The sequence below is a fragment of the Megascapheus bottae genome, chromosome 1 (genome assembly GCF_031878675.1).
Source record: "Megascapheus bottae isolate mThoBot1 chromosome 1, mThoBot2.hap1, whole genome shotgun sequence".
Taxonomy (NCBI): Eukaryota; Metazoa; Chordata; class Mammalia; order Rodentia; family Geomyidae; genus Megascapheus; species Megascapheus bottae.
The window spans coordinates 46,381,948-46,509,404 of NC_143509.1; the positions used below are offsets into that span (position 1 = coordinate 46,381,948).

At 39.3% G+C, this 127,457-nt stretch overlaps 2 protein-coding genes and 1 long non-coding RNA gene across 12 annotated transcripts; 1 reads left to right on the forward strand and 2 right to left on the reverse strand.

Annotated features, from left to right (window-relative positions):
- Positions 1-3,225: 3,225 nt before the first annotated feature.
- Positions 3,226-15,892, reverse strand: Sst (somatostatin). Of its 2 annotated transcripts, none has more exons than XM_090331703.1 (4): positions 15,625-15,892; positions 14,757-14,835; positions 4,302-4,501; positions 3,226-3,587 (listed from the first exon to the last, which is right to left on the reverse strand). In XM_090331703.1, exons 3-4 carry the CDS (start codon positions 4,437-4,439, stop codon positions 3,375-3,377), a joined length of 351 nt encoding a protein of 116 aa, XP_090187829.1. In that variant the 5' UTR covers positions 4,440-4,501; positions 14,757-14,835; positions 15,625-15,892; the 3' UTR covers positions 3,226-3,374. The 2 variants fall into 2 exon arrangements, with proteins under 2 accessions (XP_090187829.1, XP_090187821.1); XM_090331695.1 differs by having other exon boundaries at positions 4,302-4,648; positions 15,625-15,891.
- Positions 15,893-16,095: 203 nt separating this feature from the next.
- LOC150069090 (uncharacterized) lies at positions 16,096-116,138 on the forward strand. Of its 9 annotated transcripts, none has more exons than XR_016537401.1 (10): positions 19,020-19,096; positions 19,176-19,327; positions 21,173-21,290; positions 21,653-21,752; positions 30,951-31,037; positions 32,436-32,532; positions 34,089-34,150; positions 113,674-113,770; positions 114,834-115,026; positions 115,868-116,138. It is a non-coding gene; the product is annotated as an uncharacterized LOC150069090 (long non-coding RNA). The 9 variants fall into 9 exon arrangements; XR_016537407.1 differs by lacking the exon at positions 21,653-21,752 and adding an exon at positions 108,973-109,173; XR_016537398.1 differs by lacking the exons at positions 19,020-19,096; positions 21,653-21,752 and adding an exon at positions 16,096-16,190.
- Positions 114,483-117,969, reverse strand: Rtp2 (receptor transporter protein 2). The gene is made up of 2 exons (XM_090343693.1): positions 117,806-117,969; positions 114,483-114,996 (listed from the first exon to the last, which is right to left on the reverse strand). The coding sequence occupies exons 1-2, from the start codon at positions 117,967-117,969 to the stop codon at positions 114,483-114,485; spliced, it is 678 nt and encodes a 225-aa protein (XP_090199819.1).
- Between the last annotated feature and the right edge of the window lie 9,488 nt (positions 117,970-127,457).

Below are 127,457 nucleotides of genomic sequence, written 5' to 3' on the forward strand. Positions count from 1 at the left end.
TCATCTCCTTTGCTGTCCCTTGGGTATCTCATATTGTTACAGTATCTCACTTTGTTATCTGATATATTGAATTTATTTGTATTTGGTTATTTGAAATTTGGTAGGGAAGGGAGGAAAACCAAGACAGGGGAGGGTAATGGGTACCAAGACATGTGAAAGGGTATCAATGTATATGAATTAATGCACCTCCTATCTGGCAAATATCATGTAACCCTTTTATTAATTACAATAAAAAATATTAAAAAAAGAATTATATCCTCAGTTCTATTCCATTGGTTTTCAGGCCTGTTCTTGTGCCAGGACCAAGCTGTTTTGATGATTATAGCTCTGTAATAGAGTCTAAAGTTTGGTATTGAAATTCTTCTGGCGCTGTTCTTTCTGCTAAGAAGTGTTTTTGCTAGACAGGGTCTTTTATTATTCCATATGAAATTTTGGATTACCTGTTCTATTTCTTTAAAGAATGACATTGGGATATTGATGGGTATTGCGTTGAATTTATAGATAGCCCTTGGCAAGATTGTCATTTTCACGATGTTGATTCTTCCAATCCAGGAGCATGGGGGGTTTTTCCATTTCCTCAGTTCTGCTTTAATTTCCTTTTTCAGGGTTTTAAAGTTTTCATCAAAAAGGTCCTTTACATTCTTAGTTAAGGTAGTTCCTAGGTACTTTATTTTCTTTGAAGCTATTGCAAAAGGAGTTGCTTTCCTGATTGTTGCCTCATTCCTCTCACTGTTAGCATAGAGGAAGGCAGTTGATTTTTGAGGGTTAATTTTATACCCTGCTACCCTTCCAAAGTTTTGAATCAGCTCAAGGAGCTTGGGAGTAGAGTCTATAGGATTCTTTAAATACAGAATCATGTCATCTGCAGAAAGGGATAGTTTTACTTCCTCTTTCCCTATTTGGATGTCCTTTATGCTGGATTCTTGCCTTATTGCACTGGTTAGGAATTCTAATACTATGTTAAAGAGGAGTGGAGAGAGTGGGCATCCTTGTCTCGTTCCTGATTTTAGAGGGAATGGCTTTAGCTTTTCGCCATTAAGTATAATACTAGCTGTGGGTTTGTCATACACAGCCTTTATTATACTGAGGAATGTTCTATGGATTCCTAGTTTCTCCAGAGCTTTTAATATAAAAGGGTGTTGGATCTTGTCAAATGCCTTTTCTGCATCTGTTGAGACAATCATGTGATTTTTGTCCTTGCTCCTGTTGATGTGTTGAATTATATTAACCATATATTGAACCAGCTTTGCCTCCCCCCCAAAAAAAATGAATTATATCCTCTGCCAGCAGCCAGTTGCTCATGCCTGTAATCCTAGCAACTCAGGAGGCTAAGATCTGAGGATCAAGGTTCAAAGCCAGCCTGAACACGAAAGTCTGTGAGACTCTTATCTCCAATTAATCACCAGAAAACCAGAAGTAGCACTCTGGATCAAGTGGTAAAGCACTAGCCTTGAGCTGAAGAACTCAGGACAGTGCCCAAGCCCAGAGTTAAAGCCACATGATCGACCAGAAAAAAAAAAATTATACCCTCCATTAGGAGAAAATGAGGGAGGGGTGGTGACGCTTCAAAAAATTTACTCATTAACTCATATCTGGTAAGGATACTAATATCCCTTAATACAACACTGTATCTATGAAGGTGGGGAAACTGAGGCTGAAAGGTAAATAGTTGTGTTTAAAGGTCTCATTCAATTTAAACTTTTAATGAAGACTAAGTGTGTATGTGAAACAGTGGTTATTTAATTCTTGCCAGTTTCCACACAGGATTTTCCATCTCTCAATAACTAACTGACAATTAAGACAATACTACAAAACTTAAAAATCCCCTGGCACCCTTACAGTTTATATACTACTGAGAAAACAACTAAATTGTCATCCCTTCTGTGCTGCAATACTAATAATGTGGCTCTATTACTGCACTGAGCTGGTTGGTAACCAGATGTACATAAGGCACTTAGCATAGACAATCTTTCAAGTGTACATGTATTAATTCCGAACTAAAATTCTTGCAAATAAAAGATGTACCAGATTCCTCAAATGATGTTCTGTTTTCACTGAGATTAGTAAAGTGGCTTAGATGGGTTTTCCCCCTCTTGTTTGATCAGCTGCTAGGGAATTAACATTCACAAAGCCACATTCATATTAAAAATATGTGTTAGCTAGCAGAAATATTTTAGATCTAAGATTCCCCTTTGATCTTTATATATTCCAACAGTAAGTTCAAATGATGCCTAGTTATACCTAGTCCACATATTTAGAACTGTTTATTCTTTCAGAATCTCTGAACAAATATGACTGGGAGCTAAAACTATATCATAAGGACATCTATTTCCTTTAATTCATCATGAATTAAATTATAAATGTCTTTGTCTCTGTCTTAAGTAGTACCACTTGGTGCATAACACTATTAGTTATAATGTATTATTTTTATTGTTTTGCATTTCTATTTGATTCCTGTTTTGGTATAAAATATAATTTAAAATGTCTTTCAGATATTCTGCAGTAATGATTTTAATTTCTGATACCTTCAAAGCAGCACAGCTTTCAGTGAGATGATGTTTCTTTAAACCAATAGAACTCCCAAGCCAGTCCCTAAGAATGAAGGCTGTATTTCCCCCCTGAGCAAAAATTAGGAGCTTCCCTTTAAGCAGGTATTGTCATTTAGCTTTTTTAGTTGTAGAGAAAATTGTCAAAAAAAAAACGATATAAAACCAACCACTGCTGTTTCTGTGAGTAAATGTTTACAAACAAAAAACAAATTTCAAATGTTAACAGTTTATTTTAGGTACCTTAACCAGTTTCTTTTTTCAATCTGTAAATTGATTTTCCTGCCATTTAAAAATATTTTATATAACTTACATATCAACTTGCTGAATTTCAATCTGCCTCCCAGAAATCATTTTGACAACTCAATATATTAAGTGTATTTACTATGTAGCTATGTTTGCTGCAACCCCTTCCAATAATTATAGTTGATTTTGAGTTTAAATTGATGCAGTAAAATGAAGTGGTTTCAACTGAAAATGACCCAGATTCTAAGTTATCATTTGAAACATAATCTATATTGCTACCAAAAAATTTTAAATAGAGATCTATGAGAATTGGAGTGTGTGCATATCTGAAGCAAGGTTATTAAAACCACAACTCAAGTTCATGACATATTGTTGAACAGAATGATTTAGTCAATAAGAAATCAAGTCACCGATTTTCCATAATTTCATAATTTTATTTTATATTTACAGTTTTCAATTTCAATTTCTAATGCAAGGGTCAATTTCTAATGCGGAGGGCTTGGGAGATCCAGGGAAGAGAGAGAGATGGGGTTTGGAGGAGAGGGATTGGAGGGCTGATGTAGACATTTATAATTAGTAGGGCTAACAGGATGTGAATGTCTTCCAGAAGAAATTCTTGCAGCCAGCTTTGCGTTCTCGGGGTGCCATCGCTGGGTTTGAGTTTGCAGATCTCTGCAGCTCCAGCCTCATCTCATCCTGCTCAGCAGCCTGGGGCAGATCTTCAGGTTCCAGGGCATCATTCTCAGTCTGGTTGGGCTCAGAAAGCAGCTCTGCCAGGAAGTACTTGGCCAGTTCCTGTATGGGGCAGAAAGGAAAGAGAAAGACAGAGAGGAGGAGGATAGAAAAGAAGAAATGGAAAAGCCCAGTTAGAGAAAGAGCTGGAGTCACAATTGAACCATGGTTTTCACAACTGCATTTTTGGGGCACTTAAAATCAGTTAAGGTTAAAACAATAGTAGTTTCTACAAATCACTAAATAATTTAAAGGTTTCAAAAGGGCAAATATTGCTGCAAGGGCTATGCTTCTGTTGAGAGAGAAAAAGAGAAGTCTGCAAACAGGATTTTAGAAAGTGCACATCATGAGCTAGAAGGTGAGGAATCATTCTTACCGTTTTCACAAAGTAATCACAAATACATTCGCTTCCTTTGCTAGTGCCTCTTAACCCTCACCCCGTCAGGAAGGAAGGAATATCCCATTTCAGCACCCAGGTCAGCACCTCTCCTGGGCAGCACCCAAGACAGAGCTTTGTGCTCAATCTCCGGATTCCCAAATTTTCTGGAACGTCGGGGGAAAAAACTCACCTGAACTGTGATCTTCTGCATCGATCAGAAAAGAAAGAGGGACAAAGGCAATTTGGGACTGAAAAAGTTTCTCTGGGAGGTTTGAGAGCTGGAGGACTCTGGAAAGTACTGACATTCTTTTCAAATAAACACACCTGTCAAGTTCAAACTCAGCGGGAGGGGAGCCTGCTAGGGAGGGTTGGGAAAGTCGTCCAGGAAGTTTCTTTACCTGCTTTCCTGCAGCAGCCGCCAGAGACTTCTGCAGGAACTGACGGAGCCTGGGGTCCGAGGGTGCGCCGGTGACACTGCCCAGGGCCAGGATGATAGAGAGCGCGGCTAGCGCGCACTGCAGGCGGCCGGACAGCATGGTGTCAGCACTGGAGGAACCCGACTGGAGAGCGGTGGTCACACTCTGTGCGCGGATCCTATCTGCAGGCGGCAGCAGTGTCTGGGAACCTCGCGTCTCCTACAGAGGCTTCTGCACTCTCCACCGTCTTCCCCCCTTTTAAACTGTCTCTCTGACGTCAGCCTAGGAGGCGCCCCCAGATCTCACCAGTGCTTTTACGCACCATTAGGCTGGCAAAATCAATCACAGACATGAAGGGGAGGCAACACAATCTAAAGTGGCTTAAAGAAAAAAAAAATGTGCGCACACAGGGGACATACAATTACACCTGCTGCACTATTTATGCAGTCTTTTATTTTCACTCAGTGCAATGGACATACATATTCCCTAATTATAACCATAGATGTATGCATTCGGTTGCAAAGAAAGAGACTGACACAGCCCTTGAAGAGCAAACACATTATCATACGTAGATGTGTTTTACATGAATGTACACCACTCATCATCATGCTAACTACTTTAGGGGCCCCAAGCAAATGCAAGTATATGAAAGAAGAGATTGTGACTCATTCCTCCAAAAACAGATTGGAGAATAAATGATGGAGCTTAGAAGGACTGATTATATTCTCTTATTCTTATTTCCTCCTTAAAAGCCCTTACAGAACATGTGTTAGATTCTAAAGAAACTTACTTTCTTTTTTTCCTTTTCCTTTTTCTTTTTTCTTTTCTTTTTTTTTTTTGCCAGTCCTGGGCTTGAGCTCAGGGCTTGAGCACTGTCCTTGGACTTTTCTCAAGGCTAGAGCTCTACCACTTGAGCCTCAGCACCATTTCTGGCTTTTTTCTATGTGTATGGTACTGAGGAATCAAACCCAGGTCTTCATGCATGCTAGGCAAGCACTCTACCACTAGGCCAAACTCCCAGCCCCGAAACTTACTTTCTATAACAGGGGAGAAAATATGTTTGGCTCTCAATTTCCATCCTTTCTTAGCAAGTAGAAGCTTGTATTCTTAAGGTGCTCTGCTTTGGCTCACTTTCTGTACAGTTGGAATACAGACCAGTCATTTACATTCTAAAGCCAGACTTCTTTCTACACAACTCTAGACAGTAAGAACTGGTCTAGATCAAGAGTATCCAGAATAGACATAGAAACATTCAGTCTTTCTGGACATAGTTGACCATTGTTGTTTGCATCTGCGTTAGAAAAGGATCAAAAGACCCTTTGTCAAGTGATCTGAAGTTTAACAAAACCTGTCCTGGAATTCTATCTGTAGTCATATTGAGTATTGCTGTCTAGAGCAATACTCAAAGCTTTCCAGTTCTAAGAGCTTGGCGGGGGCAACACAACCATTTCCTACCAAAGAAAGATCAGCTAATTTCCTGGAATAGATCAGATGAGTTCTATAGACTCTTCAAGAAGTGACATTTTATGAGCTGTAAAGGATCCAAATGCCAGTAATTGACATCTGCAATCCTAGCTACTCAGGAGGATGAGATCTGAACATCACAGTTCAAAGTCTGAGCAAGAAAGTCAATGAGATTCTTATCTATGGGTAAGCCAAAAAGAAAAAAAAAGTGAAGATCTCTGTCAAGTTGTAGAATGCCAGACTTGGGCAAAAAACAAAAAAATGGGAGGCTCTGGTGCATGTACATGCATACACACAAAAATGCAAGTCAATAGTAGCTAATCAGAATGCTACATCTTCAGAAACTGAGTAAAGCAGAAAGCATATCCAATAATGCAATAGTCATGCACCATGAATTAAAATGCTCACCAAAACTAGATCCAAAGTAATAGCAAGAGAGAACCCAGTGTAAAAGCAAATGAGCAAGCAAAAACGTAAGCTACTATACAGGAATGGATTTGAGGAACTACTACAATCGGTAAGGCACCTTAAATGACTAAGGACACCATTCCTTTTTATGTCTGGAAGTTAAGGCAAAGAGCAAAAGCAGAGTAAGGACTTAGCCAAGCAAAACATGAAAAAGCAACTTACATGTTAGAATGGTCTGGGAGAGCAATAAGTCTAGAACCATGAAATCAAACCATTGGAAATACAGGTCATCTGCTCTCTATATAGTGGAACCTTCCCTGGCTCCTCATGAGGATTTCATGGCTCTATTAGCCCAGCTTTCCTAATCTCTTATGAACTCTACCCGGGCCTAGACATGAACTCTACCCAGGGCTGCTCTATGGAATAGGAGAGATTTTATTCAAACAAGAGCTTAATAACAAGTAACAGCCTCCCCCTCTTGCTCTATGCTCTAGGATCTACTTTCTCATCCCTCCTGACTCTTGTTCCTCTACTTCAATACGTCTACTCTTCTACTGTCTCTTCTTTCCTCTCTCATTTGCTAAGTTTCTTTCCAAAGCATATTTCTCTCTCAGTCCTTCTTGAGTCTTTTCCCGCTCCTCATATCCATATTTCTCTTTTCCTTTCCCCAATTATGTTCTGACTTCACTCTGGTTCAGTGGAGCCCTTTCTTGAATTCTCTGCTTTTCTTCCTCCCTTCTCATTCTGCTGATCCAAAATCTACCACAGTCTCAGCCTCTAGGCATAGCTTTTATCTCTCACCTTTCCTTTCTTCTTTCCTCAGCAATTTCTTACCAAAAATAACTCCTGAGTTGGAGCTGTGTGAGTACCTACTGGGGAATAGCAAGTTCTGACTTTTGTACTTCTGTATTTCTGCTGAAATACAGAGGCTATGGATGAGATGACTTATGGGGTTTTGTTGTGTTTTGTTTTCAATCTTTTAGTTTTTATGGTTTCTTTGAACCGTAGATCAAGTTAGAAAGAGGAAAGAGGAGAAAGGGGTACAAAATTTTTCTTTCAGAGTGGCTTTGCATTTAAGCACTTAAGTCTGCAAACTGAAGCTTCTAAAGTGAACTCCAAAGTCTATTTTCCAAGTCCCAAAGGCTGAATGGGAAAGCGGTCTGCAGTTGCAATGGAACTGTCTTCCACCGGGGTCATCCAGACACCTTTCTCCTATCATTCATGATTCACAAACCATCTGCCCATCTGGTAATTCAGAGTATATTCCTCTCACTTCTCAGGAAAAAAACTGAGAAACTGAGAGCAGGTATATAGAAAGTAGTAGCGTGGGCAAAGGGAAATGCCTCATCTTCCCCTGATCCAGAGAGATCTCCTGCCATAGTCTGCAGCCAGGACATAAACTCCTTGGGATAGTATAGACTGCTTCAGTGCTGAGCTCATCTGACCTGTGTATAGATTTCTATCTCCCTCATGGAATGTATATTTGGGGAGATTACCTTCTAATATGAGTAGAAATTTTTCTTAGTTAGAAATAATACCATATGTAAGCAAACATAGACATTCAGTATTAAGCAGTGAGAATAAGAGTGCCTGCATGGAGCATGGACATGAGTTCTAGTTTGCTTCTGCCACAACTGGCTGTCACACGTTCTCTCTGGTCCTTGAGTTCCTTGTTTGCAAGAAAAAAATCTCAGGACATAATCTCTTTGATTCCCTTCACTCCCAACAGTCAACAAATTTAAAATCACAAGAAATGAACATTCAGGCTATAGTGTACTCTGGTGTTAACTTACCTCAATTTGGGGGTTTATATTGGAAAGCAACCTTGTTTTGCCTAATGTTCGGCAGGAAATGAGAGCAGAGGATACTTCACAGGCCTATTAGAAAACCTGAGTCTTGTGTCTACTTCTTACATGCCCTCCCCTTTAGGAATCTTAGTTTCCTTCACTCAAAGTTGTACCGCAATAAGTAGGATTAAGCTGTATTATTTTTGATGCCAATTATATGGCAGTGAATTGCGCATACAAAATCCCAAAGATGAAGACAAACAATAAACATGTCAATTTGTAGATTTATACAATAAAAGCAAAATACAATGCATGTTGGTAGGTAGAAGGCTCTCTGAGGAAAAGACCAGAATGAATTCTCTCAATAAGGACTTCCAACCAAGGACCAGGCAGTTGCAATGTAAAAGAACTTGCATGGGATAGATAAAGCAGAGAGAAAAATGAAGCTAGGAGATGAAGTTAGAGACTCAGATAGAAGCCAGATCACAGCCTTGAAGGTCATGCTTTGAATCCACTGGAGGATACTGGCTGTGGGACTTCGCTAATGTAATTTTTTTTATTTAATGCTACTTGTTGCTTTGTGAAAAAGTAATTATAGGAAAGAAAGTAAAAGCAAGAAGATAACTTAGGAGTCTAAGAACCTCTGAGAAAAAGAAGGGGAGCCAAGACAAAACAAATGCATGTTCTCCCTTAAATGTTTGTGGCTAATTAAGCTAGTTGGCTTAAAACCTGTCCATTCTAGTACCTTCTGCAGCCAGCCCCAGTGCCTACTTCATTTCCTAAGTCCCAAAGGCTTGGAAGGAGCTTGTGGCTTTCTGGAAAACTTATGCTCTGGATTTAGTTTGGATGACAGAGACAGTGTTTGGGGTAGGAATGAAGAATGATTAAGTATTCTTGGGGTTCATTTCGAGATGCAATAGGTTAGACATGCTAATAGTTCGTTTAGATACTGAGTAAAGGAAGAGACAAGATTAATCAACACTACCTACAGATTCATCTAGACATTCTCTAAAGTGCCTTCAAGTTTTACAAATTCCCGAGTACAAAAGGAAGAATCGTGCTAATGTCTTTTTTTGGACATTTTGCAAAAAAGAAAACCTTTTTTATTTAAATAAAAAATAATAAAATGAGAACTGGTGTCATGGAAGACAGAAAAGTAAAAGAAGATCATGGACTACTCCCAAGGCCTTAGACATACATGCCCAAATTTCTCCTTACAATGGTCATCATAATCCTTTCATCCTGTAAAACAAGACTTGAGAAGTAGGTCAGACAACATGTTTGGTCACTAAAAGCATTGTGAGAGTAGGCCAGGTTTTATTGTTGCTACTGAGATAGTCAATCCTAAATCAAAGGGTGACATCCAGTGAGTCCTCCAATCACACAGGAGGTGAGAGGTCTCTATCAGGGGCATGGTCTAGCTAGGCAGGCAAGTAGGAAGGCTGGCATCTTTCCTTACCTTGGGCATACAGGGGTATAGGCTAGAAGTCTGGGACAAGCTCTTCCTCAGAAAGGCAACAGATTGATACTGAAATTCCTCCATTAGAAAATCATCTTTTCAGATGTGTGTCAGCTGATAGTAGCTACTGAGAAGGCTGAGATCTGAGGATCACAGGGGAAGCCTAGTATAGGAGGAAAGTCCATGAGACTCAATTAACCACCCAAAAATGCTGAAAGTAAGGTTTGGTTTGGTAGTAGAATGCTAAGATTAAGCAAAAAAGTTTAGGAACAGTGCCCAGGCCTTGAGTTCAAGCTCTAGGACAGGCACAAAGGGAAAAACATCTCTTTTCTCTTTACATATAATTGTCTTGGAGCCATAACACATTACAATTTGGATACCATTAGCATTTTTTTGGTGGTCATGGGGCTTAAACTCGGACTAGACACTGTCCCTGAGCTCTTCAGCTCAAGGCTACTGCCTTGAGTTTACTAATGGTTAACTGGAAATAGGAGTATCAACCTTTAGTGCCCAGGCTGGCTTTGAACTGTGATGCTCAGATCTCAGCCTCTTGAGTAGCTAAGATTACAGGCATGAACCACCGCACCTGGCTATCCATTAGCCTTTTATGTGAATTAATTTTCTGAATTGTTTTCTAGATTTATGGCTGGATAAGAGGTTTGATTTAGATATTGGTGGGAAGAGGTGAACTCAATATACAACTCATATAGCAGATGACAGAGTTGGCAGAGGGCTATTTTGGGGATGGTGGACTTCTCTTTCCTCATTGATCCCTGCTAATCTCTCTCATCTTCCTCTTTATTTTTTTGGCTCCTACTGTTGGTTCTTGTTCAATTACAACTCTTCTCGCCCCTCTGGGAACTCTAGGGACAATGGACTTGGCTTCACACAGTTAAAGCCAAATCATCTGTTTCATTGGATTTCTTGATACTTCTCCAATAATTGAGGGCAGACACAGAATTGGGGTTAGAAATGGATAAGAAAGTTAAAAATTATTTTGTCCCACTTCTCAGTTTACATATGGGAAAACTAAAGGCAGAGAGAGGTTGTCTGTCTAGAGGCCATGTAACTAGTATCAATCAGAACCTCTGACTGTCTTAGTTCCCTATTATTTCCAGATGCTGTGAATTTCTTGGATCTATTCCACCCAGTGGCAGAAATCATGGTATGAGACTGGCAGTTCTTGTCCTGTTCCCTATGGACCCTGAAGGGTGCCTAAAGCAAAACTCTACTCTGTGACAAGGGTTTTATCCTACAAGGAAGCTTTGGGGATTACTCTGCAGATATGGAAATCCCACATCGGGCTTTCATGCTCTGTGTCTCTGTTTTACTGCATTTCCTAATCTTGCAAAACAACCTGGCCTGTTTATCCTTTTTCTGCCATGGTTGCTTCAGCACTAAGAGAGGATGTTGCTAAGCTGCCCTCTCCTGGCTTATTTCAGAAAAGACAACTTTATGTTAAACTTTTGCACAGGCTTTATTCTCCATGTACTCACTAATTTTCAAGAAGGCAAACACATTGTGTACTACACTCCTGGTTCTGAAGTTGCCAAAAGTGTATAATACAAATTCTAATCTTCAGTTCCTGATCACTTTGTGTGTGTGAGATGCTGTGCTAGGTATTCTGAGATGACTGAAACACAGACCTTGGCTTTCAAAAGAAGCTGAGGCTATGGTAAATACAGATTTTTTTTTCTTGGGCCATAGAATTAAATAACTAGGGATCATGAACACTTCTTAACTAAGTTTTCTCATCATGGCCTTTCCAAGATAGGTCTAGGTCTCCTACCACCCATTTCCCAAGGACTGCCAAGCAGGGGAGGAAGTCTCAATGACAAGATGCTGTTGTCCTGCTTTCATCAGAATAAAAACAATTTCATAGGACTGAAAAGCTTGTAAAGGAAACAGAAAAGTAGAGAACAAAATACAAGCTTTCTTCTTGTATCCCAAGGGATCATCACCAACATCATGAACTTTTATTCAGTCTGTGTCAGCATTTATAGCTAATGTCAAAATTCAGCAGCTTACTTGTCCTCCCATCAACCCCAACCCCTTCCCAGCTTTTTTTTTTTTTTTTTTGACCTACAAGCAATAGAATCTCACTTCTCCACCAGGCCATGCTCCAGTGTTAGGGATGGTAGACCCTCCATCCAAGTCTTGTATGCGCTGCTTGCTCCCTCTTGTGGATGTTCACGTCATTGCTTCTGTGCCTACTCAAAGCAACCTTGGCTCCTGGTCAGTCCCAATGCCCAGCCCCAAGAACAGTTTTCCCTAACATGATGCTCCCTCCACATTGCTGGAAATAACCATACCACTGTCCCTTGTACCTACAGTTTTCAAACTTGTTGAAAGTTATCTAAGTAAGAAAACTTGTATTTTAATATAATATACACATGCATAACCACACACATTTCTCAAGATAATTGTTTACCTTTATTGTAGCACTCACTTTTATTATAAGGTATTGGTGTTTTATCGCTTTCCTATTTCTATTTATCTTTATCTACAATGCAGAAAATGAGTGACTTACAATTAAGTCATAGCCCTCTTGAAATGCTTTGCCTTCAGCCAGGACTCCCTGCACTTCAATCTACTGGATCACTCCTACCCCACATGGTTGCCTGGCCCTGGTCGGGTACCAGACAACCATTTCTTTCCTCTAGGAAGTGAGCATTCACCTATATTGTCCTTTCTCTTCACTGCCTTCCACCTTCTCAGATTGTCTTATCAATGAGATGTGCATTCCTCTGCTACTCTAAAACAGTTTCCCCAGTTCTCATGGATATTAGCTATTTGAACTGGAAGCCAGGCTTGGTATGACTGTATAGGTGGTGACTGAATGTGATCATGAAAACTCCAAGAATGAAATTATTTATCTCTAAATTCACAACTTATTTATGACAAATAAGCTATTTATCCAAATGTTAATCACATCAATATAAGAGTTTTAGGTATTTTCCCCATTCCAACAACACTATGGGAAATACGCCACCCAGGCACATAAAGCCAAAATTGTCCATTCCTTAGGCATATTTTGTATCTCCTCAGCTTTTCCACCTGTTTATATTACCATCTGCTTCATTTGCTTAAGGGGAATCATTGCTTGCTCTCATTTTTCCTAGCTCTGCACTTCCTAGTCATGAAAACTTTCTGTTAAATTGATGAACCAATGCCATGCCCTGGGAAAAAATAACCACTGGCTAAGCAACATTTGACAGCAGGAGTCATAGGGAAACAGATGTCAGCTTTGGGTTCCTAACAAGAGGACTAATTCAGCAGAAAAATAGTGTTCTTAGATCCAAGGAGAAAAGAGCCCCGCTAGTGCTTAGGATCCTATGCCTAGTTAAATCTGTCTTTTAGATTCTAATCCCATTTTCTTTTTTTAAAAAAGGATTCTGGAAGCCAGGTACCAGTGGGGACTGAGATCTGAGGGTTGCATTCTGAAGCCAATCCAAGCAATAAAGTCCATTGGACTTATTTCTAATAAAGTAGTCAGAAAAACCCAGAAGAAGCATTGTGTCTCAAGTGGTAAAGCATTAGTCTTGAGTACAAAGGCTCAGGGACAGGGCCCAAGCCCTGAGTTCAAGCCCCAGGGCAGGCAAAAAAAATTATGGATACTGGACATTTCTACAAGCTCTACACTCTTGATGACTATATAGGACTGGGGCAAAACAGATACTAAAAAAAGAATGGTTAGCTGGGCGCAGTGGTTCATGCCTGTAATCCCAGCTACTCAGGAGGCTGAGCGAAGTGGTGCTGATGTTCCAGGGGTAGGGCTGAAGAGCTCAGAGACAGCACCCAAGCCCAGAATTCAAGCCCCACCAGTGACAAAAAAAAAAGTAGTTATAGAAAATTTGAGGATTAAATGCAGAGAGTTGATTGGAAAAATTGGAAGACTGATGACTTTCTTCTAATTTACAACTGGGAAAAACCAGTTGAACAAGTGAAATATTCAATGCAGCCATTAAGTGTCAGAGGCTAATAAACTTATACATAGAAATTTTGAAGTCCTGTTTTATATATTGCACTCTCTATATATAATAGCGTGTTGTAACAATGTTGGGCTCTGCTGCTTTCAGTAGTCCTTTAAGTGGGGAAAGGCCTCACAGGTTTAGCTGCTGACTTGTCTCAGTTGTTAGGCTCAGGCGAAATCCCAATAGACACCAGTCTCATTTTCTGTGAAATGATTTCCGATGTTGAACTTACATGAGCTGTTTGGATTCCGAATGGCTAGGGTCCCTCAGCGATTTCCCAGGGGTGATCAACAGTAATCGTCCTCAGGTCTTCCCTTTCAGGTGGGCATTCCCTAGCCTGCCATCCTTAAATACCTTTTTAGCCTGAACCTTATAGCTACAGCCTCTGCACGAGTCAGAGTTTGTGATTTGGGGATCTTGGAGCAGAAAATCAATTAGGTTTGACAGAAGAAAAGGGACTTACCCCTATTCTCATGCTTTTGCCATGCACAGATTAGAGGGGCCGGATGCCCCTCTCATTGCCCAAAGACAGCTGAAGATTCTGGGGAGTTATCAGTATGAATTTGCAAGGTGATGCTGGGTCAGGAATGCACTTGAGAGAGACTGGTTTTCCTCTGCTTAGTGCATCCAGGGAACCATTTCTGTTATCTTAATTGCAGTGTGTGAAGATAAAATGACAACTAAAGGGCCCCTCTGTTAGGAACATGTTAGGGCGTGTGCAACTGATTGGTGGTCTAGCCAGGCAGGCTGGGTGGGCCCTGGGGGTGGGAGAAGCATTAGTGTCAGTTGTGAATTGGTGGGTAGCTATAGGACAAAGGGAAAATTATAATAATGGCTACTCTTCATAAGAAACTAGCCCTTTATATCACCACTACAGAAAGAACCATCCCACTGTGTGGGCCTGACTGAAAATGTGCCAGAGGATTAAATCTGCAATGGCCAGAAACTTAAAAACTGACCATAGTTTAAAAACAAACAAAAAACCTTTCAAATGATAACTGTTTACATAATGTAATAATTTTCATTTATTTATTTATTTTTATTTTTTGTTGGTCTTGGGGTGAACTCTGGGCCTGGGCGCTGTGTCCCTTGAGCTCTTCAGCTCAAGGCTACCAGTCTACCACTTAAGCCACAGCACCACTCTGGGCTTTCTGGTGGTTAAGTGGAGATAAGAGTGACATGGACTTTTTGTGCCTGGGCTGGCTTTGAACCTAGCTCCTCCTGAGAAGCTAGGTCACCAGCTCCTGGCTTATGATTTCCATTTTATATAACACTTTGCATATTAATTAAAATTGTCATCATTGTAGGTACTCATTGCCATTAAGAATACATGGACATAACTTACTTGCTGTAATATCATTCGTTTAGAGGGAACCAGCTTAGTGTATTGTTTTCTTCAGTTTTTATCCTAGAAGGTCTTCATACTTGGGGAACAGAAATACATAGAAACAATGAGCAATATAGTTTCACCTACTTTGCTGTAAGTAGGTTAAAAAGACCTTGAGACAGACAGACACCTAATTGAATCCTGTTTTAATTTAGACTCTACTTTTCAAGTGGTCAAAAGCTTGACATGGCCAATAATACACAAATAATTTCTTTGTAGCATCATTTTTATAGACAGAGAACTGGTGGTTAGTTTCTCATCACTCTATTAATCTTGATCTTAGAAAAACTGATAAATGTTTAGTCAATTTAATCACAAGCAGAATTTGTCTTATCCACTTTATCTATCTCTATCTTGATTTCCATCTAGATATACATGTCTACAAAAACACACACACACATATGCATTCTCAAGATATACTCTTGTCTCTTCAGTATTCTGAAATTTGTCTTTTAAAATTTTTTTAACAACCTAGTTAGGAAAACTACTCAAAAGTTCTTTTAAATCAAAAAGCATTTTCCCTTTTCCCAACTCCTTCTTCAAAATATGTCATTTATATCTCATCTCTTACATTTTCTTTCTTCTATTTTTGAAATATCTTATAAAAACTTTGAACCCTGCTATTAAATATACTGTCTAGAAAGAGAAGCAATCTTAAACTGTTTAACGCATTGATGATTATCTCATATGATGAAATCCATATATTTGTAAATAACCAAATTTGAAGACTTCTTATGCAGCTTGAGTTTATCTTCACTTCCTTTATTCCCCTTAGCTTGAGCTGATTTTTCATAGTTAATATTTTGGATAAAGATAAAGTGCTAACCTTAGTAGTCTCCATCATGTTTAGTCCTAAGGCCGGTGGTGAGGGTCCTGTCTGCGAGCGTGGGGCGGGGACCTCTTCATCCACAGCTTCACACCGCGGTGCCACGTGGGGAGGGGTCAGGTCAGGAGGAGATTCCCTCTACCACTGACTCACTGCGTGTCTGAGTGGCACACCAGGGGCTCCAGCAGGGGCACCTTGGCAGGATCCAGGCGGTTGGACTGGGGCAGAGCACTGCGCATGTCGTCTGCTGTGCCAGTGTCCGCAGCACGCTCAGCGGCCCGGGCAGACATTGCCCAGGCTACACTGGCGCTGGTGCTTGCACGTTGCCAAGGCCGACTAGCACGCTTGGCTGCAAGGGAGCTCGCGGGCCCCTGAGGCCAGCCCTCGAGTGTGACGCGTGCGCAGAGGGCCTCCTCAAGGTCCACACGCCAACCCCACCCACAGCGCTGCGGGTCAAAGGCCACAGAGACTCACGCACGCACGCCGCGTGCTGCAGGGGTCAAAGGCCACGGCCTTGTGGCCACCGTCTCCAGCCACGATGCGGTTTTCTGTGAAGGACCACACAGGTAGGCTCATGGTAGACACCGTGAAGGCTGTCTTTGCCCCAGGTTACCATGGAGCGGATTGCAGGGTTCCAGCAAACACACAGCAGGGGCCCCAAAGCCGTCCTTCATGACGGGAGCCTGGGGTCAGGCGGGCCCCGCCATCTTGGCCGGCGCGGGCCGCCATCTTGGCCAGAGCGCCCGTCTTGTTGGTGGCCGTTGTATGAGAAGACAGAACTCCTGGAGGGGCCCGGGGTCGGCTGCTCCTGGTGGGACAGCTTGCTGGCACCCTTCATGAGGTCCAGGTACTGCCCCTGGCCGGCTGAGAGGCCCAGCAGTGGGCAGCCAGTGGTCCAGGCCGCAGGAGCAGTGGCAGGCCGGCCGGGTGTCCACGGGCACGGGGACCTGAAACACTTCGCTAGGAGCCAGAGGCCGAGGCGCCTGGTCAGGTAGCGAGGCCAACTGTGGGTCCGCAGGGCAGACGCCGCCAGGACCTTCGAGGGAGGCCGGACGGGTCGGGCCTGCAAGGCCTGGGCAAAAGCAGGCCCTGCTTTCACCTGGGAGCGGCCTGTGGAAACCCTCCGGGGGTGAGGAACTCTTAGTCTTCTCGCAGTCCTCCTCAAAGTGCTCCCCAGGCCCAGCTGCCCCCCATAGCCATTAGGAAGAATAAAATAATGTTATTTTCAGGGCTTTTTACAGATGTTTAAAACATCTCATTTAAAAGGTATTCTGGGGTTGGAATCTGGCTATGGGGGGCAGCTGGGCCTGGGGAGCACTTTGAGGAGGACTGCGAGAAGACTAAGAGTCTCCACTGGACAGTGTAGGATGAAAAGGTGAAAAAAGTGCAGCGATGGAGCTCACTGATCCCTGATGAAAGTAAATTATACAACTCTTGGGTAGAGACAGGAGGGAGGGACTGGGAGAGAGTGAGGAGACAAGACACTGTGAAAGGAAACGTACTCATTACCTGACTCATGTAACTGGAATTCCTCTCCACATCACCACTGTAATAACAATAAAGTAAATTAATAATTTGGAAAATTTGAGCTAAAAAATGAACATTGGCAATAAGCAAAGTCATTTGTTTTCTGTAGTTTGCTTTTATTAAGCCAGCCCAAGTTCACACAGTGCATTTTGAATTATGGTTAATCCAGTTTCCTTATAACCGTCTTCTTTTCTCTTGTCGTTTACTCATCAAAGAAACACATGAAATGTTGGTATAATTTGCAACACTCTGAAATAGGCTGTTTATAATTTCATGTTGTGCTGTCTCTGTAATATATTTATGCCAGAGAGTTTTACAAAGCAAAAATTGAAATGTTACCAGAAATAGTGAGACCCGGACTCCCAGCTGCCATGATAAGTAATTCTAAGCTTCTTTTCTACTCTCCCATTTATCCCTTCATCTGGCCTCTACTGCGGTGTGGCAACTTAACTAAATCTTAGCAGCTTGAAACATCTATTCTCTCATAAGTTTATGGGTCCAAAATTCAAGGCAGGTATTGTTGGATAGATATTTTTGTGGCTTTCCAGACTCTGGCTGTCGGATGTTTCCTGGGCTGCTCCTCTCATTTGAATGTTTAACTAGGCTAAATGCTCATAATGATGCACTTAAAGTGCTTGTTACTGATGCTGGCTGATATATGTTGTGATGACTGAAAGCAAGACCTGTACATTAAAGACTTGAAGACTCATACTTGTAGTCCCTGGGCTGGAAGGGAGAAAGATCAAGAGTGTTACCTGCAGTGCCTTCAAAGGGTCTGTCCAGCCTGGGTGAGGCATACAATAGTGTTGTTTTCTGTTTGTTCAAGTATAGTATCCTATATGTTCCTAGACTGGCCTAGAACACCTGGTCTCAAAGTGATTCCTACTACCTCAGTTTTTGGCATAGCTAGGACTATATTTACACTCTATCATGGTAGGTTTAATTCAATTTTCACTTTTTGTTCTTTATTGTCAGGATAATGTATAGAGGGGCACACTTTTTGTTCTTTATGCCAGTCCTGGGGTTTGAACTCAGCATCTGGGTGCTGTCGTCCCTCTAGACTAATGCTCTAAACACTTTTGAGCCACAGCTCCACTTTTAGCTTTTTGATGGTTATTTGAAGAAAAGAATCTCACTCCATTTTTGGCTTGGGCTGCCTTTAAACCCCAATTCTCAGATCTCAGCCTCTTGAGCACTAGTGCCAGCTCCAATTCAATTTGAGAGATTTTACTCATTCCGTAAGGTGACCCTGTGCTTATTGTAGCAAATCACCATTCTTACCTGTAGCCCCAGGTAGACACCTATTTGGTTTTGCTTATACTTCTGTGCTGTTTTGTCATTTTAAAAATAGAGTAATGGTGGTGATGTATGCATTTATATTTGACTTTTTTCATTTGTTGTCATGTTTGAGGATTCCTCCACAGTATAGTATTTATGCATGTCTTATACCTCATGCCTGGAAGTACTTTCCAATGATAAGAAGGCATAGTATTCAACTGATGTCACAAAATATTTTTTTACCTGACCCCTGAAGAACCTCCTGAAGTGAATAGGCAATTCTTTTCTGTCAGAACTCTGCCTTCTCTGCTGACTGATGACTCTACCATCATCTTGTGAATAGGCAAAGTTGAGCTCACCCTAGACAGGCTAGGAAGATGAAACACACGTTGAGTTATCCTTGCTAATAGTAACTGAGGGGGAAAATGTCTTTTCTTAAACTTGGTATATTTCTGTGAGCATAATATCTACTGCTGTCCACATACTCAAAGATGGTGATAAACACATTTCTGACCTGAGGATGTCACAATGGAACTCTCAGGATTCTTGATGTCACTGCTGCTAGAATTCAGTGGCAGCTGTTACCATTCCAATTCTTTGTGAGTCACCAACATCTCAGGGATAAATTCAGTGTAGATGGATTTTCCATAATTAAGCATCTTTCAGAGTAAGAGTAAGGTAATGGTACTTAACTATGCTGACACAGAGAAGATTGCTGCTTGTAAGTTTATTTTCTTTCTTTTTAGGTTTGTGGTCAGGACATGAACTCAGTACCTGACACTTTCTAACACTGGCTGGCATTCTACCAACTGAGTTATACCTCCAACCGTAAGTTCAGAGGCTTCTTGGGCTCCCTGCCAGCCTGCATGATCTCCTGGGAAAACTTTTAATGAAATAGGTAAGTACCTTCTTTTTTCTTCCTCAGGATATTGATGTTCCTTATCATGTTATTTATGTGATCTTCTCCTCCTTCTCCTGTTCCCCTCCTCCTCTCCCTCTCCCTCTCCTTCTCCCTCCCCTCCCCCTCTCCTTCTTCTTCTCCCTCTCCCTCTTTCTCCCCACCTCCCTCATCAATAGCATGAAAACTTACTGGAAGTCTTAATGTTTTATCAATTTAGTACCATGTGCAAAATTAGATATATTGTGGCACTATTTTGTGTGTTGCATAGAAGAGTAACTTTTAGTTTTGAATAGAATATTTTTACTATTCACTCAGCATGCTGTATGTATTAGAAAGAGGTCTTTACCATGTCTTCTTAAATGTCTTTAACAAGTGATTCTTGGTTAAGAAAAGCAATACTAGCCCAATTCCCAATAGATTCTGAAGAAACTGGTAACAAAATTAGGTAAACTCCAATGAGATAGTGACTAGAAACAAGGCAAATCTATTAGTAAATTGCTAACAAGGCATAAATATTTGTGCTCTATTTTAGTCAAACTGAAAATTTTAACAATGTGCCTCTGAACAATTGAACACCTTAAATTGGAAGCTATTGTTTTCTTTTTTCTTGCCTAAGAATAGGCAAGAACACGGGCCGGGAGTTTGGCCTAGTGGTTAAAGTGCTTGCCTAGCATGCATGAAGACCCGGGTTCGATTCCTCGGTACCACATACATAGAAAAAAAGCCGGAAGTGGTGCTGAGGCTCAAGTGGTAGAGCTCTAGCCTTGAGAAAGTCCAAGGACAATGCTCAGGCCCTGAGCTCAAGCCCAGGACTGGCAAAAAAAAAAAAAAAAAAAAAAGAATAGGCAAGAACTAAATTTGTAGTTATCGTCAGGCTTTGCCAGGTCCACTATAAGGAAAATGAGTTGATTCTGACATATGAATAGCCAACTTAGGAAAGATAAAGCCCATTGATCCAAGCAGACAACGTTGATAGAGAAAGTTCATCAGTTTTCATTTAAGGATTAAAAAAAGAATAGACTGGAACGATTTTATTTCATAATCTAACATGGTAGAGTGAGAAAAACAACCCTATTCTAATTCCTTTCCTCTCTCATACTTCTATTCCACAATATCACCTAAACCTTTTTTCACCTACTCTCTGTAGAATGAAAAGGCAATGAGAAGTAGACCATTTGCTCAATTGAATTCGTTGCCCAGTCCCTTCATTTTTTCTTCCTTAAAGCTTAGCTGGGCTAACCATCCATAATGGCTTACTTGAAGGGCTGGTCACTGAAGCTGGCTGCTACATGCTGTGATGACTCAAGACCAGGTCTACATACTTGCCGATTCATAACTACAGTCCCTAGAGTGGAAGGAATAGAGATCAGGACTCCATGGACCCTCTCTACCTCATAATGCTTTCACTGTTTGCTGGAACTGGCCTTGTTTTCTTGGCTTATTTCCTTCTGCCTCATCCTTGGGAGTAGTTGAAAATAATAGGTATAACCTGCATACAAATAATAGGTGTAACCTGCATACCAGGTCCAATGTAGTTTTAAGAATAGTTTTACAAGGCTGTAAAATGACAGTGTTTATGTACTATGTGGCAAACCTAATTTCAGATCTTGGCCTGAGTTCTCTACATAATAGTTTTGTATATAAAATTGCTCTTTCTGGACATTTCACATAAAAAGATTCAGAATTTTATTGCCATTTTTACTTGGAATTTGTAGTTTGAGTAGTTCCTCCACAGTGCAGTATGTATCAGTGGCTAGTATCTCCTCATTGCCACTAAATATACTGAAGGGGAACCAACCTCTTCATATTCTTTCAAATCTCTTGTTCCTTTATTTGTGCCAGCCTCTGCAGCACCTCCAATGTCCCAATGTCCAGCAAACTGAAGGGGCAGTTCCATTTTGGTGAAGGGCCTCCCCACGTTCCTGCTTCATCTCCTATATCTCCTTGTAAATAGACAAAGGTGAGCTAACCCTAAAGAGGCAAAACGCCTTTGGAGCACACCAAGGAGAAGTTTCCTTGCTAACAGCAAGTGAGGAGAAATGTATCACTTGGAACTCCATTTAGTATTATGTGACTGATATCTACAACCTCCAACTTTGTGAAGACAATAAAAGGAAACATTTCTGACATAGGAATGTCACAGTGGAACACTCAGGATTCTTGATGTCACAGGTGGGACAAATTGAAATCTATCTGTGACTATTCTATTACATTGTGACATACCTAACACCTTAGAGATAAACTTCAGGTTATGAGACTCTTCTTAAATAGGCCAAGAACATCTTTCAGATATTCCTAGTGTTTAACTGTTCTTATCCCGAGGACGTTGCAATACACAGATGTCTTGAGCTTCTTATCTACCTGCTTGATCTTCTGGAAAAATTTCTCCAGCAACATGTTCTTAAATTGTGGGCCTGAATAAGTGAGTACCTTTTTTTTCTCTTCTTGTGACATTAAGTACAAAAGTTTTCCAGTGTGTATCTTTTATATAAGACTTTGATCAACAAGAATGGAAATAACCTGTTTACCCCATCAACGTATTTCTAGTACTTAGCAGAGAATCTGTACATAAAAATCTCTCAAAATATAATTATTCAATGAATAATGAATAGCACTGGGTCACTGTGTTATGGTTATTTTCACAATGTGAATACTCAGTGGAATAGTTGAAGATCTTGCCAGAATAAGACGATAACAAAAGAGCATCAATGTTGGTGTTTCTGAATGCAACCAGGGGGCTAGGTGATTACATAAAACTCATGGGTCGAAACTAGACTCAAGAGGGTCTGATTAAGGGACATCAAGAAAGAAATTAATTCTTTTTGACCTACTCACCAGTGACTTTTTAAGTTCCCCTAAAAGAACTGCTATTCAACCTCTACCATTGACTTAAATGATTCTAAGTTTGATTATTTTATTGTAATTAGTAAAAGGGTTATATGATATTTGCCAGATAGAAGGTGCATTAATTCACATACATTGATACCCTTTCACATGTCTTGGTACCCATTTCCCTCCCCCCCCACACCCCCCACCCATCTTGGTTTTCCCCCCTTCCCTATCAAATTTCAAATATCCAAATGCAATAAATTCAATATATCAGATAATAAAGTGAGATACTATAACAATATGAGATAACCAAGGGACAGCAAAGGAGATGAGAGACAACATAGTACATTAAGGACAACAGTCATTCATTATATGGCTTTTGTTTCAATATCCTGGAGGTCCTTTCAATTAGCTTCATACTATATGGCCTTCTGTATGAAGATTTTGCTCTATTTCAGATCTCTGCTAGTAGAGCCCAAGGTTTCTACTGATTATGACGAATGAGGGAAACCATTGAGCCTAAGTTCCCTTGAGTCTGGCTTACTTCACTTAATATGATTTTTTCTAAGTCTTTCCATTTCCTAACAAATGGGGCGATGTCGTTCTTTCTGACAGCGGCATAGAATTCCATTGTGTACAAATACCACAACTTGTTGATCCACTTATCAACTGAGGGACATCTAGGTTGGTTCCATATCTTTGCTATGGTGAATAGTGCTGCAATGAACATTGTTGTGCTAGTGGATTTAGTATGTCCTTGTTTCTGGATGGTTGGGTAAATGCCAAGTAGTGGAATTGCTGGGTCATAGGGGAGTTCTATGTTTAGCCTTTTGAGGCACTGCCACACTGCTTTCCATAGTGGTTGAACGAGTTTGCACTCCCACCAGCAGTGTAGTAGTGATCCCTCCTGGCCACATCCCCTCCAGCATCTGTTATTATTCATTTTCCTGATCCTGGCCATTCTAACTGGAGTGAGGTGGAATCTTAGAGTTGTTTTGTGCATTTCTTTTATGACCAGAGATGTTGAGCATTTCTTCATGTGTCTGTAGGCCATTTTTGTTTCTTCTTCAGAGGAGACTCTCTTTAAGTCTTTGGCCCATTTTTTAATGGGATGGTTGTTACTTCGGAGGTTAGTTTCGGAGTGATTCAATCTTTTGAGTTGTTGATATATTTTAGATATGAAGCCTTTGTCCGTTGTTTGGTTGGTGAAGATTTTCTCCCACTCTGTAGGCTTCCTAATTAATTTACTAGCTATGTCCTTTGCCATACAAAAGCTCTGCAGTTTAATGCAGTCCCACTTATCCAGCCTTTCTCTGATTTGTTGTGATTCTTGGTCCTTATTAAGAAAGTTTCGACCTGTGCCAAGGAGGCCTAGTGTATCTCCTATTCCTTCCTGTAAAGTTTTCAGTGTGTCAGCTTTTACCTCCAGGTCTTTGATCCATTTGGAGTTAATTCTAGTGCAAGGTGACAAAGAAGGATCCAACTTTAGTTTTCTGCAGGTGCTTAACCAGTTCTGCCAGCACAACTTGTTGAAGAGGCTGTCTTTCTTCCATTCTATTTTTTTGGCTCCCTTGTCAAAGATTAGGTGGCCATAGGTCTGTGGTTTAATATCTGGGTCCTCAGTTCTATTCCATTGGTCTTCAGGCCTGTTCCTGTGCTAGTACCAAGCTGTTTTGATAAATATAGCTCTGTAATAGAGTCTAAAGTTTGGAATTGAAATTCCTCCAGCGCTGTTCTTTCTGCTAAGTGTTTTTGCTATACGGGATCTTTTATTACTCCATATGAAATTTTGGATTGCCTCTTCTATTTCTTTAAAGAATGACATTGGGATATTGATGGTTATTGCGTTGAATTTGTAGATAGCTCTTGGCAAGATTGTCATTTTCACAATGTTGATTCTTCCAATCCAGGAGCATGGGAGGTTTTTCCATTTCCTTAGTTCTGCTTTAATTTCCTTTTTTTATGGTTTTAAAGTTTTGGTCAAAAAGGTCCTTTACATTCTTAGTTAAGCTAATTCCTAGGTACTTTATTTTCTTTGAGGCTATTGTAAAAGGAGTTTCTTTCCTGATTATTGCCTCGTTCCTCTCACTGTTGGCGTGAAGGAAGGCAGTTGATTTTTGAGGGTTGATTTTATAGCCTGCTACTCTTCCAAAGTTTTGAATCAGCTCAAGGAGCTTGGGAGTAGAGTCTATAGGATTCTTTAAATACAGAATCATGTCATCTGCAAAGAAGGGATAGTTTTACTTCCTCTTTCTCTATTTGGATCCCCTTTATGCTTGCTTCTTGCCTTATTGCACTGGCTAGGAATTCTAGTACTATGTTAAAGAGGAGTGGAGAGCGTGGGCATCCTTGTCTCGTTCCTGATTTTAGAGGGAATGTCTTTAGATTTTCACCATTAAGTGTAATACTAGCAGTAGGTTTCTCATACACAGCCTTTATTACATTGAGGAATGTTCCATGGATTCCTAGTTTCTCCAGAGCTTTTAACATAAAGGGGTGTTGGATCTTGTCAAATGCCTTTTCCGCGTCTATTGAGACAATCATGTGATTTTTGTCCTTGCTCCTGTTGATGTGTTGAATTATATTAATGGATTTGCGTATGTTGAACCGGCTTTGCCTCCCCGTGATGAATCCAGTTTGATCATAGTGTATAATTTTTTTGATGAGTTGTTGTAGACGGTTGGCCAGGATTTTGTTGAGAAGTTTTGCATCGATGTTCATCAAAGAGATAGTTCTTTAGTTCTCTTTCTTTGATGAATCTCTGTCTGGTTTGGGGATGAGGCTTATACTGGCTTCATTGAATGAGTTTGGTAAGGAACCTTCATTTTCAATTTTGTTGAAGAGCTTGAGGAGTATTGGTGTGAGCTCTGCTTTGAAGACCTTATAGAATTCAGCTGTGAATCCATCTGGCCCTGGGCTTTTCTTAGGTGGAAGTTCTCTAATTGCCATTTCTATTTCAGAGCTTGAAATAGGCCTGTTGAGTTGGCTTAGTTCTTCTTGGTTCAGTGTGGGTATGTTAATATTGGCTAGGAATTCATCCATTTCATCTAGATTCTCAAATTTGTTGGCATAAAGGTTTGAGAAGTATTCCCTCATGATATTCTGGATCTTGATAATTTCTGTTGTGATATTACCATTTTCATCTGTGATTTTGTTTATTTCGATATGCTCTCTTCTTTTTTTGGTAAGATTTGCTAAGGGCTTGTCAATTTTGTTAATTCTTTCAAAGAACCAACTCCTTGTTTTGTTGATTCTTTCTATAGTTTTTTTGGATTCCAAATCATTTAATTCTGCTTTGATTTTAATAATTTGCTTTCTTCTACTGGGATTAGGGTTGGTTTGTTGCTCTTTTTCCAGGAGTTTAAGGTGAGACATTAACTTGTTGGTTTGCAATTTTTCCAACGTGTTGTTGTAGGCACTCAGCGCTATAAATTTTCCTCTGAGTACTGCCTTTGCTGTGTCCCAAAGGAGTTGGTATTTTGTGTGCTCCTTACTGTTAAATTTCATAAACTGTTGGATTTCTGTTCTGATCTCTTCGATGACCCATTGGTGATTCAACAATGTGTTGTTCAGTCTCCATGAGTTACAGGGTTTTCGTTGGTGGAGATGTGTGTTCAGTTCCAATCTGATGCCTTTGTGGTCTGAGAGTGTGCATGGCATAATTTCAGTGTTTCTGAATCTGTCCAGGTTTGTTTTATGGCCTAAGATGTGATCTATTTTGGAAAATGTTCCATGTGCTGCTGAGAAAAACGTATATTGTGTTGTTGCTGGGTGGAATATTCTGCAGATGTCTGTTAGATCTAGTTGGTCTATATAGTTGTTCAGTTCTAAGGTTTCTCTGTTGAGTTTTTGCCTTGTTGATCTGTCCATAGGTGAGAGTGGTGTGTTAAAGTCACCGACAATCACTGTATTTCCATCTACGTATGGTTTCAGTGTAAGTAAAGTTGGCTTGATGAAGTTCGGAGCTCCGGGATTGGCTGTGTAAATATTTAGGATCGTTATGTCTTTCTGGAGGAAAGATCCCTTTAGTAGTATGTAGTAACCTTCTTTGTCTTTTCTTACTAATTTTAGTTTGAAGTCTATTTTATCTGATATGAGGATGGCAACTCCAGCCTGTTTATGGGGGCCGTTAGCTTGATAGAGTTTATTCCAGCCTCTCACTTTCAAACGATGATTGTTTTTTTGGGTAAGATGTGTCTCTTGAAGACAGCCTATGCCGTTTAATTGGAGAGTTAAGTCCATTGATATTGAGAGTTAGGATTGAGAGATATTTATTAGTTCCTACCATTTTTAAAAGCTTTTATTAGGGCTTGTGTCTTGACAGTTCTTGTGGTCCTTAGATGGTATGCTGTTTAGGTGCCATTTCTTTCCCTATATTGCATTTATTTTGGTTTTCTATGTATAGAACATCTTTGAGAATTCTTTGTAGTGTTGGTTTTGTTGCGACATATTGTTGCAGCTTTTCCCTGGAATGGAATGTTTTTATTGTTCCCTCAGTTATGAATGAGAGCTTAGCTGGGTACAGTATTCTTGGTTGGTAGTTATTTGACTTAAGGGCATGACATATATGCTTCCAGTCACTTCTTGCTTGCATGGTCTCTGCTGAGAAATCTGGGGTTATTCTGATTGGTTTTCCTTTATAGGTTACTGAACCCTTTTCCCTGGCTGCCTTTAGGATCCTTTTTTGGTTTCTATTGATCCAGTTCGGATTACGATGTGGCGGTGGGATGTTCTTTTCTGGTCAGGTCTGTTTGGGGTTCTAAAAGCTTCTTGTATCTGGATGGGCCTGCCCTTCTGGATATTTGGGAAATTCTCTGAGATTATTCCCTGAAGTATATTTCCAATACCATTGACCTCTTTCTCCACGCCCTCCTCAATACCAATTAGCCTTAAATTAGGCTTCCTAATTGTATCTTGGACCTCCTGAAGTGCTCTGTCATTTTTCCTAGATTTGGATTGACTCATTTTCTGTTCTTTATAATAACTAAATTATCTTCAGCCCCGGAAATTCTCTCCTCTACATTGTCTAACCTGCTATCAAAGCTATCTGCTTTATTTTTCATCTCCCTTGCTTTTAATTGCTCATTTTTGATGCCTTGCATCTCTTCTTTTAGATCATGTATGGATTTCTTTAGCTCCTTGATTTCCATTTGAGTGGTTAGCTCAGTAGCTTTATTTTCTTTGAACATTTGCTGGAGTTCGGTCACCTTTTTATTTGTGGATTCTATGAATTCATCCATCTTTCTTTGAACAACCTTTATTATGGCCTCCTTTATGGCTTCTTCTTTTTCACTTATCACCTTGTTTATGGTTTCCTCTTGTTCAGCTATGGCTTCCTCCCTTATCTCTTTATATTTTCACATTTTTCATTAATGATGTTTATCAATTGCATTTGTACAGCACTTGGAAGACTCTCCTCTAGGATTGCCAGTGACTGTTCCATTGTCTGTTTACAGACGTTGTTTCTTGATTTGACATTTTTCTTGAGTTTCTTGTTCTGCCCATTTGAAAATGGGAGCAAGATTAATACTAAACACAATTATAGTTTTTCAGATATAACCAACCTAGACCTCTGTAGCTGGCAGACTCTAGATGTTCACAAGTTGTTATTGGTGTTATCACTCTTTCTTTTTGCAGTTACCGACCAGTCTAATACATCAACTGATAAGCGATTTACACCCAAAACAATAAGCCTCTCAATCCAATCTCTATTGTCTTTAAGTCACTCTGAGCCTAGAGAATAATTAAACACCTAGATATACAGTGTTGCTTAATAGCCATCAAGTGTAGATCCATGCAGTATAAGGGTTGAAAGACGAACAGAGGTCCAGAGATAGAAAAATAGAATGAGAGAGGTCAGGGGGTAAGTAGGTAGCGTATTTGAGTACAAAGTTTGGAAAGTATTAGAATAAAACTTATGTGTTGCTGCACGACTAGCTCTTAGCCCAACCAGTGGCCTCACAGTGGACCATGGGATGGATCTGCGAGCTTCCGTCTGAGCGAGGTTGGCAGACGTTTTCCTGTGCTGCTTCCAGGGGCGGCCCCAAGCCAAGGGTCTGGGGATTGAGAGTTTCAGGGGCTCTCTGTTCCCAGGGGCGGGGCCCAGCTGGGGGCGTGGGCTCCAAGGGCGGAGCCGCGCCTTTTTGGTTCTCAGAAGGGGAGCTTGGCTGCTGGTCGGCCCTTCAGATCCCTGCTGTGTTTCCACTGCTTTGTCAGCGTCTGTGACTGTGGGGGGCCCCTCGGTGCTGTCTTGCTCAGGATTCCCAGCTGGAGGATGCCTCGCTCAAGAATTGAGGGGCTCCTATTTTCCCGCACCCCCTACCCACTGTTGTAAGGCAGGGTCCCAGCGCCCTCCACTCTCCAGATCCAGTGGCCTGGGAGAGGAGGAGCCTGTTGGGCGTGGGAGCTGGGACAGCTCCGCCTCCCCTGGTGGGATGCTGAGTCTTAGGGTCCGCCCACTTCTCAGTCTCCAGTCAGAGGGCTGGGGGTTGAGCCCGTTGGGCCGGTGGGAGTTGGGACAGCCCCACCTCCCTTGGTGGGGTGCTGGTTCTTGGGTAGCCCGCCTATCAATCTCCAGTCAATGGCCTGAGGGAGGGGGCTGTTGAGGGGAGGGACAGGATTCTAAATTCCTTGCCCCCCTGCTCCCGCCAGTCTTTCTCCGGCGGGGTGTTGGGGTCTGAGTTAAGTTCTATTGCTTGGCACAGCTCTGCTTTCCCGATGTGTTTGGGGATGTGCTGTATTACTCACGCCTCTGCGTCCGTCTGCGGGTGCTCCACGGTGGTGGGGAGTCTTTCACTCCTCTCGGGTCTCCGCCGCCACCTGTGTTCTGCGTCTGGGTTCCACTGCTTGCTGTTCTGGTTCCGTGTCTGGGTTCCGCTGCTTCCGCCGTTCGCTGGCCTGGTTCTGTGCTGGTTTCTGTAGCAATTGGGCTCCTGGCCTGGCTCTCTCCACTGCCGCCGCTTTTCGTGGCTTGGAGCTGGCTCCCGCCGCTGCTTTCCTGGCGTGGAGCCAGCACCCGCTCAAGCCGCTTTTCGCGGCTTGGAGCCGGCACCAGCTGCCACTTTTCGCGGCTTTCCGTGGCTTTTGAGGGTTGGGTCCGGCGGCGAGAGGTGGGGGAGGGGTTCTCGCGTTCCGAATTCTTTGAGAAAGTTGGATGTGAGCTTTATGTGGATTTCTTTTCCGGTTTGATCCTTCTCCGTTGCTTTGAGTTTGTTGTGGATTTCTTAAGGTAGTTGGCTCGTGGGACTCCCTGGTTCTCTCTCTTTCTGAGAGGGCTAGGCAGCGTCCCTATTGTCTCGGCACCATCTTCCTTCCCCCCCTAAGTTTGATTCTTAGTTGATCAATTGAACTAATTGATTTTAAATTTAGTTTGATAATTTAATAAAACATCTGGAGTCATTTTCAGTATATGCAATTTCACCCTTAAGTATTTTCCATTGACCTTAGTTTTTCAGAGTCAGTATGATTTCAAATAAAACCTTGTATTAGGCCAGTTGTCCTACTGTCTAATAAATTTGAAATACTTTTATGTATCTATGAAGTTCAAGAGATTTTATTGTTCATTCAGAGACTAGTTAAAGTCATATAAAATAGCTCTAAATGTCTTGCTATCACCAGATCTGTTCAAAAGCATAATAACCCTGAGAATAGTACAAGGTCATTGGAACCAACATTGGCTTCTGATTTATTAGTATGATTTGTGGATTATAGTTTGATACTAGATAGAGATTAAGAATGTCAGTGTTTAGTACTTTCTGTCCAACTAAAATGACTACTATAGGGGTATTCTAAATTTATGCTAGAAAATTGAGTCCAGAAAATATTTAGTATTGTAACAGCAATAGCAACAGTTTTTAACCAAGGGAATTTGATTTATGGCATCTAAACCTAGTTAAGATTATAAAAAAAAATAGAATTAGATGGTGGGGTGTGATGGCTCACGCCTGTAATCCTAGCTACTCAGGAGGGTAAGATTGGAGCATCAAGGTTCAAAGCCAGCCTGGGCACAAAGGACCTAAGACTCTTATCTCCAATTAACACTAAAAAACAGGAAGCTGGGCTTGGCTCAAGGGTAGGTTGGTAGCCATGAGCTGAAGAGCTCAGGAACAGCGCCCAGGCCAGAGGTCAAGCCTCGTGAACGCCCCCCTTCACACACACAAAATAGCATTAGAAGCAAATACATAAAGGGCCAAGAGCATGGCCTAGTGGTAGAGTGCCTATCTAGCATGCATGAAGCCTTGGGTTCAGTTCCTTGATACCACATACACAGAAAAGGCAGGAAGGGGTGCTGTGACTCAAGTGGTAGAACTCTAGCCTTGAGAAAGCCCAAGGACAGTGCCAGGCCCAGAGTTCAAGCCCCAGGACTGGCAAAAACAAAATAAAAACAAAGCAATCACATAAGTTAGTCATAAAATCCTTTTTCTTGGGCCTGCTGTACCACTTTCCTGACTCAGGACTCCTTCATTCTCATTTGAATAGGCAAAACTTAGCCCACTCCATAGAGACCAAGCAGATGAAGCACACCAGGGAATGGATTCCTTGCTAACAGTGGGGTGAATTTAATTTAGAACATGATATCTGTAGCCCCCCTGTTATTCAAGGACACAATGCAATACTCAGGGTTGGGTTTTTTAATCACTATTATGACAAATAGAAGCTGTCTATGACCATTCCTTTCTTCTATGACATACATACCTTAGCCCTAAAAGTTCCATATAGGTGGCCCAGTTCCATTTAAGTATTGTCAGAGAAATAGAACGGTGTTGATGCTTAACTGTGTCTGCCCCACTAGGAAGATTTCTTAGCATCCATGTCAGCCTGCTTAGTCTCCTGGGAAACCTTTTTCATCAACTTGATCTTAATTTGTGAACCAGAATAAGTGAGTATTTTCTTTTCCTTAAGGGATTAATGCTGTTCATTGTTGTTTGGGTGATAATTGTCTCTTTTCCCACAAGTTTTTTTTGGGGGGGGTTTGGGGGAGTCATGTGGCTTGAACATGGCTTGGGCACTGTCTCTGAGGTCATCCGGTCAAGACTACCACCCTAACCCTGGGCCTTGGCTTTGTCCCTGAGCCCTTTAGCTCAAGTCTACCACCTTACTCTTGAGCCAACCCCCACTTCCCGTTTTCTAGAGGTTAATTGAAGGAGGTAAGAGTCTCAGGTCTTTTTGTGCCTTGATCCTCATATCTCAGCCTCCTGAGTAGCTAGGATTACAGGTGTGAGCCATCATGCCCAGCCTCCCACAAGTTTTTACTTATACAGTGTTGGGCTTTGCCAGATATACAGCAAGGTACTTATATAGACTCAGAACAACAAAGCTACAACAAAGTTAGTCCATAGATCTAAGTACTCAAATTGTCTGGTCCTGTACATTCTTCTAGTAGTTGTTCTTTGGTTCATATTTAAGAAGTGCTAAAAGCCAGGCTCCAGTGTGTCACTCCTGCAATCCTAGCTTCCCAGAGACTGAGATATGCAGACTGTGGTTTGAAGCCAGCCCAGGCAGAAAACTTCATGAGTCTATTATCCCAAAATATCAACTGGAGCTGGGGCTCAAGTGGTAGAGCTCTGTACTTGAGCAAAATAGATACAGGACAGCATCTAGGCCCAGAGTTCAAGCCCCAGGACTAACACACACACACACACACACACACACACACACACAAACACACACTTGTCTGCCCTTGGTGGTGGACATTTCTCAAAAAAAGGAATCATGGTGGTGTTAGAATTTACATATGGCTTCTTTCATGTAGTAGTGTTATGTTTGGTGGGAGGGGGTCAACTACAGTTCACGAGCCACAGGTGAGGAACCACATTCATCTGTCTTAAAAACTCTTATTTTCCTGATCTATACCTGATCTTCTGTAAATTAAGTAGTTCCTTTCTGAGCAAAGTCTTTCCTGTCTCCTGACTTTTCCACATTTTTGTGAATATGTAAAGATGAGCCTACCCCTAAAGAGGCCAGGCAGGTGATGCACAGCAGGAAAATCTTTCCTTGCTAATACCAGGTGATGAGAAATGTCTTCTTTTGGACTTGGTGTAGTCCTGTGAGCATAATATCTACTGCCCTCTAACTACCCAAGATCAATGAGGATGTCACCTTTGAATACTCAAGGTTCTTTGATGTCACTACTTGGGACACAGTAGGAGCTATGTGACCATTCTTTTTCTTTGTGGGTCACCTAACTCCTTAGAGACAAAGTATAGTGTAGTGATTTTTCTGTAAAGGAAGCAGAGGAAGCAGGAAGGTGCTGGTGCTTAACTGTTCTTTCTCACAGGTGATTGCTGTTCACAGGATTCTTGAGGATTCCTGTTTATGTGGTCTCCAGGGAACACCTTTCCATCAACTTGTTCCTAGAATATGAATCCCAAGAAGTGAGTACTTTTTTCCTTGCAATTTGTGTGATAATCGTCTAATATCTCTTTTCCATACAAGGCATTACAGTCCACAAGAACAGAAATAACCTCCATCTCATCACCGTATCTATAGCCTTTGGCAGAGACTATGTAGTAAGAAACTTCTCAGTATATATCTGGTAATGAATAATGAATAAATAACACTCCACATGTGGTAGATGTTGTTTTATATTCATTATTTTGATGGTGAAATACTTTTCTGTATATGAATTTTCTGAGGGATACTTGGAGCCTGTCAGGTTGAGTAGCCAAAGATTTCTGAATGCAGCTTGGTGTTCAGGTGGTCACACAGAGTAACTTGACCAAAGTTGAAGAGGACTAGGTGAAGGTTATCAAGACAGCAGTTTCATTTCTTTTGACCTACCTACCAGTAACTTTTTCAAAAAACATAGTAACTTACTGAAAAAATAGCCATTTGACCTATATCTTTTATTCAAAGGAAATAATAAATGCATTTCTAAGCCTAGTCTGGTAATAGTAGTAAAATAACAGCTCTGAAGCAATCATTAAATAGTATTTTTCCCCCAAGGTTTTTCTACTTTATTGTTTCTTAGAGCCAGTAAGCCTTTCTAATGAAATTTCATCTAGGCCAATTATATTTGTGTATGATAAACTTAAAGCACTTTGGCATACATATTTGAATTTCAACAGATAGTTCATTTCTTCCTCAAGGACGGTGCAATGAAGTCAGGTTAAAAACAAAACAAAAACCTTCAATAGTAATACAGCTCTGGAGTTTTTAAAAAAAATCTTAGTCAATACCTGCTGATCCAAACTGGCCTCTAATTTATTAGTTTGATTTGTAGGCTAGGTTTTCATACTAGATAGATGTTAAGAATGTTAGTCTTTAGAGTTTTCAACTAGAAAACTACTAGAGAGATCTTTTAAATTCATTTTAGAGATCTAAGTCCACAGAAATTCAATGCTTTAACAGCATAGTAAAATCCCAAGCAAAGAAATCTTAATATTATGGCATCAAAACCTACTTAAGATTATTAAAATTGGGGCTGGGAGTTTGGCCTGGTGGTGGAGTGCCTGCCTACCATGTACAAAGACCCAGGTTCGATTCATCAGTACCACATACATAGAAAAGGCCAGAAGTGGTGCGGTGGCTCAGGGTAGAACACTAGCCTTAAGGAAAGCCCAAAGATAGTGCTCAGGCCCTGAGCTCAAGCCCAGGACTGGCAAAAAAAATTAACAGAAATACACACATAAATTATATTAATTATATTTAAACATATGTGCTTTGTAACTATATCCAAAGACATTGAGAAAAAATTCCTTATCTGAGGATGTCACATTGAAATACTCAGGGCTCTTGTTATCATTGTTAAGACACATAAAGGTTCTCTGTGACCATTCTTTTCCTTTGTGACACACCTAATCCAATAAAGGTCAGAATAGGTGACTGTTCTGTAAAGGGCCACCTTAGTTGAAAAATGGAAAAGAATGATTCTTAACTCTCCCTACTCCCTTGAAGTTAGTGTTAACAGACTTCTCAGCCTCTATTTCAGCCTGCTTTGTTTCCTGGGAACAGTTTTCACTCACTTTGTTCTTAGACTGTGGAATGGAGTAGGTGAGTACTTTTTTTCCTCCTTGTGGTATTAACATTGGTCATCAGCTGAGTAGTGTCATAATGGTCTAGTGTCTTCTAGCTACTTAGAAGGCTGAGATCTGAGGGTCATGGTTCAGAGCCAGCTTGGGCACAAAAGTCTGGAGATTCTCATCTCTAGTTAACCACTAGAAAACCAGAAATGGTACTGTGGTTCAAGAGGTAGGGAGGGGAAATAGCCTTGAGCTGAAGAGCTCAGGGACAATGCCCAGGCCCAGAGTTCAAGTCCCACAATCCAAAAAAAAAAAAAATAGAAATAACCTGCTCTCATTATATCTCTAGTCTTTGGAAGACCACACACATAAAAACTGTTCAAAATAAGTTTGTTAAATGAATATTGAATGAAGATTATTAGCCATTGGTTTACTGTTCTTATTTTTGATAGTAGAGACAATCCTGTATTAATACTTGGTGGAATAATGAAAGACTGTTTCAGGATAAGAGAAGTAGCAAAAGAGTTTCCAGGGTTAGTTATTCTGAATGTAGTGGTTGAGGTGATCATGCAAAGTAGAGTGACATGTCCACAGTTGAAACAGGAAGACCAGATGAAGGGAACCTATTAATCTTTAAGAACTTCTTAACATTTGATCTAAAGGAAAGAATTGATTCATTTTCAAATCTTGTGTGCTAATAATTAAAAAGAAAGCTCCAGAGGAATTTTCAATTATTAGTATTTTTTCAACTGTTTTCTACTTTATTTTTTTGACCTCATTGTTTTTTAGGTCAAGTTGGACTTTGAAATGAGAATTTATTTTTAGGCTTATTGTCTTTGTCTCATAAACTAGAAGGGTTTTTGACATGTATTTGAACTCTATGAGAGGTCATTTTTCCCCTAAGAGAGCTTTGGTGCCTAGTTCAAGTAATGTAAAACAAATTCAAATGCAGTCTTATAGCAACCCTGAGGATTTTGTATGATGTTAGTCAATAAAGTATAATCAGAATTGTAATATTTAGTTTATTTTGGATTTAATTTTGTACTAGACAGAGGTTAAGAATGTCAGTCTTTTTTCATATATATTTATTGTAATTAATAGAAGGGTTACATGATATTTGCCAGATAGAAGGTGCATTAATTCACATACATTGATACCCTTTCACATGTCTTGGTCCCCATTTCTCTCCCTCCCACCCCCACTCCTCATCTTGTTTTCCCCCCTTCCCTATCCAATTAGAACTAGAATGACTACTATAGAGGTATTTTTAAATTATTTAGAAGAGTAAGTCCAGAGAATATTCAGTGTTGCAATGTGACAATAAGATTTTCTTGCCAAAGAAATTTGTTTTTACTACATCAAAACCTAATATTTAAGATGATAAAAACATAACTGAGACAAGCACCCACATGACTTAAACATACAGAAATTAAAACCAGTTATTGATTAAAACCAGTAAAATCAGTTATACTCAGTTTAAAAGGATTTGACAATTCAAAAAATTCAAAAACCCAACAGGATTAAAAATCCTAATAAAAATGCATCAATTTAGAACCAATATGTAGTATGTATTGTATAGCAAAGTTGACTTGTCCCCTTCCTATATAGAAGTAGAAGTAAGTTTTTTTTTTTAATTACACTACATGGAGTATGCAATGGACCTAGTTCCTTTCCACATCTTCTTACAAGATTTTCAGAATCTGTTGAGGACTGATCATGAAACCAAAGCAAACTAGTCTCATTACTCAATGTATTCACTGAAAGTCTTTTAAGAAAATCAGGTACAACTCCATGATGAATCACTACAAGAACCAAGCTGATTTTATTAGGAATTTAATTAGATTTTTAAAAAGAAGCTATTAATGCTCTATTGTGACAATGTTACCTAGATAAACATTTTAACACTGCCTGTAAAAATTAACTTTGAGTGCCCTTTAAATTAAAAATCTGTTTTTTATATTTATTTGCCTTTTGAATGGGTTCATTAATAATTATATGAAGCTTAAAAAAAGGGTGGGGAATGTCCTTTCCAGGTACATTGTAAGATACAGAAGTAGATTCTGATATAAGGACAGCCAGCTTAGAAAATATTAGACATATTTACTCATGCAGCCAAATTCAAGTCAGGAAAGTTGTTCTTTTCCAGCAAGGGATTTTGAACTTGTAATCAGTTGAATAAATGCTCAAGAGTGGTCACAGATCATAGATCCATGTTCTTTGTTTAGTTTTTAAAACCTCCAAGTACTTTGTCTGTAGTGATGGTGGATCAATTTACATTCACACCAATATTATATTAGGGTTTCTTTGTCTACCACATTCACACCAACATCTGCTTTTTCTTTGCCAGTCCTGAGGCTTAAACTCAGGGCCTATGGACTGTCCTTGGGCTTTCTATAGGATAGCACTCTACCATCAGAGCTATAGCACCACTTCTGGCTTTTTCTGTGTCTATGGTATTAAGGAATCAAACCCAGGGCTTCATGCATGCTACGCAAGCACTCTATCACGGGAGTGGCCCCAACATCTGCTTCCTGTTTGTATTGCCTTAAAACATACTCATACCCTCTGCTAATTTCTTGAACATTCTTTGGTTTGGCTTCATGTTGCCTTTTATACTTTTTTGGAACAATCAGGACAAAACTTCGTCTTCAAAATTTTTTTTCTTATCCAAAAGCAATTTTTTCTTCCCTTTAATGTATTTTTGTAAAACATGTCCTTATACCATCTTCTATCCTTCTTGACTTGTGAAATTTTACTTGCTGACTTTTGTCCTTTTCAACTTTGTATTTTTAAAAGAACAAGATCTCTCTTCTTTTTTCTTTCTTTTGCCAGTTATGGGGCTTGAACTCAGGGCCTGAGTGCTATCCTTGAGCGTTCTCAAAGCTCTAGAGCTCTACCACCTGAGCCACAGCACCACTTTCAGATTTTTCTATGTATGTGGCACCAAGAAATTGAACCCAGGTCTTTGTGCTTGCTAGACAAGCACTCTACCACTAGACTAAACTCCTAGCTCAAGGATACATTTTTTTTTCTTTTTTTGGCAGTCATGGGATTTGAAATCAGAGCCTGAGCTCTTCACCTCAAGCCTAGCACTCCACCATTTTGAGCCACTTCCAGTTTTCTGGTGGTGATGAGTCTCAGAGACTTTGGTGCCTGAGCTGGGTTTGAACCATGATCCTCAGATCTCAGCCTTCTGTGTAGATAGGATTACAGGCATGAGCCTCTGGTGCTGGGCTAAAAATAAAAATCTTGTACTATGAAATAATTTTTCATTACAAAGTGTGATTAGATATTATTTTTTAAATTTTATTTCTGTCTGGAATAAAACATAATATATGTTTTAATAGATACATGTTTTAACAGACACATGAAGCCGGTATTTTTCTTTTTTTTCTTTTTTTTATTGTAATTAGTAAAAGGGTTACATGATATTTGCCAGATAGAAGGTGCATTAATTCACATACATTGATACCCTTTCACATGTCTTGGTACCCATTTCCCTCCCCCCTCCACACCCCCCCACCCGTCTTGGTTTTCCCCCCTTCCCTATCAAATTTCAAATATCCAAATACAAATAAATTCAGTATATCAGATAACAAAGTGAGATACTATACCAATATGAGATAACCAAGGGACAGCAAAGGAGATGAGAGACAACATAGTACATTAAGGACAACAATCATTCATTATATGGCTTTTGTTTCAATATCCTGGAGGTCCTTTTAATTAGCTTCATACTCTACGGCCTTCTGTATCAAGATTTTGCTCTATTGCAGATCTCTGTTAGTAGAGCCCAAGGTTTCTACTGATTATGACGAATGAGGGAAACCATTGAGCCTAAGTTCCCTTGAGTCTGGCTTACTTCACTTAATATGATTTTTTCTAAGTCTTTCCATTTCCTAACAAATGGGGCAATGTCATTCTTTCTGACAGCATCATAGAATTCCATTGTGTACAAATACCACAACTTGTTGATCCACTCATCAACTGAGGGACATCTAGGTTGGTTCCATATCTTTGCTATGGTGAATAGTGCTGCAATGAACATTGTTGTGCTAGTGGATTTTAGTATGTCTTTGTTTCTGGATGGTTGGGTAAATGCCAAGTAGTGGAATTGCTGGGTCATAGGGGAGTTCTATGTTTAGCCTTTTGAGGCACTGCCACACTGCTTTCCATAGTGGTTGAACGAGTTTGCACTCCCACCAACAGTGTAGTAGTGATCCCTCCTGGCCACATCCCCTCCAGCATCTGTTATTATTCGTTTTCCTGATCCTGGTCATTCTAACTGGAGTGAGGTGGAATTGTTTTGATTTGCATTTCTTTTATGACCAGAGATGTTGAGCATTTTCATGTGTCTATAGGCCATTTTTGTTTCTTCTTCAGAGGAGACTCTCTTTAAGTCTTTGGCCCATTTTTTAATGGGATGGTTGTTACTTTGGAGGTTAGTTTTGGATTGATTCAATTTTTTGACTTGTTGATATATTTTAGATATGAGGCCTTTGTCCGTTGTTTGGTTGGTGAAGATCTTCTCCCACTCTGTAGGTGAAGCCGGTATTTTTAATACTATGTAATGGCATAGGATAAAGTTTATAACAAATATAAAAAACTTTGTAAGTTAGACTGAGCAAAAGTAAAATTTTATATTTATATTTTTATTGCCTTTGAACATCTGATTTTTTTTTTATCAATCCTGTTAAAGATGTATTTCAAAGATGATCTTACGGTTTAGGCTTTTTCCTGATAAAATCTTTGAGAATTTTTTTTTTTTTTTGGCTAGTCCTGGGGCTTGATTCACCTGGCTTGGGCACTGTCCCCAAGCTTCCTTTCTTCAAGGCTAGCACTCTATCACTTGAGCCACAAAGCCCCTTCCTGTTTTTTTCTGCTTATGTGGTAATGAAGAATCAAACCTAGGGCTTCAGGCATGCTAGGCAAGCACTCTATCTCTAAGCCACATTCCCAGCCTCAAGAAAATTTTTTTCAATTATATTTTTATAAAAATGTTTATATCAGACCAGCTGTCATTGCAGTGAGCACTTTCAAATCTTGTTGCATTTTTATAGCAAATCTTTTGATCTTTTAAAGCCTAGGATTTATAATTAGATTTTTACCTCAGCACCCATAGATTGCAAGTAAACTTTTTCAATCTTTTAGTACCTAAAATATTGTAATTTATCTAGGTCAATGTCTCTAAGGCTTATCTGTCATCCAGATATGACCTCTCCTCAGAGAAATTTTAAGTATTAACTCCAGAAGTCATCATAATCTTTAAAAGCGCTGGATATATATCATTTAGTCAACATCATCAGTAACTATGACATTCCCAGGCAAGTCTTAATCACATAAACAATATTTTAACATAAATAGCAGTTATAAAGTAAAATAGTCTATACCTAGGAAGAAAAGCAATCTAACCTGCTTTTTATTTAGCAATGTTAAGAATCCTTTCATGGTAAATAACCAAATCTTTAAGACCTCCTTTGCCTTTGAATTTCCACCTTATATTTACTTATAGCCTGATTGATATGATGACAGATTTTATGTATGAAAAAAGAACATTTCAAGTACTGTTTCAAACTTCTTTTAGAGGCATTGAACTAATGTGCACTTTGAAGTTTTTGTTTAGGAATTCACAGCATATCATCATATCACCTTTGTTGTTTTGATAATATTTTGAGAATTATTGAGAGGGTTTTGCTGGCTATTTTGATTCTTGTCTTGTGTTCTATATTTTGGATTTATCTTAAGTCTCTGGGTCCATTTAAAATCCTATGACAAACAGCAGCAATCTGGTTCAATTTAGATCACAACTGCGATTCACTTTCTGTGGCTATAGTTCTGATAATATTTAATCTTCAAAATCTTAATGTACATGCCCTGCTTGTGCTTTTAGTGGCCACCCCAGATTGTGGTTTACACTTTGTATACATTCCCAATGCCATTACTATTTTCTTTGCATTTCATCCTTACATGGGTAGGCCTAGGATGTTAAGCACAGATTAAGTAGCTGCTCCTTCCTTCCTTCCTTCCTTCCTTCCTTCCTTCCTTCCTTCCTTCCTTCCTTCCTTCCTTCCTTCCTTCCTTCCCTCCTTCCTTTCATTCTCTTTCCTTTTGTCTTTTTGTCTGTCATGGGGTTTGAACTCAGAGGCTGGGCATTGTCCCTGAACGTTTTTGCTCAAGGCAAGTGCTCTGCCACTTTGGGCCACATCTCTACTTCTGAAGTTCTGGTAGCTAATTAGAGATAAGACTTTCCTTCTTCAAGCTGTCTTTCAACCACAATCCTCAGAACTCAGTCCCTTGAGTAGCTAGAATTAAAATGAAAGCAGCTAGCTTTCTAGTTTGTCTCCTTGAATTCTCCTGTACCCTGTAACAATAACAAGCCTTTATCCTATAATTTTGAATAGAAAAGGTATGGTTCTACTCATACTACACTATTGTAAATTCATTTTGTCCAAGTGTCCTACAAAGGAAAATTTCAAAAAGAAAAATAGAGAAGAATTAAATGTGAATATTTTCCCCAGTTTTTATTACATGTGCTCCTGCCTCATTCCTAGTGCTCAAAACTAGAAAAAGTTTCTTTGGGAGATTTTTTTTTACTTCTAAAATTAATAGGAAGTTCTGAGAGTCAGGATAGAGGGAATCTCTAGGTTTTTGATGTATGAAGTTTACCCCCAGAAACTTTTGTGTTTGTTGGGAAAGAAAACGAGCTTTAATTATATTAACCCAAAGCAAACATATTCCCTTATTTTCCAAAACATTTATTTTATAAAATGATGGCATTTGTAGTTTAAATAGTTCTACTTATTGTTGTCAGGTATGTTGTAAATTAAAGTATCAGGTTGATCAAATAATTTATATTTACTTTAACTCACTTGTATAAAACTATATTTTGATTTTAAATAGTATAAAATTACTAAGTTGTGTTATCCATGTAACTAAACAGACCTCAGCTTGAACTAGAAACTTGCTTTTTCAGTGAAGATTCATGTCTTTGTTCTAAGTACAAAATGTTTACTTTAGTTCTCAAATGTCTTGCTTCATGTTTGCTTCCCTGACTCTCAGTCATACCTTCCTCTTTTTGTGGGCCCTTATCTTTCTAGGTCTTGCCATGCTATCACAATGAGTTCATGTCCTTCGTTCTAATAATTATAGAGATTCTGTTGGCATATAGTATTATTTTTTTGTTTTAATGTATGAGTTATATTTCTTCTTAAGTGGTTGTACAAAAAGTTTCAGTTCTACATGTCAGATTATGAGTGCAGTGCTTATTGAATAAATGTCACCTTTTATATTACACTCTTTATATTACATCCTTTATATTAATGCACATGTAGTCTCTCAAGTTACCTAGTTTCACTTTTACATTTAAATTTTATGATGGCATTTGCACCCCTTAATCTCTTTAAAATGTTTGAGCTTCATGTTTTTATGCTCTGTTTTTCAAAGGAGTTAAACCATTGAAACCTTCTACTCCATGTGATATTCTTTAGTACATTTTTTAGAATATATGTATATATGAACCTGTATATATTTTATATATATTTATAATTTAGATCAGATGTCCACATACAAGAGAAAACCTTGTGCCCCTTGTCTATAAAGCCTGTGTTACCTATAAGGTAACACACAGACTTCTTAGCTTGATGCAGTTCCTTTTGTCAGTTTTCTCTTCAGTTTGCTGAGCCCTTGGAATTTTACTCAGGAAGTTACTGTTTATGCCAATTCTGTTTCTCATAATCATTTTTTTGTAATGCCACTTTGCATTGATATTAGTACAGTGGCAGACTGGCCTTCTGTACAGAGATGTCCTGTTTTTGAAACACAATTATTTGTGTTTCTTCACAAATAATTTAACTTTATCACCATTAGGTGGCTGTTGATAATATGTGCTTATTAAAGGGTCTTCTAGTATGCTCCATTGATTTCATTTTTGTGCTTGTATGAAGCTATTATTCATTTCTGTGTTCCGGTTTACAGTCTGAACTTGTGATATATTTACTGTTTTTGTTTTGTTTTTTATAGGATTACTTTTTCTGTTCAGGGTATTTTGTTGTTCCATATAGTTTTTTGTTGTTTTCTTTCACTCTGTGAATGATTGTATTAAGAATTTGATTGGTAATTTGGTTTTGGCTGTATGTCCAAATACTTTATAATATTAATTCTTCCAATACATGAACCTAGGAGGTCCTTCCACTTTCTGATATCATCTTCAATGTTTTTGTTGTTGAGAGAATGCACTTGCTTAGTTATGCAGTTTTTATGGTTCTTTACATCTGTAAATAAATAATATAAATAAGATTCATTTATATACTTCCCTGTCTGGAGTCTTTCAAGTTACTCTCTTTTATTACTTTGGGTAATAAACTAAAATTGAATGAAGAGAATTGACAAATATGTGTAACTTGTTTGTTGGAATTGAGATTACAAAGTATTTATGAAGTTTTGGGTTTTATATTTGTCATCACATTTTTAATCTTTCACACAGATTAGCTAAAGGCTTGTTTACATTTTACATTCTTTGTTTTATTTAGTTTATTTCTGCTCTAAACTTTAAAAACATTTGTAATCTTTCATACAGATTGGCTACAGGCTTGTTTTCTTTACTTTTTACATTCTTTATTTCATTTAGTTTATTTCTGCTCTAAACTTTATATTAATGTTGTTTAACCTGTGTTCTTAGTTTAGAGGAAATAGTTTTAATTTTTGACCATTTAATGTCCTATCAGGTGTAAATGTGTCATACAGATAGCCTTTAATATGTTGAGGTATGTTCCTTCTATTTAGTGAAAGGTTTTTTTAGGCATCTAATATATTATCATGTAATTCTTGTTCTGGGCTCAGTTAATGTGCTCTATTATATTTATATTAAAGTCAGCCTTGCATATCTAGTTTAAACCAACTTGATCATAGTACATAAGTTTGTTTGATTGTTTTTGCCAGTTCTGGGGCTTGAATTCAGGGCCCTAAGCACTGTCCTTGGACTTTCTCAATGCTACTGCTCTACCAGCTAGAACAGAGCACCACTTCTGGGTTTTTTTTTTCTATGTATGTGGTATGAAGAAATCAAACCCAGGGCTTCCTACATGCTAGGCAAGCACTCTACCACTAGGCTCACCTCCCCCACTTTTTTTTCTTTATAATGGTTGAATTCAGTTAGCAAGCTTTTTTTTTTAATCCATGTTGTATATATTGATCTTTATTCCCCCCCCCCCCGCCCCATTTTTGTTCAATCCCTGTTCAGGTATGGGAAAAGTAGTTTAATAAAATAACTAGTAGTAGTTGCTCCTTTTGTATGTCATGGAAAAGTTTGAGGAGCTGTTTCTTTTTCTTAAAAGATATTATAGAATTCAGCTTTGAATCTGTTGAATATTTTAGTTGCCTTTGTTGAGAGATTCTATAGTTCTTGTCAAATTCATTACTTGTTGTAAGCCTACAAAAAGTCTGTTTTATACCCTGGCTCAATTTTGGACATTGAGGTTATTTAGGAATGTGTTCATATCTACCGTATTTTTCAGATGGTTGGACTAAAGTTTGCAAAGTACATTCCTTAGTGATGCTTTGAATATCACTTATGTTTATTGTTATATCACATTTTAACCCTAATTTTACTGATTTAGGTAATTTCTCTTTTGATTGGATAGGCTGTATGCTTGTTTAGTTTACTTTTTTGTACTGTTGGTGCCTGCACAGTTCTTTCAATCTCTAGTTCATTTATTTCTGCTCTAATCTTATTTCTATCAACCTACAGGTTTTAATTTGGCTTATTTTTTATTTAAGGCCTTCAAGTAAATAATTAGGATAAAAGAGCTCCCTGTTTTGTTGATGTAAATATCATAGGCATATAGATTTTCCTTTTAGAATTGCCTTTGCAGTATTTCAAAGTTTCTGGGATGTTGTGGGGGTGTTTTATTTGATTTTAGGAATGTTTGGATTTTTCTTTTTCTTCAACAACTCACTAACCAGAAAAAAAGTCAGAACAGCTCAAAATACATCAAACCAAAACAATCACGCATTCACACATTCATACACACAGAGACACACACAAACACACACACACACACACACACACACACAATATCCAACTCCATGTTAGAATATTTTCTATGTGACAGATGAAGGTTTTCATTTTTTCAGTGACAGATGAAGGTTTTAGGGAAAAAACGGATATTTGTTCATGATAGGTTGGGTAGGAGACAATGTTACTTTTTTTGTTTTTGTTGTTTTTTTGTTGTTGCTTTTTTTTAGACAGATATATTCTCTCAGGAGAATATCTGAGGGAATATATCATTGTGTCTTGAAACAGGAAATTAATCCCTTCTGATTAAAAAATACATAAATAGCAAGCCAGATGCTGGTGGCTCACATTTGTAACCCTAGCTACTCAGGAAGCTGAGATCTGAGGATCTCAGTTGGAAGGAAGCCTTGGGACAGAAAAGTCCCCACAAGACTATCTTCAACTAACCACTCAAAAACCAGAAGTGGAGCTGTGGCTAAAAATGGTAGAGAGCTAGCCCTGGAAAGAGATCAGGGTTAGCACCCAGGCCCCGAGTTCAAACCCCAGGACCAAACACAGAATGAGACAAATAGCAAATAATGAAATAGAGCATTTACCACTCTGCTTTTTCAGAGTATAAGGAAATTGAGGAGCTTTCTAGATGATTGTTCAGAGGAAAAATTCAGAAGTAACTTTATTTGCTGAAAGAATTGGGATGGAATGAGTTTTTAGGAATTAGAGTTGCCATTATACCTGTAGAGTTACCTGTGTAATAATATGGTTGCTGTGTCCAGATGCTCAAGTTAAAAGGCTAACATATTAAAGCTCCCTGATCAGAGATAGTACAGATTGTAGAAAGGAGGCATTGTTGAATTGATATTAATTAAAAGCAACAAGAGGTGGGGGGCTAGAGAAGAGTGGTTCAGGAACAGAGTTGATGAGTGACATTGAATTCTTCGTTGGAATAAAGCCAAATAATAACAGAAATGAAGTTTGGCCGAAGTGACTAGGGAATGGATAAATAGAAGCCTTAATATGGGTATTTACTTCATTCTCAGAGTTCACACATTACTCATATCAAATTTGGGAGACATCAGCTTTTTTGAACAAAGACATTTTTTTCAAAGATAATTTGGCAGGACTTTGTGCTAGGAGAATAAGTTTTGTTATACTTACTGCCTTATGACTGTAACTGTAACCCTTTTGTACATCACCCTGACAATAATTTTTTTTAAAAAAATTGAAGTATACAGAAGTCATTTTCTTGGCAAAATGCAAGGGAATTGAATGAAATTATGTCTAATTCATAGGAACATATGTGAAGCAAATTGGCTTCACACCTTGAGAACTAGATGCACAAAAATAAATCCTTTAAGTAACACCTTATGAAATACTAAATGATTGGGTATAATCATTTTTAGCTTACAGAAATAGTTATAAGTAAGCTGCTTCTCAAAAATCATGTCATGATTTTTTCCTATGACAAATATTTTTGTATTTATTTCTCACAATTTAAATGGCTAGGTATTTTAGATTTTAAATTCATATTGCATGCCAATATCAGATGCCATGCTGCTGCTGCTTCTCCTTCTTTCTCCTCCTCCTCCTCCTCATCTTTATCTTTGTCTTCTTCCTTCTCCCTCCTCCTCCTCCTCTTCTTTCCTTCTTCCCAGTGGTCGCTGTACCATTAGCTTTTTGAGTCAAGTATAATACTCTACTACTGTAGCCACAACTCCTTTTCTGCCTGGACTGGCTACATAATACCATTCTCAGATATTGGAATGCTGAGTAGTTGCAAACCACTGGCACTTGGCAAAGCTTTTGGAGGCTGCAGGGAAAATCATCTTTTTCTCTGTCAACTTCCAAGAGGGATTCTGTGTTGCTTGGGTCATATAGCTTCTTACATACATTTTATGGCACTTTTAATTTAACACGGGACCACACAGGCTTACAAGGCAAGAATTTCACCATGGAAATAGATGTTCCTAGCTCTAGCTAGACCTCATCCCATGACCCCTGATTGTAGTGTCCCAATGTGTCTGACTCTGAACTTTTTTCTTCCCTCTTTTACAGCTCTGTATTAGATTACATGTGATATTCTTTCCATTTGAAATCCCAGTTAAAGCACATCTGTAATGTTCCCTTTCACTTTTTGAGGTAGGCAGGATTAATTGTTTAGCATTGGAATGAAGACATAGTTATCATGTGTTTGCATACCACAGGAAGTATTATGTCTCCATTTCAGTGAAGATATTGACAGTATTTGAGCAATTTTTCTGAAGCTGCACATTGAATGGTAGACCATGAATTAGACCTCAAGTCTCTCAATAAATATACAGGTCCAATTCTTTTATAAGCCTACATCTATTCTTGTCATAAACAGCCTTTTCCATATTTGTACTTTTTTAAATTTTTTTGCCAGTCCTGGGCTTGGGCTCAGGGGCTGAACACTGTCCTTGGGTTTTCTCAAGGCTAGAGCTCTACCACTTGAGCCTCAGCACCACTTCTGGCTTTTTTCTATGTATGTGGTACCGACAAACCAAACCTGGGTCTTCGTGCATGCTAGGCAAGCACTCTACCACTAGGCCAAACTCCTGGCCCCCCATATTTTATGCTAGTGTTATGTAAACACATGTATTAGACACATGTGGCCACTAGGAAAGTTGCCTAAAACATGATGCCTCATAACACTAAAAGTTTATTCTCTTACAATTTTGGTAGGAAGAAGTCCAAAGTCAAATTCTGTGGCCAGAGCTTCAGTGGGGCTGTAAACCCCTGCTTTTGGTTTTATTCTCTATATGCCAAATTTCTCTCTGCCTTCTACATGCCTTCCTTCCTATCTTCCTCTTCTTCCCTCCCTCCTACTTCTGTTTTTGTTTTTGTCTGTTGTAAATCTGGGCTTGGGCTTTGTCCCTGAGGTACTCAGCACAAAGTTAATATTATTCCACTTTGAGCCACAGCATCACTTCTGATTTTTCTGGCGTTTAATTGGAGATAAGGGTCTCACAGACTTTTGTGCTCAGGCTGGCTTTGAACCATGATCCTGATCTTCAGACCTCAGCCTCCTAAATAGCTAGGCTTACAGGTGTGCACCTGGCCCCTAGTTCTTTCTTCCTGCCTCATTTCATACTCCATCCTTCCTTCCTTCCCTTTTTTCTTCTCTCCATACCTCTTCCTCTCCCACTCCAACTTCCTGTTTCTTTCATTTTCTTCTCTTTACCACCTCCCTTTCTCTTATTTTCCTTCCTTTCTTCCTTCCAATCTGTCTGTCTGCCTGCCTGCCTGCCTTCCTTACTTTCTGTCATGGGGTTTGAACTCAGGGTAGAGAGAGCTGTGTTTGATTCTGTCATGAGACTTGAACTCAGGTTAGAGAGCTGTCTTTGAGTGTTTTTGCCCAAGGCTAGCATTCTATCACTTTGAGCCACAGCTCTACTTCTAGTTTTCTGGTGCTTAATTGTAAATAAAGTCTTGTGGACCTCCATGCATAAGCTGGCTTTAAACTGTGATTCTCAAATCTCAGTATCCTGAGTAGCTAGATTAAGGGCTTGAGCTATCAGTGCTCAGCTTACCTATATTTCTTTTCTAGAATTATTCACATGACTGTAAGACAGACTAGAATGCTGGAAAAGTAGGCAAGACTGTATACTGCATTCTTTTTCAGTTTATCATATCATTAAGATAACTTAAAAGCCATTGTTGGTAACTACATCCACAAAAATGTCTGCACTTCCTAGATTAGTATATCTATTAAAATTTATTAAATATCACATGGTAGATATGTTTAGCAGTATTCAACTTATTTTAGCATATAATACAAAACTTTAGATTCAGACACCATAGAATAATACACTGTTAAAAGTGAATACTTTTTCTTCATTTTCAGTTTCATTCTTCATTTTTAGTTTCATATTGTGTTGTCCTTAGAAGAAACTAAATTTAACTTTCAGGGTATCAAATTTTCTTCCAAAATGTACAGATTTAAACATATCTGTATAAGTATGTGATTTATTTGTTTGATTTGTTTTAAACATATTTATTTCTATGAATTTATTTCAGTTTTTAGCCTTTGCATTGTAAATATCAGCACACACTTCCCTTAATGATAAGACATTGATTTTGTCAATAATTTATCCTTTGAAAATTATAGTGTATAATCCTTGGTCATAATTTTGTCTCACTAGTATCTTTTTTCTATTTTATTTTATTGTTGGGGTAATGTATTTTATTGTTGGGGATTACAGTCAGGTAGTGGGTATATTATTCTCGTACATTGATACCCCTTCTCATGTTTTGTCCCCTTTTCCTTCTCCCTACGCCCTCCCAATCATTTTGTTTCCCCCTACTTCCCTACCCTATTTCAAATGAACAAACGTATATAAAATATACCAGGTAATAAAGTCAGATACAGTAACCACATGAGATTAACCATAAGGAGTAAAAAAGAGAAAAGAAATAACATAGTACATTAAGAACAATGATCACAAAGATAAACCTTTTGTTTCCATATCCTAGAGTTAATTTTGTTTAATCTCATCCTATACGATCATATTGTGATCCTCTGCTAGGTGAATCCTAGATGTGTACTAATTATTACAAATGAGTGAAACCATGGAGTGAATGTTCTTTTGGGTCTGGCTTACTTCATTTAATATGACTTTCTCCAAGTCTTTGCATTTCTTTATGAATGGGATGATGTCATTCTTTCTGATGGCAGCATAGAATTGCATTTCTTTATGAATGGGATGATGTCATTCTTTCTGATGGCAGCATAGAATTCCATTGTGTATATAAGTACCACATCTTCTTAATCTGTTCATCTAATGAGGGGCATTTGGGTTGATTCCATGTCTTAGCTATAATGCATCGTTGTGCTAGTAATTTAGTATGCCCTTGTTTCTGGACATTTGGGTAAATACCAAGGAGTGGTGGGATTGCTGGGTAGTAGTGGGAGCTCTATGTTTAGTCTTTTGAGGAACCTCCATACTGCTTTCCAAAGTGGTTGAACAAGTTTACACTTCCACCATCTGTGCAGTAGCAACCCCTCCTGGCCATATCCCTGCCAGCATCTGTTATTAGATTTCTTGATAATGGCCATTCTAACTGGAGTGAGGTGGAGTCTCAAAGTCATTTTGATTTGCATTTCTTGAATGACCAGAGATGTGGAATGTTTCTTCATGTGTCTATTCGCCATTTTTGTTTCCTCTTCAGAGAAGTCTCAAGTCTTTAGCCCACCTTTTAATGGGTGATTATTTCTTTGAAGATTTGTTTTTGAGAGATTCAATTTATTGAGCTGTAGATATATTTTTAGATATGAGGCCCTTGTCTGTTTATGACTAGTGAAGATCTTCTCCCACTCTGTGAGCTTTCTATTTAATTTGCTAGTTATGTTCTTTGCCATACAGAAGCTTTGCAGTTTATTGCAGTGCCATTTGTTGTGTTTCTGGACCTTTATTAAAGTTTCAACCTGTACCAAGGAGTCATAGTGTATATCCTATTCCTTCCTGTAAAGTTTTCAGGGTATGTGCTTTTACATCAAGGTTTTTGATCTATTTGGAATTAATTCTGGTGCAGGGTGACATATAAGGATCCAGCTTTAGTTTTCCATAGGTGCTTAACCAATTCTGCCATTTGTCTAAAGAGGCTGTCTTTCTTCCATGTTATTTTTTGGGGGCTCCCTTATCTTGAAGATCAGGTACCCATAGGTCTGTGAGTTGATTTCTGGGTCTTCAGTTCTAGTCCATTGGTCCTCAGGCCTGCCTGTTCTTATGCCGGTGGGTGGCTGGTGAGGTGGCGAAGATGGAGTTTCATGCAGCAGGTGGTGCAGGTGACAGAGACCTACCTGGATCTGAGAGAAGTCTCAGGAATGCTGGCTACAGGTTAGTGTGTCCGGGCTGCAATGGCGGCTCGGGACACTAGCGGCCTTGCGTTGCGAAGGGCGGCTGCTGTGGGGTTCCTACATTCTGGGCAGGATCAGCCTCTTGCTAATGGGGACCATAGTTTTCAGATATTGCTCAGTGTTAGTCCTGGTGATTTGGCTGGCCAGTTGCTGTGCAGCAGGGGTCCGCTTGCTGATTTTTGTCTTTTTTTTTTTTTCCTTTTTTCTCTGGCTGTCCAAGGAGCTAGGTCTTGGTTGGCATCAGCCTTTATCTGTTTAGTGGTCTGATGGAGTGAGATTCTTGGTAGAAAGTGTGCCCTTAAGCCCTTAAATCTGTTTAATTTGAGAAAGAGGGTTTACCTACAAAGGATGTTGCCATCTTGGTCAGATCCCTCACTAGTATCTTTCAGTGACGTCTTTCAAAGTAGATTTGCCATCTCACATGGAGTTCACGTGTTGACATTTCATACTATTCACTAGTTTTATGAAATACAATATTTTGCACTCAGGTAAGCATGAAAAAAGAGAAGTCATTTTTCTCACCATTACCAAAAGTGAAAATCATATATGTTTATTATTTTGCACCAATTTGGAGGAAAGAATGATGTATCATTGATTTTTTTTAAATTTTGATTCTGGATTTCTGTTATGATACATTATATAAAGCCTTTGTTGATAAAATATCTATTCGTTTCACCATTTGTCATATATCTTTTCATTCTTAACTGATAGCACTTTATGCAAAATATAACTTGTGTGTTATACCTGTTTTACCTAAGTTTTCTTTTGCTTCATTTTTTTTTGTTTTCTATTTGTAAGTCATTTCCGTGGTCTTGTAGATTTCGAAATCTACATACTGTTCTCAGGTGATCACACAGGAGGAATGAGTGAAAATGAAAAGCAAATGTTAATTAGAAGACAGTTTAAATGACAAATAGGACAGACTGAAGAGGTAGGAAGCATCAAACACATAAAAACAGTACAAACTGATATTGTCCAGGTAGCCTAGTTATTACAAATATTTGGATATTGATAAAAATTAGGTAGTTGAGAATTTCACTAATATATGCAAGGAGGCTATAAAAAGAGGATGTTAACTAGGGGAAAGAGAAAGAAAGGGTAATGTTGTCCAACAGACATATATTCATGATAGTCCATGAATTGTGAATTGTGAAATGGTAATTCCTTTGTGAACATCATAATAATGACAATAAAAGCATTCTTGTTTAAAGAGGCTATTATGATTCAAAAGAATGAGCCAGGCATTGAGTTTCATGCCTGAGATCTGAAGATCAAGGTTCAAAGCCAACCCAGCCACAAAAGGACCTGAGACTCTGAACTCTAGTTAACCTCTAGAAAAGGGAAAGTGGGGGCTTGGCTCAAGGGTAGGGTGGTAATCTTGAGCTGAAGAGCTCAGGGAACACATCCAGGCCCAGGGGTAGGGTGGGAGCCTTGAGCTAAAGAGCTCAGGGACAGCGCCCAGGCCAAATTCAAGCCCTATGACCCACAAAAAAAAAAAAAAAAAAAAAAAGAGGAGGTGGTAAGAACTGTGATACAGATATGATCATTTAAGTTTAAAGAAAGAGGCAGTGAAACAGTGAAAAGAAATTCAAACCTTAGAGAAGGTTTATTGGTGAAATTACAAGGTAAAGGTAAAAGTTATTTTCTGATTATAGCTTAGAAAAAAATGAAAATTATAATGTTCAATACAGTTGAACTAATACAGACAGGATCAAAGTCTAATAGATTAATATACGCAATTGTGAAGTCTTGGTCTTTACATTGTTCTACATGCGTATTGCAACAAGTGGGAATATTATTGGACTTTGCTACTCTCCAAAGACCTGTAAGTGGAGAACCTTGCCTCAGAGATTAAGCTGCTGGCTGGTATTTGCTGTCTCTATTGTTTGGCTCATCAGGGAGTCCTGAACATATTTGGCAGCCAGATGCCAGCCTGAACTTCCATCCAATGGTTATTTATGCCATGTTTTTTTTTCTTTTTGAGCTGTTTTATTCTTGGGTACTGGATGTCTAGGATATCCACCTATCTACCAGATATGATTCATAGTCACCACCCTCAGGTTTCCACTCATGCTTAGAGAGTACTCCCAAGCCACAGACCTTGGACTCTGTTTTCAGCCTTCTGACTACAGCTAGGTACAGCTTTTGTATGTAGTTAAATCAGAACCTGTGACAGTTAAATGCATTGGAACAAGATGTTCCTTTTCCTATCCTTTGAGGTTAGGGAGCTCTGTCAGTAGTCTCCAGTCTGCTATTGGCTAGTAGTGGGATTTATGAGGTCTTCCAGCACTTCTTCCAGCACTTCCACAGTGGGACCAACAGCAAAATCCTGAAGTTTTTTAAGGACCTGTACAATGGTTGGTGGCCCACCTTTTCTGAGCCTCTTAAGCCTGTGGTTCACTGTGTTAATCATAGGCCACAGTGATCACCTCTGTGTTCTCTAGGCTCCAAGAGAAATACTCTCAATTTGGTATTTTTCTTCCTCTTTCTGGGTGTCAGAATATTATCCACAGGTGATATTTCTGGTCCTAGTCTCAGACTCTCACAGTGGTCCTGGCTCTTACATAAGTGTATCATACTCTTCACTTTTGTCGCTGAGCAGGTGGTAAAATTCTAAAATTGTTTATTTTTTCCCGCTACTGAGTTTTCCCATTGTGTTTCTTACCCTGGGTGTGTTAAACTGGATGAACTGATTTTACTTGCTGACATTTTGGTCCCCCTTCTGGCTAGGAGAGCTGTCATTGGGGGTACAACATTCCTTATCCCTCATGCATTTTCTTCTTGATTGCATCTATGTGGTTTCTTGGATTTGTGCCGACTATTTATATGGTTAATCTTCTCATGAGTCAATAGTTGGTTTTGTTACTTCATTCTTCTAGCAGTACTACTACAAGACAAAATTTTTCCTTTTTTATGTTCGATTCATTTTGAGACACAGTTTCACCATGTAGACCAGGCTGGCCATCAACTTTTAATTATTCTGCCTTTTAGGATTACAAACATTGGTTACCCTGGGTAGTGGTTTTTAGTTTTTAGACTTGATGAATACTAATTTATCAGTTTTTGTATGCATCACACTTTCGCTGGAACTAATAACACAAAGATAGGAAGTTACTTTTTGTCTTTTCTTTGCTTTCCTAGACCAGTCCTGGGCCTTGAACTCAAGGCCTGGACATTGTCCCTGAATTTCTTTTACTCAAGGCTAGTCCTCTACCACTTGGGCTGCAGAACTACTTCTGGCTTTTTCTGTTTTTGTGGTACTAAGGAATCGAACCCAGGCCTTCATTCATAGTAGGCAAGCACTACCACAAAGCCACATTCCCAGCCCAAAAGTTTCAGTTTCATGGTTTATGTTTGGATCTACAAGAAGTCTTTCATAGGTCATGTCATTTTAAAATATATGTCCAATTAGTCTGACATTTATTCTAATCATTGTAAAATTATTCATATTCAGTTTACTTTAGCACAACAACATAAGTTTGTGCCTTTCATTTTCAAATTTCAAACTTTTAGCTTTATGATGTATGATTAGTTGTACTGTGTTTTGTTTTGTGCTGATCCTGGGAACGAACTTGAACTTAGAGCCTGAGCACTATCCCAGAGCTTTTTTGCTCAAACTTACATTGTTCTATCACTTAATCCATGGCTCCGTTTCTGGCTTCTTTGAAAGTTAAGTGGAAATGAATCTCAGAGTTTTTTGTCTAGGCTGGACAAAACTCAGATCTCAGGCTCCTGAGTTATTGGGATTATAGACACGAGACACTGATCCCCAGCATCATAACACATTTTTTGTTTGCTCTTAAGTATAAGACATAGATCAAGTCTCTTTTTGAAAATGTACAATACTCTGACATTTTTATTGTAAAACTATCAGTATTCAGTGTACTTTGTCAAAATCAGCTGATAGAATTCTCCAAGGAAAATATTTTGGTCTTCATGTTTGGTGCATTTCATTTCTTTAATAAGCACAGCTAATTAGACTATTTCTTTTTTAGTAGATTTTGGGTAATTTAAATATTTCAACAGATTATTTTATTCTCCTTGTTGAACTTATAACTCTCTTTTTGTTATAGATGACCCATTTATGATAGCCATGCCCATTTATAATAGCCATATTACATCATACCCATTTATAATAGCCATATTACTTTAAACCTCTCCAAAGAGTTATTTCTCTTGCTTGTGACTGTTTTAGTATTTTAAAGAACAGAAGTGTAGCTTGACATTTATAATTTATTATAGTCTTTCTCTGAGAATATATGTATTATATAACTAATATGCAGTCATAACTAAAAATATATAAGATATCAATTAGAATATATAAACTAGAACTTTCATTATTATTTCCAAGCCTCCTTTACTAATTGCTATGTTTTTATAACTCAGTGTTCTAGTATGTCTCCTCTTATTCATGAAGATCCCACTTTATTCATAAAGGATATTTTCTCTGGGTATGTAATCTTTACTGGAAGTTTTTTTTATTTCAGATATCTTAAGGTATTTTGGATTTTGTCAAAGGCTTTTTTAGACATTTATTGGCATGATCATGTGATTCTTGCTTTGGGCTCAGTTAGTATGCTCTATTGTATTTATTTACTTACATTGAATCAGCCTCACACAGCTATGAACCAGCTGGATCATAGTGCATATTGGTTCATTTAACCCATACTGGTCTTTACTTCCCTTTTTTCTGTTATTGAAAACCTATTCAGGTTTGGGGAAAATATAATTCGAGTTTCATAAAGTGATAGTAATTTCTCCATTTGTATTTTGTGGAAAAGTTTGAAGAGTTGGTTTTTCTTATTCTTAAAAGGCATTATAGAATTCAGCTGTGAATCTATTGAATATTGGACTTGTCATTGTTGTGAGATTCTTTAGTTCCTTTACAGTTTTATTACTTGTTGTAAGCCTGCTAAAATGTTTTATATCAGCCTTGCTTAATTTAGGACATTGGGGTTATCCCGGAATATGTTCATTTCTTCCGTATTCTTTGGTTGGTTAGACTAAAGTTTACAAAGTACATTTGCAAAGTACATTCGTTTATAATTTTTAACTACCATACTGGTTATATCACATTTTAACCCTCATTTTACTGATTTATGCTTTGTGCTTGTTTAGTTTACCTTTTTGTATTATTGTTGCCTTGTACAGTTTTTTCAGTCTCCAGTTTATTTCTTCTCTAATATTTGCTATTTCTTTCAACCTACTGGCTTTGATTGGGCTTGGTTTTATTTTTCTAAGGCCTTCAAGTAAATAATTAGGTACAAGACCTCCCTATTTTGTTGATGTAAACATTATAAACATATAGACTTCCCTTTTAGAATTGCCTTTACAGTTCTTCAAAGCCTCTTGAGATGTATTGTGGTTGGTTATGTATCTTTTAATTAGATTTTAGGAATGATTTCATTTCCCCTTTTCTTCCTTTATCAATTCACTGGTCACTGGTCTCAAGAGGCTGAGACTCTCAGTCAAACCAGCCTGGGCAGGAAAGTCCAATAATGAAGTGATAAATGGATGCCTTGAGAAAGAAAAGCTCCAAGATTGTGCCTAGTCACTGAGTTCAAATCCCAAGAATGGCAAGCACACATACCTCTCCCCCCAACATACCCTAAATATTCAGTCTCCATTTGTTTGAATGTTTCCTGTAGTTTTCTTTAGTGTTAAATTTTAATTTTATTACATTATGGTCTGATAGGATTAGCTGAATTATTTCTATCTCTATTTGCCATTTACTTGTTAGTTTGTGTATATTTGCATTGATAGAGTATATATTTTCATGTATGTTCAAAATTTATATATCTTCCACAATATATATCCTCCACACAAAGGAGAATAAGTATGAGTTTTGTCTCATTGAGCTTACCTATATTCTCAAATTCATCTGTTTCCATGCAAATGACCTCTCTTAGAAGAGTAAAAGTCCCTTATATATAAATACTCAACATTTTTGTGATCCATCTTTCAAGTATAGGGTATTGGGCTGTTTCCATTATTTAGTTGTGGCAAATAGTGCAGCAACAAATATGGATGGATGTACAGGGGGGTCTTTAATATAATTTGACTTGTAATAGTCTGACTGAATGACCAAGAGTAGTACTACTTGATCATAATTTTGAGGACTCTCCAAATGTCTTTCACAGTAATTGTGCTAGTTTACATTCCTCAGCAGTACAATAATGTTCCTTTTTTCCTTATCTCCTCATGTGTAGGATTTTTGTATTTTTTATTGTCAGAGTGTGATGTATAAGAGGGATTATAGTTAGTCGTAAGGCAATGAGTATATTAGTTCTCAAACATTGCCGCCCCTTCCCATGTTTTTCTTCCAATTTCCCTTCCCACATTCCCTCCCAAGTTTATTTCCAATATATTGCCTTGTAAATATTGGTTCATCCTTTGTCTCATTTGTTTTTCTCTGTTATTCCTATTCTTAATGTAGGCCATTCTTACTGGGGTAAGATAAAATCTTAATATTGCTTTGATTTATGTTAAAGTGTGAATGTTGAGTATTTCCTCCTATTTTGTTGACTGTTCTTCTCATGAGAAATTCTGTTTGGCTTCTTTGCCCGTGTATTCGTTGGTTGACTGAATTTCTTGAATATTGTGGATATAATGACCTTGTTACATATATAGCTGATAAAAAGATTCCATTTTTCTTTTGGTTTAATAGCTATGTACTTTGCCATGCAGACATTTTTTTTACCTTGTTACAACTTGATTTTTCAATTTCCTCTCCAATTTGCTAAGCCCCTATATTAGACTCAGACTTTCTGACAGTGCCAGTTAGTTCTGTTTTATTTCAAGATTTCATATCTTAAATTGAGATCGTTGTTTCACTTTGAGTTGATATTAGTACAATGTGAGAGTGAGATACAAATTAGTTATTCTACATATGCCCAGGTTTCCAACACCATTTATGGAGATGGCTGTAGGTGCATGTGTTTATTAATGGCTCTTCTAAGCTACACTGTTAGCCTGAAGACTATTAGCTTGGAGCTAGTAAAGTGTAGCCCTGCAGTAAAACGGGAGTTTAGAATGTGATACTTCTGGCATTGATAATTATATTAATGGCTGTTTCTGGGCCTTACAAAATTTCCTATGGGTTATTGCAGTGTTGTCTTTATCTCAGTGAACAAAGACATTATGATTTTGATGCATAGTGCATTGAATTTGCAGATTGCCTTGGGTAGTATGCCCACTTTTTTTTTTTTCAGTCCTAGGCTTGAGCTCAGGGCCTGAGCACTGTCCTTGGACTTTCTGAAGGCTAGAGCTCTACCACTTGAAGCCTCAGCATCACTTCCGGCTTTCTTCTATGTATGTGGTACCGAGGAATTGAATTTGGGTATTCATGCATGCTAAGTAATCCCTCTACCACTAGGCAAAACTCCCTGGCCCAGTATGCCCATTTTTACAATATTTTTTCTGCCAGCACAGGAACTTGGGAGGCCTTACAACTTTTATTGTAGGGGTCCTTCAGTTGTTAGTATGGTTAGGCTTGATTACTCCATATTTTTTTTTGCCAGTCCTGGGCTTGAGCTCAGGGCCTGAGCACTGTCCTTGGGTGTTTTTTTAAGACTAGACCCCTACCACTTGAGAGCCGCAGCACCACTTCACCGTTTTCTATGTATGTGGCACCAAGGAATCGAACCTGGGTCTTTGTGCATGCTAGGCAAGCACTCCATCACTAGGCCAAACTCCTTTCCCCTACTACTCCATATTTTTTTGAGGCTATTACAGAATAGCCTTAATTTCCTTCTCTACCTGCTCATGGTTGGTATATGAAAAAGCTACTGATTTTGTGTTTCCTTTGTTTTTGCATCCCAATTTTAGATACTAATTTGCTACAGTTATCAGCTTCAAGATCTTTGAGTGGATTATTTTACATAGCTTAGAAATAAGTTCATATCATCTTACTATAGGAATAGTTTTCACTACTTCCTTCTCTATTTGTATCCTTTTAATGTCATTCTCTATAGTTAGGAGTTTCTATACTATATTGAAAATTAGTAGATATCTTTGTCTTTTTCCTCGTTTAAGATGAATTTTTAAAATTGTAGAATGACTTGGTATTTAACACTCCACTTTCACCAAAAGTGAGGTAACTGAAGAAAAGATTCACCTCAGAATTAAATAACACGAAATCTAAATGGATTTTATTTAATTTTCTTTTTATCAGTAATTGTAAATCCAAAGGTATTTGTTTAATGAATTCAGTGTGACACTACTTCTTCTTCATGAATCATTTATTCATCTTAATTTATATGATGTGACTTTGAGCCTTCAGTTGATATTTCAGATATAATTGACTACTCTTTCCTTCTTTCAGGATCTCTGTTTATAAGGTCTTTTTTCAGCCCTCCTCCTTGGGTTTGTATATATTGGAAAGATGAATGGTTTAGAAATAAGAGTGCGCTCTCGTTAGAAGCATGAACTACTAAGTTCAAGGCAAAAGAAGGTGTGAAAAAAAATAACAAAAATGAATAGGCAGATCCGAAGTTAAGCAGTTAAATTGACTAATAGGACAAGCAGGCTTGAAGCAAAGGACAAAACCCAGAAACATCAAATAAAAACAACACAAAACAGCAAACTAGTACTTATCAGGCATACTAGTATCTCAGGAATATTTGTGCATTCAGGAAAATTAGGTTATAGGGGGAAAGGATAAGAGATATATGAATAACATGAATTTCCCTAGACCTTGTGTGTATACATGAGGAAAAGTAGGTTTGAAGGCTTGAAAATATAATTCCAATGAGAGGATTGCTATCATATATGATAGTTTCAGTTTAAACATAAAAAGAAAGAGTAAAGAAGAAAGCATGACAAAATAAATACCAGTAAATGGGTTCTTAAATGAAGGAGCCATTGGGGACAGGAGAGGAAGGGGGAAAGGGGAAAATGCAAGCAAGAATACATTGTATATACCATAGAAATAATAAAAAGAGGAAAGGTGGGTTAAAGAGGGGTAAAGATGTTGAAGGAATGACACAGATTAAGATATATATATGTGTGTGTGTGTGTGTGTGTGTGTGTGTGTGTGTGTGTGTGTGTGTGTGTGTAAACTGCTTAGTTAAATGTCAAAAACAAAATTTGATGCCCTAAAAAAGTAAAGGGACAGAGGGATTGAGAAGGATAGGTGAGAATGTTGAAAGGGGTGACATTGATTTGTATTCATAAACTGCTTTGTTGAATGGCAACTCCTGTGTATAACTACTAAAGATAATAAAAATATTCAACAAAAGAATATTTAAAGAAAGGGTAATACAGTAATGATTAAATGGACTAAAGTGATTGGTGAAATAGAAAGATAAATTATCATTTTATGAATTGCAACTGGGAAAGATCAGAATTGACAAATGAAACACTCAGTACAACCAATACAGAGTCAAAGGCTCTATTAGACTGATATGCAGAAACTTTGACACCCTAGTTCTTGTAAAAATTGTCCTGTGTCCTCCAACGGGCTGCAGTAATGTTGGGCTTTGCTACCCTCAGAGGATCTTTAAGTGGAGGGGGAGGACGGAAGGATGACATTGTTTACCCTGCTGGCTGATGCTCTGTGTCACTATTCTTTGGTTCAGCAAGGAGTTAGTTTCAAGCCTGCTTGGCTACCAAATGCTACCCTTAGTCTCTGTCAAATGCTTCCATTTACTGGATTTGAGTTGTTTTACTCAGGGGCACAGATATTCTAAGGCCCCTAGTGATTTTCCAGGTGTAATAAATATTTGCAGCCCTCAGGTCTTTCCTTTCAGGCTGGAGTTTCTAAGCAAGCAATCTTTGGATATCTTTTTCAGCCTGCACCTTACAGCTGCAGCTTTGTTGAAACTAAACTGTGACATAGTGAATTATTTTTCACCAAGATGTGCCTTCCTCTGAATTTTAGTGGTCTATTGTCAACAGTCTTCTTTAGGTCTCTGTAGGTTGGCCATGTGTCCCCCTCCTCAGGTTTCTGGAGGGATAGGTAACCAGTGTGGTGGGATAAAAATAACTAGAAAGAACTGTAGAAAAAAAATTTAAATTTTTTTTGCTATTTATAATTATAATTAGTAGAAGGGTTACAGTTACATTCGCCAAATAGAAGATGCATTATTTCACAAATATTGATACCCCTTCTCATGTTTTTGTCCCCATTTCCCTCCCCCAACCCCTTTCCTTTCATCTTGTTTTCCCCCCTTCCCATTCCTATTTCAAATAAATAAACATATATACAATATACCAGGTAATAAGGTAAGATACTGTAACACTATGAGAATAACCAAGGGACAGCAAAAGAGAGAAATAACATAGAACATTAAGAACAACAGTCACACATTATATGGCTCTTGTTTCCATATCCTGGAGGCCCATTCTTTTAGCTTCATCCTATGTGGCCTTATGTATTTACATTTTGCCCTATTGCTATCCCTCTGCTAGGAGAGTCCAAGGTTTGTACTAATTATTACAAATGAGGGAAACCATTGAGTCTGGCTTACTTCACTTTTTTCCCAAGTCTTTTCACTTCCTTACAACTGGAGCGATGTTTCTGATAGCAGCATAGAATTCCATTGTGTATAGATACCACAACTTATTGATCTAATCATCTACTGAGGGGCATCTGGGTAGGTTCTATATCTTCGCTATGGTCGATAGTGCTTCAGTGAACATTGTTTTGCTCGTGGGTTTAGTATGTCCTTGTTTCTGGACCATTGGGTAAATGACAAGTAGTGGAATTGCTGGGTCATAGGGGAGCTATATGTTTAGTCTTTTGAGGAACCGCCATACTGCTCTCCATAGTGGTTGAATGAGTTTACACTGGGAGTGTAAACTCCCTCCACATCCCTGCCAGCATCTGCTATTATTAGCTTTCTTGATAATGGCCATTCTAACTGGAGTGAGGTAGAATCTCAGTTGTTTTGATTTGCATTTCTTTTATGGCCAGAGGTGTTGAGCATTTCCACAGGCCATTCTTATTTATTCTTCAGAGAAGTCCCTCTTATAAGTCTTTGGCCCATCTTGGGGTTTTTTTGGCCAGTCTTGGGCTTGAGCTCAAGGCCTGAGCACTGTTCTTGGACTTTCTCAAAGCTAGAACTCTACCACTTGAGTCTCAGCCCTACTTCTGGCTTTTTTTTTCTATGTATGTGGTACCAAGGAATTGAACCCAGGTCTTCATGCATGCTAGACAAACACTGTACCACTAGGCCAAACTCTCCCTGGCCCATCTTTTAATGCAGTGGTTGTTACTTTGAAGATTAATTTTGGAGTAATTAAATTTTTTTAGCTGTTGATATATTTTAGATATGAGGCCTTCATCTGTTATATGGTTAGTAAAGATCTTCTCCCACTCTGCGGGCTGTTTAGCTTGCTAGCTATGTCCTTTTCCATAAGAAGCTCTGCAGTTTAATGCAGTCCTATTTGTCCAAGCTTTCTTTGATTTGTTGTGTTTCTGGGTCTTCATTAAGAAAATTTCGACCTCTGCCACGGAGACCTAGTGTATCTCTGATTCCTTCTTGTGAAGTTTTCAGTGTATCTGCTTTTACCTTGAAGTGTTTGATCCATTTGGAGTTAATCCTGATGCAGGGTGACATAGAGGATCCAACTTTAGTTTTCTACAAGTGCTTAACCAGTTCTGCCAGCTCCACTTGTTGAACATAGTCTTTTAGGGAAAAAAATTTAAAGAAAAAGGAGGAAGAGGAAAACAGCAAATACCAAGCAATCAATCCAGATATAAAAACAAAAATAAAAAAAGAGGGCTAGGAATGTGGCCCAGTGGTAGAGTGCTTGCCTAGCATGCATGAAGCCCCAGGTTCGATTCCTCAGTACCACATACACAGAAAAAGTTGGAAGTGGTGCTGAGGCTCAAGTGGTAGAGTGCTAGCCTTGAGCAAAAGAAGCTCAGGGACAGTGCCGAAGCCCTGAGTTCAAGCTCCAGGACTGGCAAAAAAAAAATCAATCTTGAATCCAAAAAGATAATAACAGTTCAAAATGTATCAAACCAAAACTCACACACACACACACACACACACACACACACACACACACACACACACGAAAAAGAAATAGTGCATTCCGTATTCTATCTTCATTGAGGTTTAGTTTGTTGCTCATTAAATTCTCTGTTCAAGATGATTTGCACTACCAGTCATAGGTTCCATTTCCTGATGAATGAATGCATTTCTTCAGGTGAAACAGGAATCCTATTTCAGCTACAAAATATGCTATATATCCTAAAAGTTCCCCAGAATAAAGTGATATTTTTATGCAGGAGAAGGCACTGCCAATCAGAACTGTGTTGTGGGAGATGTGCTGAATTGCCTGGCTCCTCCCCTCCAAGCTATGTGTGTAAGCCTCTGCCTGCCAGCAGCTGGTATTTTCTTCTGAACTTGCATATTTTTCATGGGTGGGTAAGATAACCTGTGGGAGGAGAATTGTAACTGTTTTTAGTTATACCTGAGACCATGAGTCCCAATTTACTTAGAATATTCGGCAGTACTTGCCTCTACTCCATGGATTTTAGGAGCAAGTTAGTTATCTGGCTTGGCCTCTTTACCGGCATCCTTTGGTGGAGCAGCAGTTTTGTGGTATAGAGATTCTCCTGTGGATCAGGATGGAATTCCTCTTCAGTTTTAGTACTTTTTTATTGCTCTCTGTGTTTCTAAGTATTTGCAAAACTCTAAACCTGGTCTATTTCATTTTGCTTGTGTAATCAGAGAAGCATTTTCAGATTTTAAAATAGATGAGAAAAGAAAATAAAAGCAAAGAGAGTCCCTGTCTTTAGCCACGGCATCAGAACTCTTTAGCCAAGGCTCCTGCATGAGATGTAGTGTACAGAGGGAGAACTGAAGGCAGGAAGAGGAGTTATATAGGGTGAGGATGGGGAGGAGGTGCGGCTGCAGCAGATGGGGAAATAGCCTCAGTGGATGAAGTGGACCTCCCACTGTCCCCAGGCGTGCCAGTTACCTGGGCTACAGGTGCTGGGCAGGAACCTCTAGAGAGGGCCATATGTACATGAAGGAAGAACAAAGAACAAGGGGCCCTAAGAAATAACATTTGATTTCTACAAGACTTGGACTGCATATAGTTTTCCTGAATGCCTCACTTAAGCTGACTTTTCTTGCTGATGCCCTATATTTCCTGATCGTGAGGGGAAACTAAACTTGCTCCCTTTCCTGATGCTGAGAGGAAACTAAACTTGCTATAAGATGCCATGTGTCCTTGTCTGCCTTAGCTTTACTTTCTTTCTAAATTGAATGTTTCAAAATATTTTACATTAACCAGGTGCCAGTGGCTCATGCCTGTGATTCTAGCTACTCAGGAGGCTGAGATCTGAAAATCATAGTTCAAATCCAGCCTGGGTATGGAAATCCATGAGACTCCAATTAGCCACCTGAAATCCAGAAGTGGTGCTGTGGCTCAAAGTGGTAGACCATTAGCCTTAAGCTGAAGAGCTCAAAGGGACAACATCCAGGCCCAAAGTTCATGATAAGTATGATTTTTTTAAGTTGGTAGATCTCAAAGTTAATGATACATCATTCTTTAATAAAAATCTGCAAAAATCTGAGTATAAGGGTAAAATAGAGATTGTGAGGATTTACTAAAGGCTGCAATATTGTTGGGAAAGTTAGAAGTTTAGACTGAGGAAGGGACAAGATTATATTATGTAATGGAAGGGAAGTAATTATATTGGAATAAAGTATATTGAGGAAAAGACAATAAGACACTGGGAGTTGCTGTTCAGTTTATTAAACAGTGTCAGCTTTACTATAAAGTGTCTTCCACAGGTCGCACTACTTTGGGATGTTCTAGAAACTGATGCTTTGTAGGCAAACAGATTCTTAAAGAGTAAGTTTTATCAGAAAGGGAAAGGAAAGCCACGAAAGAAAACAAATGAAATCACCAAAATAAAGGATTCAAAGAGGAGTCCAAAGGAGTCCTCTCAGAATAAATTTGCAACATAGGTCCTCCTTTATCTCCTCTCCAGCTTTACACAGATTGGTTGAAAGCTTGTGCAGAGGATCTTTTTACTGGTTGAGTGGCCACCCAGTGTAGTATGGGAAGAAATGTTTGAGCAGTAACTCATAACCTTATGGAATGAAGCAGCATTTGGTCATAAACCCAAGGCCCTATGGGAACTATGAAGAGACATAGGTTATCTATAACCATATTATATGGTGCCACTTTTTATCCTTGTATTCCTAATGTTCTCTTTTTTCTCTCATTCTTCCTTCTCATATGGAAGACTTCTGTTAGACAATATGGGTGATGATTATTCCAGGTTACTTTCTGCTGAGAAAGCAGAGTTGGGGTAAGGCAGTCTGGATCCTCCTCCAGGAATGGTTTTGATTGAAGGCAGATTGCATGTAGTTTATATGCTGTTTCTATGGACTACTGTAAAATTGCAAGGGATAGTTTATGTGAACCTTCTTTTTATGGCCATTTGTAGGTTGGTGGAAAAAAAAAACCAAGCAAGTTGAGAATGCAGGGGTAACATACCAGAATTTTATATTAGATAGGGGTCCTAGAAAAAGGTAGTCAAGTTGACCCAGGTGAGAACCATCCTTGAGTAGCTTACTGGTTTAAATTACCAGGCCTTTGGGGTTATTGTAAAGTTTAGACTAGTTCTCTTGTCATCCCCAACACAACAGTCTTCATTGCACCAGTGAGCATAATTAGAACTCTTCTTCTTTTGTAAAATCTCAGCTGCTAGGGAATCAGTATGTTCCTGTAGATTTATAAAATTTCTAGCAAAGTCATTAGCTGTCTTTAGCATAGTCACAGGCTGTCTCTGGACTAAAGCAGAAGAAATAATTCCTTCTATTCCTCACTCTAGGCTCAAAATTATTGCAAGTTATATAGCTCCATGCATGGAATGGGGCTTCTGGGTTTCTCCTGGTGCTATAGAAATAACATGTATCAGAAAGGCAGGTGGAAGTTGCCCATTGGCAGTTACACAGGCATATGCATCAGGGAACTAAGCTCTTGCTTTAGTTACTCTAAGGGCAAAACACATAAGTCCATCTGGAATTTTAAAGAATCCCCTCTTTTCTGAAGAGCTTTTTTTCAGCTGTAGGGTATATGGTCCCTTCTCACCAGGATAAGCCTGATACCAATAGGTCTCCCTTCTTGCTGGTGTAATTTCCCTGTTAGTGTTTCTGTTCATCATTGGGATGAGATATCCCAGATTTTGTGATCTCATGTTCACAGTTCCAGTGGGAGGGAATCTGTGTCAAGAAAATAATATTTTAAACCAAATTTAAGCAACAGAGAGATCTATAGAAATAACTCCCAAGCAGTGTTTGTTTATAACCCATAAAGTTTGAAAAGCTAAGTTTGACAAGTAACTTATAAGAGACCCTGATCCCTCTTTGGACTTGATTGGAGATTTATCAGAATTAATCTGCAGCGGCAAAAGATTTAAGATGAATTATAGTTGAAATTTGGAAAAGCAACTGAATAATCTAATTATTTCCATCTCATTGCTGAATATTCATTAAGATTTACATCATTGTACATGCCACTAGGCTTTTGTCATTCTAAATAAGGACATATGAATATAAACTTTTTGGTGTATAATTAATTTAGAGTGAACCTACTTAGCATGTGTCTTGTTCAGCTTGGTATTCTAGAAAGCATTCCTACTTGGTAACTAAAATATGTAGATTCCAACAATTAATAACATACAGTTAATATATACTTTGATATACTTAATTACAAGGTGACCATTTAAAACACCTCGAGGTAGAGTTCAATGAATTTTAACTGGTCTGAACTTTTCAAGTGAGCAACAGCTCACTAGAAGAGCTGTCTGGATTTAATCATACATTCCTAGACTTAGCCTCTATCTTATGTTTGTTCAAGGACTGAATGCTTATATCACCATTTTTAGCAGATAAGGAATATGGCAAAACTGAAGACCTTTTAGAAGATGGCAAAGTGTTTAAGGCAAACTGAATAAGCTAATTTGAAAGTCAAAAGAAATCCATGAAAATGAAGTAGTGAAACTCTCCTTCCAGAGATGGGTATATTTCCTATTTTGTCCCTTGGGTTTTGTGTAGCTTTTGTATGTGCCACCCCAGCTCTTTTCATTGCTAGAGCAGGCAGCCCAGGGTATTATGGGAAGAATCTTTTGAGTGGGAAATCACATTATTATGGGAAGTAGTAGTATTTCATCAGGAGCCATAGGCATTATGGGAATAGGAATCACTGTGATGGGTCACATGTTTCTAGCTACTATGTTATATTTATCATTTAAACAAAATGCCTAACAGTTCCTCTCATTAGTGGTAGCAATTCCCAGTGGGTATCTTAAGGTTTATCCTTCCCTGTTGGAGTCCCTCTCGGATGCCCACATGGTGGGGATAAGATGGTGGCAGAGCCCATGAGTAATACAGACCCTGGAGACTAGGACTCTGGGTGCAGATCTGATCTTTAGTCCACAGAACGTGCTTGCTACATACAGATCAAGTGCTCGCAGCCATGTCATCAAATAGGGATGACCATCAACCAGTGGTGTCCTGAGACATGCCCCACTTGCTCCAGGTAGATGGGGCCAGGCGCCCTCTAGCTCCAATTGGCTGCAATCACATACACACACTGAGTGTGTACATGATTAAGGGCAGATGGCAAACAGCAGGGTTTCCCACATCTCCCCTTTTTCTTTATTTGGATACTCATATGGGGCCTAACCAGCATAGCTAAGGAAAACATAGGTCCTGCTGCTGCAGAAATGGGCTTGGTAGGCCAAAGAGGACTAGGGCTAGGTGGGTTTCAGAAACAGGATTGGGGTAAACGGGAATCACAGCCCCCATGTCCTTCCCAGCATGCTCCCCTGCTTGGGAGTCAAGTTCATTACTCTGGGCCTCCACAGTTCCTGTTTCTTCTGGTTCCCATGCGGGGGTAAACAAAGGATGAGGTAGCTTTGAGGATAGTCTGTGGCATCCATGTCTGGCAGAGCAGTCCAGGGTAGTTTTTCTGGATAGGTCAGTGTCCCAGGCTGTACTTACAAGGTCACGAAGGTGGAGGCAGAACTCAAGTCAGCTGGCTGTAGCTGGCGGAGGTGTCACTGAGAGGCCATTTCCTAGTGGCAGGAACTTGTGGATTGCCTATTCCTGAAACTTGAGAGTTAACAGTTATGCAAAGAAGGTGGATCATGTGCTGGTGGAAGAGAGGGCGGAAGCATTGGGGGCGTATCCCAGAGGTGGCCTTATTTCACATCACAAACCATAGCCACACCCTCCCATCAGGCGGCAGGCGCCATCTCTGCCATTTGTGACGTGCTCCACATCTCCCCCTTATTTCATTAGCAGGTGCTTGCCTTACTTGAGGGTGTGCCTGTCTTAGGTTGTCCCCCTCTGGGGATCTTACCCGTCACTGACTACCACCCTAGCTCTTAAGGCAATTCACCTGCAGGGTTGGCAGACCCAAATTGAGATTTTAAGTAGGGGAGATGGCCAACGTCCACAAAGGTAACCCTTCTATTCTCTGGTCTGCACCTGTACGTCCTGGTGAGAGCCGGGGCCAACCTCATAGGGTTCCCAGTCCATGTCTCGTTATAATGGCACATGTGAGGCAAACCCTCGCCCCATTGTTAACAGAGGGGGGGCTGGCTCCTGCCAGGTGTTAGTGATCAGGTCCTTCCAGCGGACAAAGGGCAGGGGGGTTGGGCGAGGTAGCATTGGTGCTCCAATAAGCAGGGGAAAATCCCGTTTAGATTTGAAATTTAAACATTTAAAAAGTATCAACAAGCTTATCTTGAAACCTAATGCTTAGGTACCTATATCCCCCCATTTTTACTTGTTTTTAAGGGGGTCAATGGCCAAGAGTAGGCTAGCTAAAGTCCCAGGAGTGGAATCTGGGCGAGGATCCGTCTTCTATAACTTCTTCAAGCTGACTCAGGGGCGTTGTCTCTATGCTTGACCAGGGACCCTAAAAGCTTAACCTACTTTACAGATTGACAGGCACATAGCCTTCTTTCCTGAATTTGTGGCTGGTGTCAACCCAAAATCTGCTCATTTAGGGCTGGGCTTAGACCAAAATTAGGATTGTAAACTATCCATAATTTTGACAACCTTAAGTTCTAACTACCCACTATTATACTTACAAGTTCCTGCCCATTAACACAGGTATTAGTAAGGCATGCTTAGAAAGGATTTTCTGAGCATAATCTTACCTGGAACTTGGTAAGAGCCAAATTTACATCTGAATAAGGATCTGCTGTTCTTTTCTGTGGGCCCACTGGAACCTGTTACAAACTTACAAGGGGGGAATTGAAATAGCAATTAAACAATCATTTTGTTAGCCCTAATTTTAAAACCCTTATCCCAATTTATTACATTTTAAGAAATACTAATCACATCCCCCACTTTTCATCAGATTTTCAGTGTCAGTCTGCAAGGGAGAGGTAGGATGAAGCCCTGTTCTTTCTAAAAAACAGATAAGCAAGGTTTTTGAAACTGATAAATTTACATTTAAATTTTTGATACTTATCTCCAAATTTAGACTCAAGGAAATTAATTCCAAGTTTCCTGATGCCTTTTTGCTAAAGAGAATACAATGTTTACAATGTAAACAGCTCTATGCATTACAATAGATTTTAAAGTAATTCCTCTTTGAAATAATACAAATCCCTTGAGGCATTTGACTTTGCTTGGAGTTTAGACTTAGATTTAACCAACTACCCATTTTTTGTATGTTAGTTTCAAGTATAAACTTGTATACTTGTACATAAGTATAATCTCGAACAAGTTCGCTCACACACATTCACGCATTCACACTCAAACATCTAAAAGCGCGCAAAATTAATATCGGCCGTACATTTTCTGAAGTTCTCAAAAGATTCAAATACAAGGATCCATATTTAGGACTGGTACCAATTTCAAAGACAAAAACCGGACAAGGAAAAACATGTAACATGGACAAGACAGGGAAGCAGACAAAACCAGACAAGGAAAAACCCCTAAGCTTCTGATGGCATGCCTGGCCTTAAACTATTTCCTGATAGCTAGGTGGCGGAGGCCATCCTCAAGCAAGTGAGAAAACAAAACAAGAAAATTGGGCTGGGTGGATACCCTTACACATGTCTTGCCAGTGGGACTCGAACCCACACGTCCGCTCTGACATATTCCGTTATCGACCAGAACCCTAAAAGAGGCGTCCCTTGACTATACTCTGTTTTAGGCCACAGTACACTTTTGAGAAAACGGGGGATCGATCGACTTCTACTTACCTCTGGAGGCCTTTGCTTTTAACCTGGGCGTCTTTTCTGAAAAGGGTTGTGATAGGAGGGGCGGTAAAGGAAGACCACTGCTTATAGAAAAAAAGGCAATCCTTTATCTCAGCAGCATACAAATTATTAGGAATTGATGAAAGTCTTGGGAGCCGTGTTTGGGTGGCCCCCATGGGCATATTTACTGTGGGGGGCCGAGGGAGGAGGTTCTAGGCTGCCTGGGCCCTGGAGCCAGCCGTGGCTGCCCACAGCAGAGTCTCAAGGAGGCGGGAACTTCCTGCTTTTCCTAGATCTGCCAGGGCGGATGCTGTCTGACTGAGGGTAAAGGACACCTGGCAAGTAACCATGGGAGAGGATTACTGAGGGAAGGGCTCCCCACCCCAGGGGATTTCTGAGGAGGCCCAGGAGCAGGAAAGAAGCATGGGAGATTACTGAGGGAAGGGCTTCTCACCCCAGGGGATTCCTGAGGAGGCCAAGGGGCATGACCCGCCAGGATGTGGGGGAGGCCTGCTTTCATTTTTGAGCTTGAGATCAATCAGAGATGGATAGATTTGCTGGCCCACACCCTTATCTACAGGAGAGGGTTAGCAGGGGTGGGATGGTGGTCCCTTATCTACAAGCGCCACAGCCATCGTGGGTGAGGCTTCACCTTCTACAGGGTCAGCAGAGAATTCTTCCAAGGGGGCCCCAGGACTCTGGGTGCAGATCTGATCTTTATTCCACAGAACGTGCTCGCTAAATACGGATCGATCAAGTGGTCTCAGCCACATCATCAGATAGGGATGACTGTCAGTGGTGTCCTGAGACACGCCCCACTTGCTCCAGGTGGGTGGGGCCAGGCACCCTCTGGCTTGTGACTGCCTGCAGTCACATACATACACCGAGTGTGTACATGATTAAGGGCAGATGGCAAACAGCAGGGTTCCCCACACTTCCCGAGCCATTTCTTTATTTCCTTTCTCTCATTTTGGGCCACTGGGATTTGAATTACTTTACCATTCTTTCCCTTCCACAATGAACTAACAGCTCTAAACTCATGTGTTAATACAAATTATTTTTCTGTTCAGTGGCTGGGTGATGTATTTTCTCACACTGAAATGTTTTTAATACAGGAAGTTGATAGCAAGAGTGGGTTTCTATTGTGGCTATTACTGATGATATGGAATTCTTGATGCTATTGGAATTGTTTGACAGAAGGAATTTTGAGTAGGTTAGAGTTGTTGGCCAGAGACGCATTAGAAGAGTGTCAGCAGAACTCAATGGACAATTCTCTGAAATCAGACTACAGATAGAAATGTGGAGAGTAAAACCTCATTATGTTTCAGATTAGGTTTCAGATGGAAGGTAGACACTGTTGGGAATTGGATTAGAGGAATGTCTTTATCAATATTTTCCTTGCTTCAGTTGTTCAAGCACATACAGGCCGCTGTATGTGCAGGGGGATCCAGATACTGCTAGAGTTTGTGACAGAGTTTAGTGCTAATTTTAACACTGATAGAATTGGTGAGGTGTTGAGAGAATTGATGAAATGTTGGGGAACTTTAGACGTATAGACAATAGACAGTGATATAAAATGGCTCAGAGTCTTTGAAGGCAGGACTTCCCAGGACACTAATGAACTACTCAAACTGGAAGTGGCTCTGTGCCTCAAATGATAGTGTTCACCTTGAGCAAAGCAAGGTTAGGGACAGCATCCAGGCCCAGAGTTGAAGCCCTAGGATAAGGAAGGAAGAAAAAGAAGGGACGGAGGGAGGGAGGAAAGAAGGAGGAAGGATGAGCCCTTAGTAGTAAGGACTTTTGGGTGTATTGCTAAGCTCTGAGGCTACATGGTGAACCTGTGCCTTATTCTTCATTTGAATAATTCGAGTTGAATTAGTAGTAATGTTATATATATTTAAGAGATATCAATCCTGATGGGTTTTCCATATAAACTGACATTTAAAAAAAACTGACATTTTTAAGAAGCCATTTCAGCAGGAAAATGGATAGATGTATCAGAATATCAATGTTTCCCAATGGGTTTCTTCTTTGTGGAAGTTTTTATTTTGCTTTATCATTTTACCTACCTAATAAATGTTTACAGAACAAAATTACAGTTTAATATACCCTTTTGTGGGTTAGTCATCTAGATCAGAATAACAGTGATTTATTGACAGACACTAGTTTCTAAAGTTAAATTCCCTTACTATGTCAAATGTCGTTTCACTTTCAGGGTCAGTAAAGTCAGAAGGGTTTTCTGAGAGATGTAAAGACACCCTGAATTCTTTCATACAGAGAATGATGGAGAGAGAGAAAGCAGTGGAAAACTATCTCCTTAGAACTTACGTAACTAAAAGCAACTGGTGACCACATAATCTTTCCCTGGCTCCTTCCTGTTTCCCTGGGAAGAGGTTAGGCTTGCTTTTTAGGTACATTAAGATTTGAAGATTAGTAGCATTAAGGGTGTGCCTAATCTTGCCCCACTTTGATGAAACAATAATTTTTTAAAATTTTAAAATTTTTATTGTAATTAATAGAAGGGTTGCATTATATTTGCCAGATCATCGCTACCCCTTCTCATGTTTTTGTTCCCATTTCCCTCCCCCACTCCCTCCCCTCAACTTTTTTTCTCCCCTTCCCTATCCTATTTCAAATAAACAATATGAGATAACCAAGGGACAACAAAAGAGATGAGAAATAGCATAGAACATTAAGAACAACAGTCACACGTTATATGGCTCTTGATGCAACAATAATTTTAAGCTAAGCCATTTCCACTTTGAGTATAAGTGCTAAAAGATGAAGTTTCATGTTTTGTTTATCCAAATACCAAGGTGCATAAAGTAGTATTCATTTGTGCCAATAAACAATGTATAAACATATACATAGTCATATTAGAAATATCAGGCATGAAGTTAAGATTGACAAAACCTCCTTTACCTAAATTATATTAAAGGAGCAATGTGACATGTGGCATACATTGCCCTGACACCAGAATTCCCAACTCTATACCTGGAACTTCTCCTCATTTTGATTTCCACTTGAAATGTAACTGGTTCCAGGTAGCCTACGAGCTGTCTTTGTTCTGAACTTAACTCTGCCTTCAGTCAGCTCTGAGTCTTGAAATAGCTTTGAAGATGGGCCTCGTTGACTCTTTGATTGGGCTTCTTAATAGTAATAATGTATTACCTGTAGTGACTCTTTGGCATCTATATAGTTGTCTAGTCTTGCTGTAGCAAATCTTTTAAACCCTGCAGTCACTTGAGCACTTCTTAATTTTACTGTAGCTTCGATATTATTGTGGTATGTAATTTGTGATCTTAGAGTAAATGTCAGTAATGAAGATTGGAAAAAAGAGCCTGTATAACCAATGCATTAGCTATCAAGTCCTTTAGTGGTAATTAGACATTTAAGGCCAAGTAAATTGATGTAGGAAGTGAATTTGTTATTCAATAAATTGTGATATAATTGATACATCTATGTTTCTGACATAGTTTGTTCAGGATAGATTAGTAGTCAAAATTCCATATTATAGAAGTAATTCAATGAAAAACATTGATCATTGTCAAAAATTGGAAATCTATGATATTTTCAAAAAAACAATATGATTTAGTGATATAAGCCTTTGTCCCTTCCCTAAAAACTCAGGAAGAGACTAAAAAATTACTGAACCTGCTCAAATAATCATGTAATCTTATACTCTTTCAGAGTGACACCTAACACTGTATACTAGATGGAAGGAGGCTTCATCTTTATGTAGATCAAGGGTGAGGGTTGGAGAGTTGGGAAAATACATAAATACATTGCCTAAATTATGCAGGACCTCATTTCATGAGAACTGGTTAGTAAAAGAAATTCATTAGTTACAAAGGGAAGAAAAATAACTGCAAGATCACATCAGTTATTCTTAAGTAAAATGGGCTATAGAATTATATTGTACTGACAAATTATTCAAGGAGTAGGAGAACTAACTAGATTCTTAAAATGTTGGCTCTGGGAAGATCTGAGACAGATATAGGAACCATAAAGGCCCTAAAATGGTGCTTACTCTAAGAAAATAAATAAGACCCCACAGAGAAGGAGATTAGAAAATATTAATAGAGTCCCAGAGGATAAGATTTAACCGATCCTAGTATGTGAATCAGTTAGTACATAAATTACCACGAGAAGAAGTATACCAGCTAAATATATAAACCTTACTTGAAATAATATTAATAAATGAGATTTATAGAAGAGCCTAATAGCTCCAAAGAACATCTACAAGTCTCAGTCATGAATATATTAGCTGGCTGCTAAAGGATGCATGATATATCACAGACCTTTAAATTGTTATCACAACTATTTGGACAATAAAAGATCACATTCAGGACAAACTTACTTTGAAATCACATACTCTATACTCTTCAGATTTGTCACTAAGAACAGATAGAACACATAAGGCACAAACTACAATGAAGCTAAATTAGACCTAGAGAAACAACTAGACATCATAGAACACCTTTAATCCGGAACCAGCAACAAATAAACATGCAAATAAACACATGGAGATACATTTCAAACCCTGGAAAGGCTCTAAGTGACATAACATCTAGATAATGGACCCTACATAAAATCAACAATAGATTATTCAGGAAAAAATAGGAAGACACACACTTTCAATAGACAGTTTTCCAGATAACTTTATTAAACTAATGAAAGCAGTAGCCGGATAAAAGAAAGATTGGGACTGGGAGTTTTGCCTAGTGGAAGAGTGCTTGCCTAATATATGAAGACCTGGGTTCGATTCCTTGGTACCATATGCACAGAAAAAGCCAGAAGTAGTGCTGTGACTCAAGTGGTAGAGCTAAGGAGAGAAAGCCCAAGGATAGTGCTCAGGCCTTGAGTTCAAGCCCCAGGACTGGCAAAAAAAAAAAAAAAAAAAAAGATTGGGTGGCAGGCTAAGAGAACATAACCATAGCAAAAATTTTGTGATGTAACAGTGACCCAGTAGACTTTACATATGATTTACCTTTGGTAGATAATATTTGGTAGACAATATAAAAAACATGATGGGGGCCAGGAGTTTGGCCTAGTGGCAAAGTGCTTGTCTAGCATGCACGAAGACCTAGGTTCAATCCCTTGCTACCACATACATAGAAAAAGCTGGAAGTGGTGCTATGGTGGTAGAGCTCTAGCCTTGAAAAAAGCTCAAGGATAGTGCTCAGGCCCTGTGTTCAAGTCCCATAACTGGCAAAAAAAAATGATGGCCATGATAAAATATGATGACCAGTGATACATGTAAAAATTATGAAATGTAGATTACCAACTAGTGCTTTGTTAAATGGCAACTCCTTTTAACAACTACTTAAAATAATAATAAAAAATAAAATAAAAACTATAGTTAACATCCATTACTTGTCCTACTTACTTGCTAACCATTTATATAAAACAATACCTGTTAAAGTGTGGATATAAAGACATGAGTAATGATTATGGGAGCTGGGAGTTTGGCCTAGCATCAGAGTGCTTGCCTGGCATACATGAAGACCTGGGTTCAGTTCCTCAGTAGCACATACATAGAAAAAGCCAGAAGTATAGTGCTGTTGCTCAAATGGTAGAGCTCTAGCCTTGAGACAGCCCAAGGACAGTGCTCAGGCCCTGAACCCAAAAATAAAGAGTAAAGATTATAGAAGTACTTAGAGAAACAACACTTTAAATACTGTATGGCCAACCCTCTAGAGCATCGAGATCAACAATAGAATGCAGGAAATTAAGTAAGATATTTCTTCAACTCCCAAACACTTTATTTCATGTAGAAAAACTTATGCGTAAAATAATACAAACACTGAACATTGTTTAACTAAGTTCTTTGTAATACTTTTAAGTAAATAAAGCCAAGAAAATATAATGCTACATGAAGAACCAACAACATTAATAGACTAAAAGAAGCAAAAATAGAGGGAATTAGAAAAATGAGAGAAGGTGTTTATTAATATGGAAAAGACAATAGGATTAGATATCACTTTAGGAATTACATGGTCATCAGCAAGATTGAAGAGAGATGCCAAAGGCAGTGACAGACAAAATTACGGTGATAGAAATATCAAAGTACATGATAAACATCATTTGAAAGAAACCAAAAGCTACTAAAATTCATTAGTAGAGACAGTACATTCCTTATTTAAATAGCATACTAACCATTGCAAATACAATTATAAAGTCACAAGATTTCACGTGGGGAGAATAAGAACAATCACTAAGAGTATTATACCAGTATGTGTCTACTTTTCCAATGCCACAGTCAATTGAAATTAGAATTCTTGATGACATAACATTATGACATCTCATCACTAAGGACCAAAACACACACACACACAACACAGTTGTTTTAGTAGGATTTTTTTTAAATTTTATTGTTGGGATGATGTAAGTTTCAGTAGGATTCTATGCAAGTAAATGCCCATGTGCATCAAACAAAACATTTTGCCTAACTTTTTGTATGAAAAGATATGGAATTTTTGACTAGCAAGAGACCTATTACCATAAGATATATACCTTTGCTTCACTGAATAGAGCTGAGTCCTGAAGAGTTGGCTGGTATCCAGATTGATCAAAAACTGGTTACCTGAAAAGCAAAAGTTGGAAATAGAGGCATGACTCAAGTGGTAGAGAGCTAGGCGTGTCTCAAAAAGAGATAAGAACGCCAGACCCTGAGTTCAAGCCCAATGCCAACAACAAAAATGTCTCTACTGGGAAACAGTAGTGACAAAAAGGGATGCTTGCTTGAAAGGGCCAACCAGGACTCCTCACAGAGGAGAAAGATATACAAGATGGAGATAGACTTGCCGGAATTCTTTCTGAGGGTAGAACATATCCACCTCAAAACTGGGAAATGGGGTTCTGCCTGGTCAAATAACCTCCATAATAGCTTGTTTAGACTGATCAGCCTGGAGAGAGACTTGCCGGAATTCGTTTCGAGGGCAGAACATATCCACCCCAAAACTGGGAAATGGGGTTTTGCCTGGTCACATTGCCTCCACAATTCCTGGTTTAGACGGGTCAGCCCCCGTGGCTCTGGAAAGCAGCATGCTCCATACCTCAGGACTACATGAGCCTCACAGAATAAGGTACTTCACTGGCAGTGGTAGTTGCAGTCAATCCATAATTGAAAAGCAGGCAAACTGTATTTGCGGATTCATGGGGCTGCCTTGTGATTGTACAAATGCAAACCGAATGTTTATAAAGTTAGTGAGTGGCAAGCATCATTTATTTTATGTCAACATTGGAAAAAATTCCAAGTCTCACAAAATTTAGTATAAAGGTCATATGCTTAATGGCATACCAAATGTTTAATTCAGAAACATCCACATACGATAAGGTAGATACATCAACATAAAGCATTTAAGGTAGAGATCAAAATATTAAACTAGTTCCTGAAGTGACACAAATAACAAGCACAGACATACACTTTGATCTAGACTCAGAGAAAGGGAAGATGACACAAGTAAAATTGCTAAGGTGTCAAGTATTAAAGGAGAAATGAGAAAAGGGAGAAGAAAAAGATCTGTAAGCTGAAATCATACCTCAGGAGATTTTTAACCATACATGCTTTCAAAGAACACATGAGTACCCATGGACTGTATTAATGGATGACAGGTAGAAACTAGAAAATAAGGTAGCCTGAGATGATCAGGGTAGTACAAAGATGTGAGGAATGCAAAGCCTTTTGATGAAATTTAAATAGAATAAAATCAGAATACAAACAGGTAATATAAGTGTAAAATTAATATTAATAAGTCGAATTACATTATACTATAATATGACCATCTGTAAAAATATAGAGACTATATTTCATAAAATAAAAATACCATTACATATACCATTACATATAGATCAGAGACATTTAATTTCAAAATGGGGACCAGTACATTAATACCCAGAAAAAATGCAGTAACAATAGATTTCTGTATAAATTAGTCTTTGCTTTAAGATCAACCAAATCATCAGGCATTTTTATCATCAGGGCTTTGTTGCTATGGAATGCAGCTTATGAGCCCACAGCATAATAATATGTGGTCAGGTAACCCAACCCATTTCCCAGCAGCGGCAATGTAGCACCTATGCAAGGAATTGGATATGCAATGGAAATTTCATTTACAGTGAGAAGATGTGGACAGGATTAATAATTTATTTAAAAGAGAATCATAATTGTTACCAGAATTCCCAACTTTCCAACTAAAACTGTAACAGGCATGTTTCAGTCTGAATCAGATGCAATAATGGAACCCATACTTTTATTTAAATACACCAATAATAAATAGAAATAATGAAACCAAAAAAACTTAATGTACTACCTAAGAAGGTGCTTGTCATTTCAAAAAGTTATCCTACAATCTCCCCACAAGGGGATCTTGGCACCATGCATTGAACATACCCACTGGATAAACAGGACACGAGAGCAATGAAGCAAAAAGTAATGTCGGCCCAAATAACTAGGTTCTTAAATGAACTAATTATTGGTCATACTCAAGTCTACTGCCATCTTGACTACTGCTGCCAGATAGCAACAATAGTTTCATACCCTGAACAGAACTCAATAGGAAGATTAGCAGCTGCAGTTTAGGTACAACTGTAGCATTCATTCTTGTTAGAGTACTAATATCTTAGCTGTGATAAAAATGTGATTGAACTGTCATTCTTGTAGTATTATACTACCATAATTATCACATCCTACTAATCATGCCCTCAAAAGCAGTGCTAATTGCTCAGCTATTACTAGAACATCTGCACCTACAACTAGCATAGTAATTAACTCTACAAAGAATATCCAAATTGTAGCAGATAAACATCACTGTAGGAACCACAACTGTATTTTTAGAATGACAGAAATTCCTATTGAGATGTGATGCTTTACCATGGCCCTGATTATAAGATATTCCTTGTAGGGCTAAATCTCTGGCAGGAGGTAAGCATGAACGACGCACCCACAGTACACACACTGGGAGGATAAGCATGAGCAGCTCTTATTTATTATAGCGCAAATCAGGAATTATATAGCCAAGCACCCCAACCTCGTGAGCCTCCCCTGGCCAATCACCTAGCAGGTAGTTGATGTAAGGCATATGAAGCGGGTACCGATTGGCCCTTGGGGGGAGTGCAGGGAGTGTGGACAGCTCTTGGCTGGCAAGCTAAGCAGACATGCCTGTGGGTCACGTCTCCACGTGCAGGAAGTGTGCTTCTACTGCTGCTCTAGCTGACTCAGCCAAATCTGACCGGCTCTACCCACCAATTCTCCCTTTTCTTTAAAAGGACCATCATTATGGTAACCTGTTGTTGGAGGTATTGCTGCTGGGAGTGCAGGCATTTAATAATTCCCAAAAGAACAAGTCCTATTAGCACAATGCTTTCCCAGATAACTATAGAGGATGGCAAAAACCATTGTTGCAGTTTTTTAAGTACATCTTCTAAAAAGGAGGCAGCAGGAACAAGGTGTATGGTAGTTTGGTTCAGGCGGGTAATATATGGTGTAACTGCTAAATAAAGTTCAAGTAGTTAAGGGACCAAGGGACTTTGATATAGTCACTAAGTTCAGAGATATTGGGCACAAAAATAGAAAGGTCACAGACAGAAGTAGTCATAGCATTGCATAGTCCTCCTTGTTGCAGCCGAAGAAACGTAATCTGTTCTTGGAGCAAATCTGTTGTTGGAGCATGAGGAGGGCCTCCTTTAAGGTAATTGGCAACCTGCAGATGCTGTAGCTCTGTGGAAGACAGCTGAGGGATGAGCTGATTTACCTGTTGTACAGTGCACATGCCCTGAGACAATGATATGGCGGTGGAGGTAGCAGAAAGTACTGAGGCCATGATTGTTGACATGATCGCAATGATCAATCCTATTGCTCTCTTACAGTGCAGATGAATTAGTTGAACCTGAGAAAACTGAGTTGTTAGTAGCCAAAACAATAAATGGGGAAACATGTACCAAACCTGCAAATGAATAAGTAGCATTTGGTTGCCAGTGATTACTGAGTGTGCAGACCTCAGAGGAGTTGTCTCCTACGCAGAAAAAGAATGGGGCTCTGACCACTACCATCCCTGACACTTGGTTGCATGTCATGCGGTTGCAGCATTGTGTGTTGGCCAATATGAGGGGGAGATAAATCAAGACAGGAATGTGACGAACAGACAATTGGCATGGGGGATCCCAGGTCTCCCAATCGTCCCCCTGAGGAGTTATAAAACTTCTTTAAATTTTGAGGCTTGGGGTTTTCTTTAGACCCATTGTATATGGCAAGGTGTAGGGACAATGCAAGGCTTCCAAATTTTTTTCCTTGCCTGGAGTTGGCACAAAGACTAATCACCAATTCCTCAAGAGGAACTGAAACATTGCCAAAACTATTAAATTTTCTACGGGGCATAGTATAAGTGCAGTTTTTCTCAGTGGAGCAAACAGGGTAGGGTCCCGTGTAGTTCCACCATCCTGTCCCGTGAGTCACCATGGCAAGGGGGATAGTACAGCCATCAAATTGCCTAACTAACTTGTCTGAAAAGCAAAAGGAAATCGCCTTCTCCCACTCAAAGGTGAGGTTTGTTTTTTTGGTGCCAAAAAGCACCTGCCGAAAAAAGGAGGCCAACCGTGCCATTGGAAGAGAGCATTTGAGGGAAAATGGTGGTATCTTCCCCCACCACCATTAAGACTTGGGGGGCTGGGTACTAGTGTTATCTTACCGTGCCCTGAAGTAGATTGGGAATTGGCTGTAATAATGGCACACATCAGGAGGAATAGAGTACTGTGCCCTGGATCTGGGTCCCCGGCAGCCCTACACTGGGGCTGTTCTACCAATCCCTTTAGATCTCCCCAGGTGATGGCATATGCTCTAACTTGGGGTCTACGTGTTCCTCCATGGGCTGTCTGACGGGCTGTCCTAGCGCAGTCAACACATCTCTCTTGTGGGTGGTATTGGCTGGTCAGACATCTCGAGTTGAATCCAAATAGGTTTGTTACTTGTGTCTGGAAATATACAAGCAAATCCTCTCCCTTGGGCCATTAGAGAAGCAGGGTCCTCCCACCTTCTTGTGATGGGGTTTCTCCATCTAACCAAGGGGAGGCCCCAGTGTAGGGCTGCTGGGGACCCACGTGTGGCAGGTGCAAATGTCAGGAAATTTTTTAACTATAAGGCAATGATTTAGTTATGTTTGTGGTCTTTAAGCCCTAGCCCCTCCATTTTCCCCTTTTCTTTTAAAAGGAGAGTTTTGATTTCTTTATGAGTGCATTTGACAATGGCTTGGCCTTGTGGATTATATGGAATTACCTGTATGGTGTGTAATATTCCAAAGGGCGCAAAATTCATGAAATGAGTTGGATGTGTAAGCAGGGCCATTGTCTGTCCTAAGGGTCCAAGGAACTCCCATAATTTCAATGGTGTGTAACAATGCTTTGATGGCGTGTCTAGTCATTTCACCAGTTAGGGTCAAGGCTGTTGTGAAACCTGAAAATGTATCTATGCATACGTGGACGTATTTTTGTTTGCCAAGTTGAGGAACATGGGTTATGTCTATTTGCCATGTGCCATTGGTTCTAAGTTCTCGTGGATTTATTCCCATAGATTGTAATGGTCCTAAGGGTAGAAGAGGTGCACAGGAGGTGCAAGAGTGAACCATGTGTTTGCATTGTTGTTGTGTTAAATCTGGAAATAGCTGTTTGATAGTGGTTGCTGGTAAATGGAAGCGATCATGTAACGTGTGAGCTTCGTCTGTGGATGTGTTGGTAAGTAAAATTATTGGAGTAACGGCCTGGTCGATAACTTTGTTACCAGCAGCTAGAGGTCCGGGGAGGTTAGTATGAGACCTAATGTGTTGAATGTACCAGGGCCGGGTACAATTTTCTAGTACAGCTTGAATCTTATACATTATTTGTGTTTCATCCTGTCCATCGTCTCTTAATAACACCCCTGATAAAATAGTGACAGTTTGCACAGCATATAAGCTATCAGAAAAAATATTAAGAGGTTCAGTGGGAAAGGATGTAAGGGAAAATAATATGGCTAACAATTCAGCAGTTTGGACAGACAGTGTTGTTGAAGTATGTTTTTTTTAGTATTAGCATTATAAAATCCATAAACAGCTTTGCTAGCATCTATAAAAAGCATAATGGGTGGGATGGGAGTTTGGCCTAGTGGTAGAATGCTTGCCTAGCATGCATGAAGACCTGGGTTCGATTCCTTGGGACCACATACATAGAAAAAAAGCTGTAAGTGGTGCTGTGTCTCAAGTGGTAGAGTTCTAGCCTCGAGAAAGCCCAAGGACAGTGCTCAGGCTCTGAGCTCAAGAACTGGCAAAAAAAAAATAAAATAGAGCATAATGGCTTGAGGAATGGGTTTCCCTCTGGGACGGGCAGAGCATTTCCATGAAAGTGGGAGTTCTTGAGTAACTTTTAAAATGGGGTTTTGGGGCATATGATTATCAATGTTAAAATAGTAGTGGATGACTTTTAAGGCTAATTCTTCTTCAGACGTTAGGAAATAAAAAAATGTCCTTCCAATGGGCCAAATAAGATTGTCAGGGAATCGATCATAGGTTTGACAGCATCGTTCTGCTCCTTTAATGGCTAAATTGCATAGCATGGTAATGGGCATACTAATTTTTGGTAAATGGTAAGTGGCCAAATGTATCCATTGCAATATACCATGGGTTTGTGTTAATGCTGCCATGAGGCCCTTGTTATTTATTATAATTAAGGTAATTTCTTGAGTGGCATCTAAAAATAGTAAGGGGGTCGACCATAACGGTCAGCAAGTTGTAGAATTTGTTTAGCATCAGGGGAAGAGTACGCAAAAAAGAGGTTGGATCAAAGGGCCTTTGGAGTGATTGAAACAAGGGTTGGGGCTTTTGGGTAGGGAGATGCATAAAGTCGCACACCCAATTTATATGTCCACATAATTGTTGCAATTCAGTTAAGCTATATTGGGGCTTGATAGCAATTTTTGGTCAGTTTGGGGTAATTTTTTGATCCAGATGATTATCCAAGATAAGTATAAGGGGCTTTGATTTGAACCTTTTTAGGTGCAATATGAAGGCCCAATATTGCAAGGTTTTCTTTAAGTAGTGTTAAGCAGGTTTGTATGGTAATAGCATCCTTATGCGCTAGCAAAATGTCGTCCATGTAGTGGACACAAAAGCATTTAGTAGTAAAGGCCTAATTGCATGGGAAACATACATTTGATACAGCATAGGACTATTTTTCATACCCTGGGGGAGAACTTTCCATTGATATCGGCGTGTGGGTAATTAACAGGTTCCCATATTGAAAAGGCGAAGTATTCTTTATCATTGGGATGTAAGAGGATGGAAAAGAAGCAGTCTTTAATATCGATAATGGCAACATGCCAGCCTTTGGGTATTGCAGAAGGGTGTGGAAGTCCAGGTTGGAGCGTACCCATTTTTTTCATATGATTATTAACGGTTCTGGAGAAGTCTCCATTTTTGAGTCCTTTTTTGGATGACAAAAATAGGGGAATTATGGGAACTGGTGCTAGGTTCTATGTGTCCCTTTTTTAATTGCTCCACCACTAGAGCCTGGAGATGGGGGAGCCTTTCAGGAGAAACAGGCCACTGTTTGACCCAAATGGGTTTGGTGGTACCCCATTGGAGTGGGATAGGCTCTGGTCGCACAAGAGTGGCCATTAGAAGGGGGTACTGAGGGTGATTAATGGCTCAAGCTGTTATGATGTCTTCATAAAAAGCCCTATCATCTGTTGTTAGTACAATGCCCATATTAGTTAAAACATCTCGTCCCCATAGATTGCATGGGAGGTCAGGCCAGGGGCAAGAAGAGGTTTTACTGGTTCCATCACAGTCTTTCCATTTTACAGGCCATTGGACCTGAAGGGAGGCAGTTTTTCCACCTGTGCCCTGTAGATAGTCCAAAAGGGGTTATCAAACAATTCTCATCATCGTTTGATCAAGTCCTTTTGGAGTTTCTTAATGTTGTCTCGCACAATCCCGGACTTGTTTGCATAGAAGCAGCACCACTCCTGTAAAGCTAATCCCTCCCTGTTCTGTGGTGAGTAGATCTAGCCCTCTTCTATTCTGAAGAACTACCTCAGCCAGGGAGTCGATCTGATCTTGAAGGTCATTAATAGTGCTGGACAATGTCTGAACATCCTCTATTAACTGACGGACAATTTGGCTTGAGTGTATTGACACTCCCAATCCTGCTGTTCCTGTACCTAGGGCTGCACTGATTCCCAATCCTGCCAGGAGGGGAATAAATGCAACAGCCCACTTATGTCTCCCTCCTATCATTTCTAGGCTGGGAATTGGCAGAAGTTCACCCCCAGGAACAATGTCTATATTGGGAAGAAAAGAAGCAAGTATACAAACTCCAGTCCAATTTACAGGAAGTTGGGTAAAGGCCAGGTTGCCTCCACAGACAAATACTTTTCCTACAGGAGGGCAAAGGGAAATAGTGGGAGAGGAATAATTAATAACTGCTAAACAATCGCTAAAAGAAACTACTCCTATATCTATATCAAAGGTATTGTTTTGAAATTGACCAAAAAAGCACAAGAAGTATTAAAGCCAACTGGTTGAATTTTAAAGGAAAGGCTAAGAATGCAATTTAAGATAGAATTAATAGGGCTAAGGGAGTCATTGCTCGGAATGGCAATTGGCATTGGTATGCCCATTGACATGCATAACCAACAATCTCTCACTAACAAAGGATTGGAATAATTAAGCCTTGCTATGAGTGGCTTTTAAAATGTCAGCAGTGCATGTATCCAAATCTGTCTGTTTAGGTTTGGCGAGGGCTAATGGATGGTAATCATTTTAGGATATAATTTTCTCTCTTTTTTTTTAAACTCCATTTCCAAAATATTTACTTACTAATTTTTTAACTCCATTTCCAAAATCTTTACTGTTTTCTTTTTTTTTTTTTAATGCAAAAGCAAGGTTTATTGTGGGTACAAGCTAGGCAGGGAACTCCACGCACCCAAAGCAGTGAGGAGGGAGGAGGAGTTGTTAATCATGGTCTACACAGTCTTTTTAAAGGCAGAAATCACAGATTTACAGGAATCAGGGGGTCAGGTGAGAAAAGGTAGGGATTAGGGAACTCCCTGGGCTAATGGCCAGAGTGGTTTTATGGCTTAGAAAACAAATGCCATCTCTTGAATTTACCTGAGTTTTGGTTCATTTTAACACAGACAGGTCAGTTCCTGGGACTTAATGGCACCACAATTCTGTTTCTTTCATTTACGTGTGCTTTTGGGTCACTCGTAGTTTATATAAACAGCAAGATGGTTACTACCTCAGAATGGGGGCGCTTTTTAATACATGTCTCCAAACTTTAAATTCCATATTCCTAATGCCTCTGGGCTAAACAGGATACAGTGTTTACAATATAAACAGCTCTGTGCATTATAATACCAGATTTTTAAAATGCAGATTTCAGAATTTTTAGAAAGAACCTTTTTCTTTACCTGTGTTCCTCATGTCTTGAGAGAGGCTTTAAGCCCCTGGATAAACAATTCATGTTTACTAAGTGTTTGTCCCATAATTTCATTGCCTCTCACCTTACGGACCTCTATTGCAGACGGGCATTTCTGCAGTGGTTCCAGTGCAGATCTTCACTCACCGGCTGGGTGGCGATCCAGTGAAAGTGGGGCAGCTGAGCTGCTCAGCTTGATGTTCAGTTCGGCTTCCGTTCCTCGAGCCCCACGTTAGGCGTTGCTTGCCCGGCCCACAGGGTAGTCAACTAGAGCCCGAGAAGGAGCAGACCTGAATGAGAGACAAACCAGACACAAGAAAAGAGACCAAGACAGTATTCTGATCAAGGTCTCAAACTTTATTTTTGCACGGCTGCTTATATATGTTTTAGCAGGGTGGGGGGGGTGGTAATTGACGTAGGCAGGTTACTAAGCAACATTTCTTGCACATAATTCTCCAGGAATGCGCCAAGGACAAGGGTTAAAGGTTATTCTACAAGGCAGGATATTTAGTCAAGCTTATCTATCAGTTAGATTCCACAATACGCAGCTTAGCTTGGCTCCCGACACCAGGAACCAGGTTCCATCCTAATTCCTCAACTTCCTCTATTCTAAGGACCGTACAGTTAGCTCCAGTATCAATAATGCCTTTAAATTTTGTTCCATTTATTTTAAGTTCCATTCTAGTCCATAGCACTTGGGAAGATGGTTGCTGCTGTCGTCCTCTTAGGGTAGGGGCTGAGGACTGCCCCTTACTTAAAGGACTGAGGCTTAAAGCGGCATTCAGAGGCCCAGTGAAAACCTTTTTTTGCATTTTGGACATACTGATGGGGGTTGCTTTTTCTTTGGAGGCCCCTGGAGTGAGGGGCAAATGACCAGCCCCTCCACATCCCCAATAAGTTCCGGCTCGGGTGCCTTTAGGGGGTGCACGGGTGTCAGTGGTCACAGAAGCAAAAGCCTGCACAAGTACAGTCATGGCATGAGTTGAAGTCCCTAAATCCTTGGTGGCCATGATCCAATCAGTGATTCTAAGCCGTATTTAAACTGTTTTTCTAAACAGATGGAAATATTTTTCTCAATTCATCTTCATCTTTAGAATGGAATGTATGGTGGATATGTACAAATGTATACAGTAAGGACTTAAAGATGAAGGAGAATTAGTGATTTCCATGTTTCACACACAATTCTATTGGTAAAACACATTGTTCATACACAAACACTAGTCTTTTTTTTTTCCTTAGTCGGTCATGGAGCTTGAACTCTGGGCCTGGGCTCTGTCCCTGAATTTTTCAGTTCTACTAGTGCTCTACTACTTGACCCACAGCACTATTTACTGGTTTTCTGGTGGTTACTTGGAGATGAGTCTCACAGATTTCATGCCTGGGGTGGCTTTGTACCATGATACTCAGACCTCAGCCTCCTGAGTAGCTAGGAAGACAGGCATGAGCCACAAAGCGCCTGGTACCCACACCAGTCTTAAAGCGTAGAACCTTAAAACCCAATATTATTCACATGAATCATATTACATCTTTGTTCAAAAGACTGACTGCATTAGTTCTTGTATTAACCAGCAGAATAGGATAGATTATTAGGAATATGAGAATGAATAATACAGAGACTAGAACTGATGCAATGGTAACAAAAATGGTGCACAAACAAAATTCAAGTTGTGTATATCCTATCTTCCAGCCTCTAGGATAAAACACACCTTTGTCATATGACTATACCACATATGGAACTATATATATATATATATACATATATATATATATTCCTCTGTTATTGCCAGTGGTGACTGAATAGGATTTGTCCAAAATGGAGGGGTGAGAGAGACTGAAAACTAATGAACAGTTAAGATAAATTTCTATGACATTTCCACACAAGAAGAAAGCGTGAGTAACATATATAATGGGGCCTGTTGTTGTGGTAGTTAGTCCCTGGGAAATGCCCCCATAATAGATATGGTAGATATGGACTATTCCTACTCCTAGTAAGGACATACTAATAGATATGAAGGAAGAGGAAAGACCTTTAAGAAGGCTTTTAACTGACAGTGCCCTATTCACCAAGTCTGGGGAACTGGAATTGGAAAACCTCACCTTAAAAATAGATTGCTGCAGAGTAGGAAAATAAATAGTAGCTGCTGATGTAATCCAGCAGGATGAGTTAATAAGGGTGGGAAGGAGAGAGGATGAGGGTAGGGTTGTATAGGCTGGTTATAGGGAATTGAGTAAAGAGAGTGGCACAAAGAAAAGCCTATTTGTTCTGGGGTGAAGTCTGAAAATTCCAAGGAACCATAAATCCTAGAGGGAGGAAACCCAGGGTCTGGGGGACTGAAAGGAGGGGGAATATAGGCATTGGAGATCTTCAGACAGATTAATTCGAAAGTCATGGAAACTGGGAAGAGAGAAATTTTAGGTAGGGGCTCCTTAGTGTGGGTTCCTCTTGTTCCATGATGAGTTGGAATAGAATCTTCAGAAATGTTGGCCTTGTATGAGTGAAATGATAAGAGTAAGGGGTGTAGAATATTTTAGTTTAGACATGTGAACTCAGGAAGGGTGACCTTGGGGTCACAATATTGTGTTCAACGAACTCAAAGAGTAATTAATTTGTAGAAGTCTAGAGAAAAGGCTTGGATGTAGTGTGTTATTTCTGGTATCTAAGATGAAAACAATAAGCCCACAAGCAAATTGGGTATGTTCCATATGAGAAATTCATGAATTGCTTCTTCTGGTTATAGTAGCATCAGCAGACTGACTGCACCTATTGTGAGACCACTTGGAAATTAATACGGTGATTTTTTGACGGCGTTTATGGCAATGATATTTGAATCCGGAGCATTGCACCTGCTAGGCAAACACCTTGCCACTGAGCTGCATCCCAGCCTGATTATCATTGCTTAACACTATGGAATCTGGTTTTTATTTCTCTTCATTCTGCTTCTTCTGCTCCTCTTCCTCTGCTCACCTGTTTTTGTCCTCCTCCTCTTTCTCCTTTTGGCCTAGTAGAGGACAAACTCAAGACCTCACCTGTTCTAGGCAAATGCACTGTTACTGGGTCTCAACAAGCCCTGCCTTTTAAATCTGTATGTTTTACTTATTCTTATAATTGTTGATGACCAAAAAGAAACTCCAGAAAAAGATAATGAAAAGTAAAATCTTAATTCCAGCCTCAAGAAGCTAATTGAAGGACATTAGCCCATAAAGAAATGATTTGTTTTTCATGTGAACATTCCACTTAGAAATTTTAAGAAAGCTTTTGGTCATGATAATTATTGAGATGAAGATGTTATCTGGAAGTTACAGATGTAAGATGAATAGTGTTAAATAAGAAATTCTAAATACATTGTCATAAGTATACACCTCTAAATCATTGTTGGTTGAGATGAACTCTTGTAAACTTTTGTCTCAGGTTGACTTTGAATATGATCCTCCTGATCTCAGAAGATTGAATAGCTAGGATTTCAGACGTAAATCATTATGCTTCATTTTTCTTTTTAAAAAAGCCTTTTGTATTGTATCCTTTTATTTCTAGTAGGATCTTCATGGGACAAATGCCATTTTACTCATTTAGGTAATAAGTAAATGGGATGAAATTTGCATCCCATGTCTTCTGACTAGCAATACATAACATGTCTTAACATTAAGAGCACAGCCATTCTATATGTTTAATATATATTTTTTATAGTTCCTAACAATGGATTGACAGACTCTCTTAACAACTCTAGCACTTATGAATAGAGAATGACAAACAAGTGGAAAAATTTTATTTGCAGTTATTATCTTTGTCATACCACATTTTATATTCTTTTGATATGGTCACTCTGTAGTGTAATTTGCTTAATTATGTTTGAAAATTCACAAAATGAAAAATACATTAAATAATACTAGGAAGAAATTAATTGGTTCACAGGAGCAGTTTTGTTTCTTTTTTAAATTATATTTTACTGTCTGGGGGATGCATAGAGGGTATAGAGGGGTTAGCGTTAGATTCATCAGATAGTGGGTATATTACTTCTTGAAAACTGATACCCATTCCCATGTTTTTCTCCCATTTTACCTCCACCTCCCCCACTCAAACATCTTATTTTTCCCTTTCCCTTCCCTATTTCAAATAAACAAATGCATATACATACATATCTCCAGGTACCAAAGTCAGATACAGTAACAACATGAGAAACACAGGGGTGTTTTCATTTATCACTTTTACTTTTTTCTTTTTCCCTAAACAATAAAATTATCTTTTAAAATGTCATGAACTTAAAATCTATAATTGTAATATTTCCTGAGTATAACTGTCTTCTGGCTTTCTCTACCTTGGGAATTGTATGGGGAAAAAGTATGGGGAATCTGAATTTGAGAGTAATAATATCTACCTTCTGAAGATTTATTCTTTCTAGCTTAATAAAAACCTTTATTCATTTTCTCTCTCAAATATCTAATATTTCCTAGATATTTATATGAACATTTAGCATATTATCAGATATCTAAAGTATAAAGTACTGTTCAATGTGATATTCTTGGAAATTGTATATATGGTATTGTGAATAGATAATATATCCATTTACTGCTCATTTTCCCTAAACTGTTGGCATAGTTTATATATTAATTTATTTTAGGAACTCTGAGCTTTAGAATTATCATCATATTGTCTCACTCTCATGCAGTAGGCATATGGCAGATGTTAATCAATTAATAGGTTTATTTTGTACATGTCATTTATAAGGTTCCACTTTCACTTTCCTACTTGAAACTTTCTTTTATTGGGCCCTGGCTTCAGTAAGGATGTTTATGAAGAAAACATGTGTTTTGAGTGATCAGATAAGAGAAACAAGAAAGTCTTAAATTTGAAAAAGAGATATGTAAATCTAATGGGCAAAGGGCTTGACTTAATGGCAAAAGATGGAGTGAGCTATTTGAGATTTTGCTGTCTTAATTCTTACAAAAGTTTCCACCAACTTACGTATTTACCTTATATGCTGAAGCAGGAGGCACAAACTGAGGGTATGAAGGTGCAAATGTTCAAGGATGTGTATAGTATCTTATAATTAGCAGCATAATATTTCTACCTTTACCTTTCTACCTATGTATCATCCATATATGTAAATATATATTTACATTATCACTGTGATAACTGGATGTCATTTCATTTCATCCTTCAGTCACCTATAACGTATTCTTTTTAGTTATAAATTAACATGATGTTAGCTTATCAAGTTTGGTTTTTTATTATTTGTTACAATGAGTAAAAGGCAAATGGATTAAAGGGTATTTGTTCTTTTCATGCTTTGTATGTTTTTTCAAAAGGCCTTGTAGAAATTTTGTGACATCTTATATTACTCTCAGTAATATATGCATTTATTTGCTGACTCCAAACATGTTTTGCTTTGTCTTTTGTGCTTGTGCAGGGGCTTAAACACAGGTCCAGTACAGTGCTGGTTAGCCTTTGCTCTATACAACTTAATCAACAGCTCCACTTCTGGCTTTTTGGTAGTTAACTGAAGATGACATTCCTGCTTATGCTAGCTCTCAGCTTTCTGAGTAGCTAGGATTTCAGGTGTGAGCAACTACCCCCCCCCCACTAGGACCATTGCTTTTCAGTGAGTTTGAAAAACTTAAAATATACTTTTACTATCCTTACATAGTTGTACAACACACCAGTTCATAAGTACAATGTATCTTAATCAATATACCCCTTTCATCATTCTGTCACATTCCTCCCAGTTCAAGCCATTTTCAAGCATACATTTTCCTAGTTTCATAAAATATGTGTTGAATATTACAACTGTATACTGATCCTACCATCCATTCTTCATTCAGCTGTCTCGCCTTAACTTCCCTCTCTTCACAGCCCAAGTCCCAGTTTCTTTTGTTGTTGTTTGTTTTTTTTCCCCTATGTCTGTGGTATCAAGGAATTGAACTTGAGTCTTTGTGCATGCTAGGCAAGCACTCTACCAGTAGGCCAAGCTCCTGGTCTACAGCTTTGTAATATTCATTTTATGAATTAAATCTCCACATCTGAAAGCTTAAAGAACTTCTTTAACACTTCTGACATTGTATTGCAAATTAATATCTTACAATGTCAAATATTTTGTAATTTTTGTTAATGATAATCCCAAAATAGCATTTTATACCAAATTAATCAGTCTTTTCTTTTTCCTAATTTTTGTGTTTTGCTTTTAAATCCTCCCCAGTCTCACAGTTAGAAAACTGGATTTCTACTTTATATACATTTATGATTTCATTTAGATCATATATAAATATATTTATATTTAAGCTATGAAATACTGATTCAATTGCACTACCATTCTTATTGTAATTAGCAATGTCTTGGTTATTTTCTTTTATTTTGTGATAGTACTAGAGCTTGAATCCAGGGCCTTGCCCCCTCACTTTCCCACTTCATTCACAACTAGAGCTCTATCACTAGAACCACACTTTCACTTCTGGATTATTGCTGCTTAATTTTGGAGATAAGTTTCTTGTCAATATTTTCACTCTGACTAGCTTTGAACTCTGATCCTGAAACGACATGAGATTAGAGCCACCAATCTCTGGCTAGCAGCTAAGTGTTCGTATAATCATTACTGTTTCTGTAGTTGAAATTTTGTGTTTTTGAAATAGTAGATAAAATTCTGGACTCTATACTATTTCACTTGTTTTCTGTGCATTTTTGGCACTGGTACTTTATTGAGTAATTGTATCCTCTTTATTTTGTGAGATAGTTTCTAGTACCTTCTTTGTTTCCAAACTTCTCTGGAATTTAGTCTCTGGAACTTTCAAGTTGATTTCCTTATTGAGAAAAAGTTTAGAATTGTTTTGTTATGCCTTCTAAATTCCTTTCAATATTTGGTAGAAATTTTCATCTCCTAGTTAATAAAATGTTCTGTATCATTTGGGAATGTTTACTGCTTTGTTCCTGAAGTTTCTATGTATTTCAGTTTGCTATGTTGCCATCTAGAAAGAGATTTTTATCATTAGATTTTATAACTACATACCCTCGATATAAATAAAAGCAATAAAGTTTTTGTTACACTTACTAGATTATTAGTCACTTTCTCGATTTGTTTGTTAAGGTATTTTATGATTGGAAGGATCATGGTGGATATTTGACAGAAAAAGCACATGCTCTAAGGAAACAGAAGGGGGGAAGAGTAAACAGGTTAAGTAACTTTGCAGATAGTGCATCAAAGTCTTCAAGCTGTATACAATTTCTCAACAAATTAAGACAAAACCAAATTAAGGAGAACTAATGAATAAACAAAAATAACAACTTATTATATGCCATGAAGGTCATCCTTTTTGTGACTTGAAACATTTTTTTCATCCAAGGTATGCTCATTCTTTGTTTTGAAGTATCTGGGGGGATAATTAATTTGCTTGAAAAGCAGGCAGATAAATTGCTTCAAAATTAATGTCAGTGCAGTCGGTTATAAATATAGTTCAAGAATCATAGGAGACACAGCAATAGATAGGAAAACAAAAGATTGTCTCAGCAAAGCAAGATTTACTTCTGCAAAAGGGTGGACGGACTATCAGCCAAAAATCTGGCAAGCAAGTATACACAGCAGGAAATCTGCCCTGATACCCATTCCTAAAGCAACAGGCCTGAGCCCTCTACTCACATTGGTTGAATTCAGGCTCACAATCTGCTGGTGATTGCCTAGCTTGAATAGGGCAAAATGTATTTACATAAGGTAATTTTGAAATAAGCTTAACAAGTATGCAAGTAATCTTAAAACATACCTACATCCTCTGTTATTTCTTGAATAGTCTGAAGTGTGTCATGATTCCATCTTGAAACCAGTTTAAGGCAAAACTTCACATTTCAAAATACTTTCTTATCCCAAAGTAGTTCCTCTTTTCCTTAACAAAGAGCCAGGGCACCAGGCCAATGCAGGAATTTTTAAATATTACACTTTGATAGAAAAAAAACGGTTTTTCACAATTTTCTCCTTTTATTTTCTGTTCTTCAAAATCTTTTAACATTAGTCTTCATATAACTTAATCTCACAATACCCAATTAAAGACATTGTCCCAATCATAACCATGAGACAGTAGAGCTGAGGTCAGCACTCCCTTGCAGAGCAAGGGAGCAATTTACCTTTGAATTTTTAGTTGTTAGTCTCTTTCAGGATTGTATTTTTGAGGATGAAATTACAACCTTCACCCTCCTAATTAAAACACCCCCCTTTTCCTGCTAGAATAGTATTAGGAGACATTCAATTTTCCTATACCATTTTCTAGAGGGTTTTAATTCTTCCTGGCCTTTGACATCATGAAGTCTTTATTAGACCTTGAAAGCGTCAATTTAAACCTGGAGGCCAAATGACTCACTGGTTCAATTTTTGTCTTTTGTGCCCAAAAACATTTCCCAAGGGACTCAAATTTCTTCCAGCATGAATTAGAGTTATGGGACAATGACTTACTATACTGACTTAGCTTTAATTAACTATGAGAAATAGTAGTAACATCCTTTTCAGGATTTGTTGCCCCAAGCTATCTTGTCTTGGAAGAGGGCTATCATGCATTCCATGCTAGCAAAGATCTATGATCCATTCCAGGGGAAGGAGACAATCTGAGGTCTTGTCTGCCAGTCATACATGCATAAAATGTAAACAAAATATGTTATCTATTCCAGCCAGGCATTTGTTTCACCATACCCAGTTTCACCAGCTATGACCTGTCTTAAATCATTTACCCCCAGTATGTCTCAAAATGGCAACCTTGAGGCCTAACTAGGACCTCTGAGCATTCCATAGTAGTAGACCCCATTAATTTTAAGCAGAATTTTCCTACAAGATTTGGAAAGCCAGTAAGAGGAATTCTAGCTCATGGTACCTAAACGTGGAAGGAAGGATCCTAAGTCATGGAATAGGGATCTATAACCATAAACAAAGGATCACATTTTTTAAGCATCCATATTTACCCGTTGCACCACTGGTGATTGTTAGTTGACCATTCCACATTACTCTTAACCCTAGCAGGGAAGAGGGTTCTAAGACTTTAAACTTAAGTCTGGAAGAGATATTGTTTTAAATCCCTCTGTCTCTTTCAGTCATCCTATTACTGGATGCAGATGAGGGTTCATGAAGTTTCCCCCTTGCCATGGGGTCCATGACTCTGGTCATAGAATAAGAATGTCTGGAGAAGTTGTAATGGTAAGAAAACTTGGCAGAGCTTTATTGAATAAGTAAGGAAGCAGGCAAGAAGACAAGTAGACAAAAAGCAGAAAGACAGAAAAGGGCAGAGGCACAATCTGATAGAGTGTGGTTGCACTCCAAAGGAGAGAAACACAGCTCTCTTTCACAAGGTCTATTTGTATGGTAAAGTCAGAGAGTTAGGGGGTCCAGTGTCAGTTATGTTTATACCTATCCAAGAGGAAATAGCATCCAATTTTACAGCTGTAAGAGTACTGAGAAGAACCAAGTAAGGGACTCTTTTATCTGGATCAGGTAATTTGGACTTCGAAGCCACTTTTGTATATCTGTTTGTTGCAGCCTATTTAGCACTCTGGTCATCAAAAAGCATTTCCCTGGCTGACTGAGAATCTGACCTTTAGTGACCCTTACAAGGCATAACAGTTACCTCTGATGGTTGCCAGACAGCTTTTAGTAAAGACGACAATCTCAAGTGCATGTTTTATTGCTCAAGTCAGAGCAATCAATTTAGACTTGGGGTTGCCTATGGCCTCTTTACATGAGTGTATGAGATCTATTAAGTCTAAATAGCCAGGAATCCTATTTTGAGACTCCAAAAGAATGTTTTGACTTACTAGCACTCCAGCCTTACCCTGTTTTTCTCACCAGGTGAATTTATGTGTCTGGTGCCAGTCCAAAAATTTACTGCCAATGAGAGGGCCTTGAGCAGATACTGGAGACTGGGATTTTTTCCTCTACCTTCTCCTGTGACTTTTAAAACATCCACTGATTAGCCAACCCTAGCATTTTTAAAGCAACCATAAGAAGAAATAACAGGTAGCAAATTGACAAGGTTGTAAGTTCATATCTAGTTAGAAGGTAGAGAAGAATGGGTATTAGATAGGCATGCTTATGAACTTTTTATTTGCCTTTACTTTTTTAGTACATTTTTTTCTTTCTCCCTTTCCTTCTTTTGCTGGTCCATGATTTGAACTCTGAGCCCTGGGCACTGTTCTTGAGCCTCTTTCTGCTCACTTGAGCCACAGTGCTAATTCTCGGGGGGGGGTTTTGAATAATTTCATGGGCAGTAAGAGTCTCATGGACTATCCTGCCCAGCATCCACCGGCTTTAGTCACCTTTCTTTTTAATTATATTTTATTGTCGGGATAATGTGTAGAAGAGTTAGTTACATTCATGAGGTGTAGTGGGGGGTACATTACTTCTCAAACCTCGATACCCCTTCTCATGTTTTTGTCCCCCTTACCTATTTCAAATAAACATACTAATTCAGATAATCATGAGATTAACCACAAGTGGAAAAAAAAGAGAACAGAAGTAACTACAGAAGCAGTAACAAGGATAAACCTCTTGTTTCATTAACCTAGAGTTCATTTTGTTTAGGCTCATCCTGTACGACTTTATGTACACAGCTTTTGAGCTACTGTGAATCCTCTCTTAGGAAAATCCTAAATGTGTATTATTACAAATAAAGGAAACCATGGAGCCTATGTTCCTTTGTAACTGGCTTACTTCACTTAATATGATTTTTTCCAAGTCTTTCCATTTCCTTATGGATGGGGCAATGTCATTCTTTCTGATAGCAGCATTGTATAGAAGTACCACATCTTCGTGATCCAATAATCTACTGAGGGGCATCTGAGTTGATTCCATATCTTAGCTATGGTAAATAATGCTGCAGTGAACATCATTGTGCTAGTAGCTTTAGTATGCCCTTGTTTCTGGACATTTGGATAAATACCAAGGAGAAGGACTGCTGGGTCAAAGGGGAGTTCTGTTTAGTCTTTTGATAAACCTCTATACTACTTTCCAGAGTGGTTGAATGAGTTTATACTCCCACCAGCAGTGTAGTAGCAATCCTTCCTGGCCACATCCCTGCCAGCATTTGTTATTAGATTTCTTGATCATGGCTATTCTAACTGGAGTGAGGTGGATTTCTTGTATGGCCAGATATGTCAAGCATTTCTTCATGTGTCTATAGGCCATTGTTATTTCCTCTTCAGAGAAGTTTCTCTTTCAGTCTTTAGTCTACCTTTTAATGGGATGGTTGTTTCTTTGAGAATTTGTTTTTGAGGGATTCAATTTTTTGAGTTGTAGGTACATTTTAGGTATGAGGCCCTTGTCTGTTGTGTGGCTAGTGAAGATCTTCTCCCATTCTGTGGGCTTTCTATAGGGCAAGCACAGTGTGACTTTATTCGGGATTTGACATTATCTCCTTTTATCTGAGCAGTTTTCCCCAACTGCCTTTGATGATCCCACATTGCCCAGATGAGCTTTGTCCTGGTAGGTCTGGTAGGTCTTTTCTCTCTGCTAGAAAAATGTCCCAGATGGAGGTTTTGCTACTTGCTCTGGGACAAAGTGTCTTAGTACATTCAGTCTCATGATGGAGGGGAGTGAATGGCAGATTGTCAAGAGTCTCTGCCAATAGACCCTTTTGTTTCCATTTTGGGCAATGAAGAGATGAATAGAAAGTTTTTAATGTAGCTATTACCTAGAACTTCTAAGAACAAAAGTTAAGTTTGAGCAATAAATACCTGTGCCATTTATCCTTCTGTGGGTCTGACTGTAAATGCTGCAGAGAATCAAGTCTGTAATACAAAAAAAGACTTTAACAATTGTCATTATCACTGTTTTAGAACTAAGCAATTTATTTATTTTAATTGTACATAGCACTTTAGTATGCTAATTAAGATTGTGAGCACTGTAACTATTACTAATTAAAAATTAGTAAAATGGTAAATGACATATTTTTGCAAAATGCATGGTAGAAAAACAAAACCTTAAAATAATTTTCTAAAAACAATATCTATTCTTACACAAAGAAAACTAAGAACAGAATATGCTTAGGTGACTTTTTTTTTTAGCAAGGCACACTAGCATTCAAATAGGCCTTTGAACACTCCCTAGATGAGCTTGTTTCCAGAGCCTACAAAGAGAATTGGTGGAAGGGAGAGTGCCCACACCAGTTTTCCAAAGGGAAAAAGAGTCACTTCTCCTCAGTTATTTCATAAATGTAAGCCCTGGTGGCTCATGCCTGAAATCCTAGTTACTCAGGAGGTAGAGATCTGAGCATCACAATTCTAAGCCAGTCTGGACAGAAAAGTCCCCCAAGAATCTTATTTCCAATTAACCATTCAAAATCCAGCACTGTGGTAAGAGTGCTTACTTTGATGAAAAAGAGGCTCAGGGATAGCAGCCAGAACAACAACAAAGAAAGATAATAGAAGTCCATAGTAGGGTCTAGCCACTCCCCATCCTGTGCCAAGAGGGTCATTTAACTTACACAGTGCTATAATCTCTATGAAATTTCTTTCTTTCTTTCTTTCTTTCTTTCTTTCTTTCTTTCTTTCTTTCTTTCTTTCTTTCTCTCTCCCTCCCCCTCTCCCTCCCCCCCCCCTCTCTCTCTCTCTCTCTCTCTCTCTCTCTCTCTCTCTCTCTCTTTCTCTTTCTTTCTTTCTTTCTTTCTTTCTTTCTTTCTTTCCCACTTGGGCCACAACACCACTTCCAGCTTTTTCTGTTTATGTGGTACTGAGGAACCCAGGGCTGTGTGCATGCTAGGCAAGCACTCAACCACTGGTCCATGCTCTCAGCCCCTATGAATTTTCTTAAAATTTATAACCATGTGACCAGTGGCCCTTACTGTTTTGTGTTTTTGTTTTTGTTTTGTTTTTACCCAGTTTTTTTTTTTTTGCCAGTCCTGGGCTTGAGCTCAGGGCCTGAGCGCTGTCCTTGGACTTTCTCAAGGCTAGAGCTCTACCACTTGAGCCTGAGCACCACTTCTGGCTTTTTTGTATGTATGTGGTACCAAGGAATCGAACCCGGGTCTCCGTGCATGCTAGGCAAGCACTTTAATCACTAGGCCAAACTCCTGGCCTTTACCCAGTTTTATACTATAGTATTTTACACGTCAACTTATACTGAGGCCAAATTATATTACAGAGAGATTAAAGTTTTTTTTAAACCCTCTTTTTAAATCCACTTTTTAGAATACATTTTAAGGGGGAGTTTTACCACCCATATCACCTTCAAGTTACAATGTCCTTCTGTAAGAGAAAAAAGGAAATAGAATGGGCATAGCCTTCGAACTCCTTCCTAGGGATGAATAAACTGCACTTCTCAGCTCTCTTTGAAGATAGACAACACTGGCCCATGCTATGATTGTCATGTCTGGATGAGTGAGTGTCTCCAGCTCCCAATAGGGGCTAACCTTTTTTCCTCAGGCATTCTAAAGGGGATTCTAAGTCGAACCACATTGCTTCTGATTCCTAGGCCAAGCTTTTTCTTGATTCCTTCTGTCACCAGATGCAGGTGAGGACTTGTAAAGTTTCCCTCTAAAAGTAGGGACTCTTCACTTAGGGTCTTGACTTCCATCACAGAAAGAGAATTTCTGGACAAGTCAAAATAAGAATATTTGGCATGTGGCTATTAGATCCAAACAGTACAAACAGGACTCAATATTTGCATACTCAGTGCTATGGACATGGTACTGGAAATGTAAACACAACTACATAGACATAAAAATTTATGACTCTATAGACATAATGTTTTATTACATAGATTAATATGTATATATGAAATACAAACCCTCAGCCTAAGTTAAATTATGTTCTAAAATCTAAGTGCCAGTGATTGTATATAGAGATTCCCTTCTTGAATACTTGTTTGTTAAATACGTCATTTGAAATATGATGTAAAAATCAATGTTAATAAATTCTTAAAAAATTGGCAGAGTAAGCAAGCACACAGGAAAACAGACAAATGAGCAGACAGACAAGCAGAAAGGCAGGAGCACATGCAACATGTTGAGTGTTGAGTATGGGTACTCTCAAAGGGAGAGACAAAGAGCTCTTTGGCATCGGGAGGCATTTATAACAATAAAGGTAGAGGGCCTGACTTAGTTATTCAAAGATAGTTATTTGTCTTTTCTCTCAATCACTCTTGATGTTATATTTACTAAGTTCTTGGCTCTAGTTTATTCTTTATTTTAGGGGCATTTTCAGGAAGGAATGGATCCTGCCACCAAATAGATGCTAATCTTTAACATAAGAAAAGGTGTCTTGGCTCCTAGAAACAAAGATAAGTGCTTCCATTTTTCTAAATACCTTTTAAGTTGCCTTCATCAGCTATCATTTTCCATAATGTATCCTGACTTGTTTTCCTCTACAATAACTTTTGTCCCTTAATCTTAAGAGATGTTTATGGATGAATATTCTCCTGTATTTCAGCTTGAGTTTTTGAATTCCTAACAGCCATTTACTGTAAGGAAACTGAATCATGATGTTGTCAGGATAGAAGAGAAAGTGAACTCAAAAACAGGCTTTATTCAGGAGTGAAGCCTGGAAAAGGGTGATCAAGTCTTCTTCAGCATAGCTTAAGGAAATGGCACATCCCCCTTACAATGAAATATATTAAGCATTACAAATATTACAAAGTAATATTAGGGGCTTCCACATCACACATGGCCTTGTTTTCAGACTCTCTTCCAAGACCCTAGGTAGAAGAGCAAGGGGAGAGGAGACGATTTCAGTGTGGTTTGCAGCACGGGTATTTTGTAAGATATGGCTGTCAGGTAGGAATTGAATGCTTATAACTTGTCATTCCTGACTCTGGAAAAGCACAAGAAGCAAGGGGAAGGGGGAGCCATTTTCTTTTTTTCCTGGCTACTTCCTGCTTATGTTAATAGGAGTTAGGGGTCTTAGAGTCAGGTTTTAAACTTTCAAGCAGAAAAGATGGCTTTGACAGGCTCCTGAGTCACTGCCTAAGAGATAGCTGTTGTGCAATTGATTAGGATCTTTTCTGTGGATTTGACTTGAATGCTACAGAGGATTAAATCTGCAATGACAAAAACCTTAAGAGTAGTTATCTTAGTTGTTTATAACAACTTTTTAAACAATTTAATTATTTTTATTGCATACTAATTAAGATGTACAGCTTTGCAAATGCTTTTGTAAGGTGAGGTACACAAGGACCCAAGCTTGCTTGGTGGTTGTTTTTTTTGTTGTTGTTTTGTTTTGTTTTTATTTTTCAACTTTGTGTCCAAAGTGACTTATATACATGGGAAGCACAGACATATTAGTAACAATGCTTTTACATCTGCATGTTAATTTTGACCTTAGGGGGAAATCTTACGGACAATTATATGATAGTTTTGCCATTTTATAAGTGCTCTCATAAATTCAACACATACTCACCACCATCTGCTACTTACTTACACTGAAGTAGGGACGCTTACTCTATAATTAGAGCCATCTTGATCACATGGTGGATGATACAATGTTGGGTGTAACTGGAGCCATCTTGTCTTCACGGTAGAAGCATGGAAATCCCACCTCCCAGGTGATGAGCCTGCCTGAATTCCTAGAGGCAGCAGAAGGACTTGACAATAGGTACTACTAACCTGCCAGTCTTGGGTTGTAAACTCTCAAGTCCTTTCTGACACTGCCCCCTATGTTACCCTATTAAGGTCCAAACCAAGTCAGGTACCATTTTTAGAACATGCTTCATGCTCCTGTCCTATCAGCTCTCCATTGGAGTTGATCTGGTTTGTTGTTTCTTTTTTCTCTGATTCGTATGGCTGTTTTCTAATAGTGTTAAGCCCCATGGGGCTGCAGACCTTTGTGACATGAGTCCATCTGCCATTCACAGGCCTTCTAATAATCTCCCACTTCAAACTCTCAAAATGTGACTTCTCTGTTTTCCTACCATACACCACCACTTGCTACTTGGCCATTCTGTGGTTTCTTAATTTTTCCATTTTGGAACAACATTTAAGACAATTATTACTTCCAATTCCTCTCTATCTAAAAAACCATTTTTCTGTTTCTTCAGTTCCCTTTTCTAAGTCTTTATACTGTTTTATAAGTTCTGACTTATAAAAACTCAAGACATTCCTTTTCCTTTTCACTTCTTTATCTTATTACTGACTTTTTTCCTTAATTTGTATTTTGAAATAACTCTTAGCAAACTTGGAATTCAAACACATAGTTTTAGAAAATACTCTGTATTTTTGCCACCAACAAACAGACATTTTACTCTTAGACATAGGTAACCAAGAGCAGAACATGTTTAGAACACAGTTAGCAAGGCTTTCTGGATAATACAACACAGTGACCCTTGGTGATACACTGCTAAGTCATCAGAGTCCTTAGGCAAAGTTTGTGGTAAACTGTAAAGATGCCAGCTTGGTAAACTTGAATGAGGAAAAGGTGTTCTTTTGCTTTTTACTTGAAGTAAGACACTGAGGCTAATGAAGGAACTGAGAAAAATTCTAGAAATCTATAAATTTGACCCCTCGATAAGAGAGAAACTAGCACTAGAAAGAATATTTTCTAGGCAGCTACTTTCCCAGTGATCCTGTTTTTTGGACACACCCTTGGGGATGCCTTTGGTGGGGGCAAAAAAACCCAAGCCTCCTCATTGTAGTTGAGGGAGGGAGAAATCCAGATCTGGCTGTGCTGGGGTAAAAGAAGGGAGCAAGGTCTTTGTTCCCAGAGGCATTCCATTTTCCAGTGTCCCTTGTGCACCACAAAATAAAATAATTATTTGTTCAGATTTTTTATATTTCATATAGCTACAGTCCAGATGGGTAATGTGCAATTTGCTCTGCATGCAGATTGTTTTACATAGTGGTTTCATTTGAGAGTAAGCAAAGAGCACCTATGTTGGGATTTGCTTTGCTTTTGACATAGATTATTTTTTTGTATTGAATTAAGGGATAAAAATGTTTGAATGTGCTTCTGCTTTATTAGATACTTGTTCCAATGTAAAATCTAATATATACTGCTCAATTCTTTATAAACTGAAAGGCTGTTATAAGACTACTTTTAAATAGTTTTTTTTTTCTCTAACTTTTTAGAGGTAAAGACTGATATGTAACTACTCAAAAATGTTTAGGGGAATCTGTCACTGGATGTAGGGGAGCATCTGTAAAGTTTCCTTTAAAAGTAGGGACTCTTCACTTAGGGTCCTTAACTTCAATCGTAGAATAAGAATTTCTAGAGAAGTCATAATGGGCATAAGACCTCCTTGGTTCCTGTCCTTGTCTCAATTCTGGCACCCACAGTGTACCATGCCCACTTCTCTTGTCTTTTTTTTCTGTTTGTTTATTTTCATCACTGAGTTTATCTCTGGGTGGAATATATTAATTTTACTTGCTTACTTCTTAGTCCCTCTCCTGCTGTCAGTGTATCACCCAACACAATAGTCCTCCTCAATGGGTTTCTTTCCTCCTTGACTTTTTTTTGCGGGGGTGGGGGGGAAAGAGGGGGTAGGTCATTGAGCTCTTCAGCTTAAAATTACCACTTGAGCCACAGTGCCACTTCTGGTTTTCTGGTGGTTAACTGGAGATAAGAGTCCCATGGATATTAGTGCCCAAACTAGCTTTGAACTGCAATCCTCAGATCTCAGCTTCCTGAGTAACTAGGATTATAGGTGTGAGCCACCTGGCACCTTGCTCCTCCTTGATTTTCTTCTGTGTGGCTTCTTGGATCTGTACCAACTCCTCATAGTTTTAATATTTCCTCCTTCCCCATTGTTGATACTATGTTAGGTGTCCATGAGATGATTTTTGTAATCTCATCGCCTGAGCACTGTCCTTGGGCTTTCTCAAGGCTGGAGCTCTACCATTTGAGCCACAGCACCACTTTGGGCTTTTTCTATGTATATGGGTGTATATGTGCATTCTAGGCAAGCACTCTACTGCTAGGCCAAACTCCTCGACTCTAATCTCATTTTTTAAATAGTACTATTGTCTAACAAAACCTTCTTTGTTTGTTGTTTTGAGTTAGAGTTATTTAGCCTAGTTATTATTTAGCCTAGGCTTGCCATGAATTTTTAATTGTTCTGCCTTAGACCCCTGCATGTTGGAAATACAAACATTTCTTACCTTGCCTATTGGTTTTTATTTTTGAGGCTTATTGAATACTGATTTACTGATTTTTGTATACATTGTACTTTTATGCTGGAAATGGACTATTTTTTAACATAGGGATATGAAGTTTCTTCAAGTCTTTTCACTGGAAGTTTTGTAGTTTATTACTCAAGTTTAGAACTCCAATGGGCTGTGAACTCACTTTTTTTTTGTATAAACGTGAGTCACAGATTTCTCTTTTCTAACTATATGTTCAGTTAGTCTGATATCGTTTATTGCTATAAAATTATTCAGCATTTAATAATTATGGTTTCAGATTAAAATAGGCAAGCATATGAAATACCTTCAAATCTTTTCATTGAAAATTTTTAGCTTAGTGGTTTCTATTTTGAATTCATTTTTACATAAGAGAGACAGAGATCCAACTAGTGTGACATCATTTACTACAAAAATTATTTTATATTCAATTTACTTTTTCTCAGTTTGACTGACAATTCTCCATGCAAAGCATTTGGTCTATAGGATTTGGGAAACCACTTTAACTAAAAATGGATTAAATGTTTATTTTATTTAGTTATTTCTTTTGTAGGTTTTGGGTAGTTGGAGCTTTCAAGAGATTGCCATGTTATTTGCTTTGTTGAATTTACAAGTATGTTTTTATTATATGTGACTCATTTGTGACAGTTGTATAATCTTAACCTCTAAGAAGTTATGTCTTTTGTTTACAACAGTTTAGAATGATAAAGAAAATAAGAGAAATGTTTTCTGATATTTACCTACGCATTTACAGTTTGTTTGGGCTGGTCCAGTTTTTCTTCTGGTGTCATTTTCCACTACCACTCACAAATTTATTTCATTTTTAACTCATTTCTAAGTATCTTCTCTACTCCTGTTATTGGTGAAGCATATTTTTTCTGGATACATAATCTTTATTGGAAGTTCTTTTATTTCAACTTTCTAAAATTGCCTCACTACAGTGTTTTTGTTTGTTTGTCGGTCCTGGAGCTTTTTATATATTGAACCAGCATCACTTCCCTGGAATGAAACCAAATTTATTGTAGTGATTTTTTTTATTGTTGAATTCAGTTAGTCAATATTTTACTAAGGAATATTCCCTCTCTGTTCTAAAAGATTGGTCTGTACTTTTTGTTGATTTTTGGTACAGTTTTGATATCAGTATAATTCTGGCTTCGTAGAATGACTTTGCTAGTAATACCTCACAACATATTTCATTTTTTAAAAAAAGCTTGGGAAACTGATGTTTGTTCTTTCTTAAAGGTATTCAGTAATTCATTTGTGAATCTTTGAAGTCTTGATTTTCCTTCATTGGTACGTTCTTTGTTATTTCATTTTCATTAGATCGCATTATTCTCCTAAAACAGTTTATATCATCTTGGCTCAGTTTGCTAAGGGCTTATTTTATGTTTTTTCGAAGAATGTTTTGTTTGATTCTTTGTATAGTTTTTTTAGCCTCTAGTTCATTTATTTCTTCTTTAAATGTTTATTATTTCTGCCTCTTTATTTCTACCTCTTCGTTATATTGATATAAGCATTATAGCTATAACCTTCCCATTTAGAGAACCACCTTTGTTGTGCCTCAAAATTTCTGTTATGTTGTTCTTTTTTATTAGATTCTAGGAACTTTTACATTTCCTCTCTTACTTCTTTGATAATCTACAGGTCATTCAACAAAGTACTGTTCAGTCTCCATGAGTTTGAATATTTTCTCTGGTTTCTTTTGTTATTAATGTCTAATTTTACTACATTATGTCTGATAGTATACTTTTGCTTGCAATGATATAATTAGGTATTGAAATCTCAAAGTATCATTTTGCCCAGGGCCTATGTGTTTGTTTGTTTGTTTGTTTGTTGTCAGTTGTGGGGTATGAACCCAAGTCCTGGGCCGCCCTGTTCCTAACTTTGTTTGCTCAAGGTTAGCACTCTATAGCACTTTGAGCCACAGTGCCATTTCCAGTTTTCCCATAACCAAATATATAAATCCCATGGACTTTACTATCTGGGCTGGCTTTACACAGCAATCCTCTGTTGTCAGCTAGGAATAGAGGCATGAGCACCAATACCTGGATGTTTGTGTTTTTAAGGCCAGTAGTGCTTATTTGACAAAGTTGGATTTTTTGAAATGTTTATTCCTTTAGAGTTTTTTTGATTAATATGAAATGACTTTTATCTCACAATTTTAATTAAATATACATATTACTAGTCCAGCCTGTTTGCTTGCAAGGTTTTTTTTTCAGCTTTTTGTTGTAAAGAAATGTTTGTTTTTGTCACCTAGATGTAGATAACATATACAAAATAACATGTCACTGTACATCTTTGGGTAGAAGGAATTGAATTCATTTTTTTTTCTTTTAAGTAATTGTGCAAAAGAGTTTCAATTCTCTCTGTCACAATGAGTATAATGCATCTTGATCTTTACCACACCTTTCATATTCGCCTACATCTTTCTTTGTCCCTCAAATTATGTAGTTCCATTTTTACATAAGTATGTTAAATAAAATTACTGCATTTGACCTCCATTTCATCTTCTCTCCTTCTCTTTTCTCCCTTCACCAAGAAAAGGCATTTCAGATCCTTGGTATTTGTTAAATGGTTCATTAATTGTTCAAAGGAGTTACACCTTTAGAATCTTCCACTGAGTTTATAGGAAACTTAAGTGAGCTAATGTTGTATATATGCACATACCTTTTTATATAACATATCTATTTACATGAAAGAAACCTGTGTTACTTATTTCTCTAAGCCTGACTTAATTCACTTTAACACTATTTTATGGGTCCATTTAATTTCCTGCAAATGACAGTATCCATTTTCATATATATACACTGAGTATTAACTATATTTTGGTCACTTGTGGGACTTGAATTCAGTGCCTGATCACTGCCTTGTACATCTTTGTACTCAAGACTAGCACTCTACCACTTGAGGCACAGTGCCACTTCCAGTTTTTGAGTGGCTAATTGAAGATAAAAGTTTCACAAGGACTTTTATGCTTGGACTGGCTTCAAATCATGATCCTCAGATCTCAACCTCCAATAGCTAGGATTATAGACATGAGCCACTGGTGCCCTCCTTACACTGAATATTAGACAAAATTTGACCACCTTCCTATCTTCGTTTGTTTATCCTCTCCCCATTGGTTATCTCCTACCTACTGTTTCCTGATACTCATTCTATCAAACTGTTAGTTTTTCAATGAGGTTACACCATTGTCTCATCTCCCATGGATGCTCCAGTCTTCAGAAAGCATGTATACACACATTTGAGTTTGTATATACCTGAATGATGCGAGCCTGCCATACTGTTCTTTGGGTTCCATCTGTCTACAGGCATCCATGCCCATCTCCTATCAAACAGTACTTGCTCTCAAGTACATTTCCAATTTTATATATTCCACAAACAAGCGAAACTAATAAAATTTGGCATGGAGGTAGTGCTTCAAGAAAAAGAATAAAAAATTATAAACACAAAATTCTTACCAGCATGCAGATAGTATAAGAAGAAGAAAATACTGAACTATATTATTGATCACTAAGACTCTGAAATAAATACACTAGAAAATAGTTAAAGAGGATTATGTAAAATGCTAATTTCCATAAGAAACAGCAGCAGGTGTGTGAGCTGCTGGCAAGAAAAGCAAGATAAATTCTCCGAGGCCATAGTTTGTTAGAACCTACTAGGTTCTCATGTCTTTATTTCCATCTCATGGGGTCAGAGACAGCTTCTTAAAAAAAATGGTGGATTCAGCTGAAGGATGAATTGCAGGCTTAGAGACCAGTAGATTTGAGATCATTGAAGGCTTCAGAAACAACCTAGAATGCTATGTGACTTTATCTCGATTTACAAATCGATACCCTGGAGGAAGAGTCTAATGAATACATTGTAGTTAGATCAAACTACAAGTGATAAAAACAAAATAGCAGTGGCATGACAAAGAAGCTTGTTTTTACCTTACATAAAGTAGCAGCTTGATAGTGTTGGGATGGATGCTAAGGCACTAATTATATTAGGTGCCAGGGTTACTTCTATCTTGATTCTTGTCTTGATTTCATGCTCTACGATGGCAGCACAATCAAAAGATAAAAAATAGGCTAGGAGTTTGGCCTAGTGATAGAGTGCTTGCCTAGCATGCACGTAAACCTAGGTTTGATTCCTTGGTACCATATACATAGAAAAAGCTGACAGTAGTGCTATGGCTCAAGCGGTAGAGCTCTAGCCTTGAGAATGCCCAACGGCAGTACTCAGGCCCTGAGTTCAAGCCCCAGGACTGGCAAAAAAAATGATAAAATTGAAGAATATAAGAACCATGACTATGAGAAATTATATGTTTCAAAAATAGTAATAATCTTAACTAAGCTAGTCACTGGTGACTCATACCTATAATCATAGCTACTCAGGAGACTTAAGATCTAAGGATTACTGTTTGAATCCAGCCCAGGTGTGAAAGTCTTAAAGACTCTGTCTTTAATAACAGTCAAGAGGCCAGATGTGGAGCTCTGGCTCAAGCAACTAAGAATCAGCCTCAGCCTTAAGGAGGACAAAGTACCCAGAATGTCAGTTCAAGCCCCAGTTCTCTCTCTCTCTCTCTCCTCTCTCTCTCTCTCTCTCTCTCTCTCTCTCTCTCTCTCTCTCTCTCTCTCTCTCTCTCTCTCTCTACACACTAGATAGATAGATAGACAAAGGTGAGATCTTTAGGCTCTTCTGACAAGTAACTATATATTTAGGTGCTATTCTGACAAATAACTATATATTTAGGTGGTAACTAAGTTGACCACATTGAGAATAAACCCAATAGATCACATGGAGAAGTTTCAAGACCTCATGAAAGAAGGGTTACTCTCAGCATGCAATAGATGGTTTCTCCTTCTGCCACTATCTGCTTGCAGCTCTGTGTAAGATTGAGTCAGCAGTAATTGCATGTGCTCCCAATCCACAGCAACCACAAGAGACAGGAAAAACATTGCGATTATTTTATGTCTCTGAATTCTAAGATAATTTGTTAAACCAGTAGATGACCTAAATATGCTATATTTTCTTAAAGTTTTTGTTTAAATTTTTTTATTATAAAGGAAATGTACAGAAGTGATGTGCTAAAACAGGTAATGAGTACATTACTTTTTGGACTATGTCATCCCTTCCCTTGATCCCTCCCAACTTTTTCCTACAGTCTCCTTTCAAAAATTGTATATTTCAATTTCAACTTAGTTTCCAATGAGTACAACTGCTTAACTTTTAATTTTTGTTTTTATTATAAAGGTGATGTATAAATGGGTTACAGTTATGTAAGTCAGGTAATGAGTACATTTCTTTTTGGACAATGTCTCTCCTTCCCTTGCTATCTTCCAGTTTTTCCCTCCCATTCTCACCCACAAGTTGTATAGTCCAGTTTAAATATAGTGTCTGGTAAGTACCACTGCTGCATTTGTTCACACTTTGCCTTTCCATTACTGTTCCCCTCTTATCCCCCTAAAGACAGATAAACCAGCAAACAAGACAAAAAGAACAGAAAGCAATAAAGAAAAAAATCTTGTTCCCATTTCCTGGGATACATAATATTTTATACTCTAATCAGAGGCACATAGGCATTGTACCTTTGTGTTTCTCCCCTAAGAATATCTCACTGTGTCTAGAATCTTGTATAATATACCACGTCTTGTTATGTTTTAGATCTAGCTTCCACACATGGAGAGAAAACATGCCATTTGTCTCTCTTAGGTTGGCTTATATAACTTGATTTGCTCTAGGTTAATCCATTTCCCTGCAAATGACATATTCTTTCTGATGGGTTTGTAAAAATTTCATTGTGTATAGGTATCACAGTTTTTTAATCCACTCATCTGTTTAAATGCTATATCTTGAAGTCAGTTCTCCTTAATAACACATAACTACTGTGTAAATATCCAGTACTCAGTGGTATCACCACAGCTAAGCTGCAAGAGTCTGGGGTAAGTAATCTGTAATGCAAGACCAGGCAGCCAGCTGTAATCCTGTGACTTGAGGGAAAGGAAACTATAGATAGTAGGGAACAGCTTTGTAGCCTGCTGTAGCAAGGAGAAGAACTCTTTACTGGTACTGTTATATGAATACAAAATACTAATTTTAATGAAATAATTATTTAAAGATCACTTTAGACTTTTCAAGTCTATACCAATTATTTTCAGGAAACAGCTCTTTTCTGGAATTCATTGAAGCTTAATAGCAACATGGCTAAAATGTTAGGAAATGGCAGATACAGTGGCAGTCATGAAAAGATTATGAACTAATCTAAAATTTCTCTTTTAGACTAAGCAGAAAACACCACTTCTTCCTTGCTAGCACAACACTAACATTCCCAAGCTTGCAGTAGCTTGGTATATTCTCTCTTCATTCACTGGTATACTACTCCTAAAGTCCTTGAATATATGAAATGATAGAGTATTGATACCACAGCTTGAACTCAGGGTGCTTATAAATGGTATTCTACAACTTGAACTATACCTCCAGGTAAGATTTTTGCTGGTTAATTGGGGATGGAATATCACATACTTTACCTAGTGGCTATAACTTTACTAGGAGTAGTGGCTGGGAAACTGCTAAGAGATCCAAGACAGGGATTTAACTGAAAAAGTGTTGGCATGATTAGATGGTTGTGACTTTCAGCCCCACTTTTTAACCTCTAGGATGGGCAGAGAGGGATGAAGTTTATAGTGACCATCAGTGGCCAATGATTTAATCAATCATGTCTCCATCATTAAACTTATTAAAAGTTAAATTAATAGGATATATAAGACCTCTACATAGCTGAATACTAGAGAGAATCCTAGAGAGAAATGTACCATGGGAAATAATGGAAGCACCACTACTGCATTTGTTTTGCATTTCTTCTGTCTAACTCTTTTATCAGTATTGTATAACTAAAGTGTTTCTGTGAGTCTTAAGAACCACTATAGCAAGTAAATTGAAGCCAAAAAAAAGCTATGTAAATCCCAGTGTGAATCAGATGATCAGAAGCATGGTCCTTTACCTGTGCATTAGCCAGTATCTGAGACAGGGACATTCTTAATGTGACTAAGCCCTGGACTTATAAGAGCTAATCCATTCTCCTGGTAAATAGAGTCAGAATTAACTTGAATCAGAGAACACTCAGTTTTCCCATTGGAAGATATCCTATATCAGAGAATTGGCTGATGTTTGGTAGAGAGAAATGTCTTCATTTCAGTGAACAAAAGGAACCGAAGGTGTGACATAGAAGTTGTGGGGTTTACTGGGAGTAGAGAACAGGAAAAAGACATTTCTTCCTAGGCTTCCCCCATTTCCTACAGGAAGGTCTTAAATTCAACCCCAGTATTTCACTCAGTATATACTACCTCTCATCTTGTATAAAAATCAACTCTAGGGCCTGGAGTGTGGCCTAGTGGTAGTGTGCTGGCCTAGCATGCACAAAGTCCTATTTGCTCAGGAGCCTGAGATCTAAGAATTACAGCTCAAAGGCAGGAAAGCTTGGGATACTTCTTCTATTTACTACTTTAAAAAGCTGGAAATGGAGTTGTGGCTCAAGTGATGATAAAGCAACATCCTTTAGCAGAACACACTGAGATAGTATCCAGGCCCTAAGTTCAAGCCCAGGGCTAGCACACACGCACATACACACACCACTTCCAAATGGATAGATCAATATCTGAAGCTTTGAGACTACTATAGGAAACAATTCAAAGTTGTAAGCACAACTGAATAAGAGTCCAATTGCCCCACAAATGAATTGACAAACTAAACTTAAATTTTAAGTTTCTACACATAAGAACTAATTGCCAAAAACAAAGAGACAAACTATAACTAATCAATTGACCAAGGAATAATATCCAGAACACATACAGAGCTCAACTAAGCAGCAAAACAAATAGCCAAAATTGGCAGTAATGCCTTTAATCCTAGGTATCCAGGAGGCTGCTATCTGAGGATCACATTTTGAGGCCAACTCTGGCAATACTTTTATCTCCAGTTAAGCACCAAGATGTCAGAAGTGGAGCTGTGGCTCAACTGGTAATCTGCAAAACAAAACAAAAGAAAAAATCAGCTCAGGAACCACAACCAGGCCCTGAGTACAAATGCCAGGACCAGCACAAAAGAAAAAAGGGGAGGAAAGAAACTAGCCTAATGAACCAATGGAGAACTGAGTTGGACACATAATTCTCAAAAGGAAATAAAATACAATGGTTAATAGACACTGAGACAATATGGAGTTTTAAAGGCCCCCTTTCCCTCTCTTCATCCTTCTGCCTTCTTCTGGCACTTGTTTTCTGTTTCCTAAACATGAAACAAGCTTTGCTTCTGGATCTTTCTTCTTCTTGGCATGGAGTGTACCCAGTTGCCTTTTAGTCCAAGGCTTTAAAAACCTTTTACAGATCTTTAAAAACATGACTATTCTTCCTCCTAGGGAAACACCTGTCTCCACAGTATGATCAGGGTATCTTCTATAAAAGTTCAGCACTGGCTAGCATACATTAGACTCCCCACCTGCTGCAGTAGTTCCAAATCAGGAACTATTTATACTTTATACTTATTGAACTTAGAATAAGCCAAGAAAACATAAATATATAGATATTGAATTATGATTAGAATACACAATAAGATACAATTGTGTTCCTAAGAACATACTCCATGCCATCTTTTTCCAAGGGTAGTAATGATTTGGTTCATTCCACTGTATTGTTGGACTAGTACCCAGATTTCTGGAATTCCAGCACAGCATTCCTTTGTATAACTTGCCATTCTTTTCATCACTAACCAACTAGGAAATCAGTGAAAGCTGTACTTTCACTGGTAGAAAATGAGCAGAAAAATGCACACTGCCTTCTGACATTAACACCATAGAGGCAGATAACAGGATATATGAAGAAGTAAAAAAATTGAGAGGCTTCTCTTGACAGATCACAGTGTGCCTATAATAAGTAGGGCATAAATATGCATTCCATTTTATAGTCACAAAGGTACTTGAACCCTGAGTTCATCTTGTACCAGGTGCCATGAGAGTTCTCTCCTAAACTTTTGTAATTCTAGCAGACAGTTTCTGTACTCTCAGACATCTCTATTTCTAGGCTTTTTGATATTCAGATACTGATCTAAAGCCCATCTGTTGTCCAGATGTTAAGAGAGTCAATTCCGTCCTCTTGGCAAGATGCCACACTCCTTGACATGGTCCTTGAACTGAGAATCACTACATATCATGTAGCTCACACAGCCTTGGTTCTTTAGTTTTGGGGAGTCTGGCCTCTCATACCACATTTACAATAACTTGTAAGCCTTACAGAACGTCTTGGTTTCCTATCTATAATTGAATAATGGAAGTGTCTAAATCATGACTTGTTGGTGTGAGGAGAAATTAAACATGAAAGTGAAGAGCATAAAGTCACTTAGAAATCAAGATTTTCTTTCCATCTGTGGTAATATGAATCATAGTACATGAAACATACACATTCTGGATGAGGATATTGAACTGGATAGGGAACACTGCATCTGACTAAAATTACTTAGTGCCTGGTAACAGGACAGAAAGATGAAAACTAGCATTGATGGACAGACATGAGCCAACAGTAGCAGATGTGTTCTTAAGATATTAAGACCCTAACATTGTCCATGGCTGTGAAAGAAGGCTTCATAGAGGAGCTAGTGCTCAAAGCCTAGGCTGAAAGAAAACAAAACAAGTTGGACACAGAATCTCAGGGAAACTGAATCACAGAAGAATATTAGCTTGACCCTGATCAAAGTCTGCAATCCAAAGGACTCTGAATCATCTGGGACATGAAGTTTACCTGGCTAAGGTAACTACTTCATCTCTTAGCAGAAAGATGTTCTGGATGAGTCTAAAGGGAGTGTATAGGTCCTATCTGATCATTAGTAAAGCACTACGTAGTGGCCAAGTGGATGTAGATGGTGAGGGGAGAAGCTATAGGTATAAATATTATTAAGGCAGTTGCTAAGGCAAGAGATAGTAAACGACTAACTTTAGGCAGCAGTAAGCAGGAAGAAAAGGGAGGAAGGGAGGGACAGGCCAGCCCCAGACTCTTAGGAAGACATGACATGGTAATTATACAATGTGGAGTAGAGTAAGAAAATGAAGAAAGCTGAGCACTGTGGCTCATGCCTGTAATCTTAGCTACTCTGGAGGCTGAGATCTGAGGATCATGGTTCAAAGTCAGCCTAGGTACAAAAAGGACCTGAGACTTATCTCCAGTTAACCTCTAAAAAAAGGGAAGTGGGGCTTGGCTCAAGGGTGGGGTGGTAGTCTTGAGCTGAAGAGTTCAGGGACAGCCAAGATCAAGCCCTATAACTCATAGAAAAAAGGAAGAAAGACAAAAGAATAATATTGGACTTCTAAGCAAGTTTGGATGAGCTTTGAACTTCTACTTTAAAAGGGTAGTCTCAGTGGTTTGGATAATTGACCTGTGGGTCTGGAGCTCAATGGGACTGATTAGAAGAGCTATGAAGACCAGGAACATCAGCACTCAGGAGGATGGTGGAAAAATGATTGAGGTTCAAAACTGGTCTGGGCCACATAGCAAGAATGTCTCAAAAAAAGCAAAAATAGACTTGGAGCTTATATGTAGTTAAAAAAATGAATAGAGACTGCTACTATGGAGGGGGGAGAGGAAACCACAAAGAGCAGGTGCTGTAATACAGTACTTAAGGAGCATGAAATGTAGCAATATAGAGTAAAAAGTAGCCAGTGGCTCAGCAGAATACTAAGAGGCAGTTTGGGGGATATATAAATGCAATTTCCACAGATTAAGAAAGAAATGAGGTAGAGATTAATCTTAATTGACCTTTGAGAAACTTGATTTGAAGAATAAAACTTACATAAAACTTACATAGTAAGAGTTGGAATCTAGTAGAAACAGATTATTCTAGTTAAATAAGTTAGTGGAAGAGGAGTGGAGTAGAACATGTTTAATTTCTGGAATTTTCTGCAGACCTCATTTTAGCTTCTTTGCTCACATGTCCTCACAGCTCTCACCTCCAATACGTCAGCTTTACTGATCCTCAGAGACATGACCTTCACATAATATGAACCCGTCTACCTCAAGACTCACAAACCTCAATTTTAGTAAGTGATACTGTCCCCTCCTGTCCCCTGAGGCTTCTGAGGGTGGTGGCTACAGCATGAAGTGGGCAGTCCTAGGTGGGGGGTGGGAGGTGGAGGGGAGGGGGTGGAGGTGGGCATTTGATTCCTGTGTTTTCACAGTTGATCAATGGTCCTGCACAGGTACACACTCTACCAGCCCAACTCAGCCTGGCATGACTGAGAAGCAGTTTATTTTATTTCATTTTAATTTAATTGAAATGCAGTGCTTCTAAACAATCAAAACCAAATGGCCCCTAGCACTGAAGCAAAGCATGGGCGTTTAGAATGACAGAAGGGTCCTCAGGAGGGGATCTGGTGACTGTCCTTAAGCACAGGAGACAGATGAGTGAGGTCTCCATGGAGAGGCATGGCAGGATAGTCAGGAATGAAGACGTGCATGAGAATGAGGCACAGCACAGAGAGAGTAAGCCTAAGAGTCCTAACATTGTATCAGATATGGAAATAGGGCAAAAGAAGGCTTGTGGACACGGCACCAACGCAGAAACTAGCCAACTCCAAAACCTCCATTAGACCCTTTGCCTTTCTCCTAATCCCTGTGCAATTTAACGAAAGGATCCCTCATTTTCAGAGGACTAAACTGAGTTGTCCAGGACATATATTGAGTGTGTAGCAGACCGAGTCTTTCTAACGCTCAACTCCATATGCCGTCTTTCCCAGTGGCTGACCAGCTCCACTAAAGAAAGGCAGAGCCTCGGAGTGAAAACTGAAAGTAGACGATGAGTAGGCAGAGGGAGCCCCAGAGGAGGCACCAGCGAAGGGAGAAAAAGTTGTAGCCGCAGCCGGCCTGGGCTTTCAGCTTGGAGGCCTCCGAGGTGTAGGTGGTGGCCTCCTCCTCCAGCAGCTTCTCACTGGGCTTCCAGTGCACGATGCCCTCCTGGCAGGCCTCGCAGAACTCAGCGCGGTGAGACCCGCTGTTCGGGCGGCTGGCCACGTGGATGCGGTACTGGCCCCCATCCTCTTCATAGCACTGCTCGCGCAGGCTGGTGATGAGGTTGTCCACCAGGCTTTCGATGTTCTCTTCCAGCATGCTCGACTCGTCCAGCCGTGCCGTGCCGCACTCGTAGCACAGCTGCTTGAAGACACGCATGCGCACCGAGCCTATGCGCTGGGCCCGGTCCAGGTGCATGTGGAAGAGGATGACCACACTGGCCGACTGCCAGGTGTGCCAGCACCAGGAGCAGTGGAACCTGCAGAGAGGGGAAGGAAGATTGGAGAAGGTGAGTCTCCCAATAATAGCCTTCCCTGGGGAGCACAAAAAGGAAAGGCTTATGTACCTGACCCTGGAAATAGAAGTCCACTGTTTACCAGTCTTCGAGTTCATTAGTGCTCCAAGGCAGACTGCTAACCACAGCCTCTTGGTGAACCCTCTGGGGACCAGAGCAGCCTCAGAAGCCTGGCCCTGGGCCCACCTGGCAACCAGCAGTGCTTCCCATGCCTTTCTGCAGCCTCAGCAATTGTAAGCCTCACACGTGCCAGGCTTGCACCTGGACCCTGCACAGGTCACTCCCCATCTCTGAGCCTCATTTCTCATCTGAGCAATGCAGTGAATGGCCTTCTGCTGAGCCCTCCTGTGGTTCTGAATAAGGGGGATGAAACCCACCATCTGACATGCATCTCATTTAATCTGAGGAGAAGACATGCGAAGCACAAATCCTAGTACCACTGTCGATCCTTAGACTATCGTTAAGATTGATGGGCAGTGACACACAGACTACCAAATATGGCCCCTCTGCCTTCACAAGGAACAAGTTCCTGTCCACTGACAGCTCACCTCTTGAGTCCACTCTAGCCTTGTTAGTGAGGAAGGAAAAAGTGGTCTTGGGTCCCTAGTCTTTCCACTCCTCTCACAGACCACCCACTTACTAACACACATGCAGTGTTGTCTAACCTGTACCCCTTGAGCTCCAGTGAGCTTTTGTGGTTGAGTTTCTCTGCTGAGAAACATTGTGGGCTCACAGATTACCCAAGAGCAGAATAAAGGCTAGGCATTCTAGACTCCTTCCATTTTGTATCTATGTCCTTTTCTCTGAGCCATTCTATCCTGTGGTTACTTTGCAGTCATTTTGGAAGCCAAGAAGAAGTGAACAAGAGATCTGACTACTTGCCAATTGTCAATGATTTTCTATAAGAAGGCTTCAACTAACCAATCTTAATACAATGAGCTGTCAGACTACCTCTGACCCAATTGTGTTCACCTCTGACCATCCCTGAGTGTGTTTGTGACTGGCGTGTACCCGCTCTCCTGCCTCTGAAGATGACTGTAGATGTACTGAAATGATTTCTTTCTCATGGCAAAGTTTTACCATGTAATAAATACTTTTGTGACCTTCTTGATGTCTCTTACTTAATGGCAAAAACTCATTCAGCCCCACACCCAAGTTTACAGCTTTTACACCCCTCCCTTCCTTCAGGTAGTTTAGCTGCTTCACACTTTCAGGCTTCTCCATCTTTTAAAATAAATCAGTTCAGACTTATTTCCTTTCTTGAAAGCCACATTTCAGATTGTAAATGTAAAAACATGAGATCTGGGTGAGCAAGAAATTAAAAATCATAATCTGGGTGAAGTAGCTCAAACATGTCATCTTAGCTTCTTGGTAAGCAGAGAATGGAATGACCGGCCCAGACAAAAAGTCTTTTATGAGACTCCATCTCTACCAATGGGTGAGTGGTAGCTTTTGACTATTATCTGTGCTTTGGGGAAACCCATGATTGCATGAAGTAGTACATGACTCACCTTCAGTGACATGGGGAAGCACAAGTTAGAGAATTGCAGCCCAAATATAAAGTTGAATCTTACTTTGAAAATAACCAATGAACAAAAAGAGTGGAGGTGTGGCTCAGTCCTGCCTAGTAATTGCAAGGCCCTGAATTCAGTCCCCAGCACTACACACACACACACACACACACACACACACACACACACACGCACACACACAGAAAGGAGAGAGAGAGAGAGAGAGAGAGAGAGAGAGAGAGAGAGAGAGAGAGAGAGAGAGAGAGAGAATAGTACATACAGTTAGAGCCAGTGCCCAGCTCTGGTTTTCATCAAGATGGGTTGAATCTAATGTACATTGAAAACAAGTCTTGAAACAAAGAGCACAACATAATCTCCCAACCCATAATCTCTCTCTTCCCATTCAGCACTGTTTTGCATCATGAGAGGCTATATACATATACATACATTTCTGAATAATACAGACTCCACATCCATGTATAGCCCATACCTCCAAGGCACAGCTGCTTATGCCTCCTTAAGCCAAAGGCCCCTGAAGACTGTGGAGGTCTTGTAGGTGAGCCTGAGTCAGTTTGGGTAGGGAATGCCTGGCCTCAGTCCCAAATTGCAATCCAAAAGAAGGTGAAGCAGGTGTGCCTCAAGATCACCTGGCAGTTGGGAAGGTGGAGAGAGCCCTTAGAAAACAGGGCTGTGGGCCTAAGGACAAAAAGGAAGCCCTGCTTAAAGCTAAGTTTTTTGGTCACTGATAGAGGTGAAAAAGCTTTGAGTGATAATCTAGGACGAGCCTCTCATTTTGCAAGGTTTGATCTGAGAACAAGGCAGGGAAAGGGACATACCCACTTTTGCAGAAGTATGTTCTATCTCTCAGCTGGTGACTAGAGCATTTTGTGTTCAAATTGCCTTTAACGGACTGCATAAACAAACCCAGGCCCCAAGCATAGGTCTGCCTGCCTCCAAGCACGATGCTCTTCCATTGTGCTGTACTCGTCTCCTTACTGCTTCAACATCAGGTGCAGTAGCTCATCACTGAATGTAGAGAACCAAGACCAAAGATGGAATAGAACTTGGCTAGGGTCATATAGGAGTACACAAGATAGCTATGGTTAGAACCAAGGCCTCTGTGACCCTCCTGGCAGTCTTTGCTCTTCCAGGGCTGACACTGGGGGACTAACTGCAAGCCCATGCTCTGATCCTCTTTGGAAGGCATCCCAGGGCTGTGACTAGGGGCTCTTTGTGTAGCCCTCTCCCACTGGGCCTCTTACCTGCCTGAGGCATGCTGCTCCAAATACTGCTTCCAGCCAGGAGCCAGCTCATTTGGCTTGAGGTTAGGATCTATGATGAGTTCCCAGCTGTCAGCTGGCTTTGCTACCTCCATCTTCTCATAGAAGACCTTCTTCCACTCACAAGTCGTCAGGCTGGTAGACATGGTGCTGCCTGCAAAAATGGAAATCTGTACCCTGCCTGAGTGAGAATCCAGAAAGAAGCCAGATACAGGTAGGGCAGTGCAGTTTGTGAAAATCCCCATCCACAAAACACAGTTACTGCCTTTGTTGCCCTAGAATCTGTTGCTATGGCAGCCAGGTGCCCTGCCATGAGAGATGTGAGTTTGGGGAGGAGAGAAGCCCCAAGGGGAAAGTCCAGGTCCTAAGCTAGGCTGAAGAGACAAGGTTGCATAAGTGGAGTAAGCAGGGTGGGAGGCCCAGAGCTAGTATTCTGGACCTCGAGATACACTAGGAAGTAAGGGCTAGCCAGTGGTCCCACTCCAACTGCTTACTCAGGCTTTTGCCATATCCTGTGTTATGGCAACAATGACACCCTGGGGAGTTAAACAGGACAGGGAGATGTAGAACCTGCTGTTCCCGCACTCCAGATGTGCTATGTGGTATAGCCATCATTTGCCATGTTTCCAGGCACAGCTGCTTGATCTGTGTGCTATCCAAGGCAGATCATGGAACAGATTTATATAACCACCTTATATAAGTGAATCATCACCCATTCACTTCCAAACCTTTCCCCCCCCAAAAAAAAAACCCAGCCATTTGTTCATTGCAAAACTGTTGTGTTCCTAACAGGGAGATGGGGAGAAGTAACTTGTGGCCTCTGCTTAGGGAGATCTCAGAGCAACTGAGGAGATGGAATGCAATTAAATAGCCGAGGAGAAGCACAGTAATATTTCAGACTCTTAGACTCATAGAATTCAAGTTCATGTTCAGTCTTCAACTGAACTGGGTCTTCAACTTAGCCCAGGCTGCTGCTGGAGATAGTTTTCTCAGCATGATACTTTGCTTTAACATACTGTAGAACAGACAATGGAGTATCACAGCTTCTGCCTAATATAGATACTTTAGGGACTAGAGTTTGCATAATCCTGTGGAGACCAATCCCCTGGTGGAGACAGCCTTAAGCAGGGAAAGACTAGGTGTGTGGTTGCTTACCTAGTTCTGCCCTGACAGCTGTAAGATTTCCCAGCCTGGAAAAGCGGACCCCGGAACCTATGAAGACACACAGGGATGCAGAGCATACAGAACTAAACAAGACTTTTAGGAACATGTGTTGCCTTCATCCAGACTTGTCACTTGCTTTGAAGATTTTTTTTCCAGTCCTGAAGACTGAACTCAGGGCCTGAGCACTGTCCTTGGGCTTTCTCAAGGCCAGAGCCCTACCACTTGAGCCACAGCACCACATCTTTTTTTTCTATGCATGTGGTACTGAGGAATCGAACCCAGGTCTTCGTGCAAACACTGCCACTAGGCCAAACTTCTGGCCCTGCTTTGAAGATTTCTTATGGGAAGAGGTCAAAGACAATGTCATATTTTCTTTCAGAACAGGGAAGTATTTCTTTACTAATGTTGTGCCAAAGACCTAGGAAAGAATAAGTCTTAACAAGCAGAAGGATCTAGAAGGGATCTTTTATAACATCTGCTTTCTTCATTGAGCTCTCCATTTCTTAACCAAAACGTCTTGGCATGAAGTCAGCTAAGGCTCAGAAATATGAAACCACTTGTCTAAGACCTCAGGACTGAGCTGTTCACATATCACTGTGGGCTTAGAAGTCAATAACCAGGCTGGTGACATGCAGCAACCTAACGTCCCCAGGAACTGAATGAAGCTAAAGGAGCCTTGGCCAAGCCTAGAGCTATGAGTCAACTGAAAAATAATGTGCTATCCTTTCCAGAACAACCAGCAATGAGAAAAAGACAAAAGGAGTGAAAATTGTCAGGGCTTATCGGCTTTGTTTTGCCTCCATTCTCTCCAGTGATGCAATCCCCTTAGGCTTACTCTCAGTTTAATTTAGAGTAGGAACCCTTAGAGTGGAGACCAATATAATTCAGTGTTCTGTATAGCAGTACTGTTTGCCCTCAGAAAAAGATTTTATTGTGATACAGTCAATGGACATTACTCCTCTGCATTCTCAGAATGGCATGCATTGCTTTTGAACCCACAATGGATATTTAATTAATGAAAGCTACCTTATTCTTTCTCACTCTCCTCTCCCCCCCACCCTTCTCTCTCTCTCTCTCTCTCTGGATAAGGTTTGAACTCAGGGCCTTAGCTTTCATGCTAAGCAGGCAATATTCTATTGCTGTGAGTTTCAGGTTCCAGTCTACACACCATGATTCCCCAGGGGATCTGGAGTTTGTGTCTCAAGAGTGTTATTTTTCACAGGGTACCAGTGGCTCACACCTGTAATCGCAGCTATTCAGGAGGCTGAGATCTTTGGATTTCAATTCAAAGCCATCCCTGGCATAAAAGCCTGAGAGACTCATATCTCCAAATAGCATGAAGCTGGAAATCAAGGTATGGTTCAAGTGACAGAATACCACTTGAGTGAAAAGGCTGAGTATGAAGCCCTGAGTTTAAGCTACTATTCTGTCTGGTTCCTGAAAGACTTGATTATACAAATCAACATTTTTTGTTGTTTTTCATAATTTTTAAACATTGCTTCAGATATTTATTTTAAAAAATCAGTGATAGTGTAAGATGATAAAAGACCACTAAGCTAAAATTACATAAAGGAATCCAGAGCTTTTGAAGAAGGGTCCTAGTCACAGGCCTAGCTAACTCCATTTGCCCCCTCTCTGCTATTTTAATCTTACTCCACATCTAATTCCCTCCTCACCATGCTCACCTCATTCTCAGAAAGGACAGGTTAACAGATAAAGAATTCTGTGACGAAAAGCAAAATTGGTTCTCAGACGATGCTTTCTTCTCATGACCTGATGCCTACTCAGAATAGAGTGCTTGGATAATGACATTCAAGTATCTTGAGAGAATGATCTGCAGGAGCACATCTTTGATCAACACCACATAATTACACACCCCAGTATAACAGTCATTTGGCAGCCACACTCTTCTGTTGATTCTTATTGTAAGAATCCATCCATAAGAATTGATCCCATCTGACCAATCCCGTGACCACTGTCCACCAACGGGACCACAGAACACAATGTGCACCCCTCACCTTTACACAGGAAGATTTTCACAAGTGAAGCCTGGGAGATAAGGAGGACATGGATTATGAATTTTTATTTTGGTTTGTTTTGGTTTGGTTTTAATGTCATTTGAATTAAGATTTTTCTGAGAAGGGATAGGAAATTACTGAATCCTTTTAAACTTGAGCTAGAGGTGATAAGATTTGTGTATCAATACTAAGCCATTTACATTCTCACTTATTCTCTTTCTCTCCCCCGCCCCATGCTCTCTTCACTCTTTGCTTACTTTCATGAATTGCAAGGTGCCAACGTAACACATTTGCTTTGCTTTCAGGACCATCTAGCTCCTTGCAAATCTAGACTTGAATGAGACAGCACAAAGACACTGTAGCAAACACTTTTATTCCATTATTCGAAAGATGTCATACAATGATCTCTTGTTCCCAAATGAGACCTACTGAATTAAGTGGCAAAGAAAACTCTTAAAAATTAGCATCAATAACATAAGGCCATATAGTATGAAGCTAATTGAAAGGACCTCCAGGATATTGAAACAAAAGCCATATAACGAATGATTGCTGTCCTTAATAGTACTATGTTGTCTCTCATCTCCTTTGCTGTCCCTTGGTTATCTCATATTGTTACAGTATCTCACTTTGTTATCTGATATATTGAATTTATTTGTATTTGAAAAAAAATTAGCATCAATATATTTGAAATAATAATATTCAGAATTGGAATGTTAACTTTCACTAATGAGGTTCTATTGTCCACAAAGTTTTTATGAATCATAAACAAGAAATGGAAATACTGAAACTTGTAAGTCTACAGTAGTACATCAGCATTTCACTAGGTACACACAGACACCGCTGTGATTTGAACATGTCTCTCAAAGTTTATATGTTGGAAACTTTGTCCCTAATGCACCAATGTCAAGAGATAGGACCCTAGTAAGAAGTGAATTAGCTGGGTCACCCTGAATGAATTAATGCTGTTATCCTAGAAATGAGCTAATTGTCATGAAAGTGTGTCATGAAGGTGAGTTTAGTTCCCTCTTGCTCCCTTAGCTCTTACCCATTCTCATCCTTCAGACTTCAGTAGAATGGACTTTACTAAATATGGATTTCATGCTTTTGGATATCCTGGACACATCTAGAACCTTCTACCTCATCTACAATTATGACTCAAATAATCCTGCATTGTTTATGAGTGGTGAGTTTAGGAAGGGGGTCTGCATAGATATGATGTTGCCAGAACACAAACTGGGCCGGAGCCCACCTCTAAGCTGCTGCTGTGTGCCCTGCTGCAGACCCTCTGTGTCCTCAGAGACAGTAGATTTAACACTAGAAGAGGATCAGAAGGAAGAGAGCTGGGAAGATTGCAACAGCCATGGCAGCAGAGGCAGGTTTTTTTGGCCTAATCCTTAAGAGATCAGAGGAAAAGTGTTTCTGTTTCAAGGAACTCAGAGAGGAGCTGCACTACTCTCTCACAACAGGGATTCAGCTTGAGTGTGAGTGTCTTAAGGTACAACAGAGAGCAGAGTGCCCTCACTGATACCTGTGAACACAGCCATCCTTTTACCACTGCTGTGCAATTCTGCCCTAGGTTTGGGAAGCTTTTCTTTCATTGTCCCACAACATGCTTTGGATGAGTCTACCCTGAATGAGCCAAGGGAAGCTGGCAGCATCCACTGTTACTGGTCTGTATTGGATGAGACCCTTAGGATTTCAGGATGCTCACACCCAGCCTCCACTTTCAGTCTGGGGCAGAGCCGGGGTTACCTTTTCATGTGCAGCCTTTTAACAATGGCCACCTCACTACATGCCATGCCATTGGTGAATTGGGCTGGATTTTTTTTTTTTTGCCAGTCCTGGGCTTGAGCTCAGGGCCTGAGCACTGTCCTTGGACATTCTTGAGGCTAGAGCTCTACCACTTGAGCTTCAGCACCACTTCCCGCTTTTTTTTTTTCCTATGTATGTGGTACTGAGGAATCGAACCCGGATCTTCATGTATGCAAGGCAAGCACTCTACCACTAGGCCAAACTCCCGGCTGGGCTGGAATTTTCTCACATAATAGGCAAGTCCTCCTCCAATGAGCTACACCTACAGCCCTTTAGAATGTAATCTGTATAGTACCAATCCTGAAATTTTCTGAGGCTACGTATTATTACTTCCTTAATTTACTTTCGTAATTGTGCCATTCTATATTTAAACTTGAATTTTATATGATACCTAAAGAAATTATACTATAATTAGCTGGGCACTGGTGACTCAGACCTGTAATCCTAGCTGCTCAGGAGGCTGAGATCTGAGGATCACGGTTCAAAACCAATTGGGGCAGGAAAGTCCATGAGATGCTTATCTCCCACCAGAAAACCAGAACTGGAGCTGTGACTCAAATGATAGTGCACTAGCCTTGAGCTGAAGAACTCAGGGACAGCTCCCAGAATTCAAGCCCCACAACAGATGAAAAGAAAAGGAGAAAGAAAGAAAGAAAGAAAGAAAGAAAGAAAGAAAGAAAGAAAGAAAGAAAATCTTATAGTTAAAACCTCTGACACTAGGGTGAGTTTTACTGTCAATTTAATCCTGGGTAAGGATTAATTAGGGTAAGACAAATCTCCATGTCTGTAACATATGTATCATAGTAAAGATGATTGCAATGCCCTGTAGAGGATCAAGATGAGAGAGATTCTATGGGACAGAACTATCAACAGTTTCCTGGCAGAGAATGAATGCTCAGCAAATGATGTTTAGTATTATTTCATGCTTAGTCCCTTCAAAAATATTCTCAGAAAAACAAAACTAAGCCAAATTCCAGTGGCTCATGCAGGTAACATTAACTACTTAGAACTGACACACAAACATACACACACACAAAAAAAATTACAGAAATGAACAAGTATATGGCTACCTTGGATAAAAGGAGGGAGAAGGGAGACAAAGGTAGTATAAGGTGGTGATGGAACCATTTTTTTTGTCAGTCCTGGGGCTTGAACTCAGGGCCTGGGCACTACTATCCTTGGACTTCTCTCAAGGACACTGCTCTACCACTTGAGCCACAGCACCATTCCCAGCTTTTTCTGCATATGTAGTACCAAGGAATCAAACCCAGGGCTTCATATATGCTAGGCAAGCACTCTACGACTAGGCCAAACTCCTGGCACACTAGGCCATACTCTTAGCAGTAGAACCCTTTTGAATCTTGAGTGTAATGGTAATTATAAGAAGTTACCCAGGAAATAAAATTGCATAGAAGCACACACACACACACACACACACACACACACACACACACATATCAAATTGGTGAAATTTGAATGTCTGTGAACTTTACCAACCCTATAACTCAGTTCAGAGTCTGCAATTGCAACCCCAAGAGAATTCCAATTCTGGAAAGCTAAATCCTCTTCTTCGACTGTTGGACTATTGAGAAAGCTACATACAAGGCTCCTTATGATGCAAACATAGCATATTGGCTGGATATCACTGCAGAGGGTTGCCAGTCATAAGTGAGGAGGCAAGTCTTTCAGTCCTGGCCCTGCGACTTCATAGCTCATGTTTTTGGCCTACTCTTTAACCTTTCGTTCCGTCATATGCCTAATAGAATGTATTTCCTTCCCTGGAAAGACTAAGGATTAAAGACACTATAGGTTCTGAAAATCTTTGGCTACCTGTAAATTTTATTTTTGGTATCACCAGTAAAGCCCTGCCTCTTTGAGTGGCCTCTGGCACCTGGGAATTAATATATGACCTAATTTTCAAGAACTAAAAACCTGAACCTCAGAGTGGAAATTTATACATTCAAATTGCCTTTAAGGGAGAGATTTGAGCAGCAAAATGACCTCAAATCACAACGTATCATTCCCCTGGTTTACCAGCCAAGTCTATTACTGTACCATTTCCCCTGGAGCCCAAGAAGCACTTGCACCTTCATTACTTTGCCTATAGTGCTACCTTGTGGCTATTTTCTAGATTGCAACAGTGAAATAGCCTCAGGAAATGAAATAGCAAACAGGCTATAAATAAACCCTTCCACCTGTAATCCCAGCGATGATGCAGGAAGATCATGATTTCAAGCCCATCCTGGGATACATACTGAGAGCCTTTATCAAAAAGAACAAAACCACAGAAACCTTAATGGCAACTTACTCAGTACACCACTTGACAAACCTGTAGAGACATTCCTATTGTTTCAAGCTGAGAAAGTTCCCGGCCTTAAACAAGGGACTTGAGATAAAATTGACACTGGATCTTCATAGGCATAAGAATGGTGCAGCATTCCATGTGACTGAAGGGAGAAATGATGGGAGGGAAGAGATCATTTCACCTTCCAAAAATATGAAGCCATAACCCAGAGTACACAGGGGAAAAAAACCAAATAGGCCCAACTTGGCACAAGTTAGGGCTGACAGCTCTGTCCAACAGTACATGAAAAGATCCAGACTCTGGTGAGAATGGGTCTTCACTCCTGAGCAGCCAATACCCCACATGATGTAGGCAACACCCTACATCACAGCCTGGAAAGCAATGGGTAGGGGGGTCAACCACCGTAGCAAACTCTTACTCCTGCAGAGATGGTTTCTGTGGGTAACACCAGAAGGGCAGCTGTGCCCAGACAGAAGAAGGCACAGAAAGGGCAGAATATGACTGAAATCTTGAGAAGGCTTCTCTCGGGGCTGGCAGTGTAGCAAGGTTGTCTGTTTACCATGCACTACCCAGAGGGAATGACTTGAGGTATGATCATCTGATCTGAGATATGCTTGTGCATACCCATTTCCAACATCCCTGAATTCTTAGGTGCATCATTTCTAGGCCATAATTTTACAGCTTTGGGTGTTTCCTTATATGGTGTCTACATTTCCCCAAACTGTCAGCAAATCCCTTAAAGGTCAGGGCACTGGTACAAATCTAAGAGTGAAGTAATCTCTCTAGGCAGAATTGCTGTTAGAGCATTTTCTGGGCTGTTTTCAATGACAATATGAAAAGAGAGCAATCCCTCTCAGTAACGATGTTCTATGATTCAGACTCCAGGCATGCTTGTTATTTGGGTAACCTTCCTGATTAGGGTGCCTGACTCATCTCATAGATGTACTAAGCACCCAATCATGAGGGGTTAAATGAATAATGCAATAAGCAAGGTAGCCCACCAAAAACTGGGAAGGCTATTTGGTACTCCAGAGCTGTAAGCACACTGAATCCCTGTCCTAGACTCCAAGCCTCATGAGGATCACAGAAACTCTCTCCACTTCCGATGGAGGTTCATAGCGGCTGAGCACCACAGTCGTGGCACACTGGACACATGACTCCAATCTTCTATAGAGGCGATTAAAGGAAAAGTCTCAAGGAGTCACAGTTTGGGCAAGCTTTTGTGTTTTACGTAGGAGAGATCTTAAATGCTACTAGCAAGCAGCTTAGATATAATCAAAAGCTATGTAAGAATCCTCTTAATGGCAAAAACCCCAGAGGACTGAGTACCTCTGGCTTTTGTTACTTCAGAAAATGGGGGACCCACATAGACTAGTACAGTAGAAATATGGATATGAAGATCTTGTTGTAATATAACAGTAAGAGAAGTGGAGTCTCCTGGAAATGTAAGACCAGAAATCTGGTACTAGAGAGTCTCACCAGTATTGAGGACCTTGCTGTGGTACTCAGCAACTAACATGACCCAGCTACTGCAGAGAGGTCAGATTCTGTCTGCTTCTCTTCCCCATTCTAGTTTCCTTAGTGCTTTCTAAAGTGTGTGTCTGGTCAAACATGAGACAATGTATTGCATGAGACAATCATGACTGTGATTAGTAATGGAAACCCATTTCTCCCAAGAAGCTGAAGTCCTGATAGTTGAAATGAACTGGTTAACATTCTACAAACTATCAATCATGTGAACTCAGATTATCTGAATACTTCTAGCACTGTGACTGTGGACAAGATCCTGCCTCCACTTCCTTATATCTAAAACAGAACCTTTGCATCTCTTTTCCACACTCGCCCAAACACTGGATAGCATTAGGCAGTCTCTTTGCTTCTCCTGTCAGTCCTCATAGGTCAGACGAGACATCTGAACTACAGGATACTTTCTATCCCTTCCCATTCTTTCCAAATCCTAAACAGTTCTGCTTGAGTCTATCCACTCATGGGTGCTGTTATCATTTGGCTATGAAATGTTGGCCCAATAGGCTCAGGTACTGATCCCCAGCTGGCAGCACTGTTTGGGGAGGTTCTGGGAACTAGGCAGTCAGGCCTAGCTAGAGTAAGTAGGTCATAAACTCAGGGTGCATTCTTGGAGTTTGTACCTTGTCTCTGGCCCCTTTCTGCCTGTCTGTGTCCTTTATTTCTTTGTCTGTCTTCATCTTGTCCACCATAAAGTGAGTAGCCTTTGACACATGCTCTGGTCACCATGATATTCAGATTCACTATGGATCCAGAATACATAAGAACTAAGGACCATGGTCCTCTAAAAGTATGAGCTAACATACATCAT

Coding starts and splice junctions, on each gene's coding strand:
- Rtp2 (XM_090343693.1), bottom strand. CDS start 117,969: ATGTCTACCAGCCTGACGACTTGTGAGTGGAAGAAGGTCTTCTATGAG. Junction 114,997..117,805: donor GAGCAGCATGCCTCAGGCAG/GTAAGAGGCCCA, acceptor CCCTCTCTGCAG/GTTCCACTGCTCCTGGTGCT.
- Sst (XM_090331703.1), bottom strand. CDS start 4,439: ATGCTGTCCGGCCGCCTGCAGTGCGCGCTAGCCGCGCTCTCTATCATC. Junction 3,588..4,301: donor CGGCTGCTGCAGGAAAGCAG/GTAAAGAAACTT, acceptor TGCCCCATACAG/GAACTGGCCAAGTACTTCCT.